Source organism: Opisthocomus hoazin, chromosome 19, assembly GCF_030867145.1.
Source record: "Opisthocomus hoazin isolate bOpiHoa1 chromosome 19, bOpiHoa1.hap1, whole genome shotgun sequence".
Classification (NCBI taxonomy): Eukaryota; Metazoa; Chordata; class Aves; order Opisthocomiformes; family Opisthocomidae; genus Opisthocomus; species Opisthocomus hoazin.
Window position 1 is genome coordinate 8659793 of NC_134432.1, and position 144179 is coordinate 8803971.

The following is a 144179-nucleotide window of genomic DNA, read 5'->3' on the forward strand; positions in this document are numbered from 1 at the left end:
CAGCTGCCTTTGTGTTTTTTACCTTTGTGCTAGAGCCGAGGGGATATCCTCGTTTTTACTGCCTCCCATTTACGTGAAAAGTTGGTCTCTTGTCTCAGAGGTGCCATGTGCCTCCACTTCTGCTGTGCTGTAAGGTTCCCTGGATAACCACATAGGTAACCTGACCAGGTGGCATTTATTCAGTGTTCAACTAAGACCAAGAAAGCAGCCTTCTCCAGAACCCACTGTGCTGCAAAGCCTCCCAAATCAATGCTTTATTGAGATGGGAACTTTGACGAGAATTGCCAAACTGTAACAAGGAGAGAAGCTCTAAAGGCACAGATCGTTAAAATCTTTCCCTGGGAGAAGCAAATCTTTCCAGCTCTGAGCACTAAACAAAGTACGCGATTACTGTTCCTCTACTTTGATTACATTCCCCACCTGCTCAGGCCTGCGGCACATGACGCCAGCTGTGATCTGGGATGAATCCCGCCCCGGACAGAGGCACCTCTCTAGTTCTTTCTTTCTTTTTCTTTGTCTGTGACGTACTTTGAAGCATCTACACGAGTGAATGAACGGATTGCTACAGAAATCAGAGAACTCCTACTCATAAACACACTATAACAAGAAAGATAAATGTGCTCTTACCATCTACTAACAGAGGAGTGGAAGGGGGTATCCATCCAAATGTTTGGCAGTATTGGCGACGTCTGCATGCGGGGACCGTGGGTCTGGTGGGACTCAGCAGCCACAGATGGTTGCTCTCAGCTCATCAGGGCCAAGGCTGAGATCCTGATACCTGGAACATCGGGGGTTTCTGCTCCGTTTGTAAGCTGCAAGAAGAAATACGGAAATTTATGCTGAGCTGGTAGCACTCTGGGGTCTCTATACCAGTGATGCTCAGCCAAACACTCCCAGCCTTGCAATGGTTATATTTTTATGTGTGTGTGTGTGTGTGTGTGTGTGTGCACGCGTGCATGCTGTTCATGTGTATACACACAGAGACAGACAGACACACTCTCTCTCTAGTGCACAATGAATGCCCCCTACTACAGATGGATATTTGTGGGCAAATACATAAACAGACAAGGATAGTTTCTTCGTATGCATAGGTGTACACATATTTGGGTACACACATATATGTGTATATCGCCTTTTGAAGTACAGCTGGCTCACTGAAGGCTGAAATCATTTGGCAGCTCAGAGCAGTGCTTCCCCTGCACCTGGGGCATCATCTAAGCTGCTAGGAGAAGATAGACTGGCAGGGTGCAGGCTGTTAACCCAGCCCCAAAAGCTGCCGGAGAGCGAGCCTGCTTCCTGGCAGAGCCGTAGCCCAAGGGCCGCTGTGAACCCACAGCAGCCCACACTAGCCCATGCAAGGCAAACAGGAAAGAAAACAATCTAAAGGGACTGCACCCCGGTAGCACTGCAGCACGGGGCGGTGCAGAAGTGACCAGGGATGTATCACCTAAAGTGACTTCTTACATCCTCCAGCACACGGGATTTTACCAGGGAGTTTCTTGTCTGAATTCTTCCCTTGGTCCGATGGCATGAAGGCAGCATGGCTAAATGGTGCTCACATACACACACGCATTTCTGCCTGCACTGGTACATGTGAGTGTTTTACTCCACACACAGCGCAATCCCTTGCAGCAAGGAGAGGCTCTCCTGCTACGGTGTGGATGCAGCACCTTCTCAAAGAGCTGTTTTCAGCTCCACAGCCAAGTGAGATGACAAGGGTTTGAGATGAGGGAGATGGCTTGGGGTGAAGCAGGGCTTAGAATCAAGGTTTTGCTCAGGGGCACTGAAATTTTGGTAGCTGAGAGACCTTAACCCTTTTCAGTGAGAGAAGTTCAGAGCAGTGGCTGGAGCCGCGAGTGCTTGGGAAGCCATTTGGAAAGCAAAGATCAGGCTGGTCAGATGCAATCACAACTGTGAAATCGGGTTATCCTCCTCCGTAAGCCCTCCCCAGGTATCCACATATCCAAGTACAACGATGGCTGGAACATATTCACACACAGGGCTTCAGAGGAGACTCCTTTGGGCTGACAGGAGACTGTCGAAGCATGGAGCTGCTGCCTGTATCACTGGTCTGATGAGCTGTTTATTAAAAAAGCATCTGCAATTCATATGACTGAAGTGCCAGCACTGCAGTGCAGTGTGTTACTTCTAGGTAGTCTGGTTACTATGAAGCAGAGGATGCATGTAGCTTCCACTTAAAAAGTATAAAAATTGGCATCTAAGGAAAAGTCAAATGGTTCAGGGTATATACATACTCAGAATATGATGGATTTTTTTTTTTCCAGTTCATCATCTCAGCCAGTTACACTTCTTGTGTCTGTCATAATGGACTTGAAACATCTCTGTGGCAGCTACTTTAAAAATTCCCTTCAAAACTTAGCTGTAGGGAAGATAACTTTTTTTGGGCTAAGTGCCTTCATTGCAAGCAGCATCCTATTTGCGTGGAAACCTACACCTTGTTAATAAAAAAGTCCCAGCCCTTCCTAAAGGTGAGACTTTTGCAAATTCGTTTGATGAAAAAGTTGAAGTTATCTTCGAGAATAAATCTGAACCGTTGTGCTCTCTAGTGACATAGCCAGGAATCTTTTTCTTCCTTTTGGACAAGAAACAGCCTTTTCCACATTATTTCTCCCGTCTCTTTGCCAGTTACAGAAATAGAAGGACAAGGCACTAAGTAAAGTAAAAGTAAAGAGGCAGGGGAAGGGCGGGGAGGAAACGAGCACTTTCAGTCCCGAAAGTGGTTTCAGTTTAAGCAGTGGACAAAATTTCGGGTTAGTTGATGTTTTTAGCCCTTTCCGCACAACTAAGAAGGAGGAGGATGCCTTAGGCAAAGGCAGCCACAAAAGTGGCAGTGAAAGGGATTATCTATGCTGAAACCATCCAAGTGTCTTCATTTTTTTCCTCTTAATCTGCCTGTCTGTCTCGGTCTCTTTGTCTCTTTCCTCTTTGCATCATAAAATTTACAGTAAAAACACAGGAAGCTGAATGATTTCCTCTGAGGAAAGTACCTGACAAAGAGGTGAATGAGTAAAATCGTCAGGCCCTTTGACTTCATCGCTGCCCATGTATCCTCAGATGGTTTCAGGCAGAGACGCTATCTTGCAACCAGACGCCTTTGAAGTGGTTTTGCCAGTGCGTGGCAGGTAGGAGGTACACGAGGCTTGAATTTTTCCCTGTGGCAATCCAAGCACAGGAAGTCCTGAATTTGTGAAAGACAGCGGCTATTAGCTACATTGCATATTGTACCCCAAAAAAAACCTCTTAGTCATGAACGCGTTGTGACCAGTGGCCACGCTGCACACAGTGCATGGGCTTGGATGCTCCTCTCTGTATCCGGAGGCTGAAAAGTGTGAGGCTGCCAGGCTGTCTCCTGGGAGCTGCACTGGGGATACTGGGCTGGGGGAGACAGTTTGCAGGCTCCTGTCTGTAAGGCGTAGCCATAGCTGCCATTTCAAGTCTGTCCCCTCTACTCCTCTCCGCAGTCTTTTGAGAAGCCAAGCTGGAGAAGCAAAACATCAGCACTAAGGAACGTGACTTGGGCCTCCTACCTTGCAAGATCCGTTTGAAAAGCTCAGCCCAAACATTTGCAGATTCAGAGGGCCTGAAGAGGGACTTTTACCCTAAAAAAACCCTTATCCTCAATGGCACCTAAAAGGGCACAAGTGAATAACCCTTCAGATATCATCTCACTGAGACCTTGAGTTCCCCACACTTTAAAAGCGACTAAAACTGAAGTGGGTTTTTCAGAGTGCATGTATCTAAATGTAGGAGTAGCAGGGAGGAAAGACAGACAGAGATTGTATACTCGGGTAGAACATCAGCCTCTTTGTTGAACTATAATGCAATAACTTCCTCTATCTTTCTTTTACAACTCCTACTACCTCCAGAAAGGCCTTCCTTTAAATTGCAGAGGTGTTGAAATGCTTGCATGTGGTTATATTTTCCTGCTCCGTCCTCCACTCAGGATGTCATTTCCACTGCAAAATGAAATAGGACTGATTCATTTTGCAGAAGGAACATGACTGATACAAGCCCGGATGGAGATTCATTCTCAGCCCTGTGGAAATTCCTCACCAACGTTGCTAGTCAAGTGAAAAACCTCTTCACCATACAATCATCAGGGTTGTGTTGCTACTCCTGAACTTCTTGGGCTGGAGCCAGGAACAGCTTGTGAGCAGCTGAGGATGACCCAGAAAGACGGAGGTGTGCTCACATGGTCTTTCCCTTCTTTTTTTTCTGAGAATTGTCTTTCCCTCTCACCTGAACCAGCTTCTTCTTCACTACAGAGAGGTCATGTTATTCTCTAGATTGAAGGTCTGATAAAGATGTGTTTTATTATCGTGAGGCTGTCTGCCTTCCAAGAACAAAGATCATATGTGCAGCTTTTGCTGATATTTGCTTGCAGTCTCATGGAGACAAACCACACCTTGTTTATTAAGACAAACATATGTTGTACCCACACAAAGCTGCTCTGGCACTGCAGGCTGAGATTTCTTTACCTGGTGAGGCTGCCAGGGAAATACCCAAGAAAAAGTCATATGAACAAAGACTAGAGTCAGGAGGGTTTCTGAGCAGGTGCTTTTTCAAAGAGAGTGGTAAGGCAATGCTGAACAGGGGATATCCCCACCTGGAGCTCTAAAGCCGCTGAAGGGTTCATGTCATCTTCTTTTTTAATTTTTTTTTTTTAGGATTTCTCCACCACTTTCCATAAAATACATATTGTCGTTTTGCCTGATCATTTTGTCAAGATCCTGTATTTTTAACATTATACTCAGATGTCTCATGTCTGCTCATTGCTTCCAGTCTGCCTGTAGCTCCTGACAGAGCAGAGAACCAGCAGCCACCAGCCAAGTGCCATCTCAGCAATCCCAGCTCTATTCCAGAGGCCTGTGTCATCTCCTCCACACTCCTGGAAGGCAGAAGTATGAGGCTGATGCCACCCCCTTGCCATTTTCTGGGTGGAGGATCAAGCTTCTGCTTATTGATGACACCTAAATATTTCTATTCAGCTTTCCTTTCTACTAGTCAAGGTCTGACAGAGAAAGTTCATTAAGTTAATCACAAAGTATGCTTAGAAGGAGGAGAAAGAAAAGAAGAAGAAGAGAAAAAGAAAAAAAAGAAAAAAAAGAAAAACAAAAAGGAAAAGGAGAAAAAGAAAAAAGAAAAAGAGCAAAAGAAAAAGATAATGCTCCTGCAGAACTTAACAGCCCTCAGAGCTGATGTGCCAGCTGTGAGAGGGTTTTTCAAGGCTGCAGTTTTGGTTTCGGGTAGTGAAGACTGCGACCAAATGAGCAGAGGGGGCAGCCGGCTTGATCACTCTGTACTCGATTCCTGGTTTTACACACTCTTTAACCCCCAATAATGGCCAATCCCTCTTATAGCAAAGCCAGTCAAAGTCAGAATTTGAATGAAGTGACAACCTTGTACAGGAAAGCTGGGAAGCAGGTGGTGTCTTCTGCTACAGGTCACTGCAGTAGTTTAGGGCTACTTCTTCATTAATGCAAGCCTGGGCACCGTGCCCTGATCCTGTGGTTATGTTTAGCCCAGCAATAGTTGAGCTCTACTCCCTCAAAGAACAAAATGGAATAGAAACAGGAGAAGAGGAAAGGGAGCTGCACCCTGAGATGGTGCAGCAGAGGAGGGTGCTCTCCTGGGGTCAGGTTGAGCTGGCATCAAGGTCTTACTCTGGTTCAGGCAGGTGGAGGAATTTAAAGTATCATCACACTGGAGTGCTCTAGTCACTTGGTCACCGTGGCTGCACACTCACGCCTGGATTCAGAAAAACCCATCACTTAGTAGTCTGAGCCCCACAGAAAGCCAGAGGATTAAATAAACTAAAAGCTGCCATCAACTTACACCTCAGTCCCCAAAAGTTACCTACCCAGCTGTCTTTTGCCCCACTGGCTTGAGGCACTCATCTCATCCAAACTGAAGCAAGAAATCTAAGTCTGAGATCATAGACTCACAGAATCATTAAGGTTCGAAAAGACCTCTAAGGTCATCAAGTCCAACTGTCACCCCAACACCACCATGCCTGCTAAACCATGTCACCAAGTGCCACATCTACACGTTTTTTGAACCCCTCCAGGGATGGTGACTCCACCACTGCCCTGGGCAGCCTGGTCCAGTGCTTTACTCCTGCAGTAAAGAAGTTTTTCCTAATATCCAATCTAAACCTCCCCTGATGCAACTTGAGGCCATTTCCTTTCGTCCTATCAGTAGTTACTTGGGAGAAACGACCAACACCCACCTCACTGCAACCTCCTCTCAGGTAGATGTAGAGAGCCACAAGGTCTCCCATCAGACTCCTCCAGACTACAGCCCCAGCTCCCTCAGCCGCTCTTCATAATATTTGTTCTCTAGACCCCTTCATCAGCCTCATTGCCCTTCTCTGGACACGCTGCAGCCCCCCAATATCCTTCTTGTAGTGAGGGGCCCAAAGCTGAACACAGCACTCGAGGTGCGGCCTCACCAGTGCCGAGTACAGGGGATGATCACCTCCCTACTCCTGCTGGCCACACCATTCCTGATACAAGCCAGGATGCTGCTGACCTTCTCGGCCACCTGGGCACACTGCTGGCTCGATGTTGACCAACACCCCAAGGTCTTTTCCACTGGGCAGCTCTCCAGCCACTCTCCCGCAAGCCTGCAGTGTTGCATGGGGTTGTTGTGACTGAAGTGCAGGACCCGATATTTGGCCTTGTTGAACCTCATACAGTTGGCCTTGGCCCATTGATCCAGCCTGTCCAGATCCCTCTGCAGAGCCTTCCTACCCTCAAGCAGATCGACACTCCCACCAACTTGGTGTCATCTGCAAACTTGCTGAGGGAGCACTCAATGCCCTCATCCAGATCATTGATAAAGATGTTAAACAAGACTGGACCCAAAACTGATCCCTGGGGAACACCACTTGTGACCTGACGCCAGCTGGATTGAACTCCATTCACCACAACTCTCTGGGCTTGGCCATTCAGCCAGTTTTTGTACCCAGTGATGTGTACACCCATCCAAACCACGAGCAGCTGGTCTCTCCAGGAGAATGCTGTGGGAAACAGTGTCGAAGGCCTTACTAAAGTCCAGGTACACAACTTCCACAGCCTTTCCCTCATCCACTAGGCGGGTCACCTGGTCATAGAGGATCAGGCTGGTCAAGCAGGACCCGCCTTTCATGAACCCATGCTGGATAGGCCTGATCCCCTGGTTGTCCTTCACATGCCCGCTGAGTGCACTCAGGACGAATCGTTCCATGATCTAGGACTAAAGCTAGGACTGCTGTATGAATTAGGGTCTCTGCAGGACTGGACATGCACGTTGGCTGAAGGAGGGAGGATAGGTGCAGCGGCACTGGAAAAGGTGCTTTGCTGTCTACATGTCCCAAAAATACCCCTTACGGATACAGTCCTAACCCCATAAATGCCACTCACTTCCCCAGATATCTCCTTCAGTGCTTTTGAGACCTTGGGTCTTGCTGCCTACATATTTTTGAAGCCCTTCCTCTCCTGCACCCTTGAGGCTCCTAAACTACTTCGTCACGTTAAGAATGAACAACAGTGCTAAGGTGGCTTATGGTTTTTGAAGTTAGCAAACCAACCAGACAGCAATTTGGTGCACCCTTGGCAGGCTCATAAATAGATTTCAAAACTGAGAGTGTTTTTAAGCTATTCTCACAAGTTACAATCGGGAGACGGGGAAAAGCCAGAAAGTGATTGTCCCGTGCAATAGCCCATGGTGGAGCTGCTTGGTACCGAACCAAGTTGTGTCAGCTCTGAAAGGTGTTTTGGCGTGTGTTACCTCAAGGATTTGCCAGTTTCTCTCATGCAGTACCAATAAAATGTACCAAGCAGGGCATCTGTCAGTGAGTAATTACAGGAAAGATCATCTTTCTTCTGTGCGTGTGCTCGTGACATTTCTGTAGTGAGGTGCAAATCGGAGCCCGTCTCCAGCAGCCCTGTTTGGAGCTGTCAAGCCAAATGACATCACAGCCAGATACAGTCAGCTTTGTGATGTTACTAGAAATGAGGAAATCATCTCATAAACATCAATTCTTCCTCTGAATGTCTGCAAACAAACTGCAAGAGCTTTCAAGTCCCCAGTTATACAGATTTAGTGCCTTTTCCTAATAACTTCAAAAGAATATTGAGAGCAAGGCATATTTCTTCATTACAGATTTTTCTCTCTTTTATACTGCTCTGACAAACACCAAAGAAGGGCTATTAATTACAGAGAATTAATTTAGTACAGTGCTGCTGCTCAGACCCTTGCCAGTGCTGTGGAATTTTGAAGGAGACGTGTTTGCTGAGCAAAACAAACAGTATTCACATGTGTAACTTCAATATGGGGGGGGAGGGGGGAGGAGAGAGAAAAAAAAGAAAGAAATTCGAAGAACATGAAATAATATTCATGAAGACAGTAAACAAGAGTGCAGGCACGTGCTTTTGCTGTGACCTACCTCCCAGGAGCCAAAAATGGACTTTTTCTCCCAGATGTCCTGCCGAGCTCCTGCCTGTGGCCGCAGGTGGATCTCCCGGCTGGGAGGCAGCGGCAGCAGCTGGACAGCCCAGTGCACTGGGAGCAGGACAGTGCTGGGAGGGTGCTGGGCACCGCCGGGCTCCGGGGCTGCGGGCACCGGGTGGGATGGGGCAGGGGCCGTGTGCCGTCTACTGGGTCTGGGCAGGCCAGGAGAGCGAGCAGGGCTGCCGGGAGAGGCTGGAACAGAAGCTGCGTGAGCAGAAGGCCTCTGGTGTTTTCCCGATTCTGTGAATTCTCCCACCTCTCCAGGCAGGCATTGCCGCTTCCCAGCTGGTGAATCCTCTGCACCACCCCTCCGCGTTCTCATCGTCCATGGCCCTGAAGCTCCCTTAGCGATCATAGAATCATAGGTTGGAAAAGACCTCTAAGATCAAGTCCAACCATCAACCCAACACCACATGCCTGCTAAACCGTGTCACCAAGTGCCACATCTACACGTTTTATTAACACCTCCAGGGATGGTGACTCCACCACTGCCCTTGGCAGCCTGTTCCAATGCCTGCCCACTCTTTCAGGAAAGAAATTTTTCCTAATATCCAATCTAAACCTCCACTGATGCAACTTGAGGCCACTGATGGCGACCCGCTGCTCACGGTGTGAGATGGCTCCTGGTAGATGCACTGTAAATACCCACAGAAATTAGATATTTCTGAAACGTAGTTGCTGAGACTGACTATTATGAAAGCACAGCACACAGGCTTTTGGTGCTCCTGTCTGCAGCACCTTCTGCATCTCCACACAGCTATTCCTGCTGTCCCAGGGCTCTCCCACAGCAGAGCTGATCCCAGTGCATACCCCAGCATGGAGGGTCCCACCAGGCTCCCCCCTCTGGGGTGACACCAAAGTTTCAGTCAAGACCATGAAGAAGAGGGGCCTGGGACATAACCATTCCCAAGGGCTAACGCTCAGCTAAAGCTCAGAAGTGCAATAATCGAAAGACTGAAATTAAATTTAATAACAATATTGAAAGAAAAAAATAAACTAGGAAGATGGGACCTAAGGGTGAAGGGAAGTGATTCCCTCCCTCCTTCCCTCCCTCTCTCCTTCCTTCCCTCCCTCCCGATTTTGAACTTTTTTAGTGATGTTTCCCATGCACACCTATTTTTCATTCCCTGTGTCAAATCCACAGTACCTGACCTTAGCTAATAGCGAGCACTTCCCAGTAAGCCTTATTCGCAGAGCTGATCACACTCGCTCTGACTGAAAGCATCTTCTTTCCCAGCCACCTTCATGTGGTCGTCAAGGAGGAAGCAGAAACATTTACTCTGTTTGAAAGGTGCAACCTTGAAATAGGGCAGGGACACTGGATTAAAACAAAAGATCTTTTATTGTCTTCAGCTGAAGAGTATGATACAGAGGAACTACACATAGGTTTCACTCATATAAAAACAAAAAGAGCCCTTTATTTACACAAGTGTTCAAAGTCGCCAATGGTACCTAATAACAACTCTGTTTTCTCTGCCTTCTTTTGTTAGTTATTCCCACCTAGATGGAGGAAGCATTGGTCAGTAACACTTCGAAAAACATGTAAGCAGCTTTTGGGCAGCAAAAAAAACAGTAATATGTTGTAAAAGAAACCAAATCCTTACGGGCATTTCACTGTAACAAACCCAGCAGAATACTTACAACTTATCACTGACGAAAGGAACAGTTTTCAGTACGGGCTCAGCAGCCTAATCGTTCTCAGCCTTTCTCTTACTTCCCCATCTAAGTAAAAATACCCTGGACATGCACAAACTCAACATGTTTGAAAAAAGGTAGAAATTTATTTTAAAGTAATTGTGCTTTTATTTATAAAAAAAATTTACAATCAGACACTGTCCTGCTGTGTTTCCAAAAGCATGGTTCTCTTAAAAATGACAAAAACTTAGCTTATTATTATTATCATTATTATTATCCCTTTGTCATTATATTAATAATATTAATCTTATGATTAAGTTTAAAAACATACTGCTTTCCCCTTCCCATCCCCTCCTTCTCTGTGGTACTTGATATATATAAAAAAAGGCTTTCCAACAACCAAAGAATTTCAATTATAACTAATAATAATAATGATAATTAATTGTACACATTTCTATGTGTAAAATATGGCTGGTTCTAAAACAAACTACCAATGTACAAAACTGTTCTCCCTCCCCTACCCTGGGCCACCCAAGAGATAGTCAGATTGTGGAAGAACTTTATCCCAGAGGCTTTCCGAGAAAATAAAAATTAAGAAAACAACATACAACCCTTGAGATCGTTGTCTTTGGTGTTGAGGACACTACTGAAGGGCAGCCAGACCTGCTCTGCTGAAAATGCTGGGACACTTCAGGCTTGTTGTTCGGACTGCTGCAGAAGCCTCTGTTGGGCCAAGGGGCACCGATGCTTTGGTAGGGCTACCAGCCCCTCACACCCCACCACCCCAGTGATGCTAGAGGATCCTCCCACACCCCCACGCTACATCCCTCCCCCCCATCACCCTGCCCGCAGCCCCGTCACCGCCTCTGGGACTTTATGCTCGCTTTCGTCTTCCTTCCAAATTTCGGAAGCTGGAGGGTCTAAGCTTCATCTCTGCGAACTGGATGGAATATTCATGGCCCTTCCAGTGGAACCAGTTAACACCCTGCAAAGACAAAGACGAAGTGTGGGAGGTCACACATTCACCGCTGCTCTTGTTGTCAGCCTTTACTGCTCTCGTTTCAGCTTGCAGGCTGTTTTCTAACTTGGGAACAGAGGCACAGCAGAGCAGAGGGGCTTTGGGAAGCACAGGGTTCTGGCCGCTAGCACGCACAAGCTGTACGACCAAACCCAGATGCTGGTCCCCAGAGCTCTCACTCTTTGCCCAGCTTCCGTGGCAAGAAGAACATTTTGTTTCACACGTTGGAAACTACATTTGTTCCCTGCGCACTTGGGATAATCCCTTGGAAAATCATACAAAAACATCGATATTTCACCAGCTGACATTAAATTCTTATTCTGTGAGCAACTGCCTGTATCTTTCCCTATGATCCTTTGGTCTGGAGAGGGGGCTTCGTTGGTGCTCTGAAGTCTCGCTAGCTGAACCACCAGATAGATCCACAACTGCAATCCCCCTCCTTCTAGGGCATTACAGAAGCCTTCAAACACCACGCTCACCTGACTGTGGCTGTTGTCACCATATCTGCCCATCAGATTGACTCGGTGACAATTCTTGTACCAGAATGCACCCTTGTATGACAAAGCACAGTTGGTGATGGCAGAATCGTTGTCCTTGTCAAAGGTGGAGAAGGACCTTCCGTTATGGTATGTCATGGAGTCACCTGAATGAGGGAAATAAAAAAAAAAAAAGAGTAAAGTCAGTGGTTTGCCTAGTTTAGATCACATGGAAGTGACCATTCTGCAGAAAATGTTTGCACTGTGTCATGCGCTGTCTGTAAAGCCTGGCTGCATATCTAAGTTTTTAAAAATTGACTTGCTTTACTACAGAAGGAAGTACACAGTTTTTGTTGTTGGAGACAAGCCAAAATATTTTTCCAGGTGGTCTGTAATCTTCAACACATTAAGTGGTTTTTCACGCAACTCAATTTCTGCGCTTCTTGCTGATAGGTGGGGTTTGGCCCTGTGCAGAAGGTAGTGTGGACAAACCAAGCTCAAAGCGACCTACAGAACAAGTGAGCCAAGGAGTCTTCACACTCAGCTGGTCCACTCACAGTAAAGCCACCCATCTTCACTAGTTGGAAACACAGAGACACGTCTGCCTACTGTTGACTTCCCACTCCCAGGGTCTGGGTGCCCATTTACAGGTGGGTGCAATGGGAGCAGCCTTCAGTATATGCCTGGAGCAGAGCTCACATTCACCCCTCGGGATCTGTGTTGATCCATCCATTAATCTCAGACCTGAATGTGTAGGGAGAGGAAGTAGCAGGATTGAATCCTGCTAGCTGTAGCAGCTACTGCTGCTCTGCATCAGTGTGTTTGCCTTAAACAGACATTAATTCTACTACTGTTGCATATCCTTTCTCTGTATCCCTATCGGCTGTGCATTCATGTGATGGTCACAGGGCAGAGTCCATGCACACACATCTCTGTGGTCTGTCTTCTGCACCTTGCAGCATGAAAACTATCTCATTTTAAGACATCTCCTGTGGAGCTGGATTTATCTCTTCATCTTCTGAAGCCCTGAAGAGGACTCAATAAGAGCTGCAGGGTTTGCCCTAATATGATTACAAAAGGCAGATGATTTGTTCAGCAAAATTACAAATCATGTTACAGCAGGACTCTGCTGCGTATTCCACTGACAGGAGATGAAGCTGTGCCAAGATATTATTAGCTATAGAAATGACAGTCAAGCATTGGCCAAACGAGATATGTGGCTGTTTAATATACTTGTTTATATTCTGTCATAAGCATGCCATAAAATGTGGCACCTAAATGACTGGAGAATTTAAAACAGAAACATAAAACATATCGGTATGTTCACATTTTCAAACACCTGACATACAAAAGATACCTGATGTGATGATGATCTGCAACATCCACACACTGTTACCTTGAGCCAACTGGGAGGAAATTGCAAATCAGAAGACAAAAAAAATATTTAATCTCACCTGCTGTGCCACTGTACCCATCCACTCTTAGCCGGTATCTGCCCTTTGAGTCTCCAACGCTGAACCTGTCGTAGACAGCATAAGCTGTCTCACCTTTGTCCCGCAGATCCACACGCAGCTCATACTGGCCCTGAGAAGTGATTTTGTGGAGGTTCTCCAGACCTGTGGAAATAAATGAACAATCCATTTGTCTCCCTGTGTTTATTTTGTCTGTCATCGTGTTAGCCCATAAAGGAGGTCATACTGGCCTGTATGGCTATGCCAGGGCATAAACACTGGTGAGGAAAGTGAGCTACTTCAGCTGTAGGGTAATGTTAGCACAAAAACAAATAGATAAAAACAGGCTGATTGAGAGACCTCTTCCCTTCAAACCACAGCAGCAAGTAGGTCTTTGGGAAAAATAATCAAAGCTGTGCTGTGTGATCATCACTGTCTTTCATTTACAACCAAATAAAATACAGTGCAATCTGAAAATTTGCTTTTTACTTCTCTTTTCCCTACTTCTCTTTTGTTGCTGGGGCTGTCCTAGGAGTACAGGAAGAAGATGGTTGCAGTTGCTTCTCAGGTTACCTCCTGACTTCTTACAGAGCACCAGGGAGTATTGCTTTGGTAGGTTTGGTGACCCAAAAAGCGTGACACCTATGAACTGCAACTGGAGGGTCTGGTTTGGACCTGGCAATTCCAACATACCTCGCAGCATGCAGTCCCGATCCTCCTTCGCACCAATTATGTTCCCATTTAAAAATACTCCCACAAAATAAATGGAGGCTTCAGGCAGCTCCTAGTCTTTTGGCCTTTGTGTTTTCTTTTTAAAAAAACACAAAATTCTTGCCACATACCTATCCAGAATTCATCCCTAGGATCTCCAAAACCAGCCACGTAAGCCTTCCAGTTCTTGTAGAAATCTTCCTTTCCATTTTGACGCCTCAGGAACACCTGCAAACACCACAGGCAAGAGCTGTTATCAACAGACTGCCTTTGACAGAAAGGGCAGCGTGGCTTTCACAAACGCTGAGGCTGGCACTGCTGCTCCCCTGTCCTTAGCACCCAAAGCAGCAACCTCACTGCAGCTGCTGAATTGTACCAAATCTGTTGAATGCACTTGGGTTTTTTTTCAGTTTCTAGTGTATCTACGGGGTTGCCAGGCTCCCCTAAGAGATGTGGCCTTTTAGTTCCTGCTCTCTGCTTTTTTAACAGCCCCTTGCAGTTCTGTATTTCTCAGCCAAGATTTTCTACATCCTCTAGTCTCCTAGCCATGCCTTTCTCTAGCTCCTGCTTCCTTTCTGTGCCCTGGGTCCCTCTGACATGTTCAGATTTGAGGATGTGAGTACAGAGAGCTGGCATTTTCACTGCCATTCATTTGTTGTCTGGGTGGGATGCGTTCTGTCTGTAACGGCCTGGGAAGCCCGGCCAGCCACCAGGCCACGTGGCTGCTGAACAAACAGTTTCTCTGGCCTGGGCTTTAACCTCCTCCATTGTCTCTCTCATCCCAATAGAGTCAGTCTGCCCTCCCCTCACCTAACCAGCTATTTAGAAGCTATGTTTTTGATCTAATACGGTCATTTCAGCACCCTCTATAGCCAGTGGAGAGAGATCAGTGCTTTTCCTCTGTGCTGAAACCACTGATGTGACCAATCCTTTGGAGACACTTCTCTCTCCCCCAACTACAGAAAGAGCCTGGTTACCTTTTTCTAGGCACCTAGGTGTCCTACCCAAGATAAAATTCCCCAAATTTATAGACAAGTCAGCCCTACTCTGATAATAGAGCACTATGAGGGATGGCATAGATAAGCAGGGAAGGAGTCTGCTACCCCTGCTCTTAGCACAGGCAGATGGGCATGAAGGGTGGTGCGGGCCCACTCCCCCTTACTCACAATCCATCCACCCCCGTCCTCGCTCATGTCGCAGAAGACTTGCAGAGGCTGAGCCTTGTCCCCATTCAGGTAAACTGTGTAGAGCCCAGAGGTGGTTTCTCCATTCAGGAGAGCCTGGGAGCAGTCTTTAGGGTAAGGATAGAGAAGACCAGCTGCACACACAAAAAGAGAGAAAGCAGTCCTTAAGAAATCAGCAATTATAAGGAACTTGTTCAATGCAGATGAGTCAAGAAAATCTGTTGTGGGTCAATGGTGCAGCCAGGTACGGAGCCCAGGAACAGGCTTGTAATTGCTATCCTACATAAAACAGATTCACAGTAAACAGCAGATAATGTAAATTTTTCTTTTGAGTATGTTTTTGCACATCTGTCTACACTTTTGGAAGTGCTGTGAATGCCAGATAACTACTCCTTGCTATGATGGGAGTGCACGCTCCAGCTAAATAATTAAATGGCACAAGTGGTGTTTACAGCAATTTTTGTGTAAAACCAAATCTACCAATCTCTGATTCTGTGACAGAAAAGGGAGGGGGAAATATAAAGATAAGACTACAACCAAACATAAATAAATTTGGAATATTTTTCTAGCAAGTACAATATTAAATGTTATAAAACTAAGCTTTTCAAAAACAAAGTAAACCACCAGTTGAAACTACAGAGAAATGTCATTAAGCATTTCTTTCTGACAACAATCTAGTAGCATTGTTACAGTCAGAACAATTTTTAACCCCGCAAAAAGCTTTTATTTTTTAATTCACTTAGGCCATTAACTTATTCAGCCAATGGTCTACTTTAGTGATGGTCTAAGTGTGGCCACAGGAGAGTTTTTAACTGTGGCTGCTGCTCCCTTTGCAGTGTGTTGCACACCCCTCTCTGTGCCTCAGCTACAGAGAATTTGCAGCAGCTTTGGGATTTGGAGGAAAGCGGCTGTCTGCAGGGAACTACTTCAGTGTTTGTCTCTCACTAAATAGTACACAAATCTATGTTCAGAGTTAAGGTCACACTTCAGCATCTGCCTGAAAGAGGCTGACACTGTGTTCATATGAGCAATGGCACCCCATTCAGTCCCTGCTTATGTTCCATTTGCCAAAAGTCACTTCAATACACCCAGATTTAATTCTTCTCCTATTTCTGGTTGTGGATTGTCGTCTGTTGGTGGAGTTCATCCTGCTCTACACAAGGAGTGACTGTGAGCAGACTTGGGGCTATGTGACTTTTATTAGCACGTCTGTGAGTCCTTGGGCTGGAGTTGGTACAAGCTGCAGAAGGGAGCAAGGAAACGGCTGAAGGTCCTGCTGAGTCTGAAAGGCTGGAAACCGTGAAAAGCGAGACAAATGACCGGCAAGGTCTCACAGTTAATACTGGAAAAAAAATTTTTTTTTCTTGTGTCAGCTGTGAAGTGACCTTCAGAGAATCCAATCTATTCTCACTGGAGAGCTGTCCTATTAGAGCTGGAACGGACATTCTCTATGGCTTTGCAAAAAACAATCTCAGAAAGAGGAGAAAAAAACCTGCCTAGAAATTTATCTCCTCAGACTACTGAACTGATTTGTGTGTGTCTGTGGTTTGTTTTATTTCAACTTAAAACACTGATTTGTTTTAACAGCTTGCTATGCATCAATACAGAGTTAAATCAGGGTGTCAGTATGGGTTTTAAAGAGTGGTGTTCCTTTCCCTTTTGATATTTTACACGGGAAAGGCAGGATATTTCATCAGAGAGGACTACAGAGGTGATGTTGATAAATATAAAGAAAAGAATTTCATCATGGCAGTCCGGGGAAAGCAAATGACACTACAGCTCTGGACTTTTGTATCGATACTACAAGCAAATGAAGTGCATGCTGACAATCGGATTAAAAACCTTCTGTGTCTCCTTATTGCAGACCTCAGCTCTGTCCTGAGAGCAGTAACTTTTATGTTATTTCAGCTGTGCATGTGCTTTAAAGTCCTTACTTGTGGTGAAAATAGTCTGGATCGTTTTGCTCTTCAGGGATCCGTTCAGCGCCTGGAGTTTCACCGTGTACGGGGTCGACGGGCTCAGCTCTGTCAGGCTGAAGGAAGTTGTCTCAGGGTTTAGGATGACTTCCTACGGGGAGGAGAAATCATACAGGGAAATCACAGTGACCGGAACTGTTACATATTTTAGTTTGTCACATTATTTTTTGTGGTAACTATTTATGGCATTTTTAACTATATAAATTATTTAATACAAATCTTCTATTGTTCTAAGATTTTTATCAAGCTAACTTTCTTCAGAGGTTCGAGAAAAGTTTCCTGGAAGCTAATGTTTACCATCATAAAGTATAAGCTGTGGGGGTTTAAAGCAAGTCAGCATAAATGCTTACGTGTCTTGAACGTACACATTGTATAGATGTCTCTGGGAAACTCATAAAAAATTGAGAAGAATCACCCTAAAGGACAAGGAAATATCATACTCCAGTCTTCAAAAGGCTCTTCTGTAACTTTAAAAGACTGATTTTCAGCACGCTTAGGGAAATTGTCTTCTTGATAATCAGAACCTTTTCTGATGTGCCAGGCTGGGCGTCCAAAATTGGCTGTCATTTTTGCTGGGATTCACCTCATTCATACTTAAGCATCCAGTGTAATCTAGTTATGTAGGAACATGATAAAATTATTGGAGAGCAAGAGGCACTTTCAAAGGCTAATCACCCTGTCTTAGACACCTCACTTGCAAAGGGATGGATTCTCCTGAGTTTAGAAAGTGGAATGCCATTCTTTTGGGTGTGTGATTTTATTCCATTATACAGGTTTGGAATGAGGTCAAATGGTTGCCTGTGCTTTAATGCGTATTGTGGAGAGATGACTGTCAAAATTCAGGCTTCAACTGAGCTTCTGTTTCAGGATATAATACAGGAAAGTACTTGAGCAGGTTTTAACGCATTTGTGTTCAAGCTAGCACTGAAACAGGTACTTAGTATTTTACCATGTTTAACTTCAGGCACATGATTATGTTCCATTGCTGGATGCCAGAGCATCTCTACTGCCCAGTTCAGAGGCACAGCGCCTCTGGTTTGGTTACAAGTGCTATACCTTGACTCTGCCATCAATGGATTCGTAGATCAGGAGATAACCAGTGACAGGAGCACGTGGAGGCCTCCAAGTTATGACAGCTGTTTCTGACTGAACCTCAGTGGCACTTAAATCTCTTGGAGCATCCAGTCCTGAAGGAGACAACAGATCAATTACAATCACATATGTATGGCAATTTTGAAGTGGTATACAGGCTATCTTATGGGCACTATATTAAAACAGGCCAGAAAAGTAAACTTTTTCTCCCAAGAAATTTGAAATAAAAAAATATTTCAACCTAAATTTTGTGATTAAAAAGTAAATTTCTCATTGGAAGTTTTAAAATAAAGATATTTATTTTATATAAGTTAAAATATGGGCTGTCTCAGGCACTTTAGTTTATAATTTGTTTCATTGAAATGTCTTTTGAAACAAAATTGTGCCTTCCATTATTTCACACAAGACGACAAATTGGTATTTACATATACCCAGGAAGAAAAACTTTGGTTCCGATGATGCCTCTTTTGAATAGGAAAACTTTTATACTTGGTCTGGCTACAGCTTCCACTCTCCACTGTAATTATAGCACTGAATTTGTGTGGTTCAGCTCTTGACTTTCTAGTTAATGCCTTGGAACAAGTCAAGTAGCAATCAGGAAAATGAGAAATGTCCATGATTTCATTGATGGTCATGGAAAGCTGTAAGAATGAAATCAGCTGTACACCTTCGGCATTGATACGCCAACATCAGCCCCCAAAGAAGAGCTCCTGCTCCTGCTTTGTGTGAGAATCTGTAGAATTGGTGAGAGAAAACCACCTTCTAGATCAGTCACACCAGCCTTCCACCAGAGAAAATACGGTGCAAATACTATCAAAATTCAGGTTTCTAGAAAAAAAACCACAATGTACTGGCTGACTCTATGATATTAGAGAAATGTAAGCCAGGTGGGACTAGAAGAGATGGTAGCTCTCCCCACAGCGAGGTGGGACATAGCACCTGTAGTAAACTGGGTGGAGAGGGTCTCGCTCTTCTGTGGGTCCTTCAGTGCGTGCACACTCAGTGTATACTCAGTTGCAGGTCGAAGGCCCTTCAGGTCATATTCCACAGTGTTTCCTGACACCATCTGAGTAACTTCTGGTTCTAAGAAGAAAACACAGAAGAGAACAGGTCCCAGCATTATTCAGACATGTCATAATGTACTCAACTCCACACTCCACTCAGTGATTTTTTTTTTTTTTTTTCACTAGATGGGAGCAAGCGTAAAATAGTAAAAGCCCAAAATCTTTCTGTTTGCACCTATGCTGAACCTGAATTAACACCAGAGTCCTTTATCTAAAAGTATTAGCACTCTCTAGTGTTCATATGAATTATTACACCATCTTTTCAAGCATATCAGTTATGTCTGTTCCTGTCTGAATTGGGAATGTTTAACTAAAATGATCATGTCTAAAAGGCTCCCAGCAAGGCACCTCCTTCAAACAACAGCCCTCCAGCACCCTCCTGGAGTCACACTGCTGCACCCATTTCTGAGCATTTCTCAAGAGCCTTAATGCTGTCACCTCCCTGACCCGTCACTAACTCTTCTTACCATGCTCAGAAGCATAGGAGACAACGTAATTATCCACTGCAGCAATTGCTGGCTGCCAGGTTGCCAGAGCCTCAGAATCTGTGATGTTCACCACTACTAGGCCTGACGGGCTGTCCAGAGCTGAAAGAAAGAGAGTAACAGATTGAAGGAATGTGACAAACATCCTTGTCTCTGTGCAACACTCTGTTGTAAATATATGATTTAAAAATGCGCAAACACTGCTGCTCGATGTAGCTTTTACGATCCCCTTTGGAATAGCGGAGCTCTGCAGAAAAGACTTCAGTGCCTATGAAGAGACATGAAATGCCTCCACTGGAAAGGGAGGTCAATGAGTGAAAAGATTAAACACTGGGAACAGACACAACTACGTTCTCAGATCAGTCTTGATATCATCAATCTTCACAGCTCTGTCAGAGCTGACATATTTCTCTCAACACCCTCAAATCTGGACTGCTTTTTGGAGCAAACTCAGGAGACAGAGCTGGGAAAAATAACCAATGTGACGGCAACTGATAGCCCCTGTGACCTTCCATCAGCTTGCCCTGCATGTTTAAAAATAAACCAATCAAACAGCCAGCCAACCCTCCACGATCCCCACACATTCTGCGTTGCTTTCTCATGGGACTCTGTTTTGCGCAGTTATATGCTCTCCCTGAATGGGGATAGACATCTGCCTCCAGTACAGCTGGAACGGGCTATAAATTTCACGTTATTATCCAATACTCCTCACCTTGTTCCTTGCCTCAGTTCTCTGAATACTTGCTAGCCCCCCAAAAAAGAGTGAGTGAATGAGACTGCAGGTGGGTTCAGCAGGAGCATAGTGGACCCTCATTTTTTGCAGGGATATTTAAAGCTGTGCTGAAGAAAAAGCAGGAGAGAGAATGTTTTTCTGCTTAGGACACAGTCTGGAAACTGGGAGATATGGAGTTTGAGTCCACAACAGAAATCGGTCTGAACTGCTCAGCTGAGCTGGCCCTTTGCTTCCTCATCTGTATGATTATATTCATTAAATTTCTGGTTTTTTTCTGATATATTAGGACTAAAAATAAATTAACTGCTTCCTTCTCACTGTAAGTTGGTTCAGCACGTAGCTAATGGGAGCTCGATCAAACTTCCTAGTTCTATATTCATCTGAAATACAAAGAATGGACAAAAAACTTCCTACTGTTTGTGAAGACAGCAAAAATGGGATCTCGGTGGGTCTTCAGCTCCAGTTCCGGAGTCTGTCCTACAGCACACACAACGCATTTGAAAACCTGCTATTTCCTCTTTATACTTTACCTGTTTTCAGAGTGCCAGAGACGGGTTCACTTTCTTCAAAGCCTTTCACAGAGATGATACTAACATTGTAGTCTACACCTGGGACTAACTTCACCAACTTGGTCCTTGTTTTGTTTCCATCGACTGTAACAACATTTGCAGTACCTAGGATGATGCCAGATGCAAAGGGATTAGTGACACTGTACTCCAGCAAAAGCTCAAAGGATGTGTTTCAAGTTAAAGATATTATGACCAACATGGATGTACTTGGACAGTAGGAGATGAATTCTCCCATTAGTTACAAGTACCGATGTCAAAGGGCAGCCTCAGAATAAAAATATTGCTGCCATGACACCCAAATCTAAGGCACCGGTTTGTATTCATTCCTAGTGGTATGCCAACAGTAATAAAAAATTAACATTTCTGTTCAGAAAAATGTAAGTTTACAAATGAGATGTACTGTGAAAATACACCAGTCCCTACATGAAAGTTCACACACCTGTGAGGAAAGGACTTGCAGTTTAGATCTGCTTTGTTTCTGGTAAGGGCTGGAAGTTCCTCCTTCGCCAATCTCATTTCAAATAAAGATATAGTACATACCATTTTAAGAGGTGCTGCATGTGTGGGTCAAGACTTAGGACACCTATTTCTTTCACATTCTGGGTTGATTCCATTTAGACAAGTGCCTAACTTCATGATTGTGGATTGCCTCTTTTGTGCTGTGGGATCACTATGTATTTAAAGTTGCATGTGTACTTACATACTATATTGTCTGAAGGCCTGTATCTTTACTTCTCTTAGTCAATAGCACATCTTTTTATGGTCCTGACGTCTGTAGCGTTTGCTCTTTAGCTGTTTCCTTCCAGAGATGTCCCTAAATTATGCTCAGAATCTGTTTGTATAGGAAGCTTTTTAAGCTGAACACTAAACCAGAAATGTAATGGATGGAATGAAACAACATTGGGGAGTATTAAGAAAAACCAGTGCCTTTGAAAACTATTATAACCATGGATTACGATTATTATTTCCAAGGGTCATCTTTTCAAATGTGTTTAGCCCATGAAGTGCCCACAATATAATGAGACACTTTGGAAATAAATCCTTACTTCGGAGGCTCAGGGGAAACAGTGATTTTTGTGAAGGTGGCCCTACCAGGGCTACAACCATTCCAGCATCCAGCTCTAAGCTCCCTAACAAGTCTTGTCCATGGGATGCAGGATGCTGTGTTCGGACTGAGATTGCCTACTGGAACCACATACGCACATCCACATTCCTGGTCAGGAGTTTAAGGAAAAAACATGATCTGTATAAGATCATCTGGGACATGCACTGAGAGATGGATATCAGCACAACAAACCCTTTCTGCTTGCCGTTTTACCATCTTCCTCCCCGTCCCTCCTCGCGGTTACTCACCTCCTGTGACAGGGACGTAGGAAACCCGGTAGCTCTCCACGCGGGTGCGAGGGGGTGTCCAGCTGACTGTAGCAGAGTTTTCCGTGATGTCAGAGAAAGAAATTCCTTTGGGAGATCCAACAGCTGTCAGGGGAGAAGAGAGAACAAACACACCACATAGAAAGAAAAGGTAAATAATTTGTTTCTCAGTCCTTAGTGCTGGAACACTGATTTGTCTTATCCCTCTGTCCCAAGAGCTGATGCTATCAGTACTCTGTCCTAAACAACACTAACGCAGGGAGTACCAAACAGTTAATGGTTTTATTACATACTGACAGCAACAATCTATTTGGTCTAAATTTTCCCTTTTCAGTAACATTAGCACAGTACATAGCTTAAAAAAATACCTCTAACATATATCTATATATCATGGACACAGAAGTAACAAAGGTTTCAGTGTTACAGAAAAGTATGGAGGAATACTTACAGGAATACTATTCTATTACCCAGGAGTCATTGTATTTATAATTTTTTCTATCCCAGTTTTGCTTGGATGATTTTTAGTCTTTCCATTGAGTCTCAGAGCCCTATCTGTGGTGCACAGCATTGGCAGCCCTTAGCAGTGGAGAGGTGTCACTTCCTGAGCATAAAGTTCCTACTACGGGATGCCTAAAAAAGACCTGGACTCCTCTGCGTGAGTTCATCCAGGGTCCATCCTCTCAAGCACTGACTACCTGTAACTTCTTTTGGCTTCAAACTAGAAGCAACAAGATTTTCTTCTCGGAACCTCTGTCTGAGACCACGATATTTCTTAGGGACATTCAAACACACCCATCAAGAGGACATCCACGTACAGCCATCAAGAGGAAGGCACTTGTGGTGCCACTGCGGCTCTTTCCCTGTATAAACCTGAGCACTACATTTGTCCATATAAATTAGATCAGTAAGCTGGGCAAACAAAATCCAAGTTTTGCCAAAATCACCCAATCTTAAGATGCAAACAAACACGTATCTGAAACATTCCAGTTTAAGGCCTAATTAAGCTACTGCAAAACAAGCATGGAAAGGACTTCTAGGACATAGTAAAGAGACTCGCCACTTCAAAGTTTACATTCAGCATCTCACTTCCAATTTGCTTTATTGACTCTAACCAAAACAACCCTGACACATGTTAAAAAAAAAAATGAACAGCCCACACAGAGCAGGCCATTAGCACAAAGGGGAGAGATAACAAACATCAGCCATGTTAAGAGCAGTGGAGACAGGCTGAGGGCAGGGGGAAGGGAGGAAAGAGGAGGAAAAAAGTCACTGTGCTTGAAATTGCTTGGAAAGAACATGTCTGCGGGAAAGAAGTCAGAGGGCTGTTTGTTCCACATGTCCCCAAAGCTCTTGCAGCAATGGACTAAATTGAAAGGCAAGGGAAGAAAAATAACTCAGCTCTCAAGAGAAACACAAATTATTTCTCTGCAGCTCACTAGACATGTTGGGTTTGTTCACATGGAACAGGCAAAGAAAGAATGAAAAAAACATTAAGAAAATTAAGCAAGCAAGGTGGGGTTAGTAAAGTTACATCGCACACAAAGTTGCTACTGATTTAGGTACAGTCTGAAGGAAACAGAGGAGCATAAAGAAAACCTGGGAAAAAGAGAGAAGTGAAAATCACACAGATTTTGTTTCACATTGTAGGTGATCTTAGCGACTGGTGAAAAGGGCTAGTGATGATCGTAGACACCAAAGAGATGAACCAGCACTTGGTTTTCATACACACAGCGAATTTCAGTCTTTCCCAGAAAATAAAGTACCCAATCCATCTCACTTGGACTCTGCTGTGCACACTTCCGTGGGTTTCATGCTTGTTTTCTGTACCAGGTGAGCTGCTGCACAATAAACAGAGGTAAGAAAAGCCTTGACTACGTGACAGTTCCACATCCCCAACTACCCCAACTGCAGCTACTTTCCTGGGAGCAAGCCTGGCAAAGAAAGTATAATGGACCATCAGAGCAAGCATCGTTCCTGGAATGAGTCCCAGAGATGTAAGAGAGTGGTACCTTTCAGCATAGCGAAATGAAAAAGGAGCAAATGAAACCATCTTCTTGAGCTACCTGAAAGCCAAAATTAAGCAGGCATACAAAATGGCCAGTGTGCTTCTGTCTTGTCACTTATTAAAAAACCCCAATTCATCTGTTGGGCAGGTAGAGGTAATTAGTGTTATCCTCCAGTGTCATTCCCCATTAGTTGTATGAGAGATGGAGAACTTCCCTGTGAAGTTGCTAAAGCATCCATGATACCTGAGTAGCTTCGACTCTTTGGGGATTTTTTTGCTACAAAATTATTCTTTCATTACTAACAGACTGCAGAATCCTAGAATGCTTTGGGTTGGAAGGGACCTTTAGAGGTCATCTAGGCCAATCCCCCTGCAGTGAGCAAGAGTATCTTCAACTAGACCAGGTTGCTCAGAGCCCCGTCCAACCTGGCCTTGAGGAGTACGTTCACTGGCTTTCTTCTCCTAAGCAACAGGAAGCATCAGGTTGCATTTATCATGTATAAAGAGCATGTCAAGTGTTTTGTGATCTTCTCAGATGAAAAATGCTGTTACAATTTGGCAAAACACCATTAGCAGAGGAAAGCAGCAGCATGAGACCCACACTTCCTACCAAGGATATTAAGTGGCACACAGCAGTGTCATCATCCCACAGAGAGGGCTGAATTGCACCTTAACAGACATTACACAGACCAACTTCCAAAACACATCAACTGTCCCTCTGAGAGCAGCAGTGGACAAAGTCCCTTGTGCCAACTTGATTAGACCCTGCAGATCGGTATGATGCTGCCTTGCACTACAGTGATTTTATATTTAACATTTTCTATCACAGCAGCATTGATGAGGGTGAAATGACAAAAAAATGCAGAGGGTAGGGAGAGTGGGTACTATCATCCTCCCAAGAAGGACAAACTTTTGACAACATTATCATCAGTAGTTCTGGGGCAAAACCATTGCTGTTCACTTGTACATACGAGTAAATAATGGAGAAGAACTATTTGTGATAGGTGTGGGAAGACATGACTTTACTGTCAACTCCCATGCCCAGCAGTTTCACACCACATTCCCGGTGTGACAGGAGCAAGGGAGGTCATCTCAGCCTCCAGGCGAGTTACCGGCTGCAGGACCAACACAAGATACAGGAGAAAATTGCAAATGCCTGTCCTGCCCTTCTATCCTTTCCACATTCAAAGCCCACGGCTGTCACTAGATTAACTGCCTTGCTGACCTCTTCTTAAAAGAGAAAGGAGAGGAAACCACAGAGGAGGACAGGGCAGCAAAAGGTGAACACTACAAGATCTTTCCTCCCCCTCCTTCCTCACAGCGGGTGGGTGGTTTACTGCACAAAGAGAAGAGGTCAGACCCTCAGAGAGGATTGCTTAGCAGTGCTCAAACCAGACTCCCTGAACTGCACTAATTACACCAGTTGAAGACTTAATCCCTGAAGACTGTATTTGAGGACACAAGGGCATGTGCCCAGGTAGGGAAGAAGGGGGAAGCTGTAAGTGATAAAAACAGAGAAGGATTTTCAGTCTAGAGTATTTCCCTGGCTTCATTTCCATGGCAGTGTTGGGGTTAGGTTTGCTGGTCTGTTTGCTAGCTTTGTTCCAACTATTATTTTACTATCTCCTCTACTAAAGCTAAAGATTTTCTAGCTAATTTATTCCTTGCTCACTCATAATTTGTACACAGGCCAGAACAAAGTAAGGCTGAATGTAAGCCTGTCTGAGCTACCCCCTTCAGGGACAGAAATATTTCTTTGCAACCACACTGTAAATGCTATAAATATACATATGATTGTCTAACAATCAACTCCTAAAAAAGAAATTAGTTAGATGTCTTGGTCCACCAGCTGCCCATTGTGGTGCAGCCTGCAGTCTGAATTATTTAGCTGGATTTTTGTGGCTCCAGCCCTGTTATCAATCATCCATGGGCTATTTACATCTGACAAACATCTTTTGGGCTACCGGCTTCAGTAGGTGACACGTGTTAAATCTCCCTGAAAGAACTGAATAAGAAAGTAGTCATGAGGAAAACGATAACTCTTAGTGGTTTACCATAAATATCCTGGAAGTCAGTGAAAATTGGGACATGCTGCTAACAAGTGCAGTCGACTTTAAACATCCCTCTCCATTGTGAGTCAATGCGCACGAGCTTGGAGAAAGGTGGCTTGTGATGGATGCATGTTCTGCTTCATGTAAATGTCTGGGTGAGTGTATATATGCCCTTACTCTTTATCCAAGCTAGTCACAAATGTGCCTTTGCATGCTAAGAACTGGCACCACAGACACGAGGGTGAATCAGGAGTTCATGCTGTTTCAGGAAAAGCTGTTCAATACTGAGTTCCTGTTGTCCCTTTTCTGTGCACTGTCTGGAGTACACTGCGACAGCTGGGCAAATGCCTCTTTTATGCATTTCTGTTGGCATCCTCACACACTGAGCTTATCTGTCCCCTTTTGTTCCCTTCCTCCTGGAATTAGGTTGATTTGAAATTACTATGTTTTCATATCAGCAAGCTCAAAGTTTTTAAAAGAGTGAATTTGGGTCACAGGACATTGCTTCATTTGCTTTAGATTTAAATATGTTTCAAAATGAAACCAGGATTTTGGTGGAAAAAAAATGAAAAGCTTCATTCAAAAATGCCAAAATGAAATGCCTCAAATTATGAACAGTTTTTTTGTTTAAATTAATCTAAGAAATTCAACCTAAGCCTTGAGAACTTGTTACTTGACTAGTATCTGCATATTTTCATAGAAAAATAATAGAAGAAAAAATAATCCAGTTACAATTGGCAAAACCTCCCTTCTCCTCCCTGTCACTGAGAAAATGAAGCTCTGTTCTAGTGGAGATTTTTCAGAAACATATATAGGTTTAGGCTAACTTCAGACAGAAGGCATTTGCAGTTATGTTTACAATGTTGCTGCATTAATGTGAGACTATGAAAGGCTAGAACTTCAGCTTTGTGGAATTGCCATGCTGCAGTTGAAGATTAAGGTCTTGGTATTTTTAAACCAAAACAGCATGAATTGGCAGTCATACCTGCATCTTTTGTTCTGGATGATTTTACCTCGGTAAGTCACTAAGCTAATTTACACATGTTGCTCCTGGTAAGATCAGTCTAAGTTAATGGTGCTTAGTCCTTTGCTGCTCAAGCCATAAAAAAACTTCTCAATGGCTCTGGTAAAATCATTTTGCCATACCTCTTTTCTAGAGAGCTGTGCAGTGGTGATATGTAATTACTCACAGGAAATCACTGCAAAAGGCTGATACAGAAACAGTATTTCTTGCCCCTCAAAACCAGTGCTTTAATTGCTAGATTCTGCTGCCTAATTCCAGATCATGAAAGTAATTAAATAAAACCATATTAAATAGATAGTGAAGAAGTTAAGGAATCTGAGATGATTGATTATAAATAACTACACCACACTGAACAAGTAACTTGGATAAGGTACATGCAGAAGATAGTTCTTACACCTCAGCTACAGGTCAGGTTGGCTATGAAAAGGAGAGATGCTGAAAGAAACAGGCATGAACACGTTACGCTTTTCCGACTGCAAAGACAATACCTGTGGTTGCTAATGCATTTACGGGTTGGGAACGTCGTCCACTGCTAACGCCATAGAGCTCAATTTCATATTCAGTACCCTCTTTCAGCCCTGTTATATCCTGGGTGCGCTCATGGCCTGGTACTATTAGTTCCAGTGGATCAGATTTCCTTTTTGTATCCCTGATTTTTAGAACAAAACTGTCGAAAACGCCATCATCTGCAGTCCAGGACAGACGGAAGCCATCTGGGGTAGCATCTGAAACCAGAAGGTTGTCGACCTCGGGTTCTGCTTCTAAAAAAGGAGAAGATAGCAGCAGGGAAAAGAAATGATTTTTTAATCAGTTCATTAGAGACCTGCCTGAGGTTTGGATATAGCATGCTGCAAGAATCCAACCACAGTTCAAACAAAGGGAAAAAGTCTGCCAGCTATGTGAAAAAAAAAAAAAAAAAATTAGTGTTATACACATACTGAAGAAGATATATGTGAGTGTGTGCAGTCCCATTCAAACTTTCACTCTTTAATAGCAAACCCTCCACATGGACACACACCATTTGCCTCTGACATGCAAAGTTACACATGCTAATAGTAAGTTTCATGTGCATTTCTCCTTTGCTACCTATGTGAAACCTTCATGAATGATAAAAACAAGCTCTTGTTATGGAACTGCAGGCATGCCTGTAATAGTGTGAAGTCTCTCTCTGTTAGGAGGACAACATAGAAACCACTTGAAAAAGTCGTCTTCTTCATGCAAAACCCTTGTTTCATGCACTTCTGTCATCTGTGATCCTTCTGATCAGATGAATTCTTCAATATTAAACAAATGCTGAAGCAGCACACTTAAATCCAAATTCAAGACCGACTGTCTTTAGTGAAACAACCCATTCAAGAGGATCCCAGGGGCTCCAAGTTATTAATTACCCACAAAATATGTTAAGCTCAGTACGGTCAGGCACCTAGGCATTCCCTAGAGAAATGCTGCTGGAGTGGTTACTATCTTACAGCATTTCCAATGCACTTCTTTCTTCCACAGAAAGACATTCTTGTTTATTTTCTGATGAATCTCCAATCAGCTAACCCCCAGCTTTCCTGCTGCATAGGCAGCAACAGGCAGATGAGACTTGATGGTTATGGGGCTGGAGAAAGCTCAAGTGCTGCTGGAAAACAGCAGCTATGACGAAGTTGAAAACGAGAGCTAAGGTTTTCTGGAGAGAGATGCTGACTTTATGGGTGGCAATGATTACACTCGATGGTCTTTGGGTGGAACCCACACAGAGAGTGAAAGAAAGGAGGCCATGGGCAAGAAATTCTTGACTCTTCCTGAAGGTCCTGACAGTTGGTAAATTGGAGAATGCTGATGTGCCCACCAGCTGTTAACAAGACGAGCTCCCACATGCAGCCATTTTTTTTTGAAGACTTCGGTTAGAAGTACCTGCATAAACATACCAGAAACTTTCACCCCTCAACCCATGTCATGCACCTCTACAGGATCCCTCATAAAGGCAAAAGGGAATTACCAAGTTAAAAGGAACAGAATTTCATTGGTGAACTCATAAATCATGAGAAGTTATGTGTGGCCACAATGCAGAAAAGGATGCAAAAGCCAAGGTTTGCCTTGCAAATGGATTGCATGAAACATCTTCCATGTGAGAAGAAAAGCAAGAAAGAAAGGGTGGAAGAGAACAATTTTTTGCATTAAAATACCTGTAACAGCCACAGTGCTTAGGGGCTTTGTTTGGTGCCCCTTGGCAAAACCATAAAGCATAACCTCATAGCCAATGCCAGTAATAAGGCCTTTAAGCTTCAGTTGCCGCTGGGCTCCCGTAAGGAGGAACTCCTGTGGGTCCAGCAGCTTGCCAGAATCCACCACGACTACTAGAAAGTTGTCAAAGGCATTCTCCGATGCCATCCACGACACTGTGAACCCATAAGGGTTAATATCAGAGACAGTTAGGTTTTCCAGTGGGGGCATGGCCTCTAAAAGAAGGGAAGGTGCAAAAACACACAAAAAAAGAAGCGAAAAACATTGCAAATTAGAAAGCGTCACAGATTCCACCAAACATAAATCACATTTTTCCCCAAAGTACGGACTGAACAGAAGTGCATAGCCAGGACCACAGGACTAGGATTTTCAATGGAGCCTCCAGAAGCTGGATGCTCAATTCTTAATTTTCGTCAAGGGTGTCTCACAAGCTCCATTGAAATTCCTTCCAAGCACATTTCTTCTGTTACTCATGCACTGTAAGAGAGTTATAAGCAAAACTGTTTCAGAAATGCTATGCATAAAGCTTTCATTTCCTTCCACTTGTCTCCACCATCGGTGCTTTAGGGACAAGCCTCAGCTTTGTCATTCATAATTCCTGTATTTTGCTTCTTTACCTCTCTACTTCACATGAATACCTCCAGCTTTTCTTTTCAATGGTGGAGGGGTCAGAGATGCCAGAAGAACTGCCAGAAGCAGAACATTAATCAGTCAGGGTCATAGTCAGTGCAAGTACTGAATTTTTTTTTGCAGGGGATACGAGAGAAGCCAGAGTTTGCACTGGCTAAGGGCAGGGGCTAATGACTGCAAAACAGAGCAATAATCTGTCCAGAGCTTCACAGGCAGCTGCCAGTGTGGTATGATGACAACTTGAAGAAATTCCAGTGAGAGGTCTTTTTTTTTTTTTTCACCCCAGCATGACATTTTGTCAGTTTAGAGGCTGTGGATCAACTCCTCAAAACTTTCCCACCAAGTCTTTGAAGAAAAAAAATAAGGCCCAGTTTTCACAAGAGAGTTTCTCAGTGTATTGCGCTCAGTCAAAGTCTGACAAGTCAAATAGGAAGATCCACTGGCTCTGCTAAGCCCTGGCCTTGATCCTGGATCCTGGGCATTGCTGGTATTTCTCTGTTGGACAAACCTTCCTTGCTTTGTTGGCTCAGGAGCTAACTCCTCTGATCTTGCAGTCACTCAAATTCCACTCACTTCAGAAAATACCTGTTAGTTAAACACAGAACTTTCTCTGGGAAAGGGTTTTGGGTTTGGTTTTGACATTTCACTTCTACTGAAATTGATGTTCTGTTAGAATTTGGCATAAAAATTCCCTCCCAAAGTTTTATAATTTAGAAGTCCTTATGTTTTCATTTTGGTGCCAGAGGTTCAGCTGAATTTACTCAATTTGAAGACATTTTTGCAGCTTACTTGCTTCTAACCCCTGAAGATTGCAGCTTCAACCCTGAAGATTCACAGATTCACATTTTGGTTTGGTCTCTGAGAGGGTAGGTAAACAAATTAAGAGCCCAAAATGCTGGAATTATTTTCCTGAGATAGGTGTTGAATGACACCAACACTCTAAGCCCAGCAGGCTTACGTGAACTGCTGGCACATCCTTCTGCTGTGCAGAGAGTGCCACGGGTTTACCTCGCTGTGGGAATCTTCCTTTCAAAACACCAATGTCCATAGTTTATTTTCAAAAAGGAGGCATCTGTGCTCTGGTGGACCAAAAGAGCAGGGGTTTTGGAAGCAGAGTTACTCACTTCTAACCATGTGACTAAATGTCATCAGGGGGCAGATCTGAACTGGTGCAAAACGCAACCATTTGCCTTAAGGAAAATGATCACGGACATCAACTTTCACAGCAACTGCCAGCCCAGATGCTGTGAGGGATGCTGCTGCTGCAGATGGTGCTCCCACTGCACGTTAAGGAAAAGAGGAGAAAAAGGAAAAGGCCTCAATTTCTCAATTAATCATATTTAGGGCACCCATATGTCTATGTGAGAAGCCCTAGTAACACATACTGGCCACGTAACACACAGAAGGTGCACTCTGGGGCATTTATTTGATCATGTAGGAAACGTGATGTACAGCCAACCCCAGTCAAAGTCTGGCCAAAATATTCAGATGTAAGGGTTTTGTTAAGGGGACATCACAGCACAGGAGGCATTCTAAAATCCAGTCCTCTCTGGATCTTTCAGATGCAACTACTGAGTATTAGGAAAATTTCTCCCTCAAACTTCAGGAGTTAAAAAAGTTTATTAGAATGGGAGAAAGACTCCAGAGGGCTTTTACCTCACTTTAAAATAGTACTCCTCCTAGAAACTTTTTTAAGGTCAATATGACTGGTCTGACCCATCCTTGCACTAAGTTTGCAAACAAAATCCTTGTTGCCAGACAAGATATTCAGTGCTGTAGAGAGGGTTTTTTTTTTTATCCATGCTGGAATAGATATTTTTGTAAGCCAATAAACAGACTCCAAATCTTTAAGCAGGTACCTGTCATGACAAAGGCAGTGAGGGGCTCTGTGTGAACACCTGCACTGGTGGTCCCCTTAATGTTAATATCATAGCCAGTGTAATCTAGCAGGCCTGAGATGTGAGCGCTGCGAGCACCTCCCGACACCGTGAGCTCCTGGGGTTCATGTGCTGCATAGGAATCTCTAATGTGTATAACAAACTTGGCAAAAGGCCCGTCTCTTGTGGTCCATGAGAGGTTGAAGCTGTCGGGGGTAACGTTTGTGAGTGTGAGCGTGCCCAGCTGTGGCTCAGCCTCTGAAGGAGAAAGGAACACAGGTGGAGAGACAGCATTACTCCGGAGGGGGCTGGTGGAAGTAGCAGTGGAGGTTTATAGATGCTTAAAGACAAGGCTGAACATTTTACCCTTGTTTTGCAGTGGTTGAAGAACAAAAAAAAGGAGCATTGCAAGAGCTATTTTGTAAGGTTTTGGAAAGAAGCCACTGAAATTAGTGCTGACTTTTAATTTTTTTTCATTCAATTCTTGCAAATATAGTCAATTTTCCTAATGAAATGTGGGCCTGATTTAAAGAAGCACCAGAAGCATACAGTCCTGTGGTAAAACCATAGACATTGCAGGAACTCTGCACTGGGAATTTGATGGGAATACAAACCTACAGCAATTCCAAAGTAGATATAGTAGGATTCCGCCAGGAATTAGATGAGTCCAAAACCGACATCCTTGAAATCCCAGTTCGGCTTCTGTTTCGTGTTTCTGTTGCCTTCAGTTGTAGATACTTTTCGTTTTGGACCTTGAATTTTATGAGGGGTTTCAATCCTAACAGTGATTATCTCAGCACTAATCTCAGGCCAAAACCTCCCTGGACTCCACAGATAAGGTGTTCCTCATCCTCTGATTAGGCACAATGAGAGAATACCTATAGAATGAACAAAAAACCTCACAACGCTGCTGTTGCTCTCCTTTCTGACTGTTCATTAGTCAGGGCCCTTCCTTAAGAAGCAAAGACTTTGCTTCTCTGCTAGAGGAAATTCAAAATCACATCTTTTCCCTCCCAGGGGAGAAACTTGGCCTTCCAGCTACAGGAGGGCGAGAGCTCCATACCCATCCTGTTTTAAAGCTATTCAATTTAGCATAAAATCATTAAACATTCATTAGAGCACAGAGAGAGCACAAATACGACCCAGCAATCAGGTAGTCAGAGAATCCTGTGTCTGCCCTCAGGGCTGATTTTCTACTTTTTCTCTTGCCAGCTGAGTACAAACCAAGAACACCTTGGGAAATGCAGCCAGTGAGATACAGGAGAATAACTATGCAAGTTATTCATGCTGAGAGGAAAGCAAGAAAGATGAATCTCACTAACAAACAGAATAGTGAAAGAATGAAATCCTTTTCTTTACTAAAACATGAACTGCTGCAAGATGTTCCAACTTTTACTCCCATCCCTCATTGCAAGACTTTTAAATAATAGTCTACCTTCTTCTCTGGAATTGTCTAGGAACAGGTGAATCCAAGTGGCCCCAATTAAGGACACATGCTGTGGTCATGCTGTCATCTGATGACCATCCATGCCTTCATGGGTGACAGTGAAGATGTCACCATGTAAGCATGGTACTTCCAAACACAGGGGAGGAGATGAAGAAATATCCACAAAGCAAACAGGCTTGGGTGAAGAACCCAGTGAAACAGAGCATGGAGCCATCAGCCCTGCATGCAGGTCAGAGAGGACAAACTGATCCTTTCCAATCTCGTCCTGAAATGGGCACATTCCTTCACATGCCATTTGCATCCAGTCAGGCACATTCACATCACGACACCCATACTCCAAAGAACACTACATGCAAAACAAGTTGACATTATCTCTTAGGCAAGTCTTAGTGATCTCCTGCCATCCTGGAATCAGCATCACCACAGGAGAAGCTCTGACATCCAGTGAAACAAGACAGGTCTTAGAGACCTAAAGGCAGCAAAGCAAGTGACAGAGTGCTGGGCTGACAATCAAGAAAGGGTAAACTTGCGTTTTGAGCCCTGCTCTCCGCTAGGAACACATGAAAATGCTAGACAGAGAAGAACATCAGAACCAGCACAAGGTGACCAGACCGCTCCATGCAGTTTTGGTTGGCCATTTAGCATGCTGCATGAAACTCCCACAAGAGATGCAAATGTCTTGGAAGACGTTTGGTTTTAAGAATGAAGAACCAAAATGGCATGCAGGTGCCTTTCCAGGCTGATAAAGACATGTAGGACTCCCACCCACAACAAAGCAAGTGGGGATGGGATGAACAAGAACTTCATTCCAGATCAAGCGCAAAGATACTCTTTGAAAAATACTAACCATCTGGAGCAAGACAACTATATATACATAGAACTTGCAGAGAAGTGTGTATATATAAAGAAACCAACCACGGTTTACTACTGGTTCCCTTAATGCTGGGGGCACTTTTTCAGCCTTTTCCATTGTCTCAGATCTCTCATTTTCCAAGCACTCTCAAGCCCAGCTTATTTCAGCTTCCCCTCATAGTGATCTCCCTATAATTTACCAAAGGAATGATGATGAGTTGGAGCCATGTTTTAGAGCAGTTCAGTGGACAGCAAAGAAAGAAGGAAAAAAAGAAAACCTGGAAGGTGAAACAGTGAAATACCTGTGGTTGCCAGTGCTGTCAAGGTCTGACCACCTTGCCCATCAATTACACCATGGAGTTGGACAGTGTAATTAGTGGCATCTTTGAGGCTGGTGACTACATAGCGCCGGGAGGCCCCTGGCACTGTGTGCACCAGGGAGTCCAAAGGGAAGTCAGTGTTTCTGACTTCTAGAATAAAATGGTCAAAGGCATTGTCCTGCGCTTCCCACATGAGTGACATGCTGTCTGAGGTAGCATTTGATACAGTGAGTTTGCTAAGGAGAAGTTCCTCTACTATGGGAAGAAAAACAAATGGAAATGTATTGCAATTATTAAAACTCAAAGCAACAAAATAAGATAATATAGAAGTTTGAGTTCATATAAGCCACAGGTTGCAAAAATCATCTAGCCTTGTGTTTCTCCATGTTTTCCATACCACAGCCCCTGCATTCACCCTGCCTGTGTTACCCATGATTCATTGAGGATATTCACAATCTGCTGATGCTAGAAAATTCAACTCTGTATTATCTGATCACTGAAATTTAATATTCTATTTAATATCATTGACCACACTAATCTATTGCTATGACAACTTTTCCTAAGCTCATGTCAGCAGGCAAAATTTGGCACAGGTACTAACTGATCACAGCATGAGCTATTCTCTGCCTACTATGAGAATGCATCTTCTGCTTCTGTAGTCTAGTCCTCTTCTTCACTTGCATACTGTAATTGGCTAAAGCACATCAAACACTTGACTTCCCTGCCTTTTCTGGAAAAGCTGTCACCTGTAAAAGCTTGAGATGAACAATGTGCCAACACCTAAATGGCTACCTATTTTATTCACCAAAACCAAGTCAAGTGGACTCTTTCAATCTCTCATCCCATGTAGACTGCCTTCTGAAGCTTAATTCAAGCAATGCATCTGCCTTGTAGGAGTCTGCTATCACGGACTGAAATTTGCCTGAAATCTGTTTGGAGAATCAGGATAAAAACTGTATCTAGAAATCAGCTTATCTGAGAGAAATTGTGTCTCCTCTATGCTGTGTGACAGATGCAAACACATGTTGCAAGGCTAACAGAATGAAGCATCTCCCACTTTGTTCTTGGGAAATTTGTTTTTCTTCATCTGTATCAGAAGTTGCCCCGACCTTAATGTTTGAACAAGAGCAAGCTTATTATGTGAAATAAATTACATCACAATATGACTGACAGACTTTGCTGAATGTGGTGATGGTTTAACTTTCACAGTTCAAAACATCTCCAGCAGGTCTTCCTTAGAACATGTCAAACAATGAGGTAGAGGATTTAGTAATGGGTAGACTGATGGGGTAGCTCAGGGCAGGGCAAGGGGCACAACCTGTAAGGAAGAGTTAGAAGAGAGTTAGCATTGAGGTAGGTTTTCTATACCTGTTGTAGCTGCAGCACTTATTGCCTGTGTGCGGAAACCATGAGAGATCCCATAGAGGTAGACAATAAAATCAGTGCTGGGGGAAAGCCCTGAGATATGAGCAGTTCTTGAATTGCCTGAGATGTTGAACTCCATGGGCTCCAGCAACCTGTTAGAATCAATAATTTCAATAGTAAAGACGTCGAAGTCCCCATAGGTGCTTGTCCAAGAAAGGTTGAAGCTTTCAGGAGTAATGTCGGAAACGGTTAGCTCACCAACTTCTGGGTGCACTCCTGAGGAAGGAAACAACATTGGTCAAAACGAGACAGTCCCATACTTCCTCCTGCTCAGAAGTGCCGTGCCTTTCTTTGCTCATACTAGCAGCACTCCAAGCTGCCGTTGGAGAAAAGTGTTTGGGTAAAAGCTTGCTACAAGCAGACAGGTACTATGGGGAATAAATCAAATGAAAGCATCTCTAAATGTTAAATAAGAAAAAAAGAAGGAAAAAAAAAATAAAAACAAGCTTTAAAGCTATGGCTATTTCCTTTTACCTCCAGGAGCAGCCATGTGTCTTTGAGGTCTGAGCATGAAAGCAGATGCAAAAGAACTTTTCTGAATTCCCCCAGGACATTTGGAAAAGTCTGCTTCCAATTTTAGGAGAAGCTAAAACTAGAGCTATTTCCTTATCCAAAAGAACAGGTTGTGGGTTTTTTTGCTCTTCCACTTTCCCTTTCAGCTTAAGCCTGTAAAAGCTGGCATGTAACTTTGGAGCCGTAGCCAAAACGCAAAGCAGTGATAGCTGCCTGGGGGTTTCTTCCTGTATGTAGACATCCCTGACGCGCTACAGGAAGGCTCAGTTGGAAGTCCCCAGAAGGGAAAATTTTAAAAAGTCAGGCACTGAGCACGACCCAGAAAGGGAAGGGGAAACCTCAGCAGGGCATCTTCTGCTGCTTTCATTAAGTTAGTAAAAAGAGAGCACATTGCATACTTGGGCAGGACACACATGATGTCTATTTTCTTGTTTGTCCCCGTACAGCTTCCTTTGTCCAGCCACATTTGTCTGTTTTCAATGGGCAATCTGCTACCAGCTCACCCTCTGCAAGCACAGGACTTCTAGCCTGCAGTGGGACACAGCCCAAAGCAAGTGCCTTGTGCCAGACACATTTCTGCCTAAGCCAGGCTGCTTAAAGCATTATTGAAACAAGCAAGCTCTGTTGTGGTTACTGTTTTAATTCTGTTTAGTGCTTATGTGTACTTTTATTCCCTTCTGTGTTGGGCAATATGTGCTTGGGGAAATCAATTATGAGCAAGCTCTGGCCATCTCACAGTCACAGGAGGTTGCAAAGGTCTGTAAGGAAGCCCAGAGGCAGCAGATATTGTCTACAAGAAATTATCTGAAGGAAGAGCCACTGGTGCCCCTTTATTGCCAATTAATTCACACTCTGTTTATTAATAATGATCATAACACCTGGAAGAGTCAATGAGCCAGGATAGACATAAGTATATATTTACTTCTCACAGTCAAAGCTCATCATAAGCTCTCTCATTTTAAAGTCTAGTCTGTCACAGGATCAGCCAGAAAATTATTTTTGTGGCTCTTGATTAGTTTCATGCACCCTTCTGATAATGTGGGGCGTATTTCCCTTCTTTCAGGTCAGTTTTATGCCAGGGTAGTTCTGCTGAATTTGGTCTTCTTGCATTATATCTTTCTCAGACCAATCAGACTGTTTAACAACCTTCTGTGGCTTGGTATATGATACTACCCTTGGTAGGAATTCACTTGTGTTCTTTTCTATATGAGAACATATAGAAGATGTCTCTCTGCCGTTGAGACAGATGCACACACTGAGTTTGTATTTACACAAAAGCTGGGGCACAATTTCAGAGGTAGCTTCTGAAGGGTAAAAAAGTAAACGTACTCTCGGTCTTTGATTATCTGAGCCATAAAACACAGGTTTTTATAATGTTACAAGGCAACCTGGGCTTTCCCGAGCATGTACAACAGCCAGCTGGGTTTTTCTGTTAGTGTCAACCAGCAGAAAAGTGAGTAAAGGGAACAAAACAAGCCATTCTGAGGTGGGGGGAAAAAAGCATTCCTAAAAGCCAAGGGCTCCATGGGGGCACTGACACTCTTATTGGAAAGTCTGTTCATGAGACATTTCCATGCCAGAGATGTTCAGCCAAGCTTTAATGAGTTCAGCGCACCCCATGCAAAGCCATCCAAGTGAGCAAGCTTTGCCGAGCCGTCGCAACAGCTCTGGCTCGCATCCCTGTCTGCAAAGAAAGGGAGCCAGGAGACTGGATGAGTGACTTGAAAAGATACCTGTCACGCTTTCAACAGAAAGGGGTTTGGTCCTGTAGCCTTGAATCACACCGTGAAGTGTGATGTTATAAGGTGTGTTGGCCTTGAGGCCTGTAACATTCACAAAGCGCAGTCCGCCTGGGACTGTGATATTCCAGGTTTCTTCGGGATTGTCAGACTCCTGCACCTGAACGATAAATTTCTCATAGGCCCCATCGGCTGCTGTCCAGGTGAGCTGGAAACCATCCCAGCCAGTCTCTGATACTGATAATTTTCCAAGCTCAGGTTCCTCCTCTGAATAAGGACAGAAAGTCAATCAGTTACTCAGATTACAAACTAGTGGTGATGAGGTATTACTTAATGATGTTCCATCTTAAAGAATTTCATTCATAATCAGTGACACGGAGATGCACCCACACACACATTTACATTCTCAGCTGCCTCAGATAACTTGTCAAGTCTCTTCACAGACATTGGAAAACAGAACAGCAAGAACTGTAATAATAATAAATAACCACATTAATACTAAAAGGCTGCTTACAGAAAGCAGCTTATAGACCATCTTACAGATGCAAGTGTTTTGCCAACATTAATTATAACTCCCTACAAGACAAGTAAGTATTACTACACCTGCTTTACTGCACTATTAACAACTCGGTGTTTGCCATTGTGAAGTTTCTGTGAATACTGCAAAAGTGCCTGTTGTAAGGGTAGGAAAACACTGAGTTTAGAGTAGCTGGGATTCAGATGTTTATGCGTTTACTTGTGCCACATGAAGTATTCTATTTATTCTTCCAAATTATTTCTAATCTAAAACAATAAAGAAGCATGTCTGCATGTCTTCCGTTTAATGGATCTGTCTTCCTTATATTGCATTATTCTGTCCACAAAACCGTCCTGGGGGCAGACAAGCTTGGATTTTTAGAGTTACTGATATTAATATTAATCTCAAACTGAAATCTTCTTTCACAGACTGCGTTCTCATAAGCCATCACCAGCGTGGCCAAGGAAGTGGGAACCATCAGAGCTAACTCTCCAATGTTGTTAAATCTGAAAGTTTTGGCCATTTCCTCAGCAAGAACAGAAAGTCCTCTGTTATAGAGGAAATAATACAACTGATTCCTTAAAATTAGCAGTCATATGGGAAAACGACAGTGTAATGCCTGTTTTTTTCTACATGGAAAATCTTGCTATGTGATCTATCGTCGGCCTGTGAACTGCAACGACTTCCTAGCGCTTTTTTTATTTACTTACATTGTCGATACATAAGCATTGTAACAAGAACAGAGTCTAGCTGAATAACGCCAATCTGCACGACTAAGAATTTATAAGACACGATGTAGAAGGGCAATTTATCTGATCTATCACTTGTAAACTTCAGCTTTAAGCTTTATGCATATTTTCAGGCAGACGATAAAGGGGCCCTGGAATAAATGAACATTAGGCTCTGCAATATTGCTCATATAAATTCCCCCCTGTAAAAACAGAATGCTTATTGTATGACTACTGCATAGCCTTATACAGGTAGCTGGGGCTGTATTTTCAGATGTTGAGCACTCAGAGATCACAGCCAAATATCTTCAGTGAGATTCAGTAGTGTATAGTAAATTGCTACTACTCAGGAACACCTAAGTTTTGATGAGCTTTTCCCATCCTGTTAGAAAGAAAGCGGTTGTTCATGAAATGACACGATGATGTTCAACAAAAAAAAAAAAGCATGAATCCAGAGCTGTTCTGCTTTATCAGGAGCAGAAATGAGACACATCGAGGCAAAATATGAACCCTGTCAAAATAGCACTGTTTAGCTGAAAAAGAGAAAGCAGGACAGAAAAGGAACTGGTTATATCAGAAATAATGATCATTTGGTGGCAACACAAACAAATAAAACAAACACATTTCCTTAAAATAAAAATGAAACTAAACCAAAAGTTACAGCAAGGTAAAATCTTTCAAGTAAAAGCTTGATTATAGTAAGTAATGTAGTAATTATTACAGCTTGAAAACAATTCAGATTTCTCTGAAGAGTTCTCAGTTTCATTTGCCTCCAAGATGCAGAGTCCCTTTTCCTCCGTTTGTTTCTCATGCATGTCTGAAATCGAAGCGCACACAACTCCATCATGCTGTCTGGGGACCAGGAGATTCTCATACAAAATCATGCACCAGCTTGGACTGCTGAAGACCTCCAAAAGCCTCATCCATCAAGCATCCAACATATATGACATAAAAATGACAATGTCACAGCAAATGATATCAAGGGATGATGTTTCTTACTTAAAAAAAAAAAAAGAGAACAAAACATTGAGAGATAAGACTGCTCTAGCCTTGTAGTACATGTGAAATAATTTCCGTGTTTCTGTGCAAATATTTTAAGCCACTTTGTGAATTTGATTTTGGGTGACGGACAGGTACAGTCATTAGCCTCCAGCAAGGTTCTCCAGATCTGAACTTACACACCGGTACTTTGATCGCTGCTGAACTGAGCACTGTGGCTATAGGACTATTTCCTCATGAAATTCATGTAACAAGGATAAGAAGTGGAAGCTTTCAGAAAGGTATACTCCCAATGTGTTACAATCTTTTTTTTTCTCTGACATCACCACTTCCATGCCAATGCTGCAAACTGCAGCCTCCTTGTGATCCTTCTTGTGTTTGAGCCACAATCCAGATAAATACCTGTAGCATCTTGCTATTTTTACATGCCTTGTAAATAGCAGATGCATCAGTGTCTCTCTTTGCATGCAATTTGAAAAGAGAGAAATGATGCTACATCACCTTAGAAGCTGCATGGGATTTTGTCCATGCTGCACCGCTCCAGGCTTTCATTCATAGCAGTAAGTTTTATCCCATGCAAAAGAAAGAAAGAAAGAAAAAAAAAAAAAACTATGAAGAAAGGCATCACTCTCAAAGCCTAGCACTTCTGCAGTGGGACAGCAGTTCTGTATTTCAAAGCAGGAAAGGAACATATGGCTAATGAATCCATAGAAAATACCTGTAGCAGCTAGGGCTTCCAGGGACCAAGAGAGCTGACCTTGAGTGCTTCCATGGAGGTTAATCTGGTATTGTGTGCCAGCTGTGAGATTGGTAATCTCTGTTTCTCGATGGTTTCCCGGCAAATAGATTTCCTGTGTTCTGTTTAAACCGGACAGGTCTTTCAGAGTGATAAAGAACTGATCAAATACCTCATCCTGTGCTGCCCAAGACAGGATGAAACTACTGAAAGTCCTGTGTGTTACATTAAGGTCATGAAGAGCACCAGTGGCTTCTGAGATGGGAAGGTCAGTGGGCACCAAAAGCAGAGCACGAGAATCAGTGCTGCGGCTTTTTAAATAACTTAGCTCTGTAGGTGCGGGACTGGTAGGATTAAATGACGTCTCATTGTTTGATTCTCCAGGTGGTGTGACTAGATGTGCTAAATAGAGGTAAATTACAAGTTAAAATGTCCTGATAATAAACCCCCAAACATACCAGAAGATAGCTAACATCTGCTACAAAACAGTTTGTGTGCTTAGCACTCAAGATTTTTAAGAACAGAGAGAACAGATGGGTACTTCTCTTTTGGAGACTGAATCCAGGCCACAGGCAAAGGTAGCATCACCAAGCACAACGTGGTTCTCACACAACCACACTAACTAGCAGATCCAGAGCAAGAACTATTAAAGACAGAGATGAGCCGAAACATTTCCAGCAGAGAAATGGGCGCGTCCTCAGTTGAGGTAAATCAGTACACTTTGACTACCGCCAAAGAACTTTGCTAATTTACATCGGTGAGGATATGAACCCTAAGCCTCTCAAACATGCCTTTTATCTTTACTACACAACGTCAGTTATTGCTTCCGATACAAGCCACAACTGGAATGCATGCCAGATATCGCAAGCCCATCCGAATTCAGACTGAGAAATCAACCACAGCAAAAGCATGCTAAATCTCATCCTATCTAATCAAAAACAGGCTTGGAGGAGTTATCCATCTGGATACATGCAGAATTTTCAAAAAAGGCAGGGGAGAACACACATTCTTACCTAAAAACCAAGACAGAAGTCAAGCAATCTTTCTTTAAAGAGATCCAAAGGAACGGGAGGGAAAAAGACTTGGCCTTCAACATGCTGAATGATCTGTGAACATATCTTGCAGTACAGTCAGATTCTGAAAATCTGAGAGAATTGTGGAGATCACAGAGAATGTGTTTCTGATCACAGCTGCAAGGCAACAGGCAGGTGATTTTTCTGACATGCAGAATTATCTCCTCATTAGTGGAAAACCACATCATTTCACACCTCAGCAACCACCTTGCTTTCATGCTCCAGTTGCATTCAATTAAGAGAGAGCAAGTCATCTACCACCATCAATCAGATTAGCACAAATTTGTACTCAGGATTCAGTATCTGTCTCCAAATTCACACATGTATCAGAAAGAAAGAGTTTTCAGAGAAGAAAGATCAATTTAAAATGTTTTCAAATAAATGCAGAAATGTTATCTTGAAAATGTACTCTCAGGATCAATACAAATGTAAAAACACAGTTCCCTGCTCACCTCCAGGAAGGAGAGAAGCCTATAAGGCAAGCAGCTATTTATATTTACATATATCATGGATATTCTTGACTTGGGTAAGGGCCCTCCTTAAATCACCCCAGCATGAGCTGAACCAGGCCCTACATGTGATGCAACCTGTAGACAGCCGTGCTGCCATCCCACCAGCATACTTGCAATGGTAACCTCTAGCATAATTCCCTCGTTCTCTGTAAATGGACTGTCAGAACTATCTAACTGCACCAGGGTTACTGAGCTCACGTAAGAAAGCAGGAAGACATGCAGGATGGAACCGTTAGCCGCCTGCGACAATCAGCTGCCTGTGCACAATCAGAGGCAACCAGCTCTTTCCCGTTCTGGGAACAGGCAAAAAACTATGGCATCAAGCAAGTGCGCTGGTACTTGTTCAGCCTTGAGGTTGTCTGCTTAACATGCATAGTGGTAGCTGAGCTTTACTGTGAGTATTTCTGCAGCAGACGTACACAGATAGAGTGAACAGACCAGTGGGGAGGAAAAGGGCAGCAGTACATTATACATGTGCCGCTCCATGCTGTGAATGGTCCCACTGGGAAACTGCCATGCACCCTGAATCGGAAACTAGGACAAAACATCAAAAAATGCAAGAGAAAAAGAAAAAAATAAGGCTGGCATTACATTGCTGATATACCAAGGGTCCCTGAGAAAATCCTGTGTAATATTAGTCAAAATTGCCTTCTCATTATCCCTCATTTTATTTGACCACCGACTGACATTTCTCCCAGATTCCTGTCAGTTATATTATAACCACACAAGGACTTGTTTTCTCTAATCTAAATGGAAAATACAGCAACAGCTCAACTGCATTATACAAAAACTGAGGGAGCAATCACCTAACTGGCTTTTCAATTGAGAATTTTGCTGTCATAAGTGGGTTAATTTTATTGTGCCAACTTTGACAACTGCATGGGAGATTGCCATGTACACATCGTCTCATGAAGCATAGTAATTATATATAGTTACATTACCTCAGATTTTTTTCAGACCTAATTCTGAATATTATCTTACGTTTAATGACTTGACTCCACAAAAGAATTTGTGGATGAGAAAGAGTAGTCTACCCTCTACACACACTTATAAACAATGGTCTCCTGGGGTGCATTAAGAAGAGTGTGGCCAGCAGGGCGAGGGAGGATCTCCTCCCCCTCTGCTCTGCCCTAGTGAGGCCCCATCTGCAGTGCTGTGTCCAGTTCTGGGCTCCCCAGTTCAAGAAAGATGAGGAGCTACTGGAGAGAGTCCAGTGGAGGGCTACGAGGATGAGGAGGGGGCTGGAGCATCTCTCCTGCGAGGAGAGGCTGAGGGAGCTGGGCTTGTTCAGCCTGGAGAAGAGAAGGCTGAGAGGGGACCTTAGAAATGCCTACAAATATCTGAAGGGTGGGGGTCAGGAGGATGGGGCCAGACTCTTTCCAGTGGTGCCCAGCGACAGGACAAGGGGCAATGGGCACAAACTGAAGCAGAGGAAGTTCCATCTGAACATGAGGAGAACTTCTTCCCTCTGAGGGTGACGGAGCCCTGGCACAGGCTTCCCAGGGAGGTTGTGGAGTCTCCTTCTCTGGAGATATTCCAGACCCGCCTGGACAAGGTCCTGTGCAGCCTGCTGTGGGTGACCCTGCTTGGGCAGGGCGGTTGGACTAGATGACCCACAGAGGTCCCTTCCAACCCCTAACATTCTGTGTTTCTGTGATAAACACACATATACCCCACATTAAGTACGTGTGTAATAGAGGAATATGTGGCTTTGTGTACAAACATACAACGTATAGCAAAATGAAAATGATGTTAGTACATGGAAAATTCCCTGATACCAGAGATGATATTAATGTTCATTTTTTAGCAGACAGAATACTGTAACAGATAACAGAAAATCTGGAAAGCAATCAAACTGTAGGATAACAAGACCAATTGAGTTCAAACACTTTACTTGGGAACTAGGGGAACAGCTGGGGATGAGAGAGAGAGAGCTCTATGAGCCCTAGGTGGGTGGATGACAGCCAGACAGAATGATTCATGGTGGCAAGATGAATGAATGGTAGATCCCAAAGAGCTGCAAGCTGTCTAGAAGGGGAACTGGATGGACAACAAAAGTATGCTCTTTCTCAGACTGGAATACTTCTCAATATCATTCTCTTATTAAAATCTCCAGGCTCAATATGGCCTAAATATGTCTACACTGCTGTTGCTGGCCTTTTGAGGAATTCCATTATATTGCTTCACCGGCCACTTTACTAAAAGGAATGTTAACGTCCTGCCAGGACATTTCCCTAGTTACTTGGGATGGAGCAAACAATATTCTGTATTATTTCTTGAATCTGTCTCTTCGATTTTATATTATTTTCCAAGAGGGACTATCAGCCAGTTTCACTGTGGAGTCTCTCATCAGTTTAAGCAAGGACTATCAAGGTACTTGCATTCTTTTCAGACCCCTTTGGCTAAGTGGCTTTCCCCTCTCTCAACTAGCTGATTAAACTGGGCTTACAGTGCCAGTGCACCTCTGAATTTCATAAAGAAAACATTGCAGCATATCACAAGCTAGAAATACTACAGTAGCTACCACTAAAAATCCTCATGCTAAAGTCAGGTTCCAGGTGCTCTTAGCAGAGGAATAAGCTGAAGAAATGGACAATCTTTACAGGCAAATTTATTTTCCCCGTGGTCAGCACTGCAGTTTCCCACTGAACTCACTCACCTAATCATTCCTCCTAATGTTTCTTTGAGTTTGTATAAAAAATGGTGACGCAATCTAAGACTAGTAGAAGCCAGCAAAGGAAGAGAGACTGACGCACAACACAGGCAAGGGTCTTTGGTAAACAGCATAAATCTTCTTAAAAACATTCAACAGAATGGAAAAGTTACTTCTTCAAGCCATGCTCCTATGTGCAACTCACTTCCAGAGGCAAGAGAGTGTCATATCCACAATTCATCAGCAGTTGCTGTACAATCTGGGTCCACTAGCAGAGGAATTTGAGGTTGGCGCTTGGTTTCTCTTGTGTCCACTCATTTATCTCTACAGGCCTCTCAGGCCTGGTATTACCAACTGTCCTCTTCCAGGACCCACATTGTGCTATGCAGGCAGGGTTCCAGAATCAGAGCAAGAAAGAACAAAGCTGCAGTCTGACTGCTCAGCTTCCTCAGAGATAGGTTCTGTGCTCACCCTACAGATTAGTTGTTAATCTAACGTAACATTCTCAAGACATGCTGCCAGAAAGGTCTCTCCAACTAGTAAAATGTCTCATTTTCTTTGATTTCTGAAGTGGTTCTAACCCAAAATCTTAGTGCGATGCTGGGCAGGACCTCTAACAAACAAGCAGTATCCTAGTTTGTGATACCTTGGTTAATAAAAGAAAGGAGGTACCTGTTGTAGCCACAACTTCCAGAGGAGAAGAGCGCTGTTCTCCAGCCAATCCATACACCTTGACTTTATAGGAAGTGTTAGCTTGGAGGCCATCAATCACAGCACCTACGGATTCTCTGGGCACGAAGGTTTCTGCAGGGAGCCCAGCTGCCAACGACACTTCCTTGTATTCCACTACAAAACTACTGTAGACTCCTGTATTCGCATACCATGAGACACTAAAGCTGTGGTCCGTTACCCTCGAGACCACAAGGTCCCTTAGTGCATCCTCCTGCATCCCCGAGGCCTCTGGAGGAAGAAAGCTCCCAGAGCCAGAAAGCTCCTCTGGGTCAGAAGTCATTGCCTGCGTTAGGGTTAGACTATATCGAGCTACAAAGAAACAAACAAGCAAACAGCAGTGTGAAACAGTCTTTCCTTTTCAGCAAAACAAAATAACTTTCAGCAAAGTGTTCACGGTGTAATCTTTACCATTCCTTGAATGCAGAATCGTGGACATCAGTTAAAAACAACATAGCCACTTGAGCTGCACTTCATCCATATGAAGAGAGAGAAGCAGCAGAAGACTGACATCCTATAGTATGGAAGATTTTGTGATATGTCCTTTGCTAGAGGTTCATGAGCTCTGAATGTTTCAGCTGTCCGTGTGTGGAGAGTTGACATACATAGAAAGATAACAGGAAGAATGTGAGAGGGGACAGGAGGCACCAACAGAAGATCTTCAGCTCTGGGGCTGAAAGAAGCTGAAAGAAGCTGAAAGATAGAAAATTCACTATGCTAATAAATAAAAAGAACATGTGAGAAACTCCTGAATACCTGCCAGCAGAGAAGCCTGACTGAAGCATCAAGAGGTTGGGAAGAAAATAAGATGTAAAACTGGCCATCTGGAGAAGCAAAGGCAACTCTAAAAAGAAAAACTCTCAGCCCTTCTGCAGTCCCTGGCTCCCTTGTTCAGCATGGCACATGCCCCTCTACACAGCAGGACTGTCTCCTCCACCCACGTAGCAGAGCTTGTCCAGTCCTAGCTGTGCTACATCAATCTTTCCTCTCCTTCCGTGGCTGCTCCAAGTACTCTCCCCAGCAGTGCAATCGACCTGAGGTCCCACATAGCTCTGCAAGAGCGGGTAAAACAAGAAGTTTGTTTGGCTTAGCCTGAGGACTTCAGGACCTCCCAAGTACTAGGAACACAGATAAAGAGGACTGACTTCAGGTTGGACAAAAAAGTAAACTGAAGAAGAGACCTCTTGTCTTATACCCCACAGGCTTACAGAGCATTTCTGCCTCCCCATGCTCATGTGTTTGGATTTGTCCATTCCTACGCAGGAGGAAGGTCACAGAGACAGGTTATGTCAACTACTGCTGTTGCTTCTAAGGAGCCCACTGCAGAGAAGTCTTTGTTTACCAGCTGCTCTGAGTAAAGACTTTAAACAAATATACTGGCCAGATGAATGTGTTTATAAAAAAAAAAAACCAAAAAACAAACCACGACAAAGAAGCCACCTTGTGAGACTTTGGAAGCTGGTACTGGGAAGACGAGACTGTGAAATTCCACAGCATGATGCTTCTGCCTTTTCACCATCTATGCATACTTCCTTTGAGACCACTCAGTCTTCAGACAGCGGGGGAAACAGATAAGTTCGGAAAAATCAAAGCCTGCTTACTCCTGCCACATAAAACTTCAGCTTGCTTTTCTTTGTGTGTGCCTCAAGGCTTCCTAATTTTTCCCTACATTGGACACAGGTCTGACATAAATATCAAACAAATAATTCAGTACTGATGATTTTCTATAGTTTACACTATACCATATAACTCTCGGCTGTACTGGATTATTCGACTCTATAAAGCATTCAGAGGTTCTCCTGGCATGAACACTAACAGGGAATATGAAACCAGTTTTGATCAGGTAAGCTGTATAATTATTAATCTGTAAAATCCACAACTTCTGGCATGTGCTCGCCTTATAGATGGTCTTTGGAGAGAAAAGGATAAACACCTTGATAACTCCTAAGGACAATAATTGTAGCCCAGCTGATTCCGACTTCACTGTCTCTGCTTACTTATAGCAGTTCAGGCTTTGCCTCACAGGGTTTAGCCTGAAGGCACCTAAAGATTCAGGACTGACTTGTGTTCTATACTGAGCTATAATTCTGCATGCAACAAACTGGTTCAAAATGTTTCACAAAGAATAAAACCTTATTTGTAAGTAGTCCACTGACAGTGGTTAAGCAGAGTGGTTTGTACAAATGGAGGTGGCAGAAATGGACCCCTTCTTTGTAGACAAATGTAACAGTCATGGTATCCAATGGAAAAGGTTACTGTGATGAGATATGTGGTGGTAGGCTTTCTTGTTTTTGGGTGAGAAAACTGCAAAAGGGCAACATCAGAGCCCTGTTGACCCTGCTGAGGCATGATGGGTGGAGGCACGCTGTGAAGCAAATTCATTAGGCAGAACAAGCAATGTTAAAGACATTCTGGTTGCTCCTCCTCTTAGCTTTTGGCTGTAGAAAACAAAACAAGTTATAAGAAATAATGCACAAAAAAGCAGCCTCATTTAAAACAAAGGATGAGGTCTGTATTTCCTGCAGGACAAATAGCTGCGTTCTTTCTGTCTTCTCAAATGATAAGCAAGAAATCATGCAGACAACATGGAGCTAAAACACAGTAGGCAGGGAAATAGACAGCCATCCTGGGGTGAAGTCTATCATGCTAGACAGACCGAAGTCTGCTCTGCAGGCAGTTGATGTTTTTAAGCAGTTCCCCATACATGGCTTACAAAATCAGGTGAAATTGTACTTGAGCTAGTCACTGCTGTTACTCACCAGTCGAACCCTTGACAGTTGTGGGTTTGCTTTTGTGTCTGCCTTTCTCCGCCACCAGACTAATGGTGTATTCTGTCCCCGCCTCCAACCCTCGCAGGATGAAAGAGGTGCTGTCCGCGGGGATCTCCACTTCATTCTTCCTTCCAGAGGGGTTAACATAAATGAGGCGATAACGGTCAAACTTGGCCACTGGTCTTCTCCAGCGAAGGGATAAGGTGGTTTCAGTGGGGTAACTGACTTCCAAGTCCTTGGGGTTATCAAGATCTACAGGTTAAAAGAGCAAAGTTGAGGTGTCTCTGAACCTTCCTGGGACAGTTCTTCAGGCATCTGTAGACAGAGCAACATCTATACTGGGTGTATGAAGGAGAATAAAGCTACTCACCAGTGCCAGCATTAATGGTAGCAGGAGCACTTTCCCTGTCCTGTCTCACTGCTGTCACTCCAATGCCATATTCCGTTCCAGGCCTCAAACCTAAAAAAAAAGAAATCGAAGTAAGAGTTCCTGTCCATGGAATATGCCTATGGGCATCTGTTTAAATAAGGAAGGCTGAATGTATGCAAGGTAAGATATTTGCATTCCTGTGTATGCAGAAAATCGAGGTTTCAGCTGACCCTCCAGCTGACCTGATGTTAATAAATCTTGTACTATGTACATGCCAAAGGATGAAATATTATGGCTGACCGAGATTGCAATTTGAACACTGTGCAAATACATATCAGAGATAGTTTCTGCTTTCAAGAGCTTTCAGTATAGGTACTTCTGCCAAAGAAAATCAGGTAGATATCCACATGACATGGAGAAAGTACCATTATCTAGCCTTGCAGGCTGGTAAGGCAACTTGCAGGTAGACAGAAAAGTTGCAGACTGGCATCAGTAAATACCACCCCTAGCACATGCAAAAGCATTTTGAACTCAAGGACGTGAAGCCATCTCTACAAAGGCATGTAGCTACCTAAAACTCAGCGAACAGACTAGTGGGATTCAGAGACGCACATGAAAGTGAAGTAGCAATACACTTTCTGTTAGCTAGTTATCCATCTGCAGGTGTGTAAATATATATCACATGTATTTTAATTTAACTGCTTGTACTCGAAATGCATAACCACTGCTTGTGCCTCTTCTATAGTGACCAAAAGCGCATTTTTTCACGCCCTACTGTGCTCTAGGGAGATGGCAGAGGCATGACATTGGCAACAATCTCTCCATTCACCCACCTGTGAGTGTAGCTCTGGTTGTTGCTTGGTTACCCTTTGGCACTGTGATCTCAGCATGGTCTCCACCAGAGATGGGAGCAAACTTAATTCGATAGTTATCAATATTTGCATGGCTGTTCTTCCACTCCAAAGTAATGCTATTGTCTGTCTGTGATATCCGCTTCAGGTTTCTTGGAGCATCCAAGTCTGTAATAAATCAACCAATAAATAAATAAATAGTAATAATTCTCATATGACCGCAGTCTCTTATAACAGTGCTTTTTAGAAGGTGAAATGATTCATAAAGCTGAAGTGAAGTTTCATCTCACATGATATCACTATGTTCTAAAATACTTCAAGCAGATTTCTTTTAGCATGAAACGGAGACTTTACTAGCTTTGGGGAAAACATCAGTGGAGGACATTCAATTTCTATCCCTTGAGACAAAAATAACATTTTACTTTTTAGTAATTATTTTTTACTACAAAATAGGCTGTGGAAAAACCTATTTGGATGAAAATACTATTTTTCATTTATAAATACCTCAGAACTTTCAAAAGGAAAAAGGTTGCTAAGAAAAAAGAATTTATCATCTCTAGAATTTCTGTTCAGTAAATATCTTAGATTCATGGCTGAAAGGAACTCTAACTCTCAAAACAAGGTGAATATTACGTAGGAATCATAGAATCATAGAATGAAATGGGTTTTCACTGTTCACACCTATAGTAGACTCAAATCCTGCTCTGAATGAACAACTACATTTTAGGATGAAAAGGGATGTAATTCTCTATGTACCATTTACTCAGCTCCCCTAATGCATCAAACCTGGATAACATACTGAAGGACCCACACTTTCCTAAAGCATTCCCAGGATCACTAAGGAGCAAAGTAAATTTAGAAAAGCAAGACATAAAGCATTTGCAGAACTGAAGGAGGAAAAAAAAGCCATTCTCTGCTAATCTGTTACACGTTTAGACAAAAAAATAAGATCTTAGATGGAATAGGAACCATGGAAGATATTGAGCTCAGCAGACAAACAAGTAATCCAGAGGAATTTTCTTCCTGGAGTAGAGATTTGGGGCATGAGGAGTAAAACCTTCTAAGAGACTCAATAACATCATTCCCATCTTCAAAATACGTTTAGATACTTGGGAGGGTCTAAATGTTTTGTTGAGCCAGTATGGTATAAAAGGCACAGAAAAACATTCTCCACTTTCATGTACCTCTAACAGTGCTGATTCTGTGTTGATGCAGTAACTATCGACTCAAGAAATGCAACACAAATAGCACAGGAAGATTGATGGTGATTACATTACCATCCCAGAAGTTTGGATTGGTTTCCAAGCCTCTTACCTGTGACAAAGACTTCTTTCATGGGGTCACTTTCCATGTCCCCTCGACGAGAGATGAGCGTCACTTCATACTCTGTGTGTGGCCTCAGGTTTCCAATAGAATATTGGTTTTCATCTTCAGAGAGGTCAATGGTTGTCCTATCCCCTGGAACATCCTTGGGGCCGTAAGTGAGCTCGACGCCTTCAATTTCCGCCAAGGGTTTCGACCACGTGATAAGAGCTGTGGTGTCTGTGACATCTCTTGCCTCTATCTGGCTAGGGGCATCAAGCTCTATTACAAAAAGAGGAAAAAGTGTTTTTCTAGAGAAATCTTGCTAGAAAAATCATACACTTTCTTGTGCTTTTAATCGCTGATTCAGAGCAAAATTGAGTGGCTTCTACCAACTGAAGCTTATCTTCATTTACATACTTCCTTTACTTTTTACAGTTGTAGAAGAAAGTGCCAAACAGAGCCAATTCATCAGAAGCAAACTCACCAAAATTTATTAACATCAGAAGCTGCCATCGGAAAGACAAGCAGGAACCCTAATACATTCTCCATCTGCACAATAGAAACTCTCCTTTAAATAAATCCTTCAAGCAAATATCACCAGGATGAAAGAAATTCAAGTTCCTATTGATGTACATTTTGAAAAGGAATAAAAGTGCATACTGCTTACTAACTTCTAGCTAAACATAAATTTCCTTTCCTCTTCACACAGGTAATTTGAAAAGGAATTAATTTCTCCTCATGTATTCTTCATTAGCAGTTCAACTACTTCCTTTTTTTCCCTGTATCAATTCACAGTATCGAGCTTAGCTTTCTCCTTGTTTAAAAACTCCTAAGGCTACATCAAAGAGCAGTTGTTATACTGGTGTCACTACACCACATACGGGTTGTGCTTACTTGTGGTGATCACTTTGGATAGTCCTGGTCCTCTGGTATTGTTTTTCACTATGTGAAGGGATACGTTATACTGTTGCCCTGGTGCCAAACCTGGCTGCATATAAGATGTCTCTGGCCTTTTCAAGCTGCTGGTTATGTCTCCATTATCATCCTTTTTCTGTAACGCATGGAACGATCAGTTAGTATAAACATAAAAAATCCAAGATCTTTCACTTATATACGGCCTCTGCACAAGAAACACTGCTTCCTCACCATATTACGGAATACCAGCTCCCAGCCATCAAACGAAAAGTTCAGAGGATCCCACTCCACCTGGACAGATGTTTCTCTAACAGATTTGAATTTCAGACCTTCTGGAGCAGGCAGATCTGTGACAGAAAAAAAGGGTCATTATATGAACAACATGTTCCCATAAATAGGGCACTAGGGGTGGGACAACTTTCCACCACTATAAATGTCTGCCATGCAGGTAGGTATCTGTATCTGAGATGTTTAAACCCTCTTCACAGCCAGTTATTCTTTCTTTGGAGAGATATTCCTCTGACCTGGTTTAGATGTCACCTCAGAGTAAAATGAGTTTTTCCCTAGAAATCTCTTTCTTTGCCTTCTTGAAAGAAGCCTAATGTGAACATTTGAAGTTAGGTGAGATGAATCCTACCCCAGGTCTCTAAATATGAGCACAGTGACAGAAGTCAAAGATCATCTTTAGAAGCTGGGATGTTTAGATATGACTGTGGTGTGAACAATACACAAAAAAAGATGAACAACAAATGAACAGGCAGGCAGGCAGGAAGAAAGTTGTGGTAAAACACACTGCAGATGCAAAACAAATAAAACCTCCATTTTAGTCAAAACAGTTTGAATCCAAGTGGTTTCATATTGCTCTTTTACACACTTCCACATTTTCATATTTTTTCAGGAAGCATTACCAGATTTTGAAAGCGTACATTATTATGAAGCCGCCAAGGGTCTTAATTTACAAAGACCCCATGATATTCATTGGGAGGCACTGCAGAGAGCAGAAGAGCTAGTGAACCGTACTTTCAACACAGTCATTGGTATTGGAAAACAGTTGAAAACGAAAGTGCAGGAGGCTGTCTTTGTCCAGAACAGAAGATGAATTGAAAATAGAAAATACAAATGAAATAATGCCCCCCTACAGGGATGCAAATAAATACATACTGCAGAATAGACACAAGAATGAACACAGGAAATATTAAACTCACATGTTGCTACCCTGGCACTGACTGGAATACTCTTCTTGTTTTTAAGGATTGCAAAGACACGGATAAAGTATTCTACACCTGGCTCCAGTTCATGAATAGTGGCAACTGTCTGGTTTCCTGGCACGGTGAACTGCATATCTAAGCCACCACTGCCGGTAGGGACATAGGTGATGAGGTACTCATTGACGAGATTCTCATGCTTCCATTCCAGATTTACAGTTTTATCTGTTACATCTGTCACAGTCAGCTCAGTTGGAGGAGACACTAGGAAGGAGAAAAAACAAAACAAAATTATAAGAAGTTTTCAAGGCTCAGAAAAGAATGACTTACCCTGTTTCACATTTTCCCAGGAGCAGTTTATAAGAATCATCTACCAAACAGGGAACGGGGAAGCCATGTCATACAAATTAGCTGCTTGAAGGAAGGAATGTCCAGCTGATGGAGACTACAGACGTTTCCAACAGTCAGGGGCCAATTTCTACTCTCATACTTGCACACAGCCTATGGCTGACTGTGTTCCAGCTCCTCCCCTGGCTACTGCACAGGACTACTATAGCTGGGTCCCTAGGGATTCAGACACTTAATTCAACTGCCAGCAACACACAATTTTATAGCTGGAAGTCCTGGGGTTTGCACAGATTTTCCAATGTAAAATAAAACATGATTATTTTTGTAAATACTTTCAGCAGATTACTGCACATTTGCACGTGCAAGAGCACAAAATGTGGCTTGGGAGTCTTCCAGAAGGAGAAGATGAAAAATGGGAATTTCTTTTCAAGGGTATTCATTGTCTTTTATAATGTTCCCAACCCCAAAGTACTCTTTGATTACTCTACAAAGATCTTAGTTCCAAAATTTCTCCCCTGAGATCTACTAAAGAAAACTATCTCGTTTATAGCATAATGCCTGTCATTATCTAGCTGCCAAAATTTTCTATCAGTTTCCATAGAGTAAGTGGTACTGGGAAACTAAGCACGTGGCTTTATAGCTAAATTTCCACTCCAGCTGATTCCATGATTTTACTCTAAGCTTTCGTCAGATCTAACATATACCCACGCACATATAGATATACATATAAAATCAAGTTTTACTTGAGTTAGAAAAAATCTGTTTGGCCAATTGAGAGGTAGCCAAGGCCCCTGTAATAATCCTGAAAGTGTGCACTGCAATATTTGCAACATCTGGCAATCCCACCTTGACAGTTGTCTCATACAGATCACTCAGATAACATTATTTTCTGTGTGTGCTTTACCTCCACTACACCCTCCATCTCCACCAAGGGCTTCAGCTCAGAGACCTACCTTCAAAGCAAAGCTGCTGAGCCCTCGGGGTCTGTCAGTGTATATTGTCTGTGCTGTGTATTTCACTTTCGGCTCCAATAGTAGCACTGTAAATGCAAAACCCTTTCTTCTCCATCCAGCATGAGACTGGGAACCAGTCTCCTGGCTGTAAGGAATGTTTGATACCCAGACTCTTTATTCACTGACATTAATTACCTACACTGTCTCATTCCTGCAAAGCCTTATTCTTCAGTCAAAATTCAGTCCGTGTTCTTTTGACTAATCCTGCTGAATACCCATCAAGAAGACTCTGGATACGTTTCCCTTTTCTCCATAGCTAGAACTGCTTCTTTCAGATGTTTTTTGTTTGTTTGTTTGTTTTTTTAGCATCAAGAGGCACTGAGAAACTGAAAGGTCATGGTGACAAATCCCAGCTGGTGTTAGCTACAGCTCCAACATCATTGTGGTGGGAACAAACTTGGAGATAACAAATGGACTGGATAACCATTATCAGCCTGTTGGCTTGCTGACCACCAAAAGTCACCAGCGACTGCTACGCTATATAGCCCTGAAAAGTAAGGGAATCTTGCTACTGGTGGTGTTACTTCTCTGATTCAGCTGAGACTATGAGAAAGAAGAGTGGCAATAGGGCCCAGCTATGTGGAAAATGTTCACAGAGCCTCCAAGGCTGCCGGATGAACACAGGGAATTACCCAGGGGAAGCGATTCAAAAGGGACATTGCAACCTACCATCAGAGCAGTCATCTCCCATGTAACCATCCTCACAGACACACCGTCCATCGATGCAGCGGCCCACGTTGTTGCAGTCGTTGGGGCAGGACTGTTCACGGCAGTCCTCCCCTGTGAAGCCTTCATGGCACACGCAGCGCCCATTGATGCAGCGCCCACGCTGGTGGCAGTCATTGGGGCAGGACAGCTCGCCACAGTCCTCCCCCGTGAAGCCATTGTCACACTCGCAGCGCCCCTCCACACAGCGCCCACGGTTGTGGCAGTCCTCAGGGCACCGCAGCTCCCCGCAGTCCTCCCCTGTGTAGCCCTCGTCACACACACACTGCCCGTTGACACAGAGTCCGTGGTTGTTGCAATCGTTGGGGCACCGCAGCTCGCCACAGTCGTTCCCAGTGAATCCCTCATGGCACACACACTGCCCGTTGACGCAGCGCCCTCGGTTGTTGCAGTCGCTGGGGCACCGTAGCTCCCCGCAGTCCTCCCCAATGAATCCTTCGTGGCACACGCACTGCCCGTTGACGCAGCGCCCACGGTTGTGACAGTCGTTGGGGCACCGCAGCTCCCCACAGTCCTCGCCCAGGTATCCCTCATGGCAGATGCAGCGCCCGCCCACGCAGCGCCCACGATTGTGGCAGTCCTTCGGACACCTCTTCTCACTGCAGTCATCCCCCACAAAGCCCTCATAGCAGACGCACAGCCCATTCTCACAGCGCCCGTTGCCGTTGCAGTTGTTCGGGCAGGTCAGCTCCCCACAGTCCTCCCCGGTGAAGCCCTCCTCGCAGAAGCAGGTCCCATTGACGCAGCGCCCACGGTCAAAGCAGTCATTGGGGCAGATGAGCTCGCCACAGTCCTCGCCGGTGTAGCCCTCATCGCAGACACACTCCTTGTCCACGCAGCGCCCACGGTTGTGGCAGTTGTTGGGGCAGAGGGGCTCGCTGCAGTCCTCGCCAGTGAAGCCCTCGTGGCACATGCATTGCCCGCTCACGCACCTCCCATGCACGCTGCATCCCTGGGAGCAGAGCTCTTCGCTGCAGTCCATGCCTGTGTACCCCTCAAAGCACTCGCAAACCCCATCCACACACTTGCCTTGGTCGTTACAGTCAGATGGGCAGGTGGCCTGGCTACAGTCCTCACCAACGAAGCCTTCGTTGCAGATGCATTTGCCCTGGACGCAGAGGCCCCGGTTGAAGCAGTTGCGTGGGCAGTCCGGTTCGGAGCAGTTGGGACCTTTCCAGCCAGGCTCACAAACGCAGCCGCAGATCTCGATGCTGTAGTTGCCGTGTCCGCTGCAATAGGGTGTTGTGTCCAGGCGACCTGTACCAACAATCCGGAAAACCCATTACTCCCCTTGGCTCTGGGATGCATCAGGCCAGTGTGGCACACATGACCTAAAAGGGGTCTGATTTCCCTAAATCCCTACAGGACGGAATTTCCAGAATAACCAAAGCTTTTAAATAAGAATACCTCCTTCTCCCTCCAGTGCGGTCTAGTCTACCAGGAATGCTTTAACTCACATTAATGCCAGGGAAGAGCCCCTGTCAACTCCTGGGTAAATGAGCATACTGCATTCCTCTGCCTTTCTCAAATCCCTCTTCCGCTGACTGAGCAGCTTTTCCGACTGCTGCATTAGGGCATGCACCATGGAGCATTGTTCACCAATTCAGTCCAGGACATAAAAAGCCATGCATGCATGCTGTATCATCAACTGTGAGACTAGCTCTGTGCTTGGAGGGACAGATTACTACTGAGAAGACCTGTGTTTTCTCTCTTGTGACCAGTCTCTTACCTCAGTTTAAAAAACATGCAGAAGGATACCTGTTTTCCCCCTTCTCTAACTACTTCTGCTTGTCTATTGCCTTATATCCTGCTGCATTTTTATTGGTCTCTATTAAAGAAAACTTGGAAATGAAAATGGTTACATTGGCAGCTTACTCAAGGGGACAAAATGTGGAGCCAAGAGCTTGGACTGTATGAGTTTTAATCTTTACTCCAACACAGATTGTCACCATGCCCAAGTGCCATACATGCTCAATGCCACAGCTACAAAGCAGCCCAGGCAGACTTCTGACCCACAGATTCATAAAACCGCCAAACTGAACACATGTACCTTGCAAGCTGGCCAAATACACTTCCAGTTTTGATTATGTTTCAAATTTAACAGGTTGACTTTTGCTCATTTTTGAAAGAGATTTGAATATCTACTCTAAATAACATCTACAGCCAGCACAAGCATTTCCCCAAAAGCAGCTCCCCAGTCTGCCTTACCTTCTGCTGCCTGGGAATTAGGACAGCATCCAGCCCCGCTGGCACACTGCTCCCGTAGTGAGGATACCAGCCCCTCCAGCTCCTCTAGTCTGCTCAGCAGATCCTTAATGTCTGGGGCAGCTGCACAGCCACAAGCCCGGCGGGGAATGTTAATACGGTGTGTGAAGACGATCTGGTTCTCCTCATTCACCGTGTGCTCCTCATAATTCTTGATGGGCTCAATTTCCGCCTTGAGGTCGGCATCACCACTCGCTGTATCCAGGTCCACAGAGCAAAGGGAGCCAACAGGCAACTTAATGTTGTAGACATGGTTAAAAACCACAGGCTGATTATCCTCTGGCAAGGTCACGTTTAGCCCAGTCTCCCGCTTCTGCCGGATAATTCGCTTGATAAGTCCACCACTGACATGCTGGTACAGCAGAGCTAAGATCGCACAGGCCAAAACCTGGGTGGGGAGTCCCATTGCAGCGTTCACTTCCTTTTCAAAGCTGATGGAGTCTTATATATATTTGGCCTTTGTAATTTGGAGCAGAAATTGGAGAGCCAGTTCAAACTAAGTTGGATATCCTTTCTTTTCCTGGCACGCTTGTTCCCTAAAAGAAGAAGGAGCAGTGTAAGGGATGAGTTGCAGCTGCACCACCCAACAAAAGGTGTATAGCACTGAATGCCTGCTGGCATCCTGAAAGAACATGGCTGGGATGCTACTCAATGTACAATCTCACTTCACTCAAGTTGCTGAACTTGCTTTGAAATATAATAACAGTGCATTACCTTGTTTAGCAGGATCTCAGTGTGTTTGTGAGCAAAATGTCACAAGACGTGAATCTTGAAGGAAGCTACTATTATTTCCAGTATAGAGCAAGCATATTGGAGTATGGAAGGTTTAACTGCCTCAAGTAGGAGACCAGGGCAAAGAAGCTTGCTGAGTCTCATCTCAGCTGAAACACTACTTTCAGACAGAGATAAAATAAATATATCTTCTGTCATGAATCAACTGATGTTAAAAATCTGTATTTCCTTCACCCATTAGTCCACTGCTTGAAGGCTACTGAAGGTTGGATCATGCAAGAAACTTGAGACATTGTAAAAAGGTGTATCAACACTACTAAACTCATTGAAAACCTTTTCCCTGTGCTTTAAATTACTCCAGTTGCTTGGGAATCTGAACTGCAGGTCTTGTAAGCCAATAGTGAGTTTCACTATACTGGTGGTTTGTCTACAGCATGAAGCTAAACAGAACTCTCTGGAGAACACTCCAGGTTGAAGGTTCTGGTGTCAGTCCTAGTATCATAGCTAGCAATAGTTTAGCATAGAATTAGTGAGGCACCACAGAAGATGAGACTCCAACAAGGGAGATACACTATAAGGAACAGCAGTAGAAGTGTATGCGCGCACGCGCACACATAAAAAAGAGAGAGGAAGAGAAGGAAAAGAAATCCTTTGATCATCTAAGTCCTTCAAGAAAGAAATAGTTACATCAATATAGGTAAAAAAATGTCTTTTTAGCAATCAATACACCTGTTCACTAGGCCACATTTCCCACCGTCTGATCTTTCATCAGTTACAATAGCTCGCTTATGTTACAAGCGCCTGGCTAGGCTGTACTAGCTCTTGCTGAAACTCATTCTTTTTAATTCGGTTCAATATTTCCTCTTCGGTCCGTACCTGTTTTGTTCAAATGATATGAGCCAGGGGAGCTGAAAGACATCTACTGACTTCCATACAGAATCAACCCTTCGGCAGTGAGAACCAGAGGCAGCTAATGGACTGACTAAACAAGCACACCTAATAAATGTCATCTTAACATTTGTTTTTCTTTCTACTGCCAGAAAACCTTGGTTAAACGGTTAGGTCAGTGACTGTGTTTTCACTAGTTGTAAACTAGTGAAATGCCAGTAATGGAGGAAACAGCATTTTATTCTCTAAACACCACTGTTTCAATTATAATCCTTCATCAGACAAGAGACCAGCTCCTTCCTCCCTTCTGCTTCCCCCAAAGTGTAGAGATCATTTTTCTTCCGATGCTATCCCAGCTACTTTTGTGAAAGAATGACAATAATACATCAGACACTTTACTGAAGTTAATTTTTTTTGCAGACAACGTTGAGCTTACAAAGAGTGAACTTCACCCCTTTTTAATGAGGAATAAATTAGAAATAAACAAGCAGCAGTGGAGGCTTTTTTCCTGTCATGGAAAAGCATTCAGCTTGAAGCCATTTCTAATGCTTACCCCATTTGTTCAAATACATCTGCAACCCCTGTCCGCACCAGAAGAGATCACAGCATAGCTAATAAAGAATAATGGACACAGACATGGTCCAGGTCATATTTGTGACTCAGGCCAATTCCTAAACTGGGTTGCCAGTTCATGAAAAATGTTTAGGGAAGTATTTGAATTGGTGTTCTATTCTCAAGCATTCTCACTTGGGGTTTGCAAATTGCTTTCCATGCAAAGAGATTCCATGTGCTATACACTTTTTGCCCTGACAAAAGGTCATACAACTAAAATTGGTGCCTAACGCTCAAGTAGTTATTTCAGGGACAGGCTGCCCGACAGATGCATCACCTATGGAAAATGGAACAAACTGGAAGCAGTTTTGTACCTAATTCTCACTAAATTTTAGTGAAAGTCGAGCATCAATTTCCTTACAGCTTTTGTAAAACCCAACCTACAAGAATACGGGCCTAGCCCAAGATAAGAAAATCGATTGTAGTTTTTCTGATGGCTGACCTTATGATGGTACAAACTGTGATTTTTTTTAATATGGCTGGAAAATGAAAAAAATGCTTCTGGCAAGAGCCACTGTCATCGTTACCTTCACTATTGATGAAAGCCGCATGAACACCATTACTTTTACTGGATACTCATTGCATTAGAGCCAGCCAAAGCTCTCAACCTACAGATGACTGGAAGACTTAATGTATCTTGGCTGACATCCTTTTGAAGTTTACAAAGCAATGTTGTGGTGGTCTAGAAGAAACATTCCTCAGCATCTGATCTGTGACCTCTGTGTTTTGACACCTAGTGTGCTATCTGAGCCAATTCAGATCAGGCGTTTCTCATCCGATCCGCCAAGGACCCAACATGACTAGCTGAGCTCCACTCCTAATCTGAGATCTACAAAATCAGACACCTTCATACAATTATGTATACATTAGCCATATTTTTGGCTGGAAGAACAAAGACAACATCCTTCTCTCCAACTCCGATTCCTCAAACATATCTCAACAACAGCTCGGACCACAATGGACCACCTAGGAGCAGGCCATTCTGGAGAGAAATGGAAGCCACAGCAACTGTCAGGCACAGTTATTCCTTCATTTTTCCCCATCTTCTTCCCTTCAGAACCCTTCATGTAGACTGTTTTTTAAACCTGGCTCTTGGAGACCTCCTCTTCATATTCTCTTTGCAGACATCAGCTGCTGGGTTATTTACAGGCACCTTAAAGTCTTGCAGCAAGAGTTTGCAAAAGAAGATGACCCATGTCATCAGGAGTTTGGCCTTGCTGTAATGCATATAAAAGGAGCTGGGTGATGTTTGTAGCATATCTCAGATATGTTGAGAGGCTTGTACGACCAAGAATGTCTCCCATTTTTCATGAGAACTTTGTCTAATATGGACTATTACTCCTCCTAAGGAATTGTGCCCCTCGCATCTCCCTGCCATCCTGACTACAACACAACCGCTTCACAAATCTTGGCAATGATTATGTGGTTGGTCTGCACAATATTCTGCTTGTCATGCAGAACAACAAAGCCTAGAACTCATGTTCTCCCAGTCTTTTCACTGGCATCTTCCCACAGCCATCGCCCTCACTGGGCAAGAGTAATATTTTGCTTATCTCCTGTTCTCTTCTGCACAGTCACAATATAAATAATAACAAAAGGTGCTGCAGACTTTCACACCCCTTAAATTCCCTTCATCAGGAGCGACTTCCTGCAGGACTGAATTTTGCAGTCCTGTCACTTAATGAGTTGCATACTGGCACCAGATAAAAATAGATCCAAGAGTGCATCTTACAGAGTCATCTGCGGCATGCTGTGCACATCTTTGCTTCCAAGAACACTTGCACAGACTTACCCATCTGAGCGTCTGAGTACAGCTTGTGCAGGTACAGACTGAGAGATAAAACCTTGGATCACTAACACTGGATGCACCAGTAAGAGTGCATCTCTCGATCTAGCATCGTAAGAGTGCTTTTTTTAAAAAAAAAATGTTCAAAACCTTCTTTAAAGCACACAAACCTAATGAGTGATGTATCTTAAATTATTGGTCTAGGTGCCCAGGACAGAGAAGCCAGTCCCTCTCTCAGAAATGTGCTGTCTGTATCAATGAGACATGGAAAGAGGGCGTTTGGCAATAGCTCAGCCACCACAGCAGTAACGGTGCTGAAAGTTTGGAATCTCTGCAAGGAAAGTTGGGTTCAAGTTGAAGCCAGAAAAGTATGAAGATAACACACATTTTTTCACCCCAGCCACAGGCTAAACTTGCTGTCCCCTCTCTACTCCTCAGTCTCGGCTGGCTCAGAGCAGGTTACTATTCACTTTCAAGTTTCTTTGGCCTATTAAAAAAAAAAATAGAGACTATGAATTAAGAAGCTAATCATGGCATCTATGCAGTGCCAGCTGATGTAGAAAGAGATTCAGAAACAAATAAACCCTGTCCTTGTCTTGTAGAAACACTAACTCTGTAAGTTAGATGTTATCCAAAAAGAAAAAAAAGACCATTTCTAGAAAAATACTCCTTCATAATCTGATCACTAGCTAGTAATGCTCTTAATACATGGTGGAAGTAAGATAGACTGTCAATAGCACAAAGGAAAAGAATAATTTTCATTTCCATTGCAGCCCTTTCATCTGAGGATCTGAAAGCACATCACAATCTGGCTGTAAAGAAGCTGAAATAATGTTAGGGTTATATTTTTTTGTCTAGACGTTCCACCACCATCCCCGCCACCCTCCCAACATCAGAACTTTTTCAAGACCTTTCCATTTAATTATAAATATGTTTCTTGATAGGAAATTTTCAATCAGTCTTGAAAAAACCCCAGGAATCCTGACTCCCAGGGAATACTAAGCAAAGACAATGTATAAATATTTTCCTTCCCCAAAGACATATTTACTGGAAACCAGCAGGTGTGAGAAACTAAATTAATGTTTGCATAGTTTAAAGTTCTAGTGTAGCACTCTAGTCTCTCTTGCAAATTCAGGAGTGGCAGAGTTGTCAGATGATTTGTGGGTATGTGGAGCGATAAATATGCAAATGAGAACCCTGTGCGATTTTAATCAAAACAGATTGCAGCAATGAAGAAATGGAGGTGTTAAAAAGTACCTCAGCTGTCCTTCTTAAAGGAGACAGAAGGCTGATTAGATTTTCTCAGACACCCTCTACATGTCATGACTTGGAAATTAGCCTTTAAAAAGGGAGGGAAAAAAAAAAAAGAGGGAAAAAAGGAAACAATTCCTCTCTAAACAGATACTTCCAACATTACAGCAGTAGGGGATCAAATATTGTTAGCATTTATTGAATTCAAGCATATCTAGTTAAAATCTGCCTAAAAGTAGTGATGGGCTGGATTCTGACAGAGAGGAAGACTCAGCTGGAGAAGAGCCACAGCCCTCTACAGAAAACACACAATGGTGCGTTTTGAGGTTTGCTAATTGCTAACCCCAAATTAGTTTTCCGTGATCTGTTAACTGAAGAAACTTCATGTTTCAAGAATTTTCACCAAGGCATGATCTGGCCATCTGTTCCCTCAATACTGGGGTGCACATGTGTAGGCACTGGCATCGTGATGTCACTGTGCTCTTCTCTTTATCTATTGCCATACAGACAAAAGAGCCACATTAGGAATTTGATCTGACCTGGAATACTGTCTCTTTGCATACATGTGGAATTTGTGCATTTTCTACAAGGAATACAAGCACTGTTATTGCAGAGGATTAATACATTGAAACTGTCTGCTAGAGTGCATTTTTACAAGGCAAGGCTTCAAAAGATGCAACCTCCTAATGAAAAAGTGCTAATGTAGATTCCCCGGGAGCATGTGACTCGAGGCTCCAGGCATCTTCTCAAGCACTAATGGATTAAGTCTGCAGTAAATTGAAATGTTCTCGGAGAGGGAGACTGGGCAGGGTGGCTGAGAGTTTTGACATGGCAAGCCAAAACATCAACAGTTCTGACTTCATCTTTCACTGTGGTTTCCATATATTCGTAACTACAGAAAATAATTTTCTTTACATTCCCAATTCCAACAGGGCAAAGGAATCAGCAGGGATACTCCGTATAGGTCAAACTACACTAAATCACAATGGAGAGCAGAAATTCCTAACAGTCCTAAACTGTCAGCATTGAAACTTTCCAGCAGAAATGATCAAAGCCAAATTGTTGTTTTTTTCTTTCTCCCTTTCTTTCTTCTGTACTATATTGTATTCATTTTAAGCAGAAGAATTTTAAGGCAGCCAAATCTAGAGTAATCCAGAAAATTCATCTTGTTCCCCAAGGCTCAGAGGCAACCTGTGTGCAAAGAAACATTGTGATGGTTTCAACACCAATTAGACACCACAGATATGAACAGGTCCTGAGGATGTGAAGCTCCAAAGGGAAACACTCACAATTCAAACACTTTCTTCAAAGTCTTAAACTGACTGCATGAACAGAGGAAAAGAGGATCATAACTATCAAAGAAGAAAGAAATAAGCTGATTCCCTCATTCTCAAACATAGTGACAGATAAAATGCAGTGGGATAAACTGTAATCCATCTGGTTTCCAAGTTGCACCATACTGACTTACCTCTAATCTATATTCAAACAACTTCACTTCTACCTCCATGGACAGTTCATGAAGAAAAATATGTCGTGCATATACTCTACAGATTTCTATGTAAGAAATCCCACATCTGGAAAACCCACAAACAACAATGGATCCAGACTCCGTGACACACACGCACACATGCACCCTTTCATAAGTAGCAAAATGTGAAGGCACCGATTTGAAAGCCTTTGCCACCCCACCACGCTCCAGATTTGCAGACTAAACTTATTCCTGGAAGTTAAAACAAAAGAAAAGCAAAAATATCTTGCTGTCCGTGAATGTACAACAACAGTGAAAAAGAAGAAGAAAGCACCCTCTGGATAACTACATGGAGAAAGAGGCAGCGAGGAAACACCTGGGAAGGAAGTTTTAAAACACATTTGTTGAACTAGAGGAGTATGAAGTCTAAAGACATAAGGTGGTGTAGGTACCAAAATCCACGTTCTGTTGCAGCAGTGATTCGGTGATGTCCATAGTCCCAGAACAAGGGCCCCATGGCATCCATGTGTGCTGTAGGTGTGGCAGAAAGCTTTGTCTCCAAAAGATATTGTCATTCTAGTGGACAAAAAGCATCATTCCTCCACCGTAAATATGGAAAACTGAGACAGAGAGGCTGGCACTGAGACAATCGAGCTCCTCTAGAAGCCTCTGCATTTAGGCCTAAGTATTTTGCCCACTGCAAGTCTGAGGAAGCTGATCCAGCTTTGCTGAGTCCCATCGCAGGAGTTCAAACACAAGCACCTCTCAGAAGGCATTTAGAGCACCTTACAGCACCAGACGCTAATACCACACTTTTGTTTTCATGAGTCTGCCTTTATGACTTAAACCCTTTTTATTTAAGAGTAAACTGGCAGTTTGTGTTTGATGTGGGTAAGCATCCACAACTCAGAGCCCTGGATACACCTTGAAGCCACCCGTGTTTCGTCTCATGCTGGCGCTGCACATTTAAGAGCAGCCCCTTCAAGGGACGGAGAACACTTACAAATAAGGGCACTTTGAATGCAGAGATGGGAACTGATTTCATAGTTAATTCATGATTTATTTCTGAGCTCTCACACATTAGAGTTTTCACGTGAGGAATGCATCCATCTCACATTCTGAGGGCCTTGCCCATACCATTGGAATTACTAATAAAAACCAAACTTATTTTAGATTACCATAAGTGAACCCTACAGTAGATCCTATTTATGATTTATACCTCAGACTTTTTCAAAGAACAACAATTAAAACCAATACACAGATAATTATTACCCCATCCAGCCCCTGAGGTCCTGCATTAACCATCACTCAGCTAAGCATGAACTCTTCACTCCAGCTAATTTTTCATCTTTGGCTCTTAGATATTATCTCTACTTTGGGGAAGCTGTATAGTTTCTGGTTCACAGATCCAACCGTACATCATCTTTAAATAAAACCATTTGGATTCATTTTACCCTCCACCCATTCTACCTTAGATGAAAAGCAGAATATAGACAGGGTTTTGCCAAGGATGCTTTGGAAGGAATTTTAATTAATTGCTTTGTGTACAATTTAGAATTTAGAAAGGGCTCATATTTCAAAGCCATCAGAATGACAGTGCCACAAAGAGGGAAGGAAAAATAACACATTGCAGCCAACATCCATAAAAATGTGAAAGAGCTATGGTAAATTCTGAATGATAAGCATAAAAGGAGCCCCATGAGAGACTAAAGCTTCTGTTGTACAGTGACTATTTTGAGTTAAATTAGCATGATTATTCCATTATAAACTACTTTGTTTCAAAAGTTTTGTACTCTTAGCCATGGAAAATCTCTCTAGGTCTACCCTTGTTCTGAGAGAGAGAACAGATCTTTCCAAACTAAACAATGATTTTGGCTGTTTTTCAAAGCAGAGCAAAAGTTCAGAGTTCAGAGGTGGTCTTCTTCAAGTATCAGTAACACCTTTGATCAATAAAGTATTAAATATAATGAGAAAATCTCATGAATTAAATGAAAATTAAGTCAGCTGGCAGAGATACAGCTGGGAGAAAATGACTGCTGAAAACATTCAATAATTAAACAGAAGTGAAAAACAGATTATGTGATGAGGTGCCTGCAATAACAGGATATTGAACTCAACAACCAAGAGGAGCCTTCCAGTTTCTTAGTCCTAGACTTTTTTGATTTATGTTTCTTAGGAATTACCTGGTTGATGATGAGAAAAGCAAAGAAATTCTGCCTGAACATACTACTGCTGCTATTGCTATTCCATCAAGAGCAAAGGAGCAAGAACTCAGCGGAGAGCCAGGCGTGTGGAAATAGCACTGTGCTGGGACTTGTGAGATCTGAGATCATTCCTAGTTTCTGGAGTGAGTTTAGCCAAGTCTATTATCATCCTGATTTCTAATACGTCAATGGGAGATTTGCACCCCAAACAAAGTGCAAATAACTAAATTACTTAATTCTTTTCATGTTTCCAATTGTTCCTCCAGAGGGATTCTTCAGTTTACCCCCTACAAAAAGACTTGCTCTGCTTTCAGTTTTTTCTGCCTAAGTTCTATGATCTTCATGCTAGAGATTGTCTCTTGATGCTTTTATACACTACCTGTATTAGAGGAAGCCCAATGTGTGTTAAACAACAGTAGCCAAGTGGCTACAGTTCTTAATAAGGTTTAATCACAGTCGTCTTCTAAATAGGCCACAGATAGAGAGTACACAAGACCGACGGCAAAAAGGGCAAATGAGATGCCTTTGGAAATTATACAATCTGGCTAGAGCAGAGCTGCTCTGAAACAACTGCCATGTTTAGGGCTGCTGGGTAGAAGATACTTTTGTTAAGGCCATGCCTACATAATTATTTACAGAATAAACTCAATGCTTCCTTTGGAGCCATTCCAGAGGCCAGTCACCATTGGAAGAGACTAAATAACAAACCTGTGTTTCATATTAATAAAAAAAAGATTAGTCTTATGGAAATGCTTTGTGTTGTTACAACAAGATTTCCATTTTGGGGCGGGCGGGCACAGCGACGGCCCCTGCCGCAGTCCCCAGAGCCAGCAGTGCAGGGCAGCACACAATGTGCAGCACCCTCACACCTCCTGCTCCGCTCACTGTCCAGGCACAGCCGCTGCAGGATGCGTGCGAGGGGCCACTGCCGCTGAACGCTGCCTCCTGCAGACAACTTCAAAGTTGTACATTGGGGCTGTCATGCTAAAAAGCTGCCTGCTGTCCCTGAAAGAAATGTAAACGAACAGCATGTATTGTAACTTGATGCTCTCATAATGGCTTGAAGCCTCACTGAATCAAAACGATCACAAAATCAACTGGAAAACCGCAAGAACAAGGGTTTGCAACATCTGTTGTCCCACCAGCAGGCATCACAAGTGTTCTGCAAAATTCACATTTACAGGATCGGAACCTAAGGGAATGGCATCTACTGAATTCTAGAATATCCCAGCATCTCTTGGCTTCTGTCAGAGCCTTACAGCTATTTAAACACAGTTGTGTGTATGAGAAGCATCCAATGTGGCATTACGTAACGGTTATATATAGCCAGCGAGACTCTGAAAGAGACCTGTACTCAACACAGGAACCAAAAGCTCTTAATAACTCATTTTTGGTACCACTAGAATGAATAAAATGATCAGAGTTCAAAATGAATGTAGATAATTACTGAGTGACATAGATGCTTAACACAGAATTAATCAGACCATGCTCATAACTTGTTGTTTAATCTCTCATATAATATACTGTTAAATTTGCGTAATTAGAAACAAATAAATGATGCATCTCAGTCTGAGTTGCAGGTGTGTTGCCTTCCAGCATGCTCACGGGCTCCTGACTACGGACAATGTGGCTTACACCAAACATGCCCCTAGCTTGTGACTTGGCAGGATCTTGCCTTTTTAATTAATTTTACTTCAACAACGGCAGAAGCCTTTCCTGCACTTTCTTGTCGACCCTAAGGTCTCTGGTGCTATACCTTATCCAGCAAAAGCATGCCAGTGGGAGGCTGCACTGCTCTCCGTGTCCTTGTCTTCATTCACAGGGGCAAAACAAACCTTGTCTTTAAACCCAGACTGAGATTTCAAAGCATCTGGCTAGAAATCCACATACTTCCTGAGAAGTGCCTACAAAAATGATAACCTAAGGATGTCGATGCTGTCCACTATTGGGTGCCAGAGACCCTGAGATCATCGAGGCAGTACCATGGTGTCACTTCATAGGTATTAGGGAGAGATGTGTGCCACCTTCTGGCAAAAGGTGAATTTTGGGAGTGCTGTGTGTGACCCTGCAAGCATTGCCAGAGTCAGCTCCTAGCTGACAAGGCTCTGAGCACCCAACAAAACGAAGACAGACAACGGGAGCTGTGAGCGAAAACCAGACTCGCTCCACGACTGCAAACCTGTGCCAGAGCTCGCTGGTTCCAGGAGGGCAGCGGCCCAAAGGGACAGTCCAGCCAGCAGCTTCTGAGTGCACAGCAGGCTATTTGTGACCAGGAAAATCTGCCTCTTGTGCTGAATTTCCATACATGTTTAATCCCAGTGACTGAGGAAGACATTGGCAAAGCATATGCCCCGTCGAATGGAGGCAAATAAAGCACTTAGCTGCAAACAGAGCCTAACATTTATTTTGGGTGTGCGATGGAGTCTGAATTCATGTGATAGAGTAATCCTGCCGGTGAGGTCATGTGTTCCTCTGAAGGGGCTTCTTTGTACCCCGCGTTAGTTAGCAACGCTTTTTCTGTTATCAAGCATCTGATTAAACTCACAAAAGAAGGGTCTTTAAAAAACAGTCTCAGGCAGAACTGAGAAGTGAATAAATAAATACTTTTTTTTTTTTGTTTTATCTGACAGGAAAAGGAGTGAGGAATAAGATGGGAAAGGGGCAGAAGAAAGGGATTCATTGTTCTCAGATGACAGAACAAAGGTCTTCATCTATTTTCAAATTTTCTACAGAGCCCAACCCTGTTGCAGACACAAGTTATATACATCAAATTTCACCTTGAAGGATCACCATGCACTATCCAAATAACACAAGCCTCCTCGAAGCTATCCAATGCCTCTCACTGCTGGACTGACACAGCACATACCTTCCGCAGTAGTGAAATCCTTTACCAAAACAACTGGGCTTTTGTTTCGTTATGGGAGAGGTAAATTGAAATGTGCCCACAATTTTTATTTGACTTCAAGAACACTTCACCCCTCGGATGAGAATATTTTTCGTCCTGCAGCTCAGACAACTTTTGTAAAGCTTTGTAGTACCCCTTACCATGTGGCAGGAACACCAGCCCAGCTCTGACAGCAGGGAAAGAGTGAGTTATAACTAAATCATTACTAATTTCCCTTGCAGGACACAGACCCAAGGTCAGCTTAGATTGTGAATTCTAAAAGCAGCAAAGCTTGAGCTGTTTTGCACTGATTTATCTGTAAGCACTCGAAGATGCTTATAAACGGTACGATATATGCTGTTAAATACCTGTACTTACTAGAAAGACATTATTTCAGATTAGTTATTTGGTGGCATCAGTGATCCCCTATATTAGAAAAAAAATTAACTCGGTTCCTCTCTTTCTGGATTATTTCATTCAGTACCATCCTCTCCACTGGATGTCTGAGCAACCAGACAGACATATAAAGGTTGGCTCTGTGAAAAGAGCACTATAAAAGAACTGTGACCAGGTGATGATAAACTAACAGGTACAACCAGTTGAAAATTTTTCACAACACATATTTTGCCATTGAAAGATGTCATTTTTCATTCGCTTCTGAAAACTCAGCGAGAAGAAAAGTAAAATATAGTCAACAGCATTTGAGGAGTTCCCTTTCTCAAGAAAAAATTCCATCCTATCCTGAAAAACCTTCCTGAGGAAATCTGCTTTGAAAACAGCAATTTTTCTGCTAAGACTTGCTTTGAACAAAATGGTCTTTTTGAAAGCATAACCACCTCAATAATTTCTTCAACCTCCTTTTTCTAATAAAACACAGAGCAGCCTGGACTTCAATTACTAAGTGAAAAGTATTATGAAACTACAGTGCTCATGCTCTTCCTTCATCCTGGGACAGGAGGAGAAAGAGAATTCATCTTTTGCTCTTTTACACCTCTAGAAGTGTAGAGATGTGCCCACAGAGAAGTAAGATACATCAGGGCATTTTAAAAGACTATTAGACACCAAACTGATTTCCAGGTAGCAAAATACTTCAAAAATAGTGGTCCAAGAGCCAAAGAGCTTTTTATTGATGCCTGACTCATTGTCCAATTACCTTCTTATTCCTTACCATCTCTGAGGACGCTGATTCTTCTGTTCACAAGGCAAGTTCTGCTTGTTATACAAAGAAGTAGCGTAGCTACTGATAAACAACACTCCCCTCGCACCCCCCAGCAAGCTTGGCTGGAAACCATCTTGGCTTAAGATGTAAAACAAACAGCTTGAAAGACGGGGAAAAGAGAAGAAAGAAGAGCTGGGGAGGGGGGGGAGCAGAGGAGACAGATACTCAGTTTTCTCAGTTTTCTAATTTGATTGTAGTGTTCTGGTGTATTAGCCAACTCCACTTTCTCTTCTCCTACAAAGCTTGTTAGACCAGCTGGTGAATTTGACCTGTGGCACTCCACTGATTCACAGCAGCTAAAAATATGTCTCTGTATTACTTTTTATCAAATAGGGATTTTTTTTGAGGCAAAATAAGGATAAGATCATGTGTAAAGGATGCCACTGAATGAGTTCAAGGGAATAATGCAAGCTGCAGTGGGTTGAGTGAAATAATGTCTCACACGGTTTACTTTGCTGCTTCTTTCTGCCTTAGAGGTGCAAAGCCCAGGAAATTAAAATGCTGCATCTACAACATGCACAGAATTTATTTTACAAAATAGGTTTATTCCTGTTATTCTGTGAAGAGGTGAAACTCTGAATGCTGAGCTGAAAAAGCCAAACAAATGTTCATTTGGAATAAATGCTTTTTTTTTAAATGTATTTCAGTTGACATTTACAACAGTGGCTTCTGTGTTGGTGGGATTTGGGTCCTGCTACGCCAGCAGCCTCAGAAAAGGAGAAAGCATTCTCCAGACTGGTCCTGCAGGGACATGTGGAAGATGCTGGCAGGCAAGGAGCACACAGCTCACTTCTGCTCTATCACAGAGCCTTGGCTGGTGGTGCTGTGAGGATGGGTCTTTCTGGAGAGCAGAGCTCTCCTTTAAGAAAATTTGGAGTACCAAATTCCAGATAGACTTAGTAGGGAGTCTGCTGCTGACTGATGGGAAAGTCAAAATGGAAATAAAGTTTGATATGAACTGAATAGATTCCCCTGGCCTGGAAACTCTTCGTCTCAACAGCAGTTGAGACAAAAGCTTCCCAACCAAGGGTCTGCCATCTTGGAGTCTTCTGAACCGTAACAACAGAAATGAAGCTAAATAGAGCTGCCTTGTTAGGGTTGGATGTGTGGAGTTCGCACAGAACCATGTGCTCTCAGTAGAGACTCCAGAAAGTGCTCATAACCTTCAGATTAATAGCGTGCTCTCATGGTTAGAACTGAGGACTGAAACTCAGGTATCCTGCACTGAAACAATTTCATAATTTATCTGATGTGTCTCAGTTTACCCACTGGTAAAATCTCACCGAGGGAATGTATGCCTCTGAATTCAGTATCTCAAGGACCTCACAGGAAAGGTACTGTCAAATCCTCACTTCCATAATTGAACAACGTTCCTGAAGAGTGCTATAAATCTGCCAGAAAATAGGTAAGTAAAAAGCAAAGAATTGGAGTTCTCCCCTGCAACAGAAGGGAGAAAAAGAATCACAGATAGGGAAATACCTTTCACATTGAAGAAGAAAGTCTGACCAGAGTTCTGTGGCAAACTTGCACATAGCTTCATGACCGCTTGAAATTCTAGGGTAACAACAGAAAATTGAAGACTTATTCTGAAGCCAAAACATAGGATGTGCCAAGCCAATTACCAGAATAAGATGAATCCATGGAAATAAATGATAAGGTTAACAAAACCCACAGAGAAACAGACCAGAAAATTTGAGAAAAATCTGCAGCTGAAACAAAATACACGGGTTCACCTAATTATCTTATGTCTACAGAACACCCTTTCATCTATAACAGTCTCCAGTCATTCTATGAAATCAGAGGAATCATTCATACACAGGTAAACACAATCAGCCTCCAAGATGAGCTGTATCCACCGTTCTGTAGCAGCATCTTCTGCTGCTACACAGCTGAAGTGATTCGTGCTTTGGAGAGGAGGTACAGAAGAATACTACATCCAGCTGAAATCACAGCAGCATTTTTATACAAGCCACAAGAAGCAAGTTAGTTACTTCAAGGGGCAGATTATTCAAACGTATAACATACAAAGTAAAAAAGAGAAACAGAGCTAGAAGAGGTAACTATATGAGAACTAGCACCAATCCTATCTGGTCTAGCTCCCAGTAACTGAGATGAGCCACAAGTTAACGGGGAATTCAGTCCGTCCTTGGAGCTTGGGGTTTTTTTTTAAGAACTCAGACACTTGAGCATCAATTTCTGGAAATGGGAACTTGGAAAAAAGAACAAAACAAGCAGGTCAGTGGGGTGCTTTTGAGCTGCATTCAGACTCATGGCAGGGTGCGCAGCAATCAGCCAAGTAGAGCAATTTGCTACAAATGTGAGAGAAAAAAAAAAAAAGACAGGACTATGCATCTGCTAAACAGATTTTTTTGCTCTCATCTGTAAAGCAATCTCTGTTCTTACTGTAGCTTTCAGAGCTAGAAGGGAAAAAGCCACTAATAGACACAGCCTAGACAAAAACTGTGGAGTAGAAACAGCAGGACACATCAGTGATGTGAACAGCAACAAAGACAATGGTTCAGAAACACTGTCGCTGCTCTAAAAACAGAACTACATAAATGGGTCATCTCAGGAGGACTCCACGGGAAGTAGAAGGGATGTGTTCACACCTTCATTTTGCTTAGTTTCCCACCGAAACCCCTGTTTGCATTTGCAGCACAGAAGAGAGTTTTACCCATCGGTCTCTGGAGACATGTAGAACTTTGGATTGTTAAATGTGGAACTGAATCAGGTCCATAGCAAAGCTGCCACAGACACTGAAGCCCAGATTAGTGCCTTTTCTAATATAAAAAAATTCTTTCATAGGAAAAGCAACTTTTGAGCATAATCTCCCAGCAGAAATTACTCTTACCTCCTAAGAATGTACTATACCTTTTAATAAAGCCTTTCCTAATAGCAAAAGCATTCACTTGGTCTCATAGCTTTTTCCTCCTCATAGCAAAGACGCAGAGCTGGAAGAGATCTACGTTCTTCTAAACTTGTCTTTGGAAAGTTTCTTTGCCAAGTTACACTTTGTCAGGAGCTCATTATTTGCTGGGTAGACACTAGAGACTTCACTTTGAATTATTTTGAGGGCTTTGCTGATGCAGTTTCAAACGATGAGGTTTGTCTGCTTTTCTGCACGAATCACAGCAACTTACATTCATTCCACATACAAAGCTCTACTTAATTTCCAGACCCTTCTCCACAGCGTTTCTTCCAAAACCACCTATAGGTTTTCCAGAGTCCACTTCGCAAAGTAATAGAGGGTTTTGTGATGAGATGGAAAGAGCAGAAATTCAGGACTTTTGAATTTTCTCCCCGCTCCTTTCACACTCAGAAACAGATTCTGAGAGCAAAGCAGCAAGCAATTCTGGAGATAGGAGCTTGAACAGTCTCATTTGTCTCTAAAATTCATAACTGAGGTATCAGACATCTGGCTTTTCTACAGATAATGAGAGGTAAGAAATGAATCATCAATACTGTTGATAAATATAATATGAATAGGTGATCGGCTATAAAAAGAAGATGCCAAATTAATAAGTTTATCAAAAATATTGGTGAAAACTATGCAGTAGAAAATATTTGTATCTATAAGAACCATGAACCATTGGCATATTAAACAAATAATCACATACTGTACAAGTGTATAGGCTCAGCACACTGAAACAACATTTCTTAGTACAGCATCTCTGATAAAGCTGGTTGTTAAATTTCTCCTGGAGGTCAGAAGGCAGACATCAGCTAAAATTCTACTCCATACACCCAGCATCACATTTTTCCACATTTAAAGTGATTTTAGCTGAAGGAATGTCACATACTGAGGCAAGTGATGTGGAATTCATCTGTTTTAATGACTTTGCTGTAACTAAGACTACAAATAATTTACATGTATATTGGTCTAGAATAACAAAAAGTGCTTAAGTAGGATGAATTGCTACAGATCATATTGATCAGCGGGCAGCAGGATACTTGCAGAATTCATTGTGGTTATTTGTATGCAGTTTGTAATTTTACTTTGATTTAATCATGTGCTTACTCAAGCACTGAAAACTACATCCTAAAAATGTCTCAGAACCCCATGATAAAAGCCTGTTATTCTTGGCAACCAGAAATATTATTACTTGCCTCCTGTCATTAGTAGACTCGGGTCGTTGTCTTAAAAGAAGCTGGGGAAACATCTGGGTAACCCTTCCGCAGACAATTCTTTGCTTTTGAACCAACTCTCAGTTTACTTGGGCAGCTTTTGCTCCCGGCCAGACCTCCTCTGTCCTTGGTCCTGGCATCCGCAACCCGCAGGAACGCGCGCGCTTGCCTAACTCACCAGACCACAGGAGGAGTTCCTTGAAATCTGACTTCCAGTAATAGCCCCCAGGCTAGATATCTGCTTGGCCTAGTTCTGTCACATGTGGTAGCATCAAGAATTCGCATCTTTGGCAACCTAGGGTAGGGTAGCAAACTCTTCGTAGAACAAAATATATAATGAATAGTGATGATGGAGTGAAATAAACCATGGCTTGGCAAGACAAAATAAAATATAAATTAGATTCACAAAATACGAAGCAAATTGAGTGCAAGGCATTTGGAAAAAGAGAGAAGACTGTTTCTGAAAGTCCAGTCCAAGGATGTTTCTCAGTGCTTTGATGTAAAGCAGAAGGACTTATGTATTGTAATGGAAAATACAGCCACATACACAGCCCTGAGCCTGTCATTAGTCGCAATGGTGACTGAACTCGGACAAAAATCTGCACTGCTGCTTCAAATGTCAACAAATTGAGCACTGTTACACTAATGGGAGACTTGAGAGACCTCCACCAACAACGCTCTGACCTCGTTTTCTCTTAACCCATAGTGACTTGAGACCTGTCTGTGTTAAAGCCTTAGCTGACAGCAATTTGAGCCACAGAATAAAAGAAGGGATGTGGAGCTCAATTATCCAGCAACAGATCTCCAATGAAATCAATGCAACTGTGTCACATGAGAATCTGGCTGGCAGCCTCTGAAGTCTGCATAGAATAAAACCATCCCCTCAGAAATGCAAACTGAAGTGGACAAGGAGTAATGCAGACAATGAAGTGCCATTCTATGCATGAAAAACCCTCAGCGGATTCTAGTTTCCTTGCTGTCAGACTGGGTTTATCCTCATGTTACTCCATGAGCAGTACTCCTGACCTATATGAACACACACCAAATCAGATCAGGCCAAGGTATCCTCTGTAAAAGGAAATTTCTCTACTATGTAATTAAGACAATGTCAGGCAGGTACACTATACGCATATTCGACACCCCATATCAAATTGAAACAATAATTGCTCATGTTAGCAAAAAAGCTCTCTCCCCACATCAATCCACTGAAGCTACACACTGCAGACTCAATTTTTGTTTACAGTAAGGCCCCCATTTGGTCAGTGTAGGAGGGCATATTAATAGGATGTTAGGAGACAGGGTTGTAGGATACATAGGGCATATATCTATTTATAGGAACTGCACATGCATCAAGTGGGAGGTTTATGTAGATACACAGAAAAAAAACACAGTTTAAGGGTTCCTCCGTATGTTCCAAGCAAAGTAAATAGTACAAAAGAGAGTCAGGCCACAACCTGGAAAGTACTGTATTAATTTCTCCTTCCCCTCTACACTGCCCTAGTGAGGCCCCATCTGGAGTACTGCGTCCAGTTCTGGGCTCCCCAGTTCAAGAAAGATGAAGAGCTGCTGGAGAGAGTCCAGCGCAGGGCTACAAGGATGACGAGGGGACTGGAGCACCTCTCCTATGAGGAGAGGCTGAGGGAGCTGGGCTTGTTCAGCCTGGAGAAGAGAAGGCTGAGAGGGGACCTAATATATGCTTACAAATATCTCAAGGGTGGGTGTCAGGAGGATGGGGCCAAACTCTTTTCAGTGGTGCCCAGCGACAGGACAAGGGGCAATGGGCACAAACTGAAGCAGAGGAAGTTCCATCTGAACATGAGGAAGAACTTCTTCCCTCTGAGGGTGACGGAGCCCTGGCCCAGGCTGCCCAGGGAGGTTGTGGAGTCTCCTTCTCTGGAGATATTCAAGACCCGCCTGGACAAGGTCCTGTGCAGCCTGCTCTGGGTGACCCTGCTTCGGCAGGGGGGTTGGACTGGGTGATCCACAGAGGTCCCTTCCAACCCTGAACATTCTGTGATTCAGGATCAGTTCCCTTTTCTTACAGACCAGACTTCACCCATTTGAACAGTGCCAGTGGGACCATTACTAACGTGGAGATGTAATCACACCCAAATCTAGAGGGATGCCAACCAAACCAAAGCAAAAACTCTGTGTCCAAAACAACCTTCCTCAGCATTACATTACCAGAAGCCTGGGGCTTCTGAGAATGCAGATGGGGCAGTGACACGGAGTTCCCAGACATGCAAGAGCTTAGGCACCATGTCCAGTGATGCATGGACAGCCACACATGGCTGGCTGGTAGTAAACCATATTTACTCGCTTCTGCCAGCAACCCTGTCAAATCCCTGTTTACTGCTGCTAAGGCAAATAAACAGTATACAAAATAAGGGCCTGAAAATGGCAAATAAAGTACAAATAATGTCTAATGCATTTGAGAATGGCACTCCCTCTAGGTCCTGCCTGTTTTCCATCAAACCTGGAACTGCAGCACTTGCAGTGCTGGATCACTGTGATTGACTTGCTAACCTGTAAAGTGTGTAAGTCCACATCATAATTAACACTTGGCAGTGGAAATAAAAATTCCCTGGCTTGTAGATGGTATATCCTCCTATAAACACTTCACTTGGCCACCAAACTGGAAAAATAGATAGGACATTCATAAGGAGTGCTCACCATGGGAAATGCCAGCATTTTTTTTCCTGGAAATTGTTTATATTGCCAAACTACTTCAATAAGAAAAACGATCTGAGACCTTTCCCTTAGTATGCATTCTGTTCTCATTTGACTTCTAGTCCACAGCGTGCAGCATTCATTCTGAGTCAGACTTGAATTACTGTAGGACAAGCAATGCAGAAGGGAAGTACAAGCCACAAGTAAAGGAAAAATATGCATTACACTGTGTCTCACTAAGAGGAATGGATCGCCTACACATCACAAGCTACCTTTATATCTTTCTTGGCATAGACCTTTGTCACAGAGCACAGAGAAACTACTTAGAGGATTCAGCATATCCTGAAGAGCCTGGCTTTCCAAAAGAACCAGTAAAAACAAAGAACCAGTGCAAAGTGGACACTGAGCTCCTTTTTCAAAGTCTGACAAACTGACTTCGGACAAAATGAGATCATGCCAGGCCAAGAAGGAAGATAGCCACTAAGGCCTTGTATTGAAGTGTGCAAGACATATTGTGAGACTTTCCTGTCTAAATAAAGGCTTTTCATCAAATCAGAGAGGCAGAAAACCAGTCATAAGAGTGTTCAGCTCACAGCTGGCTCTCTCACCTGCTAGCCCTGCATCCTGCCTTCAAGACAAGCCCAAACCTGACTGACAAAATCTGTCAGTTTCCAGTTCTTTTGATTTCTTGGGAATGAGAAGTTAACTCTTTTCTTGGAAAGAAATCTTTTTTTAATCCCTTTCCACCAGGCATTCCTTAATGGTGGAAATAACTACTTAGCCAGTTCTGATGGGCACACAGGGAAACGATCTCACAGTTACATTTTGATATATACTCAGAAGAAGATATTTACATCCCCTTTTAGCTTTGTGCTGACCAAATGGTGTAGAAGAGCATAAATTTAAGGCAGAATCAAGACAGTTTAGATTTACATTGTGGTTAACATCCTAATCCCATTAAAAAAATAAGCATTTTTAATTTTAGGTTTATGAGCGTATGTTCTAGTACATCTTGGGATAAAGCATAGACAAATGCTTAAGTACTTATTTGAAGTAAAATCATTACAGTGGAATTTCCCGAGGCACTAAGTTTCAAGCTCCTTTGAGTGTCTTGGCCAATATCTATACACGTATAGTCAATGCTACAGCCTGGCGTGGGGAAGAGGCAGACTACTACAATAGACCTTTATTGTGCGTATGATTCAAGCAACTGTTTTTAAAATCTGTATTAAAGATTTCTGTTCTACCACCCTGTACTTTCTACTCAATTACTAAAAAGAATATGTTTTCTAAGTATGAAACAATATCATTTTTGTCAAGGTTTTGGAAACCAAGCACTTATACGAATTGAAGAAAGCTTCCTTTCTCTTCACTGTGTGGTTCTGGTTATGTGGAAAGAGCTTTCTGTGTGAGTAATCTTTCTAAGTAGGAAGCAGAGCTCCCCTATTGCTAGGGAAGAATGGACCTCCAGTAGGCTAATATGTGATGGATGACTGAATACAAACTTGGCAACGTTGTTCTCCGCTACCCAAAGAATACAAAATGCCACAGGCTATTCGTACACAGGGACTGTCTAGTTCGAAGTTCTGAAAACTTGGCAACATCCCACCTTAGTTTAATTGAAACTACAGTTTGCAAGACAATTAAGGATGTGAATTTGGAGAAATTTCTTGCAACAAGATCAGCTCAGGATGAATTTATCTTTGGTGATTGACTCATACATAAGCCAAACAAAAACGTTAGTAGAAAGTTATTCTCATTGACTCCAGAACCTGAGCAGCAAAATCTCACATTTGTTTGAGGGGTACTTTATGGGATATAATGCATATTAACTAGTATTCTTTAAAGTCTACATTCAGATATAATCACTGAAGCTATAGAGGGTTTTTTATTGTTGTTTTGTCAGAAAAAGGATATTCAGTATATGGCAGAGAGAGAGAAATGATGCATATAGAAATCCACTAAAATATTACATTAAGGCAGTTATAACAGCATGTACATCATCCCAGTGAGTGTTAAAAAGAGACAGTAAGTAATTCAAACTTTGTCCTTTTAGCAGAAGGATGCCCATTATATTCCTTCTTTCCATGCCTGAACACCTTCTGCTGGATCCAGAGACATCTCTTGTCAGGCAGAATCCCACTGCAACTCCTCCTCCCCAGCCTGCCCATTCCGCACAGTTTAGTTACATCACACATTGAAAGATTTCACTAGCTGGAAGAATGCCCAGTTTTTAACTTTTCCCACATGTGGAAGACATTTAACTTCAGCTCAGATTGGACAGCGGATCGAACACACGAGTGGACAGTAAGCACTGAGTTAGGGAAGTTTCACACTTGTATAAACCCCAGAGGTCGGTGGAAGCTGAGACGGCTCAGGATAGCCTCTCGGGGCTGTTCATTTTCCTTCTTTACGATAGTTCCATTCCTCAAAGAACTGCCTTCTTCCTTCTTTTTTCTCTTCACTACACAAAGAACTTTTTTTGAACAGCTAATAATCGCAATTGTAAGTTCTTTGTCCCAGAGAACATCACTTACTACGTCATTTCACTCCTTCTAATACCATGAGGCCCTAAAATGCTGCAGCAGTAGTAACAACGTCATCAACTTCCTACACAAACCCAAAAGAAGCCAGTCCACTTTGATATCAAGAAGTTTAATAAATTAAATCACATCTTATAAACTTATGATCTGTACATGTCCCTTATTGTTCAGCTCTTGAGCTCAGGTCATGATGCTTCGCGTCCAGAATTTACTAGTCCTACAATTGCTTGCCCTAGTTTTGCTTATTTCTGAGACTGGGTGATGATAAAATATTTACTCAGTAATGCACTCTGATTGCTGTCTTCCTTAGTTTCCTACTTCAGTAACAGTGATTTTTCTGCAATACTACACCAGCAACTTCCTTGAGGGCAAATATTACATTTCGAAGTAGTTTCAGACTTCTGTAGTTTATAACCACTGGTTTTGATAATAGACATCAGTTTTTGAAATAGGTATGTTAAATTCACACCAGAAATTAAGTCTGAGAAAGTGCATATTGGTAAACCAGAGCACAATTTTAAAGCACAATTTCTCAAACTGCCACATTTCAAAACAAACGCCTTGTTATTATTGGAAAACTGAGACTTCTAAATTTCTAGTGTTATAAATCATCCATTGCTAAGCCAAGAGCTTTATGAGACACCAGGCTTTAAAACTGTCAATGGCCCTTCAGCTTAGCAGACTGTGATGGCATGGGTCCAAGGACACATATATCAACTCACAGGCTTCAAAGTAATTTTTAACCACTCTGATTTTCTCATGTTTCAATATACATCACACAGGTAGGACAGATAAATGTGTAGCTGATAATGAAGCTGACGCCACCCTCTCCGTTTATGCCTACTGACAAATGTAGTATTCCACCTAGACAGATACCAGGGTTCGCTAATGGAAACAGCCAAGCGAACGAACACTGTTCATCCTTTACAGATTTGCCAGTTCAGGACATCCGTCTACACCAGACAACTATTATACAACCCAGTACACCTCATTGCCATTTAGCACCACTCAAATCTCTGAACACACTCTACAAAGCTAGATGAACAGAAGTGCTGTTGTGTTGTACGAGGAAAATGGTAGAGAAATGCACAGGCAGGTTCACTATTTCAAATGGTTTTACCAGAAAGGATGAAAGGGTTAAAGCTTTGGCTACTAAGCAGCATCACTCTTTCAAACACACACTTGGTTCTCAATTCTGCTTTGCTCTTGAGAAGGATGAAAAAGTCCCCAGCAGCACAGACTCTGCTATCTAGTCTCATTTTCTTATCAAAAAGCAAAACAATACTCAAGAACAAGCTTTGACAGTCTCTTTACAGCAAGTCAGAACACCTTCGTACATGAATAGTCTTTGGCTTTTTTTAGATATTTTATAAAAAGCAGTAACATGAACAATAAGCCTTTAGAACTGCTGTTCTAGCAACATGATAGTTCAGTTTAAGTGAATACTGAGGAGAAACAATCCAGTCTTAAAGAGCTGGGATCAAAAAAAAAGATTAGATTTCTATTAACAAAGTATCTCCAGCTAACACAGTTACTCAGAATTTTGTGAAGTATTTTTTTTGCCTGAGTTTAGGGATATCGCCAGTAAGTTCTAGCATTATTAAGGATCGTTATTTCAATGGGACAATGGGATCTGGTTGGTTCTCTTTTTGTATGCCTATCACCACAATGCACCTGGATGAGATTTCTTCAGCAGAACATCAGCTGCTTCTCCAAATGAGACATGACATTCTATCCTCCAAGTTGTATGCTTTTCAGCAGATCCTTTGGCTCTTCTATCGCTTTTGAAACATTGATAAAGTAACTGCAGTTATAGGATTAAGGATTGGAACATATAAAGAAATTTCTCTGGGGTGAAAAAAGCCAGAGGATAAAATTAACGAGCAAAAAATACGGAAAAGGAATAGCAATTTGCTGAGGATAGTGACAGGGGGAGGGGTAGGGGGGGCAACAGCCCCCTGTACAGCACCCCTCTCCCTCTGTCCCTTTTCAGCTGTGCATCCTTTCCAAGCAGTGGTGCAGAGGTGTAGCAGCTACAAAGGGGATGCACTGGGAACACCCTGATAACTCTTCCAAGTCCTTTCAAAATTCCCTGCTAAGGAAGATGTATGGCAGATAGACTGACTCACTTCTTTTGCCTAAACCATTTGGTTTGATCAGACATTTGCTTCAATAGCAGTAAAGAAAAAGCCCCCACTACCCAGCTCACTCCCAGACTACAGCACCTTTAAGAGTTCACAGCTTTAAAAAGCAAATGCACAACGCCAGCATAATAAAACAAAAAACATATATAATGTTAATCAGGAAGCCTGTAAAATGAATTCGCGTTATTTAATATGATTTTTTTTTTTAAATGAACTGGGAGGGAGAAACAAACAGAACAGCTTGACAGTAGGGCTTTTACCCAGTCCATAGAACCACATGTACCTCGTTGGTTTCTATTTTTTTCAAGAAGAAAAATTTGATAAATATCTTTATTGTGCTTTATAATAATTTTATAATGTTGTCACTGTAATTTCAATCTGAACACATCTCTCTCCTACATAGTACCATAAAGACTTTCAGAAGTTTAGAGTAACTGCCAAAACCTCTATCTCCTAGTAGCCAGAGAGCAAATCAGGCAGGGAAAACTCCACAAAGGTGATGTAACGCAAAGTTTTGAGTAAGTGGGCTTAACTCCTAAGTGAAATTAAGTGCGACCACCTTCTCCAGGTCAGCTTCTCTATTTTAAGCCAATTTGAGACTAACTTGTCAGTGCAGACACAGTCATGCAGAAAATCTCAGTGCACACGGGAACAAGTAGTTAAGATTGTAAGTTACTACTTCGTAAAGCAAGTGTCTCCATTTTTCCATGATGATGACAAATTTCATGTTCCCACTCCCCAGACCCCATCCTTTTAAGGACTGGTAATAAGATACCACCCGAGTCTTCTTTGTCTTCTGCTCCCCACTGCAGAGTAATGTTGCCACACTTTGAAAGGCAATGGGAGCCCGGGGAGGTGGGGGAGGAAGGTGCCGACGGCTTCAGTGCAAACAAGTGTGCAGACAGTGAATGCAAAAGGAAAACGGCCCGACTCTCTGCAACTCATAGGCACTAGCATAGAAAGAGGAGTCACCTGGAAGGTTTAAGAACTGCAAGTGGATTTAGTCTGGTACACGAGTAGACGGTGGGGGAAACATTTATATTAGTTCAGTAGCCAAGAGGAAATCCCAAATCTGATTTTCTCCCTTCCTGTCAATTAAGTTTCTGTCTGTATTTCTGCAGACGTCCAGCATTCAACTAACTCATCCTTCATTCATTCATTGGATCAGCTGATGTCACTGAGAAATTTCTTACATTACACCAGACAATAAAGACAAACTAAAGACAGGCATGCTCCTGTTCAAAAACATTCCCTAATAAGATCCCTGACTATTCAGACTGACAGTCATAACTGTGAGGGTCGTGACAGAACACTGTGTCGTTGCCAGCTTGTGTGGGATAAGCGCTCCTGACTTTTCAATTGAGGGAGGAAGCAGACTTACCTTACCGACTCTGACCGAGATCAGATCCCACCGTGAGCAGTCTCCATGAAATAAATATGATGTTAAAGTCAGCGATCAGCTTCTGACTTTGCTGCCGTCCTGTCAAAACTCAGAGAAGTGGCGTTGTCCAATTTTGTGTGTGAGTGTGTGAGACAGCGGCATTTGACAGTAAGGCAGACTGGTCAGATCAGCCAGAGTCTGCTGGGTTTATATAGCTGAGCTGCAAATCCTGATCCCTGGCTCATTCCGCTGTAATAGGACGCCTGAAGGCATTTTTTTCGGTTTTGCTTTAAAGGAACAGCCTCTCTCTCTGGCTTAGCTTCTGAACGAACCGCACGCACACTCACATACACCCACTGTCATACACAGGCGCACACACACACACACACACACACACACACACAGAATTTGCATGCAATTTATGGCTAAAGAAGGAAACCCCTGAACCATTAAAAAAGAAAGTCAGCTCAGGGCAAATGACTCAGAAAGCAGAATATTTTCCTTACAGCATCAGCAGAGTGCTTTATCAGGAGTTTTAATACCCTCACCCCCATTATTTTAACATTGTGAAAGAGTAGCAAACTTCATTAAAATCAGAGGAATTACAAGCAGGATTTCAATTCCAGAAACTCCTACACAGCATAATGGGTCTAATGTGCAGTTAGCATAAATCAACCTCACTCGCTGGAATCAACTGAAAAATTCAGATTTACACCACTTGAGGATCTGGCAAATCCCCATGTTTTCAAGTTTGTGATCTCCTTTGCATCCTTTTGCACTCCTCCTGTTCCCTCCAGAGCTGTAGGGAGAACAGTCTAGTGAGCAAAGCCCTAGCCTGACTCTTTGTAAAAAAAAAAAAAAAAATATATATATATATATATATAAACCCAAAGAGAATGACATGGGAGGGATTCCCTTTCTTCTCAGATCTGATAAAAAGAGATTACGTGGCTCTGTGTGTGTGTAAAGCTAATGCAGCCACTTTTGCGAGGCTTCTGGCTGCTCAGTCCCTGCATTCTCTCTGCTTCCCAGGGCAGAGCTATCAGCAACTCACAGAGCGCCCAGCTGGGACCTTTCCAGGGCTGTTCGTTATCTCTGACTGCCCTCGAACCTCGGGCTGGTGGCAAAAAGGAGAGATCGCGGTTAAAGGATTCTCATTAACACTGACCTCCCTCCCAGCCCCCCACTGTCCGTTTGTTTTTCGTTTGGGTTTGTGTTTTGTTTTTTTTTTTTTTGTTTTTTTTTTTTTTGGGGGGGGGGGGGGGGGGGCTGGCACAGGGGGAGAGAATAAGATTAAACTTTAACTTTCAGGTCTGTCTTCCAGGATAAAGAATGAAATCATTTTTCTGTTTGATGATTTAGAAAGCAAGACTTATCCAAACACCTCTGAAGACAAAGAAAACACAAATCACTACTCACCCATTTTAGGGGACAGTGGGCTACCCGGTAGGAAAGTAATGGGATCCTACTCAGGAATGAGAATGCTCGTAAGGATAAAAATTGATTGCCTGAGCCTCTCTGATCATGTTTCTTTCTGAATGTATCTCCTCCCAGCTGGCCCTTCCCCAGCTCCATGATCTCGCACCTCACTTTCAGTTTTTTTTTCCTTTTTTGCACAGCACTACCATGAAGCTTTGACCCATCCTACACATTTACGAAAGGATGGGAGAATTCCTGACCCTGACACTCTGGATTACCATTTTAGAATCATTATTTTTGGAGACCATAAAAGGCAGAGTTCTTTCGCTCATTGAACTTCTCACATTTTCTTTGCTGTGGCTTTCATGCATAACATGGACCCCGTGTGTGTATTCTCTTGCGTCTAATAACATCTCTGAGCTCACATCGAGCTCCCTTCCTCAGCACACAGCACAAATTCTAGTCATTTCCAAATAGCTACTGACAAAAACCAAGAAACACTCCCCCCCCCAAACAAAAACAAAAACCATAGAAGGTTTAGAAGGTTTTACAAATAATTTTTCCGACAAATAGATCCCACTTCTCCAACCATAACAGAAGTGTTCGAAAAACACTGAGATCAAGTTTCAGTAAAATCAGTGATGCACCTCTATCAGCCACTTACGACCACCCATTTCCAATCTCAGCGTTAATTTTTTGATGTGTTGTGTTTCACAGAAGTCATGCCCTAAGAGAAGAAACGAGACTACTCAGAGAAGGTGAGAAATGTTGACTAACTCCTGGTAAAGGCACCGGATCCTTTTTAATTGCCCATTTATTAAAAGTAAATCTTGTTCTGCACATCTCCACCAATTTCAGAGGCCATAAGGTTATTGTATACAGCCCCTATAAGTCTCCAATTTTTGTGTGCAGCTCTCCTCAGAGCATTCTCAGGACGGTCCTGGTACCAGCCTACATTAGCTCTACCTCAGTTACATAGTCCTGTGAAATTCAATTAAAACGCGTACTCAAGGCCAAAAACTGAGTGCGAGTTGTAACACTATTTTTCCAAAATCTGATGGGGACGCAGAAAACGATGGTTCACCATCCACTGAACCATTTGCTGTCTCTTACTTCAGCAGTCCTTTCACACACATTTGCAAAACACTTTATTTCATTGTCCATGCCCACAAGTTTAAACAAAATAATTAAAGCTTGGGTGTAAACTGTGGAAAGCAACTTGCAGGATTTGGTTTTGGAGCATTTGCTAATACCAGCTTTTCTGCCAACAGTTGTTGAATAAAAATTTAAACTAAATTTTTCTCCAATAATTCTCCACCCAGTTACTTGACTTCAAAAATATATGCCATATCAGATGAGTTTCAGGTAAGAGTTCAGGCCTGTTCTTGTTTCATATTTCGGGCTCACCCATCCTTAATCACATTCTGTTGGAAACACTGAATGATACACTGAGTCAGAAGCAAACGATAACATGAAAGAACAGCAAAAATTTATTTTAATCAGAAAGACAGCTTTAGGTTGTGATCTCTAACGAGCAGGACTAAATCTGAATTCTGGGGCCTGTAGTATCCTCTTTCATTTGATAAATGTGGATAGCCATTGATTTTTTTTTTTTACATTAAGAGAACGGGAAGAAATAATCTTCATAATCTTAAGTTTATTGCTGTGTTTTTATGAGTTTACGAGCTCATATTGGAGATGAAACTCAAACATGGATGCAAGATCATAACAGACAGACAAATCTAGGAATATCTTGATATTTATGAAAGCATAAAAGAAACCAACTAATTATTTTGGAAAATATTAGTGAATTGCAAAAAATATGCTCATTATTATCTTGGGACAAAATTGTTACAACACAGCTAATTAGACTTAGTTCCAGTTTAATACCTGCATTGGTTCACTCAGACCTAACCATAATCTACTTTATAGCAGCGTATTTGAGAGGATGGAAGCTTCCCTGAATGCAATGACATGAACACCGAGGGAATTAACACTACCATTAGCATCACCTGAGATGTCTTCTGCCACACACACAGTGCAGGTGACCACAGTAACACGCAGATAGGAATGCAATGAGCCACTGGAATATAACTTATGAAACATAGACGGCCAGATGATATTGCTTTAGAGCAGAGAAACAGATATTTGATTTGAACAATTTTAGGAGCCAGAAGTAGTATTCAGTGCCTGTGGCTGGAAGGGACCGTATTTCTCGCAGAAAACTAATGTTGGAGTAGGGCAATGTTCAAAAGCAGCACCCAAGAGCACAGCATGGCAGCAGCCAAGCCAGCCAGCTTGAGAAACTACCAGTTTAGTCACAATGAAATGCATCCTGCTGAAGACAACTTATCTTAGTTAATGTTAAGAGGACGATGAAAAAATCAAGATTTAAAGAGAGACTATAATATCACAAGATTGATCCTTAAGGAGACATGACTTTAAAGATCCTTTCCATGCTCCATTCTTAGGACTGATGCTTTTAGGTCAAATAGTTTCCAAAGACATTTTGATCCTTCTTCACTGAATATCCTTTCCCTACAATTTTTGTCTTCTGAGACGCTACCCACTAGATTTCACGGGTACGGAATCGAGTTCATAGTACTTTTGTCTTTACATCTGCATTGCGTTGATTCCTTTATGACTGTAGCCAAACACAGGTCGGTTAATTCTAGTTCACATTGAGTAGTATTCTGGCAACCTTGCTAAAACTTTGGTTCTTAGGCTACCACCTGATCTGCTGCTTTACAATTGATTTCCCACTAATTTGCAGGAAACCGTTGTCCCACTGCGTTCACTGCTGCTTAGCTGACAATCATTTGCAAACAGACTTTGATTTCTATACCGGCATTTACTTTGAATCACTTAATGCTAATATACAAGAAGACACTTCAACTTAATTCCACAGAAAATATCTAAATATCTAAACTACTGCTTTAAATATCTACTATTTGCAACAATTCATCATGCCTCTACACTAACATTCTCCCTTCCCTGGTGACTCTCAAACAGAATACGGGTTTTCAAGCCATGCAGACTTTAGCCTACTTGTCCAGTAGGCAAAATACTAAATATTAAATATCAGTTGCTGATATTTAAGTGAGAACATGAATTTATATATAGCTATACATGGCAGGAAGAACACCCACTGTTTTGCTATCAGAGAACGCAGAAGCTCACCCTTAACCCAGGGGAAGTCTGACCTAAACAGGCGCATGCAGAAACTGAAGGTACAAGTTTGCAATTGCTGCACAGATCAGCACTACTGAGGACATCGGTGGAATCAACTGCGCATGTAAAGACAGCAAAGTTGAGGCCCCAGAATATCCATTAAAATATGAAGTAAAGACAGCAAAGTTGAGGCCCCAGAATATCCATTAAAATATGAAGTATCACACCAAACACAAAAATATACTTGCAAATTTTGGAATTTTTAAGATATGTTCTCCAAACAGGAAAATGAATTTTCCTCTATTATTTGGATTTGTTATTATCATCAGTTATTTCGAACTCTCTTATCTCATCAGTAAAAAGAAACTATATGCCTGTTAAGGGATACATGAGAGGGGAGCCAGATGACTCGGGTTCTAACACAAGGTCTGCTGTGCTCTGAAAAGATGACCTTGATCATCTCTTTCCCTGATGTATAAAATCCGTGTCCTTCACAATGTAGACATCACCACACTGATAATACACACTAAACAAGAATTTGCTGTTGGCGATATCACAAACATTTACAATGACAATCTAGACAACACTATTGTATATTCACTCAAGAAAATACAAAGCGTCACTGGAAAAAAGAGTAAATGGACAATCAATAATAACTATGCCAGGACACAAATATTTTCCATCCAAACTGCTGGTGTCAGACTGTGACACAGAGTGACTTCTACTGTTCATAAATATCTTTGGCATTTATTATATTTGCAGTAGATTTTATTAGAAGTTTATAAGACAAAATATGGCTTTCACTACAGATCAAGGCAGGAGGAGTGACAAGGGAAACCATACCAAATTGCTGAGGACTGAGTGAGAAAGTGAAGCTCACTGTGTGGGATGGTGTAAAGCTTTTATCAGCACGTTAGCATTACTCGTAAGTAGTTAATCCCTTGATGCCATAGGTAAAGTAACTGTCCCGGGTATGGCGGGGATGGGGTCGATTCCCCCGGGGGGGGCTGCCCAGGGGGAGAGGAATCGTGGCTGGGAGCGTGCTGGGCAGCGGGCGGTGAGAGTTGCTCCCAGTGAGAGTTGCTCCCGGTATTCCCTTGCTCCTGTGTATTCTTCTTGTCAGAGTTGTTGCTGTTCCTGTCTGCTGCCTTTGCCGGTCTGTCTCACTGCCCTTAGCCCGCCCCGCGGGTTTTGCCTTTTTCTCCCCATTCTTTCCCCTCCCTGGCAGAGGTAGGGGCAGTGAAGTGGCCATGGGGTCCCTTGGTGACGGCCGGTGCCAAACGATGACAGTAACTGAACTGCTGCAAAAGTTTGATACCATGCCACACCAATTTGTATCCTTTAAGTGCTGGAGTTCATAAAAATATGTAAGTACAGGCTTCTATCCGCCCCTAAATACTTACATGCACTTTACTGTAATTATGTTTTCAAGCTTGCTGATGTCAAAATTACAGCTAATCACATTAAACACATCCTTAAATGTCTTGCAGGAACAGTTTCCCTACTGCAGCTTAAGTAAGAAAACCAGCAAAGCAAAGGTCCATAGTGCTTATCCACTCTATACGAAACACGTTCAGATATGACGATAGGCATTATCAGTATATGCCCTACAGTGATGAGGATTCCTCATGCTAATAAAAATTAAGGTGTAGATAGTTATACCACACAACTAGACATAAGCACACGTACGTACCCTTTTGTTAGAAAACATGATGCAATTTCATCCAACTATCATCCCAATGGGCTTGGCCTGGCAGGAAGGCAGCCTACATTACCCACAGGATCGCTCTACCTAAGTGCTCCCTTTGGTAGAGACGGGGGCACGTAATGAAGCTAGAAAAAATGGTAGCTGAAAAACGTAGCTTTCCACTGACAGTGACAGCTGTGTTCCCTTAGTCTTTATGTTGGTATACCAAGTATGGTTTGTTTAATAAGAATCTGCCTTAATTTTGGGTAGGAATTTCGTGGTACTTCCTAGCCAAATGTCTTCATTTATGCCACATTAACATCTCCCATACACCTCCTCCATACCCCAGCAAGAAAGCCATGGACACTCCATAATCTTTGATGCCCTCATGGACAAATGGCTGGCCCTGAAGGGCCCTGCAGTAAAAGGTGCCTGAAAGAAACACTTGGCCAAGTGAGACATTGCTCCCAGTAAACGTTCTCAGTCACTAAGAGACATGCCGCTGGTCACCAGAAATGGACCACTTGCCTAGTATAAGCATGAGACTACTCCTGTGCAAAAATGTACACCTGTCACACAGACCCAGCTTTGTTTGCTGCTACTAAATATAAAATCTACTTTCTTAGGAAAAAGGAGAATGAAGATTTAACAAGAAGCTCCTCTGGTAGCTAACTACTTCCTTCAATGATTCTAAACCATGAGAACCATGCTGTGCTATAACTAAAAGGCAGAGACATGGCTTCATGAGTTTAAGCAATATGTAGTCCCAGCTACATATTTCATCCAAAAATATCAAAGCACTTTTACAGAAAAAAAATAAGATGGAATCTTAAAGGTAATATAGTCTTTCCCTCCGGCACAATAAGCTATACCAAAACCATTGCAGTTTAGTAAAACAAGCTTGGCAAAGAGTACAGAACTTTTTTGTAAGGGCAAACTATACCAGAATTAAACATTACGTCAGCAGCAGAATGAGAAATCAAATTTAAGGTTCAAATACCCAGCCAGAAGCCTATATGACAGATTTGACTTTTTTCAGCTATCCATACCCAAATACACAGCACCCTGGTTCTGTTCTAATTCCTGCCTTAGGATGAAGGCCTCTATTCTGAGGAATACAGTGAAAAATTATTTTCTAAGGAAAAGAAAAAAAAATATTACAGCTCAGTTTAGTCACTCATGCTTCAGGCAAGGCTGTCATTTAGCCTAAAAGCTGTGCCTGGTCTAGTTAGCTATTTACCAGGTAACCCATAACAAATGTACACATGCAACCCCCCCAACATAACAAAAGAGAAACTTTACAAAGTGAGTTTGACAATTACTGTGCAGTGATTAATATTTGCTAATTGGAAAGACAAGACCCAGTGGCTGTCAAGGTAATGATGTCCAACGTTTAAAGTAGTAAGCTGGTCACAGCGACTGTCTTCATCCTCAAGCAAAACCCTGACACAGGAAGACACTGTAGAAAAATGTGGCAGAAGGATCTTCAATTATATACCCCAGAAATTAAATAAAAGCTGTTTAGCCACATTTATAAACATAACTTCATGTATATCATTGGCATTTCTGAGCGAAGGTAAGCAAGCATATAGACACATTAGTATTTGTTAGGCCTTTCGATCAACGTTCTATCAATAGCACCCATAAAAGACCCACTTGAAGATAAGCAGACACACTGGGTCTATCTCGCAGAGTTTGAATGTCTTTTATGAAGACAGTCCTGATCGACTGACGTAAAAGAGAGGGGAAAAAATATTTCTATCCAAAGCACCCAAATAAGAGAGGAAGACACCTGTTTGTCTGTCCTTTAGTCAGAAAAAAAATAAATCCCTCCCCCCAAACCCCCAAACAAACCTTGGAGGAAAGCTGTCTGTCCAAGTACCAGAAATACCAAGCTGTGGTTAAGAAGACAGGAATTGTCCCAAAACAACTAAAAACTACCTGTTCGTGCTGGGCCTAGACACTTCTGTCTCTAGTCTTCAAAGCATATCCTAAAATTGTTTTAAACTGATAAATCATGGTCACAGATTAGAAAATAGGGATATTTAATCTCTCCATCCAGCTTTTGGGGATGAGCAGCAGATAAAGTCATTAGAGAAAGTGAAGAATCTGGCTGAGGGAGAACCAGTCATTCGCTTTGTAATTCTTCGCCTCTGCCATCAGCTGAAGAGGTGAAAGGTTCACCGAAATAGTAGAGACATAAGCCAGACAGCAGAGCTGCTTGACCCGTGCAGCATTTGTACAGGGCAGCCAAGTGTTTTAGCAGGAGAGCTGGAACTAATCTGTTCACTTTCAAGGAAGAACTAACTTTGGATGTGGAATCTCAGGTTCAAGAGTAATATCCTGGGAGCAGAGAGGAGGGAGGCACAACGGGCGCATATCGTTGAAATATGATTCAGGCTTCCTTGAGTACTAACAAACAGGTTTTTACAGCTACATTTTCCTAATTATTGCCTCACTTCTTGATAATGTAACAAGAAACATGGTCACAGAATCACAGAATGGTAGGGGTTGGAAGGGACCTCTGTGGGTCATCTAGTCCAACCCTCCTGCCGAAGCAGGGTCACCCAGAGCAGGCTGCACAGCACCGCGTCCAGGTGGGGTTGGAATATCTCCAGAGAAGGAGACTCCCCAGCCCCTCTGGGCAGCCTGGGCCAGGACTCCGTCACCCTCAGAGGGAAGAAGTTCTTCCTGGTCTTCAGATGGAGCTTCCTCGGCTTCAGTTTGTGCCCGTTGCCCCTTGTCCTGTCACTGGGCACCACTGGAAAGAGTCTGGCCCCGTCTTCCTGACACCCACCCTGCAGATATTTAGAGGCATTTCTAAGGTCCCCTCTCAGCCTTCTCTTCTCCAGGCTGAACAAGCCCAGCTCCCTCAGCCTCTCCTCATAGGAGAGATGCTCCAGTCCCCTCCTCATCCTCGTAGCCCTCCGCTGGACTCTCTCCAGTAGCTCCTCATCTTTCTTGAACTAGGGAGCCCAGCACTGGACACAACACTGCAGCTGGGGCCTCACCAGGGCAAAGCAGAGGGGGTTGTTAAACGCCTTTTTCTGAGAGCCAAGCGACTTCTTCTGAGCTGAGACACTTGGCCACGAGCAAAGAACTCTCTGTGGGCATCGAGCAGCCGAAGTGGTCACTCAGAGAGGGCAGCGGCTCCAGCACAGACACAGAAACAGCTTTTGAGCCGAAAGAACAGTCCTCTCTATGTAGAGGGGCCTATGCTGTAACAGATCGCTGCTGTAACCTGATCCCAGACCCAGGGGATGCTGGAGCCAGGGATGCTGGATTAAGGGATACTGGAGCCAGGGATGCTGAGCCCAGGGGATGCTGAACCCACGATGCTGGGGCCAGAGATGCCGGACCCCCAGGGATGCTGGAGCCACGACAGCCCCCAGGGTCAGCTCGCCCCCCGCCCCAGGACCCCCACAGCCCCCTCCTCACAGGCGTAGTAGCTGATGTCGGAGTTGACGGTCAGCTTCCCGATGTCGAAGGTCTCGATGACATTGGTGTCCCACTTTTTGCGGTAGTCGATGTCATGGAGCATGTCATAGAGCGTCTCCGCCACCATGTCCTTGCACTCCATCCTGCACTTGACCTTGTGGTCAAGGAAAAACAGACTTGTGAGAATTTTCACTTGACTCCGTAGCTAAAATGCTGCAGATTTTTAGTGAAAAGTGCTAATTAGTGTCTGCCTTTTGTCTGTTTTTTTCTCAGAATTGCCTCCTGACCAGTCGAGATATCATATCCAAGTAGCTAAACACTGGCAAGGACCAGCTGCATGATTAATCCCACATCGCTCACAAAAGTCCTCAGAAATGTCCTGCTGTTCATCTCCAGCTTGCGTGAAGAGACAGGAGCAGAGCCCTACCAGCCCAGTTCTGGGGCTGCCCATTTTACCCAAGATATCACTGGACACTGCAAAGCAATGGGAATAGGAGAGGTAATGCTCTTCACAGAGCTCTGATCCCGTTTCTATGGCAGTGAGGGGGAACGCAAGCTCCCTCTGCTCTCTCCTTGTGTATCGCTCACCACACTGCACTGTGTCACTAGTGAGGTCACATCGTAAAAGCAGACCAAAGGATCAGAAGGAGGCCTTTTTCTCTTGCCTTTTTCCCCAGCATTTCCGGTGGGAGCCCATACACCTCTCCTCATATCCTGCATTTGGCTGCTTCTGGGACCAAAGGGAAACCTCAAAGCAGATGGGATTTAGCTTACTTACATTCTCTATAGCTAACTCAGATTTTATTAAACACAGCTGTAATCCCAGGCTTCTTCAAATGGGTTAAGCTCACTTCTTACGTTGCTTCTGTATCTTTAGAAATCCCTGACCAATCCTTTATTTCCCAGTTCTTCGCATCTTTAACAGGGCAGTGTAGTCCACCCTAGACTGAGACTAGAGTCCATCAGATAACACAGGAGAAGCAAAATATACACCAGAGTAAGACAGGATAATGCATAGCTGACTACTCCTTATTATCAAGTGCCTTTCCTTCATTCTCTAAAAGCCAGGAGCACCTTGTTATCTCCTCAGAAGTTTGGGGCTCTCTTAACATCAACACAGAAGACCAAATTTAGTTTAAACCCCCTGTCTTGCTTGTAACCGTCTTTCTTAGCTCAGATTTAGGATTATCTCCCTTTCAGAGCTAGCAAACAAGGCAAACCTTCCACAACAGAATAATCCAAATCATTCCACTTTGAAATGAGGTTGCTTGCAACCTATTTATATGACAGCACAATAGTAGAAATCATGTATGCTGCTTTTATTCTGAACACAGTTTTTTTTATCCCCATAATTTTGCAGCGCAAATTATATGACAGTATTGTGCAATCATTCCTCCAAAACTTCATTTACAAAATTGAAGTTAATTGAATGTAAAAGTTCAATTCACAGAAGAACAGACATGTCTTTTCTGCACTAACTGTATCAATAATTTAATACCTATGTTTTCAAAACAATCAAGATGAAGCAGAAAAGTCTTGTTGCCGTGTACAGGGGTAAATTCAACTTTTTGATTATCCGAAACAAATGGCAATCGCTGTCTGTAATGAGGAATGCACAGACGCACACAACTAAAACGAGGATCTAACCAAGAAAAAAAAAAAAAAGAGTTGCTGCTTTAGATCTCCACTTTAATCTTTCATATTTGCATTGAGACATTTTTCTACTGTTGTTGTTTTAAACTGCATTTATTCTGGCAACAGTAGTGCCTCCCACAAGGCTGAATTCTAAAACCGATACCTGGAGAACAGAAAGAGGATGCAGAACCTACATAGGTATCAAATTCTAAGTATTTCATTTCTTTGTTAAAAGCTTTTTACAGACATCATCATGCAATGAGGATTAGAAGTACTCATGTAACAACCAGTGCTTTCCTGTCCCCAAACGATCATATCCAAGATCGCTCATTACAGTTCAGAAGTGATTCAATTTTGTAAAGCCAACAAAAGATACTCCATGTCACGAATTCCAGTCAATCATAGCCAAATTCAGCCCATGTCCTCCTACTGTAGTTTTCCACCACCTCAGCATGGTTACTGCCACACAGTAAAGTTTGTGCCTCACTACCTGTTGCTAAATGAAATAAAATACATATAAAAAAAGAGAAGTGTGGTGGGAAACTCAGAATTCAACACATCAAGCATCTTGGATTTCAACTCGGCATTTGGCCAAGGTGCAGAAGCCCTTACGGAGTTTACACATATTTCTCTGATAGTATTATGACTCCCTTTTTTTTTTTTTCTTCTGTCTACATTACTACAGTCTGTTCTCAATTTGCTGTGTAATGAAGTGACACAGGGTTTAGGAACGTCCCCTGGAACAAACTACCACCCCCCACCGCCTACTGCGACGGGGAGACTCGTGGCTCTGACTTCATGGCACCCGGGACTAACAAGCACAGAGCTACTGCAGCAGCCTTGGCAAGAATAAAAAAGCAACCAGACGCCATACGTCTGCCCAGTACTGAGGGGGAAGTCAGTGAGGACAGATTTTCCATTCCATAGCCAGAGGCCCATCTTACGGGAAATTTCAGTCATTTAAAGCAAAATGTTACTGGCATGTTGCCTTCTTGAGCTTGCATAGAATTTTTTATTGTTATTAAATTTGGAGAAACAGGTGTGAAAAATCCATCTCTTTCCCCATGGGGCTTGTTCAGATGTTGCGGATTGCATGGACTCTGCAGGATGCAAAAGGGCTTCTGTCTGGCAGTGTTACCTGCAGACAAATACCTGCTTCTAATTAACTGCGGGGGTTCCCCCGCATGCCCACCCCAAGGCAAGCCAGGAGGAAAGCATTTGGCAATAACGGCAACACTGTCTGCTGAAACAACCTGTCAGATAACTTCCTTTGCATTCAGAGTACCCCATAAGGTAGCTGAAGAAGTGAGCTGGAGCATCTCCAGCTTTGTGAGCAGCCACAACGCGAATAAACTGCTCTCTGTAGGCAGAGGACGCTCACCCCACTGAGACGCTACCGTGAATTGATGCTGAGCGCTCATTAAGCACTCGCTGCTCTTCCTTTAGGTGAAGCAGCACAGAAAGGTTTCATGCAGCCAGAAAGCATCTTTCCTGTTTGTGCCACCTCCCCATCCATGCTGCCAGATCTCCAGCGCTCAAGGGAGGGCTGCAAGGGGGATGTTAACCCTTGCTGCATTGACTCTCCTGCTAGCAGAGAGCCCCATGCAAACGCAACACGACTCATTTCAATGCTCGCATTTAGGTGGCTTAATAGGCATTTCTAACCAGTCAAGAGTGTGAGCAAGCCTATGTCCTACTTAGTGAAGGTGTCACAGTCCTACAATACTGAAAAACACAAAAGCAAGAAGCCCCTGAGCAGGCAGCCAGACAATGATAGCAAGAGAACTAGAGAGAAATGCCCTTTTTATTCTGTGGGGCCCACTGTTATGAGCTGCGTATGTTTAAAGACACATTACAATTCCAGAAGGATAGTACAATAGATTACTTCTTTCAGCAGCTGACTCAGACAGCAGAGATATGGATTCAGGGGGTCTCAGATCCAGGGAGGGGAAAAAAAAGTACAGCGAGAATAACAAGCAATGCCTCAGTAAAACAATTTGAATCTCCAGGTTAAAAGACACTTGAGGAAGTTATTAAAATATAATCTTGGAAGTGACTCTTGGCGCTTGTGCCTGTTCCAGCACTGTGGTACAGATGAATAAATTAACCCTCAGTAAAAGAGGTAAAAATCGTTTTACATTTTTTACATCTACTGACAGACAAAAGCAAACAGCGCAGTAACAAGTGCAAGAAGCATAAAAAACATCCTGAGTTTTCTATCTTAACTCATGTCCTTTCCAGAAGCTGACTGCAAAGCATGCTGTTGGTATAAGAGCTATACTGAAGGGAAGAACAGACAACAGACACCTTTCAGGTTTTCTCTGCTAGAAGCAGTCCAGGGAATTAATACTTCTGTATAAAAAAAAACCAAAACAAAAACAGCCAACAAAAACTCTTATGCATAAAAGCCTCAGATGATTAAAAGCTATAGGATTTTTGTGCCGAGGCCTGAGAGTCCCTATGCACAGCATTTTCTAGGGTGAAAAGCAGCCCCCTGCACTGCAGCCCCTTCGCAGCCTGGTACACAGCAGGAACCCCACTGTGCTGCGCTCTCTCCTCCCACCACCAGCGAAGAATTGCCCTGGCCTGTGCCCACGGGCTGGCCAGAAGGTTCAGCACAGGATGGTGGTGTTCAGATGTATGCACAAATGTATGTATATACCTGCTTATTTTCACAGAATCACAGAATGTTCGGGGTTGGAAGGGACCTCTGTGGGTCATCCAGTCCAACCCTCCTGCCGAAGCAGGGTCACCTACAGCAGGTTGCACAGGACCGCGTCCAGGCAGGTCTGGAATATCTCCAGAGAAGGAAAATCCACAACCTCCCTGGGCAGCCTAGGCCAGGGCTCCGTCACCCTCAGAGAGAAGTTCTTCCTCATGCTCAGACAGAACTTCCTCTGCTTCAGTTTGTGCCCATTGCCCCTTGTCCTGTCGCTGGGCACCACTGGAAAGAGTCTGGCCCCATCCTCCCGACACCCACCCTGCAAATATTTGTAAGCATTTATAAGGTCCCCTCTCAGCCTTCTCTTCTTCAGGCTGAACAAGCCCAGCTTCCTCAGCCTCTCCTCGTAGGAGAGATGTTCCAGTCTCCTCACCATCCTCGTAGCCCTTGTAGTTTTGTACAGATATCTCTGCTCTTCCCTTTCCATTTCTAGTCCTTATGTTTCATTTCAGTTAAACTTTGCTAATGCGAGAATGTATGAGATACACTTATTACGAAGGGAATTTTCTCTCCAGGTTCTGGACTATCTGATAGTCAGACCTCTTCCCAAGGCAGGACTGAAAGTGAGCTATTTGTTCCATAATTAACCATTTCACAGAGACAAGTTACTGGACTGCCTGAACTGCTGTCTAGACCTGGTCTGGCAACTCCCCTTTTCCTACAGAGTCTAATGGAGTTGCTCATGTATCATATATCTTTTACTTTTTTTAACCATGAAATTAAATCTCTTACCTCATTAAAGAAGAATCTGATGAAAGGCAAATCCATTTCAGAGCAAGTTGATACATTTACCACAATGGCATAGGACTGCCTGACCTCGTGGCTGCTGTGGATTTAATGTGGGAGCCTACAAAAACTGCAATGTTTTAACTAGGCAGGAAGGGGTTGAGAGGAAGGAGAGCACTCAAGAGCAAATTCTGCTCTTATAGGGGTGTAAATCCAAAATAGCTTCCCTGAAAAAGATGACTTGACTTCAGGTTTTGATAGGTGTAAATGAGCTTGCCTCCTAAACGACAGGTGAAAAGCCTGATGTTCTAGACTGGAGGAGAGGAAGCGGTTCATGTTTCACTGCTTTGTAAAAAGCCAACTGTGTCAATAGACCATATTCCACCCGGAGAAAGAAAGTTTCTACATGTGGTCAAATTTGACATCAGAAATACTTAGGTGCAGCCTCCTACATAGTATCAGGAAACACAAAGCACAACATAATACATCAGTGGAGTATTTTTTTTACCTCAAGAAGATGAATAACGTGACCATTGAAAATGGGGCTTAGGGACCCTCACGTGCAAATCTCAAATTCCTTCACAGATTAATAGTTCTATTTGGAGAAAACATCAACAATCTGGACGCTTCTACAAAGCTTTCTCCAAATACCCCCATGTCAATTTGGCTTGGAAACTAGGCCGCGCACAGCATGGGACAGAGCTCTCCTCAGAGAACGCTGGGACTTGCTAGGTATAATCTGAATGGTTTCCTTTGCTTGCTAAATGCAAGCTGCACAGGAACTTTTGAGGACTTAATAAAAATGATTATGTCTTATTTAGTTTTCAAGAAGTTCATTGATGAAAGTTCCTGATCACAGACCTATCCTGAAGTCAATTGTAACAACTGGGCAAAACCGACAACTTCCATTGTCCTGATAAAGTGATCAAAGGATATGAAATGATACCACCTATGCCATGCCAGTCTGAGACCATGTACACCACCACACTGGAAAGGCGCTTGGTTCTTACTATGACTTTCCAGTCCTGGATAATCATGAAATATCCTGTTGTGACTTAACTACCTGTCCCTCTCACCAGATAATGTCAGGTCTTAGCCAGAGAGACAACTACATGTTGATGTTTACTGGGAGCAAAGGCCTACATTCAAAATGGCAATATTGATGGAAGGAGGCCTTAGAAATCAGCTCAGTGTTCCTCTTATCCTTAGGACCAAAAGGACACTCAGCAACCCCTGAAGCCACAGGCTAAGTCTGTCCAGCATGTGCAACTGATACTAGACTGCTGCCAAAATCTCTCATAAGAAACATCCTCCCTCATTTTACACTCTCTGCACAGTCAAAGTCCTTTAACTCCTCGTACCTGAAGAAGTGGAAACGACAGATGAAGGAGCAGGCCTTCAGTACCTTCTGTTTCACCAGCCAGGCACTGTGAAGCCGTACCTCCTCATTCAACCTGAATTCAGGATCCAGGGGAAGGCTCAGAAAAAGCTTGTAAAGACATTTTCTCCTACTTCATAAACTATCCCTGTATCACATACGGCTCTTGCAGACAGCTGCAGCCTTTTCAGTATCTCCTTTAAAAAGCATGCAACATGGTTTTGATATCTGGACAAAATGCAATTTAAAAACGTGAAAGTTATGCCAACTAGTTCTAGATGAGATGGCAAAGCGAGCAGTGAATGTGAAGGCATAGAAAATAAAGTTTCCATACAGGCTGTTTAGTAACAGGATGTCTCACAACATGGATGGCATGGAAGGTGTGTTTCAGAATCCCAGGGGAGTTCAGAATCCCTCTTTGCGCACCACTGCTGTCCTACTACCAGAACTAGGGAGTTTATAAGCATATAGCTGAGCCAAGGTTAAACTGCTCTCATACCACTGGCCCGCAGTACAGACGTACCCAAAGGCTCCATATAAATGTCTGGCTCTTTCAAATAGAAAGAGAAAATGAAAGACAAAGATACTTGCCAGATACCAAAAACTCCTAGAAATTGAAATATTTTCTGAAGTGACTTGCAGCCTGTGCCTTCCCCTTTCCCCAGGTGTTTGGGCTGCACCTGAGTGGGATGTTACAGTTCCATGTGGGTCCCTTTACAGAGCAGACAGAACAGCTCTGCACTGATTACACAGCCTTGTCTGAATTTCCTCAGCAAGACAACTAAAGATTTTCCCTTTCCCATGATAATTCCTGACTGGCTGCAGAAAATCCTGTCGAGTTACTGAGTACTTTCAAATACACTTTAGGTACAAAAGAAAGGAACACAACAGCTGAATTGGGGACTGCTAATACAGATGTATTTTTTAAAAGCTGTGCACAGATTTGCAAAACTCATCCCTTTATATCAGTTAAGAGAAGAATGTAAAAAACAGAGTAGCATAATTTTGCTAAGAATCTTTGCAAATTTTTCCCCATAGACTGGGAAACTCTCTGTAATGACAGTTACTGAGTTCTTTTGAGATCTATAACATCAGCTCCTTTATAGAGGCTTGTAGGTTAGGCCTGCCCTAGAATAACAGTGATCTTTGGCCTTGCAGCTCTATGATCTCTGCTGAAACAGCTACTGTTCACACACGCTGATGTGTTCACGGGATGCACCTGCAGAGCAAAATGTAGGTGCAACTTGCTATATTGCTTTCACCTTAGCAACACAGATAATGGCTGTAATAAGGAGGTGGCAGTGGGGGATTTGGCTGCAACTGAAGCTAGCTTTGAGAGAGGGTAGCAGTATAATGTGGCATCTCTTCAGTAGGAAAATCTGTCAAGTATTTTAATAGTCCTTATTACTCTTGCCACCCAGATTGAAGCTTACTTGGAAGTTATGCCCACATACAGTACAATTAGCTCTTTATTTTGCTGGCATTATGTGAGGACAGAAAGGACAGGTGGACTCTGAACGAGTTCAGTGTGGGCTCCTTTCAAAGCAGCTGGAAGAGCCCCAAAGTTATGGCATAAATGACATCCATAAGCTCTCTAGCTACAGAGTCTTCGTGAACTCATAACACACAGTAACAGAAACAGCGCAGTCATTTAAGTGGCTAATGGTCACCCTTTAATGACTCTCTAAACTCACTGAAGTTTCAAATGTACTTGATAAACATTGCTCTGACTCCCATTCACACTGTCTGGCCAAGATTTACTGCAAACCAGTTTCCAGCAGACAATCTTGAACCATCTTCAATTCAGGGTTCCCTTGGAGGGGGGAATATAAGAACCCTTTCAATTGTTCTTATATCTTGTGAGCTCCAAAATAGGAAAAATCCTGGAGTGGTATTGCTCAATGTCATCAAGTTAACCAGCAGCAAGAACAGTGGTGTCATCAAAGGCACCAAGTCTATTTCTTGGAGGTATTTGGATGAAAAGTCTGTGTGGGGGGCTGATTTCATTTTGTAAGAATCCAAGCTATAAACAGATTAGCAAATTATTGTGACAGAGAGTGAGCCTTTCGTGAGAATGTTTACCACCAAGTTCCACAGGCCAGGATCTGGCCAAGCCCATCATCTTGAAACATAACCAATGAGTAGAGACTTCCAGGAATCCCATGCTGCTAAGAAAGGTGCCGGCAAGGCAGGCTGGAAGATGGGAGATGACTGTGGAAAAGGTGGTGGGGGAGAGGGGGGGGAGTGATGACATTCTTTCCTGACTCTCCCTCCAAGAAGTAAGTTTGGAAGCCAGACGACAGCAAGCCAAAGAGCTAAAGACATCTGGTTTTGCAGAGGTGCTAGCCAGAAGAGTCTGACAAATGGATCTGTGCCGACAAAACAGGTCCCTAAGGTGTCAGGCTAGAACGGTGCAAACGAAGATGTGTGGTTTGAGCTTTATCTACTTCAGATTATTGTGGCAGTTTTTTTCCTTCCATAAGATAATTAAAGTGTTAGAGTAGTGCAGTGAAGTATAGATAGTCTTGTAAAGGAGAAAGAATAAGTATTCTGTGATAAAGATTTTTTCTTCCCAGTATAGCAAACCACAATAAAATCCTTTCTGGAATAAGACAGGGCTAAGTTTGAAAGCTGAACCTGAAAAACAATGAATTGTACATCAGTACTATTCTTTGCCTTTCCAAAATCCTCTACCTGAAACCCACCGTGCATTTTATACAGTTACAGACATAAAACAAACAGACCAAGTAACATCGATAAGGTTACATACAGTGTCTGTGGCAGAGCCCAAAGCAGCCAGATCTTCTTGCATCCAGGAGGATGCTTCAGCCAAACCAAATCCTTTGTGACTTCGCAAGTCTGCAATAGAATGCATGGCTTCTGGGCAAGGCAGAACGAGTAGGAAACTTTCTCTGGAATCGACATCTGGGAAGCAACTGTTTCAGCTTTTCAAAAATGAAAAAAAAAACCCCACCAAACAATCATTTCCCAACCTTTAAGCTAAAGGATACTTTTTCCTAATGACTCACGATAACTGTCATACCCTGAACCTGCAGACACACATTCCGCTGACTACAACCCACATCACAAAATCTGTTTCTTTAGCGTCATACTGGCTCTCTGGGACCCCAAGCACAAGGAATTATGAAGCTTATGGGTTATTAGAGCCAGCAGGAAACAAACACGTTGCTGAAACAAAACTTCTGTCCTCAAACCAAAATACTTCCTCTAATATTTCAGTACATTAATATCAATACAGGAATAATTCTTAACTTGAAATGGGCATCTATACCTCTGCATAGCCATTTACCCACCTGCCAAGCTTCAGAAGGATATCTAAAATCTGGTGAACGGATCCTTATATAAATTTCACTAGCCCCAGCTTTGCCCTCCTGAGCCTTAGTCATGTTTGCCCTTTTCATTCTTAATGCCAAGTAACAACACATTCCCTACCAATGTGGTTATGTTCATAAATATTTAGAACTAGCTGAATGAAATCATGCTTTGTTCCATCCACTCATCTACACTTAAGTGTGTCAGAAAGCCGAAACTATTATACTGCCAAATAGAAAGAACTTCATGAAAGATAAAGCAATACAGTTCAACTTTGCTCAAATAGAGTTCAGCCAATTTTCATCAGCTGCAGATCTAGTTTTGTACATAGTTTACATTTAGGACCTAACACCACTTGCTTCCTTGGTATGCTATGAGGTATCCAGACTACCTGTTTTGACTACTCCGGTTGCTATGGTTTCTCATGGTTTAGTTGAGAAGTCTCTCACAAACTTCAGAAGCTTCACACACAACCTTACACACCCTCCTCGCACTGGTCCCCAAAAGACTTTATCCTCACTAAGCTTCTGTGTCTTGTTAAGCATTGATAACGATTGTCCAGTCTCACACATAAGAATGGGGGTAGGCTATTTGGTCCATTTTTTCCCAGCCCAGTGTACGTCAAATTCTATCCCAGTTATGAACTGTGATGAGTTTCAGCCGTCTGACAGCTCTTTATCCATTATGTTTGTATGAACTCAGTAGATTGGTGCTTTCTCCAAATGCACAGTTCAAGTACAGAACACCACAAGTACTGGATTTGGCTTTTTGGCTCAGGGCTTTGTTTTTTTTCCACAGTTGTTTACAGACTGAAGGAAACTTTAGGATGGGAAGAAGGCAGCTCTAAATCCTCTCTCATTTCATCTTCATCACATCAAAAAAACAGGCCTTAGCACCAAACACTGATTCTACTGCAGTAGCAGCAGGCCAGTTTGTTTGCTTCTAACATCTATTTAGAGACAATGAGGCTTTACCATTCTCATTTTTGCCCTGTATTTCTAATTACTAGTAAGACTGGATTGTCTTTTTTTGAATACAGCTATTAGATATAGACTCACGTAATTTCAACAGCTCTGCAGTGTATTCATTATTTCTTGTTGCTGCTTCTTTGCATTCCTGCACACTGGACACTGAAATTGCCTTTTAATGAAGGTTTTGGCTTGCTGCATTTAACCTCATTGATCCTGGATGGAAATAAAGTTTCAACTTGTTGGATTCCGGTTTAAAGTGTGACACAATGGTCTATTTTTTTGGGAGGGGTGTGGAGGGGGGAGGAATCAAGAAAAGCCCAAGTTCTCAAAAGGATTGAGAGAAGACCAGTGCTGGAATTCACTGAACTAAATATGCTTGTTTGTGGGGTTTTTTTGCAATGAGGAAAGCTTCACCCCAATTGGGGCCACTTATTTTCATATATATGTATTCCCTGCCTGCCTTATCTTGTCCCTCAGATAACAGTAATTCTTTGTTATTCCCTGTAGTGATAATACAGTTTCCTAGGATTTAGATGCTCTGTCTTCAGTATACAGATTTTATACATTTCAGGTTTACTTTTGGTTTCTTTGTTGATTTTCCTTGTTAACTAAAAAGGAAAAAATCATTGAAAAAGAAGATATTAAATATTATCAAAGTTCAGAAGAATAAGGGAAGACAGTCTTGCAATAAATGCCCTGATGACCCCCAAGACACAGACACATCATTTAATATTCTTTGTGTCCAAGTCTCCTCTTCAGAAATCCAGCGATATCAGTAAGTCCTCTATTTCTTCCAACTTCAAGGCAGAAACTACCTTACTTTCCAGATCCTCTGCACATAACACAACAGATTAAAGTGGGGCCTGTAGTAAGACAAGTATTGAGTAAAACCAATGCAATTGCGGACAAAATTTGACCAAGGATGCTCAGTACATTAGCCGCATCCCAGTTATTATATATCAAGCCTCAAATCAGAACTAAGTTCAGCATCAAAAATCAACCACGTAAACCCAAATTTTCCACAAACCTGGGATTTAGTGACATATTAACATATGGTATTAAAGGCAGGATACTACTGACTGAACATGCGTTTCAGTATATCCCTGTGACTGGTATGTTGGAATAGCTCCTCAATGTCCAGCTACTGTGAAAAGTATTTATGAAGCATACTGAGATGGATTAAAAAGGAAAAGAGGAGGAGGAAGCTAAGTCACTGGCCTATCACAGCTTCTCCGTCACTTTCCTATCCCTATTTGGAGGGAACGGGAGCTTTTCAGATATCTGCATGCAGGAGAGGCTGTAGGTCTGAAACCTACGTCAGCAACCCGCACTCTTGCCAGCTGCCCTGCCAGACACAAACTCTGCCTGGTGGGAACCAAGTTGTCATAGGACCTGCTGAATTTGTTATTTGTACTGCGGTATTTAAAACTGCTGCAAGGAAACCCAGGGGATATTAAGCAGAGCTGTTCCTTCCCTGTCATGACATGTAAACATGAACAAATCCGGGGTCTATCTGGAGAGCATCAAAGTCAGGTAACACTTAGCCCAGTGCAACACCCCACAGCTGTGGGGGACTAAAGTGTGAAAGAGTTCTTGTTTTACGTAGCTGCTGTGAAACGTCACCCTGCCTGGGGTTAGAGCATGTGTTGACTGTGCTTCCACAGCCTGAACCTAAGTCGTCCTTCTTCTAGCTGCCTAGAGCCAGGTTGTTTCAACTTTTTGTTTGCTTTAAAGCACCCTTCTGTCCCACTTTTCTTGAAACAACACACACCCTGCATGCCAGACACTGCTAAGCTAGCACTCCTGACTTGATGCATGTTCTGGCCTCATGGAGAATGAAGGAATCATTTCTTTAATGTCACAGTCCGAGAGACTGTACACAGAACAGACACAAATGAAGTGGACACACCATTCTCCCAAACTGTGCAGGTATCCACACAAACATCTGCTGCTGTCTCAGCCACAGATACTCCAGCCTCGAAGCACATCAGCAGACTTGCTCTTTTCATGTCTCATAGCCCTGATGCGAATTGCACAGAGAGACGAAATAGTGGGGCAGATCTTAATCCTTACTTGTGTGAACTATCAGATTGACAACTCATGTGTTTATAGACTGTTGATATGAGAAAGGTCTACAAGAAAAGACTCTACTTGGATTTACACTTTATAAGGATATGACATCCTATAGTCTAAGTATGTGGCAAATATATTTGTATTCCGGCCAGATTTCTACTCTGATACAGCACAGCTGATTATGGTGAAGTCATGTTGAGTAACAAGCTGGCCTTCTCTCATTAGTTCATCATTTGGATTTGCCCTTGCTATTTTAAAAGACCTGCCTGGGGTTTCCCATACCGGATATGACCTCCAGGCTGCCCTTTCTCTGTGATGACACGATAGTCTCTAATTGCAAGCCCTTGAGAAAATTTTGTAAGAACATTATGCACCACTCTTGATCAGCCTTCCTCTCACTCAGCTCAGGTTCAAAACAGTTGGCTCTGATTCAGCTGCAAAAGTCAGCTAGAAGACTATACAATTTTGTTATTCTAACAGAAAACCTGAATCCACACACCACATCTTTCCTCCAGATGGGGAATTCCTTCTGTACAAAACTCTTTAAAGTGTTGATTAGTAGTTACTTTATGAAAGAAAAGAGAAACTGCTTTCCTTTAATCCTCTATAGAAACAAGTTAATTTTTTTTTTCCACAGTGAGGGTGGGGTGCTGCATCTATCGAGTATATCTGTAAATCAGAAATACTATTAATTCTCTGCAGAAGTCCAGACCCCTCTGAAAGAAGGTTCAGGTCCTCTGCAAATCCCAGAGGCCCTCAATGGGCAGGATGGACAGAGCAATCATTTTTTCAGAGCCATGTTAGAATAACTGGATCTCCTCCCCACTTCCTCCCAGTAACATCATAAAATAAGCATGTGTTTCCTTTACCACTTACTCTTCCACAAGTGAAGAATGCTTTCATCACGACATGCAGATGAAGGCTCTTCTTGCACTTTTTGTGTATCTTTCACTGGAGAAGTTAGACCACCAAAATAAACTGAGTGACAACTAATGATTTTTATTGTCTACCTAACCCCAGCACTTTCTTCTACATCCACTGTCAACTGTCCCCTCCATAGGACATGTATTGTCACACAGCTGGTGTCATGAGTCACCACTGACAAGTGAATGGAAGGCACATGTGAAAAACACTTTCTTAAATAAAAGAGCTGTAGGGGGAAGGCTTGTGTATTCAGTAGGGTTCTCACTCTTAGTAAAAATATCTGCAAAAATTTCAGATGAGGAGTGGGGTAAGCTGTTTATCCTATTATTTCACTTCATTAGCCCTAGAGCCTTGGCCAAAGGTATAGTCAGCAAAAGATTTTGGTGCTCACACCCTAAGCAGAGGCCCTGCTTCAGGTGTCTGTCTCTCCCAGACCCACCCCCCCCAAAAAGCTATAAAGTCTCATTTTACCACTGGAAACGACAAAGGAGGTGAAATCAGTTTGGAAAATTAATTCCAGAGGAATTCCTTCTCTAACTGAAAGATTTCTGTGTGGAGACTATTGGGAGAGCCATATTTTTAGTAGGAATGGGCAGGGATGACAAAGATACTGTTCAGATGGAAGACAGAATAAAAATGTTTTATATCAGAAAAACTATCACAGATACCTGACACTTGGAGTACAGCCTATGTGTAAAAATAGAGAAAAAAATCTTCTTTGAGAGTTTCTGACCCTTCATATCAACATTTTGTTTCAAGATGTACGCATATCTTTACCAGGTGCTTGTTAGAAAAATACTCAAATTTAAATCTTGACTTAAAAGACAAACTGGCACCAGAAAATGTATACCTAGGTAAGAACACAAAACTGCTATAGCTACAGTCAAAAGAAATACTTATAGCACCTACTAAGGGGAGAAAACCATCTCCCCTCACACATCATAATCATCTGAATGGAGTCGGTGGTTTCTAAAATACCAGAGACAAGAAAGCAGCTCTCCTCAAAAGGGTGATGCAAAGAGATTCGGAAAACAGACAAGTTACAGTTGGAAAAGCCTCTGATACCCCAAACTCTGCTATACGACACGATGAACTTCAGGTATGTGCCTGTATTTATCCTACTCAAAAGAACCCACTGAAATCCAAAATCTTCAAATTCATGGACCCTGAATGAATTTTAAAGTGCAGTGTACTCTTAAAAGTTTTGCTGAATCAAGGCCTATAACATGCAGTGTCAGCAGGTGTAGAGATGCAAGCATAATGCCTAATTGTAAACTATTTGAAATTATTGGTGACAAAGGATAAATATGCATCAAAAATGCATTAGTAAAGGTTTTCATGTAATCTTAAGGTGAAGGTCATGTTCATTGGATCATAATAGCTCTCTTTTACCATCATCCCGTGTCTGCGAATTCCCTAATTTATAAGGATGAACATTTGGTTCTCCTCACTCTGTTTCTGCATATTCAAAAAAATCCTGAGTTACACAAACAAATCTCTTTCCTTGCACAGGAAGAGAATAAAACATCACTGTACAAACTGTAGAGAAGATTCTTAATTGTACTAATGCTCACTTGAGTTGCCTGCCCTGGCAGGAGAGCAAGTGAAATGGATGGCTTAAAGCCTCCTTATGGCACCAGTTTTGTATGAACGGGCTTTTATTTCAAATGAGAACCACGACTTCAGTCTTTATCCTGTCTTGTACTTTGCCCTTCCAAATATATACACACAGTTCACAACCGCACTGTTTACAAAACAAGTTGTTCCAGAAGCAGTGAAACAGACTGGATTCCTACTGATTTGTGTCCTTTGCTCCTGAAATTGCCCCATTGCCCTTCCCTGCCCCAATACTTCTACCAAGCATAAGACATCATGTTCTGTTCCTGTTTAAGATCTACAGCGTCCGAACTGACTGTGACCAAGCTGTGTCACGGCTGAATTCTTCCTGCCTTTCCAGTAGCGGGCACACAAATTTGACTCTTCTGCTCTGCATAGTTGCTGGGTTCATGAATGTGTACAGGTTTACTCACATCAAGAATTTCACCCCTCAACCATCTGATCAGAATCTGCCAATATGTTTAAGACACACATGGAGTACAGGGCGAGGAGATATGACAGGCAGGGTGGATGGTTAAATTCACAAATACGTAAGTTGTATAAACCTCATTTCCTTAGGAAAACATGCTAAAAATAGAGTCAATAAAAAAGACAAGGCAGCTTGGAATGCTTTCTTTTGCTTATTTTCAGCACAGCTGATGCCTTTCGGAGTTAAATCAAGCCATACTATTTTAGTCTCTGCCTAATAACGGGATTTTAAGCTTCGTGTGAAACAAGACATTACCTAGAACTTCATGGAAAGGTAAATAACTGGACAGTGCGGTACAACCATGGCAAAAAAACCTTTGATCTCTTGAACAGTATCTGAACCTTCAAGATAAACCTACTATAATTAAACAGAGCCGCTGAGCTAGGTCTACACCCCTATAGCTAACTGCAAGAAAGATCACGTTTATCATCACTTTAACACGCACGTGCCAGGGAGAGAAGTGGTTTCTCAATTACTCCTCTTTCTAACTGGGTAGTACGCAGAGAGAAAAAGGGAGCTTTGCTGCAGAGAGTTTGGAAGCAAGTCACTACCCATTTCGAGCAAAGGAAGAGATGAGGTCTGTGGTCTTGAGGAAAAAAGTCCACAAAAAAGAAATACTGTGAACTACTTATTTCTCTTTTACTCTCCCATAGAAATGCCTGTGCCGTACTAACAGTTTACATGCAAGGGTATGTGCAAGCAAATTACATGTCTCCTCCACCTGCAACCCATGCTGGCAGGTCACCAGCCAGCTAATACACAGCTATGACAGCCCAGCACTAAACCCAAGGTGATACATCCTTCTCTGTACCACCTGGCATTTTAATGCCATTTTAACAGATACAGACTTCCTCTAACCATGCTGGTGCACATCTGCCAGCTTGGAGCTCATGCTGTACAAGTACGAGATTGTCTCCTCCTCTCCGTGCAGACATTATCAGGCTTACCTTAAGCCAGTTCGGAAACAGATGAGCTGAAACTGCATTAAGGCACTCAGAAGAACATCCATAGGAGGATTTACTGCAAAAAACACAAGAGAATGAACTTTAATGGCAGTAGTTATCCCTGTAGACAAGTCTTGAGCTACTTTGTTCTCGGCACTACCCCAACAGCAAGGCAGCAAGAAATTCCCTTTTCCCTGTGCTGGCTCTGCATCTCTAGACTAGGTCACACCGCAAAACTACTTACAATAAATCCTTATGAAGGCATCAAAAGCCCTAACTACACTAAACTTCGATTCTTTTTTTTTTTTTTTTGCTCTACACAGCAAATTCCACCTCCCCTACAGATCCATGACCTAATTCCATCTCAAAGGATCCAGTAGCAGTACACAGAGAAAAACCAAAGAACAATCTGGAATTACGGCACTGTATCTTTCACACAGGACTTAAGCTATTTCATCCTTGATATGTTATTGTTACTCCCGACAGCTCTCTGCATGTGATTTGTGGCACGCGGCAACGACACAGGGCATGATTGTTGCAAATGTTGTAGCAACAACTTAACAAATTCCTGTTAAGAGAGATCAAGGCAACATGACATTTGCGGAGAGCAGGATTAAGATGCTTTTGTGTGATGCTCCAGAAGGCTTAGGAGCTCTTGACAATTGTTTGGAAAAGAGTGACTTTTTTCTTCCTAGGAAGAGATTCTTAAGCAATAAAATGTGTTATCTACTTCTACAAAAACCAGTCACACAGAAATATCGCTGGCATTGCGGAATTCACGATGAAGGAGGCAGTAATGGGAAGCAGATGCAAACACTTTATGGTTCAGGAGGCCAACCCAGACCGACAAAGTGGGTACATTCAGCTAGAAAGGAAGTGGGAACACCTCCCAAAAATATTCTGCTGACTTGACTTCATGTCTGCTGGTGGAACTCAAGAAATCTTCAATGGTTTAAAGACAGCTGTGGCAAAGTCTAGGTCTTCAGATCTTGTGGAGACAATTACGCTTGATAGTGGGATACAAAGCTGATTCTCCGCACGCTCTTCTATTAAAAAAATTATCCAATTAAAATTCACACAGCACATTCAATTTCTTGATTTGGAAGACAGAACAGACTCTGAACGAAAAGCTGTTGTTCACATGTATTTTAGGAATCTCTTTCCTGCACTACTCACTTGCCTGACAGCTTCCCAGTGTGGACTCGCGACGTTCCTCGTGAAATAAGGCCAATTATTGCCTTCACTAAAGATACAAAGCACAGAAAAATTAAGGTCTAGATATTGTGAAGTGGGATCTTGAAGGAATTTGGGCATCTAAAACAGCTCCAAAAGCCCCCTTAACTTTGTTGTTATTGACACTTTTTCCAGTAAAAAGTCCCTTTGCTATGTAAGGCCCTGTTTCTTTATTTCACAGAACATTCATTTAGCTCATTTACTGGGACGGGCTCTCCTTAACCACGGGCCACTTTGTTCCCCATCAGTTGAAAGATGGCAATGGGGAACAATCCCTCTAAAGCCATTTCACAGGGAAGAACCAAACAGTCACTGACTCGACAGAGCAAGTGTGCACACAGCTTATGCACTTTATATTAAAGAGTTGTCGTGGTTTGGCCCCAGCCAGCAACCAAAGGACTCCATGGCTGCTCTACTGCCCCTCCCCCCACCAGGCTGGGGAGAGAATGGGGAGAAAAAGGCCAAACCCGCAGGGCAGGCTAAGGGCAGTGTGACAGACCGGCAAACGGAACGGACAGGAACAGCAACAACACTAACAAGAAGAATACACAAAACCAACGGCAATGCCCAGAGTAACTCTCACCGCCCGCTGCCCAGTGCAGCCCCAGCTGCGAATCCCCTCCCCCCGGGCAGGCCCACACCTTGGACCCGAGCGTGACATCACTGGTGGAGAATAACCCACGTGTTGGGGCAGTTCAGGTCAGGCAGCCCGGCCGTGTCCCCGCCAGGCTTCCCCGGGGAATCAACCCCATCCCGGCCAGAGAGGAACAGCGTAGTTGAAGTAAATTCAAATATTTAAAACAAAAGTTTTTGACATTTCTATCAAATAGAATCACATCTGCTTACGGAGTTACCCACTCATGAGGTCATCAGCACACATACAGCACACCCCGTATTACCTGCAAAATGCACCAGTTTAAGCTGCCGAAAGAAAATGAGCAAAGCACACCAGATTAAACCCCAATGGAAGACAAACAATCTTCCACCTTGTGGCAGTTTTTGCTGATCCAGCTGATGAGCAGTAACACCACCGAGGCTGCAGCTATCAGCTTCAGTGATGTCTCACAGCTCAGCCTCAGGAGCTCACATCTGGCATTCCCACTACTGAAAGGATGCAGAGGAAAATTCGTACCTTTCCCATAACAGTCAGGTGTTATACTAACAATCTCTGAAAAAAGAGACACTAAGAGATAACACTAAGCTGATAGAAAATAGGTGTGTCAAACTGAGCCAGCGTGTCCTGGATTTTCCACATCCTTCCTCCTTTTTCCATCTAACTCCCCACTTAAAACCTGAAAATTTTTCCAAGAGTTTAGTGTAAATAAGGCATACTTTATATAAAGATTAATATATATCTTCAATAATAATATAACAATAAGAATAATAAAGCAGTAAAAGACACTTTAATTACCAGCATAATCAAATCCCTAGTAAATTTGAAGTAAGCAAGTGAAATGTGTCACAACCTCCACAGCCAAAACACACTGACAGACAGTAAGGCAGAGAAGTAGCACTGCGATTCATAATTCAACTACCTGAAAGTTTCAGCTGATGATTTTAATGATTTCTGAATGCACAAATGCTGTTTTATCTACAAATTCTCTACTAAAATTGTTGTATAGATCATGGAGGCAAAACAAATGGATTACTGTAGAAATTATATGGTGTACCATTGAAATAACTATACAGCCTTACAGAATTCAGAGATTTTTAAAGTTTAGAATACTCTGTTAAAGATGTGGCTAAGTACCATGAAACAGCTTATGAAGCCTATGGAAAAGATCTTTCTATTGAACTATTTTTCCCCCTGCAAAGCAAGGAACCTTGTGAGAAAGCACGTCCAAGAGGTCTGTGCCAGACCACCTACCGACCTGTTCAACGCACGCCAGGAGCTGCAGGATGCCAAGTGGGCCAGTGGGTTCCTCTGCCCAGATGAACCGCTTGTGTCCCAGCAAGGGCAACAATTCAGCTACAAGACAAAGGACCATTTCATTTCTCCTGCTTTCCTGCTCCACTTATGTGTCTGCCTATGAGTCTCTGTTGTTAAAAGCAAATGATTAATTGGGCACTGGGGAGCTGTCAGTATTATTTTTTTTAACGATGGACTTTTCTCAACTCGGATACTAAGCACTTTAAGATATTTGGGGTCTTTTCTTGAAATTTTGTGTTGCTAAGTGCATGGTTTGTTTCAGGTTTGTTTTTTTTAATTTGGTTTTGGGTTTTGTTCTTTTTTTTTTTAAAAAAGTTCTTTATCAGAATTTGTACCTGACAAAGCACATGAAAAGACAGTGAGCCCTTGCAATGTGTTAATAAGGAGGCTTACAGCCAAGTCCAGCTCCCTAACTACAGTACAACCCAAAATAATTCTTTTCACTTCTGTAGAGAAGTAACAAAACTAGGTACTGCAGCGCAAATTAGAGTGACATGAGTGCTGCTGCCACGTATGCTGGGCAGCTTACACCACACCAAGGGGCTGTTTTAGCACTGAAAACAACATCACAATCTGGGCTGTTTGGACACAGCCTCTCCTTCCGGGACAGGTGAGCACAAGACCGATTGCACGTAGACAGCTTGTTACCAAACTTCTGCGTGCTGCTAAAAGCTACTGAACACCTAGGTCAGCCACATTTACCTTTTTTCCCCAGTATCACCCGGCATAAGTGATTTTCAAACAGACTCAAGGTCTGAGTATATGTTGTGGTGAAACAAATCTTTATTGCGTGCTCCTTCAAATCTGGGTTACTTCATTAGCTACAAGCTCCCTGGTTTAGAAACAGATGCTTCTTGTACACATGGGCTGCGACTGGAAGCGCCACTGGAATTCATCATCACTATGGGTAACAGAGCCTTTTCAAAATGTCACTTTAACCCTAAGCCAGGAACAGTAAAGTACAACCAAAACTGCAAAAGTGAAGTTCTCTGCCTACAGAAATCAATGAGAATTTTTTCCTTGATTTCACTGGAGCCAGGCTTTCATCCTATGTATTTGTACTTCAGGTTTCCCGTGGTGAATAAATAGAAATGAAAAGCTGAAGTCCTGGCACCAGTGTTATGAGTCAGACAATAAAGTACGTGCAGTATGCATTTCTTCAGAAGAATTAGGCTTTGAGGGCATCAGTGTCTAGATGTACAACCATGTGAAACTGTTAGGCTAGACAACATGACTTCTTTAGCGGGAGCAACAACCTCCCGCATGTTTTCTTTTGTAGACAGGAAGCCAGCAGGGTTATCGGTCTCAAAGAAGTTTTGCAGATACAGAGTTGCTCTGGGTAGCATACAGGGTTGTTTGGTATGCTGGGGAAGGAGGGGTATGAAAAGAATACTGTCACAGCTAGGACAGCCCTTGTCAAAAGCTATGATGTAAACACAACGGTCCATGAAATGAGATTTTGCTATTTTATAACCCAAAGCCAAAGTGCTATTTGGTCCCAAGTCAGAATTTTCCCCATAACCCAGCTAAAAGTTTGTGTCCTTTATAGATACTTACACCACTATGCTGAAAAAAGTAAAAAAAGATTTCCACAACAATTTTTACATTTGTTAATAATTATCATGCTTTATAAACATGTGTTGGTCACATCAGAATTATTGCTCACATTCATTAACTCTGAGCTGTTTGATGCTATGTTGTAATTTTCCATTAGGAAAATGTGACTGGAAAAAAAAAATACTCAAAGACTAAGTGAGGTTAGTATTAAAAAAAAATACCTCTTAAAATCTTTTACAGTGCTCCTTTTATTGTTTGGTCTGTCCTTTATCTGTTAACATGTTGGAGAAATTACAGCATTTCCATTACGTATAAACATCTGTATTTTTTTTCTTTTCTTTTTTAAACACACCCACAGCATGCTTTTTATCTGTATATACCTGCGCATACATACTAACCATCCCAGTTTTGGGTATCCAAAGTCATTGGCCATTTTGGAAAAAAACCTGGAGTAAGTGAAAAATCATAAACAATGTGCAGAGCTAGCACATTTCTAGGATCTGTAAAACCAGAAATATTCCTCTACTAATTGCCTTTTACAGCTTATATCTTTTCACGTGCAAAAAACCCCACCCACCTGCTTTGTAAGGCAGATGGAGGAGAGATACCTTAATAACAAGTTATAGCAGCATCCAACAGTTCTAATGGTGTTTTTTTCTCTGTTTTTGAGGTTTGTTTGTTTGTTAATAAATCACACATTGAAGGTCTAGTTCTTTGAAAAATTACTTGTCTGTGGCATGCAATGCTTTTTGCCAAGCGTCTTTGAAGATCACCAGTCATCCGGGAGCCACTTCCTTCTTGGACGCCCTTCCTCCACGCGGGGCAGCTGCAAGAGCCGCTGCAGTGCTGCACCCACATGTGCATCACACTCCGCACAGCTGACAAATACCATGGCGAGGGCTAGAGGGGCAAGACCTGCCCCGGGCAGGTGCCACCAGGACATCCCACGTTCTCCATATGAAGAAACATGACGTGCTGCTTTAAGAACCCTTAAGGGAGATGAGTCAGAAATCCCGGAGCATTTCCTTCTTCGGGTCATCCCCATCTCCCTCTCCTTTTCCCCCCTTCTCTGCAGGGAAGCTGGGTCTGTGGTGCACAGACTTTCCATGTCTGCAGTTGCTCAGATTCCCTTGTTGTGGTTTCTTAGCAGCATTCCTGAACTGTGAACTCATTGATTCTTCCACATTAGAGCAGGGAAGCCAGTCCAAGTGCCTAGTATTCCCCCCTCAATGTGGACAGACAGAGTTCAGCTGGTCTGCATGTGGAGCTTCAGCTCCAGAGAATGGCTGAAGCTAGCAGCAGCTGCTGATACTATCACAGCAGGATGCTAACTGCCCATTTTCATGTAAAGACCTCATCACTTAAGAGCTCTCTGCTAACAATCCCAACTGCTGCTTTTCTGGCTTTGTTGATACAGATACCCCAGAGAGATACACGGGTGCCTGTGCCCTTTTCCTTCCTTCAGACTCCTTTTAATATCCATTTAACCACGTTTACCATTTTTCTCTTTAATCCAAATAATGATTTCAAGCAGCTCAGTCAGCTACACGCATAACTTTGAAGGAAAGATATGTATACACACAGATAGGAAGATGTTCCCCGACCAGCTTGAGGACTGAACATCTACTGAACTGTGCGAATACCAGGGCGGCTCAGGGACTGATGGATCTGCTGACAGGCTATAAACTTCAGCTCTTGATTGGCTTTGGATACATAGACATGCTATCCAGCAGACAGGCAAAAGATGTTCTACCTATGTTCAGGTCCAGACAGCCCCAAGCCCCACTGAATGTAGTGTGGCAGAGCTTTTGCAGGTAGGTACTTTTGCCCAAGTTAATGAGGTCTGCAGAGATGTGGCATGTACAACTTCAGGCACAGAGTCCTACATAGTGATGCGTCTTTTGGCCAGTTCAGTGCATATGGTAAACAAGCTCGCATTTGCCTGCAAAAAGACCGTGTAGGCTTAATCTAAAATACTCTCCAAAACTGCAACCCAGGACCTCCCTTTTTTTAGGTTCTCTTGATAATTTTAAGGTTACTACTGTTTGTTTTCGAATTGCTATGGTGATTACCTAGGCAGGTGTCTGATTCAGATGATTTGTCTTAAAATGATTAGCCTAAGGTAACATTATATTCCCATCTAGAATTAGTAAGCGTTTGTAAATTATGCTTACCAAGCTTCCAGCTGTGCGGTACCTCCTGCACTTCTCACAGACCTCCCAGGCTCTTAGGGAGGTGCAGCAGCTGCCAAGGCCGTGGGCAGTGGTGGCTGTTCTGATTGAGATGCTAATGCTGAGGCATTGGTTCTTCCTGAAGAGATTTTGGTTAAATGTTAGAGGACTAAGAAATCTCCCCCTCCTTAACAGGGCAGGGAAAAAAAAAACAACACACAAGATGGAAAAATTGTGAGCCGAGATAAAGATAGGGAGATCACTTACCAAGTGCAGCCATAGGCAAAACAGACAATTTTTTGAGAAGTAATTTAACATATTGCCAATTAAAATAGGTTTGGAAAGTGAGAAACACATTAAAACACCTTTCTCCCACCCCACTCCCTTCTTCACAGGCTCATTTTCACTCCTGACTCCTCTGCTTCCCCCAGCCCTGAGCAGTGCAGGAAGACGGGGAATGGAGGGTTATGCTCAGTCCATAATATCTCTCTGACACTCTCCCCTCCTCACACTTCTCACCTGCTCCAGCGTGAGTCCTCCACAGCCCCAGCTCCCATCAGGAATGGCCCCCTGCTCCAGCCAGGGGTCCTCCACAGCCCCCAGCCCCTGTTGGGCAATGGCCCCTGCTCCAGCCTGGGGTCCTCCAGGGCTGAGCTCTGCTCCTCTCCGCAGGCTGCAGGGACGCACCCGCTCCCTCCCTTTCGCTGTCCTGGGCATTTGCAGGGCTGCTTCCTCACGATTTTTTCCTCACCCTCGGTGCCTGTGTGGCATTTTGCCCCTTTTTAACACACATTTTTCGCAGAGGCACCACCCGAGCAGCTTGCAGGCCCGGCTGCTGGAGCCAGCTGTGTCTGGCACAGGGCAGCCCTGGCTTCACCCCTGCAGCCTCCCCACCACCGAAACCTCGCCACCTACCCCCAGAATACGCTTTTATAAGCTTTATTCAAAATGGGGTGGGGTTTCTTGTTTTTTTGTTTGTTTGGGTTTAACTAATGGGTCTTTGCCCCAAAGCACCACCATTGTGCACAAATGGAAGTGCCCACAAAGCTTCTTCCTCAAAGCCGCAGGACAAGAGTCATGCTGCAGATGGGACACCGAGCAGCACTTCCATAGTCTGATCTAGATTTCAGCTGAATCTGGCTTTTGCCAAAGTTTGTAGCTGGCGACCTCTGTTCCACAGCACCGGCCCCCTGCTCTGACGCAAAGGAAATGGGGACGTGTCAATTCCTGCAAGAGTCTGTGGGCACCTTACGACATCCCGTCCTGCACGGTGATGAACAACGCCGCGTTCATCCTCCACATGGAGCAAGCGGCACCGCCGCCAGCTCCCGCCCCAGCAGCCAGTGAGTCAGCAGTGCGGGACGTCCCTAGCTGCCACTCAAGCAGCACATGCGAACACAAGTTAGACTACTATTTAAGGTCATTCCTAACTTCTGCGTGGCCCTATGCCAAATCATATTTGCAGGGCTTCAGCCAGCTGCTCCTCTGTGAGATGATCCCCTCAAAGGCGGTACGCAGTCACTTCCTCCGCACATCCCTGCTGCTCCAGGCCCGGGCAGCTTCCTCCTCCTCTGCCACCTCCGCCCAGCGCTCCAGGGGCAACATCAGACACCTTTCTCCCAGAAACACATCTGGAGCTTCGCTTTCTGGGCCGTGAAGTCAGGGAAATCACTCCAACATGCAGCTGGGGCTCCAGTCAGACCATAAATGGGGAGATTTGGACCTTGTTACGAGGTTTCATTTAGCATTTAAACAATTGCTTTCATGTGACTGTGCATCCAGTAAGAAGTTTGCGGCACATGGTTTTCGGAAGAGTGTAATCTCTTGTGCCTCCCCAAATCACAGAGGCTTTCTAGTAATCCTGCCTGGGCGAATATCCTAGCTCTGACCCAGGGGTACTGCCCAGATGCACATGATCGAGGTTTTCCCCTCAAGGTCGGGTAAGACTACCTCACTTCGTTGTAATGAAGCACATTTGAAGACCTAGGGAGGACTTTTCCCACCCTTCTTTTACAAGAGTAGAGGTAGATAGAATTTGCATGACAGCCTTGCTGACAGCTTGCTTGCTGAGCAGGCTTTGTGTTATCCCAGTTGCTAATGACAATATTACAGTGCAAAAAACAACCCCAACAAAATCCCAACAAGAACTTGAAATACTTAAAGATGACTACAGGAACAGTGGAAAACTTTAGCTGAGCAAGACATTAACAGCATAGGATTCAGCTTTGCTTAACCTTCATTTCTTACTTTTCTGCCACATACAGAGACTTCACTCCAGAAATTAAGAGGTTAGATATTAAGGTATAGCTAAAGATGTGTATTCAACGCTGTTTCTCCCCACCAGAAATGCTGTGTAATTTCAGGTGGTGGTCAGTCCTTTCATGCCACTCTTCCTCACCTGGAAAACCCCAACATCAATCCTACCTTACAGGGCTGTCACAAAGCAAAATGCTATCATGGCGATTAGGAGATGCTGCTCTGAGATCATCACACCCAATATGACTTATACTTCGATTTCAGAGCAAGAAAAGCAGGCAAACTTCTGAGCAAGCTCAGAAATATCACTTTAAATTCCACTTCTGTCTCATATATACATTTTCAGTTCCATTTATGTCAACACTTCATTTACTCCTAATCTATTCACCTCTCTAGCTGCGGCTGAGGTGAGAACCTTCACATTTAGAATAAAAATCTTCAAAGAACAAGGTAAGTAAGAGCAGGTTCTTGATCCTATGCCCAGCCATTGGGGATTACTGAGAAATGCAAACACTTCATTAATTATCACAGTAACAACAGAAGTCCTGCATAAGGTTTTGCGGAACGAAGCCAGTACATAAAATAACAAATCACTAATATTAAAAATAACTGGGAGAGAGGTGGAGTCTGAAGAAAATCCAGTGTTTAATTCTGGATTGAAAGGAGATTCTTATCTCCAGACAGTCTCCTAGAAAGCACCAATATAGGTGAATCCCATCCCACACAAAAATCCAGCAGACAACAGGTGGTGCTGTCCTCTTCAACTCAATGTCAACAGCCAAAGCCATTTAAGGTGAAGGAGACTTAGAACCAAGACCCAGCTTTGCTGGATTTGGAACAAGGATGGGAACCCTTGAGTCAAAGCTCCCACGGGAGTCACTAATTACTGGCAGTCTTTCAGCTTCTCCTCATGAACTTGCTCTGCTTTGTGTCACTAGCTAAATATTTCTTGGAGCAAGGATAGCAAGCTGTTCCCGTATTTGTGTCATACCCCGTATCAAGTGGAGCATTTACACTGGGAGAGCAACTCACCCCAGATGAGATGGTAGAGGAGACTACCGAGTCTTTGAGCCAGGCAGAAGGAGAACGTACTACACAGCTACCGGGTAGACCAGGGAACACTTTTACCTGAAGATTTTTCCCGGAAGGTCAAAGCACTCTACAAGTCCATCTGCTGAATCAGACACACAAGCTAGAGAAGCCAACATCTACACTGGGAAAATTAATAGAGCTTAGCTGTGAAACAGCTGCCAGCTTCATTAGTGTTGTCATGGATGAACATAAATTAGCAGAAATTTAGTCACTGTTGATTTTAGGAGTAAAAAGAAAAAGTTAGAGATTTGGGGTAAACCAGGGCAAGCTGGCAGCTGAGTAAGAGCATAAAGAACAACTGCAGTGCCTATGCAGTAGATTTACATGCTCAGAGGGACAGCAGGGTACCCAAGGTCCTATAGCCAGTCTTCCTCTCCTGCCTGGAAAGCTAATATCAAGTTATCTTGGATATGCAGTCAGCTTTCTCAAGATTACATGATTATGTGTGTTGTAAGAACAGAGAAATAATCTGTCATACTTTTAACCCTATCAAGATTCCAAGAATTATCCATTTAGTAGACACTTAATTATTACATCACATGAGAATGTAAGTGTGAAAAGTGTGTCCTCGATGCCATCCAAGACAGAGCAAGTGAAAAGGAAACAGAAAAGTTCTCCTATCATAAAGCCTCCTCTTCTGTTGCTCCTCATAACTAGAAAAGGATAGTAAGCTTCCCTTGAAGTTTTTAGTCTGGGCATCTCCCCAGAAACAACAAAGCAACAAAAAAGTTAGTGTTTGCTGGATTTTTACGAGGTTTATTTCTTAGTAATATGTTGATTCATTTGTAAAATAAGAACATGGTTTGTTGTGCAATCTCCTTTCACATGCCACTCAAACATCAAATGCAGAAAATTAAATACTGGCTTGCTTACCAGGAAGAGGAAATCCTTTTTAATTTAGAAGAAAGTTGTTTTGTCTAAGGGCCACACGACAAGTGTGCCAAGAACATACAAATAAAAGACACACAGTATGTACTTCACAAAAATAAAAAAGCCGAGATTTGATTTGAATTTAGAACAGCTATAAAGAGGTGATTCTTTTTGAACTAGTTATGTTACTCAAACTAGTTCTTCTCTCGCCAGCCACAAATCCTACTCAAAAAGAGAAAGCTGCACAAGACTTATGTTTGCTTCCACAGTTGGAATCATAGAATGAATCATAGAATATTTTGGGTTGGAAGGCACCTTTAAAGGCCATCTAAGTCCAGCCCCCCACCCCCGCCATGAGCCAGGACATCTTCAACCAGATCAGGTTGCTCAGAGCCCCATCCAACCTGACCTTGAATGTTTCCAGGGATAGGGCATCAACCACCTCTCTGGGCAACCTGTGCCAGGGTTTCACCACCCTCACTGTAAAAAATTTCTTCCTTATATCCAGTCTAAATCTCCCCTCTTTTAGTTTAAAATCATTACCCCTTGTCCTACCACAACAGGCCCTGCTAAGAAGTTAGAGAAAAGATGACTAATGACTACAACATACACTTTCCCTCATGTCAGCCACCAATCCCTACTTCACTGAGAAAATAGCAGTGTGTTTCACGTAGCAATAGTCACCTATTCAGAACCTGGTGCTGCTTCTTCTCCATCAGTACTGGCCCTGCTGCCTGAGGAACACGCACAGCTGCAAGGCTGAGCTGTAGCAGAACTAGAAAACTGCTCAAAGATACAACATACACCACGAAAGTTTATCATGAAGAATATACAGCTAGCTGCCTTTGGCAGTTAGATGCACTATACCAAGTCGTTTATAATGTAAAGCACAAGAATCTGCAAATTGTGTAACAGAGCTCAACAAAATGTTTTGAGGGACAGCGAAAACTTGTTTAGTTTCTTGTAAACTATTATAGCTGAACTACAAGGCTGACAAAGAAAAGTTGGTGTACTCTGGAGAAAATGTTAGCTTTGCAAAACAAAACAAATTGCTAAACACATCTTTTGGAAACCTTAGTGACACTAGAAGCAGCTTCTGGTTGGAAACAGGAATAGCACAGCTCTTTGCAGCACTTACCACCTGCTCGTGCTGTGACACTCGGTGTAGTTAGGCAGAACAAACTACTGAAGGGAAGGGAGCAAAGACATGGAGGAAAACATGTGTTTCAGGAAACAAAAAGATAAAGCGATCTTTATCACTCATAAGTTAAACTCTGAGCCCAAGTGGTATGCACATTAAGCCAGATTTCTGTTCTCACAAAAATGGAAAAAATTACTTCCAGTAAAGCTTCAGTTTAAAAGGGCGAGTTATCAAAGTCGCTTTTGTGATGGCTAAGCAAAATCTGCCCCTACCGTGACTTGCAGTGCAGCTTTTCAAGTGCCTGAGGTTTGTCTGGTGCTGGTTCGTGCCTACACAACAGCTCCATTCAAACTCAGAAAAGCAGAACTCCTCTTTCCTCTTATTCATTGCTGATACTGCTCAAGAGCTCATAGAACATTTACATTGCTAGTGACTGTAAATGATGCGCTTGTTTTGGTATGAGGGGAACAATCCTAAAACTTTTCTCATAGAAGACCTTTTTTTAACCGTATATTTTTAGAAGTGATAATGTTACTTCATCTTTCCGCATGTTGTCCCTTCTCCAAATTTTGCTTTCACACAAGAATGAAAATGCAGGATGCTCTGGAATGTCTGTGCACCATACCCTTTTCTCATAAAACGTATGTTCTTAGTTATTATAGCAAAATATTCTCACCTTAATCATTCACCCTCATTTCCACCCTTTTCAGAAAGGGATGTGCGCTCCATTTCAATTTTAATTGGATCCATATATTCAAAAAGAGCATCTTTCACCCCAAACCATGCTTCAGACCTGATGGTTTTTTGACTTCTGGAAGAATTCTGCTCCCTCTGAATTGTCTTCTCCTCACAGCCTTTTTTAACTTGTTCACTTGCTTTTTTAAAGCTTGTATTCTAGAAGAAAATTTCTGAGCAGAAAACCTCAATTTATTTTGACTTCCTTTCTGTCAGATATTTGAGATTTTTTCCTATTTCATAATAATGGTGATAAAATCAACAATAGTGTTCCAACACTCAAAAATTAGTCTACAAAATACCTCAAAACTTACAAATATTTAAAACAAATCAGTCCAACATATTCTCCAAAATGTTCTGCTCACTTCTAGTGCAGAGCATGGCTTCAGCCCTTTCTTCCATATGAGGCATAAAAAAATGATCTGCAGTGGCAATATACGTCAGTGCAAATTTCTCAGAGCCCTACTCAGTTCTAAAGTCAAGCCAAGACGAAGATGCTTAACACATTACAGCATCAGGGCTAAAAGCAGTCAGTGCCACATCCGCACAGGACAGCAGGCTGCTTCTTGCAGTTCGGACATGAATCTCACTGACACTTCAACTTCTCTGGCAGTGCAAGGGGGACGCTAAAAGGAGGGTAACTCCTGTCTGCCATCTACTTTCAAACCAGTAACATGAGGCAATCCCAATACAGATGAAAGTTATGCATGAGATCTTGCATTCCAGTAACTAAATCAGAGTAACAAGATGAGAACTACCACTGCAGTTAATGTCAGACTGCGTTAGCAAGATATTGATTCAGGCAACAGGGCACTAGTCACCTTATTCACAGTATCTTACATCCTCACACGTGCTCTGCAGCATGTTCTGGAACATGCAGCAACATCAGAACATTTCATTACAAAAGCTGACTGGAAAGAAAATTTAAAATTCCATTTTATAGAAAAGGTAAAACTTCAAAGAGATTTTTTTTCATGCCACTTCAGGATGAAAGCAAAACATTTTCATTCTATTCAGAAAACAAAATATAAAACCCAAGAAACAGCTAAGAAATTAGTGTCCATGACACTCCCAAGAATTGTGCTAAAGCATGTTCAAGTTACTGCTGAAAGTATCACATCTCAGGAAAGCATCTCAGTCAGCAAGGCAGTGTTTCCGATTAGAACTGCACCACTTTTAGACACGTAATTCAACACAGGTTTTGATGACCTGGTCACCCTCCGAAAAGAAACTGCATTATCACAGTGCACTTCTACAGACAGAGCATGACTTGAATCTGACTTCCTCCACTCAACCACTACCTAGCCGGAGACACTTTTCTTCTGACTTTCACCACCAATTCCAGTTATGGAGAGAGAACTCTTCCAGATCAGTTTCTGCTCCAACAGTAGCTTTGGAAATCTACTGGCACCAAGTTTTTAAAAAAAAAAATTCCCAGTGATCCACTCGGCCTTTTTCTGTTAGTAAGATGACTCTCTGCCTGAAGTTGAGCTTGCAGCTTGTTAGAGGAGAGCTGACAGTGTTTGCAGCTTGTGAGAAGCAGAGCACTGGCACTGCCTGCAAACACTGTCAACAGTGGGTGACTGGGAATTTTTTGAAGATGTTGCTGCCAATAGGAAGAAACCGTCAAACAAAACAAACCCCTTGGAAAATCCCGTTTCAGCAGGCCAAAGAAGAACTGTGGCCATTTTCACATCTGAAGATTAATAGAAGCCCTGTTTTTCTTATGATTTCCCTTTTTTGTTCTGGGTTTTTTTTGCTTGTTTGTTTGGAGGTGGTTTGGTGTTGGGATTTGTTTGTTTGTTTTAAAAACACCTTTATAAGAACCAAGAACCAGCCACTAGAATACAGGTGCTCTTTCCTCTGAAGGTCTGCAGTGTCTGCTTGCAGAAAAAATAGCTGTCATACCAGCAGCGCAGATCAGACCATCCAGCAAACCTCACCACTTGGAGAAATCTAGTTTCAGCAGGCACAAAACTAATAGTTTCAAGCCTCACATCTGAAGACTATCAAGCTGCTTTTATTAAGATTTCATCTTTATTCTGTTTCAGTGTCTTTAAAAGAACCAAGCCTCATTTGTTAAGTAATATATATATAAAATAGATTAAAGTCTTTGTGAAACAGTTCGCTACAGAAAAAAAAAAGACATCAACAAGCAATCAAAAGCCACTTGGACACCTTCCCCTGGGAAATTAATGCTCTTAATTGCTATTTGACTTTGATCATAATTTTTCTTCACTAGTGGGAAAGGAAATAAGAGTCCTATCTTGTACTCAAGTGCAAAGTTGAGCCGACTGTCTAAACCAACTACAAGCTGTGACACAGGATGCGATCAGATTTGTTTCATTTTCTTATTTTCCACTAAAAAAGGTACCTTGAAACCACAATATTTTTTACTCCCTGGATTTAGAGTGTCTCCCCAGGAAAGTCTGCTATCCAAACATTTTGATGTGTGAACGAACAAGTTCAGACTGTAGTTGTTTGCACTATAGTAGAAGAAATGAATGCTTCAGTGCGTAGTCATCTGTTGCAAAACAAACTGCTAAAAATACAAACAGTTCCATAGTCACCCTTTGGGCTTCACGGGATGAACAATGAACAGGGGAACCCAGCAAAACTAAGCTGTCTGTTGTTAATATTTCTGTCAGCAAACACTTGTAGGCACAGACGTTATTGCAGAAGGTTCACATTCTAGGCTTTGATCCTTATCACAAAAAGAACTGCTAAGCCCTACCTAGGTGCCTTTACACAGGTGACTTACCTAGAAAATCCACTGCTTTACTATGTTAAGTTGCAAAATACCCTGGCAGATGGCAAAAAATTATTTGTTGCCAAATCTCACTCGTCACTAATGCTGGTGGTTTTCTGCTAGTTTTCTCAGACAGCCTGCAGTGACAATCAAAAGCCCAAGTTTGTCTGGCCAACCGTGTGCCATGCTCACAGAGCCTCCCCTGGGAAAACCACAAACTCGCTGCCTTGCTAAAGGCTTTATTGACCTTTCTCAAAAGGCCATGACATCTACTTTCTGAAGACCTGTGAGGAAGAGAGGGGAACTCAATCACCACAAAGTATTTTTCTTGTTATTCCTCAGCTATTTCCCTACTACAGTTAACCAAGGACTCCGCAGAACAAGTTCTGAGGCAGGCAATGTTGCAGGTTTCAACTGATTTCAGGAGAACCAGCTGTAGCTCTGGGTTTGGGTGGGGATGGACTGAAGGAGCAGAGAAGACAGGAACTTGCATAGACTTCAGCACTGTCTCCTGTTTACCTGACCACTTACCATCAGAAAGTGGCAACCAATCCAGGCATGCAAGGGCAGCTTTCGAGGAAAGCAGCTCTTAAGCTAAAGCTCGCTTGCGCTCTGAGCAGACAGACAAGAAACTACAATGTTCCCACCAAACCCAAAAATCTAACTGTTGCTAAATAGGAGATTTTTTTCCTAGGAAACTCAGGGGATAATTAACTTTACAGAGTCTTCTATCTCCTTCCAACAGAGAGCAAAACCCTTCAGTTGTCCGGTTTTCAGGTTGCTCCATAACTATGTTTGGTGCAAAAGCTGTGGCCAGACAGCAGCTCCCTATTTGCCTTGTCCTGTCTGCATTGTTCAGGTCAAAACAATCTAGAAGGAGCTAACAAATCCAGGCAGGGACACCAGGGTTTCACTGTCACCTGCTTTGCAGAGCAATGGCGAGAAACTCAGGAACCTGTGGCTTTTTGCCACATTCCCTGAAAATGCATTGAGGCTTTCCTACCCTTTATCTGGATGTTAGACAATTATCCCCTACTTAAGTGAAAAATAGTCAGGAGTTTCTGGAAGTGCTCATTGTTGTCATACCCGTAATTAGTTTGCACACAATGCACAATTTCAAACATGACTTTACTTTTCCAAGGAACCCTCTGAGGTGTTTGCTCTAACAACACTAATCCCTGAAAAAGCTATCAGCAGTGCTCCTGCTCCCTCCTGGAATACTTTTCTGTTAAAGACATCACTGTCTCACAGGAAATCATTACTCGCCATGCATACTCTACCTACCTCATACTTTTTGGTCACATTGCTATCAAAAGCAAAGCTCAACATTATGCCTAAACTAGGATGATCATTATCTATTTATACAGGCAAGGTACCCTACTCGTGGACTGCCCACCCAGAGACACCCCCATCGACACAGGCTGGAAAACGCAAGCACACTAGAATGGCCTTGTTTCTTTTAAAAATAGCATTGAATAAAGGGCTTTTTCATTTCAGGCAGCTAGCTAGGAAACTGGAGCATTTTGAGAGCCATTCCTTTGGATTACCTATTAACATCTCCATTTCATTCAGAAAGCTGCCTTGGATTTGCACAGTAGAGAATGAAATTTTCCCCTTCCCGACAGGAAAAAAAAATAGTTTGTGGCATCTAAAGATTAACCAAAGGAAGCCACAAAGGAAGCCTGCAAGCACATATGGAACCTTGTGCAGCATTGCAGAGATGTGTTTCACGTACGTTCCCTGTGCAGCCGGTCTTTACCGACACCGATCGTTTTATTTGCCCTCCTTACCTATGTTGCTTTTTGGCATGAAGTGGTGGAAAATGTATTTGGACCAAGATGCAGCTCCATATCAGTAACAGTATTGCCCTCTGTAACCCACTCAGTTATGTTTCCTACACAGAACAAGGTAGGGGAGATTCTGAAACCCAAACTAAACTTCAGCAATAGATTCAAAATGTTTCTATGAATATTCATTCATTCAGAAGTGTAAACATAATTTATTTTGTCATATGTACTTGTCAGTATATGCGAACTTTACTATTTTTGTAAGAAATAAGCTGGCAGATCACTTGAGCTTTTTGCTTTCAACCATTTTTCCAGAATTTTATGGATATACCACAGAAATGGGAAATGCAAGGGCACTGCCAACTTTACACTCTATGTGTAGCAAACCCTGTTCAAAAATCTTGCCTTATAGTTGAACTAGATCATATCTGCCTAGACTGAGGCAGTTCCCTCACTCGTACTCTGAGTGGGTCAGACATGTAGCAACTGTTTTAACAGGACACAGAGTGCAACTGATTATGCCTTGCCTCTCTGGTGATATGGGTCTGAACTGGCTTATGTCAGACTTTCTTGGAGTACAAGAAATGCAAATAAGGTCCGCCTGCACTGTCGTTGAAAACATGCCCTTGACTCCACACTGCCTGTAGAGAATCTCTTTACTCTTTGCTACGTAGGCTATGACAAGCTACTACTCCTTTGTAAAGGAGAAGCACTCTCAGGTGTAAGGAAGGCATGACAAAGGAGGAGAAGGAGGAGGAAGAGAGACTGGGGCAAAGACAGAGAAGAAGTGGAAGAGACCCAAGCTTTATTGCAAAGTAAAATATACAGGGGGAAAAGAGATCTGGGTCTGATGCAAGACTCTATAAGAGCATGCATAGTCTGAAAAAGTAATTGGAGAGCCATTTCTGATAGGCATAGGTAGGGCTTGATGCTAGATGGCGGCATCTTAATGGACAGGCTAACATCTTGATGGGACATCTGGCAAAGGCTCAGGTAACCAAGCAGACACAGATGGTCTCGGAAGAGTCTTTTAGGGGAAACGTTCTCAAGCACAGAGGGAAAAGAGGAGAAATTCAGACATGAGAGCTGAGGTGTAATAAATAGACATTAGTAAGACAGTGTAGCAGAGTCAGAGGGGCAGGGTCACGATTGCTCACTGAAAACGGGAGTAAAATGATTCAAGAGGTGAGACACAGAGACAGCATAAAGGCCAACAGCAAATCTTTACTCTTAAATCTGTTCTTAGGTAATTTACCTGTGAAAAATGCTCGAAGGGAAAAAGCAGTGCAATGTAAAGTGGGATGCTGCATTAACCTTTTAGCATTTCCATTCATGCTTACCTTCCTTTCTTCTGGCATGTTGATAGTGTTATGCTACAGGATAAAAAGGGGAATCAAAATGTGAAATGATAATTGAAATTAATCAGACTATTGCTGCTGTAGGTATTTTTGTAAAGCCCTACTCTTACTACATATCTTGTAAGTTTTAAATTAACTATACTAGGTTTAGAGAAACTAAGAAACAGGATTTTGAATAATGTGTTATTGTTTCGTAAGGAGGATGTATCTGTCCAAAGTAGAACCAGAGAGCGATGAATTGTAAGAATAGCTAACGAGCTGTGACAAACTGCTGAGATTGCCAAAAGAAACAAGTAACTAGGGAAAAGGTAATTCTGGCAGGGGGAGATCGTGACCACCAACTTATGGACCACCTACCCCAGTTATACCCCCAGACTCAAAAGATGAAGAAACTGAGCATACGTACTAGTTTACATGCTGGACAAAGAGACTCTAACCAATCATTTAATAGAATAACAGTGCACATGTATTAGAAAGATGAATATGGTAATGTGAAGTGAATAAATAGTTATCGATTTGTGAATAGGGTGTGCTGTCTTGGGACAGACACCCATATTTGTGCAAATATGCAACAAAATGCCTCTGCTCTGTGTGTCTATTGGCATACCGCGCACTGGGTAAACAAACTCTCTTTTTTGGGACAGCAATAGGACTGGGCTTCAGGAGAGCTAGCCCTCTTCTCTCTACAGTGCTGCCACTCCCATCAACACCTGTAACTGCACCATGCATCCAGCAATAAAATGTAAACTTTTGCGGATAAATCACTTCAATGCCAACACCAGTAACTAACTTGTAATTTAAAGCACTTCATGCAATCCACTGCAACATAAGTCAGTCTGCAAAGTTACGCCAGCTCTTGAAGATGTCACAGTCCAAAATAGTCTTTGGACAGATACAGAAAGGTAAGATAAACCAGATTCTTTACAAGTCTACACTAGAGAAGCAATACTGCAAACAGTTGCCCCACCTTCATTAAGTACTAAAACAAAGATAGTTTCTGCCACCTTGCTGTGTCTGCAAATCTGTTTCACTAAAAAAAAAAAATCCCTTCCCAAACCAGTGCTGGTCTCAGCTGAAATATGTTTTCTATTTTCCCCTAGCTATACAGAGTTAAAGCAAGCCAGAGAAGCATCATCTCATTTCTCAGCTTGAGAAATAAGGACAAATCCCCTTTTCAATCTGCTCCATCAAGAAAAATCAAACTCCGCTAAATAGAACAACAGTAAAGCTCATAAATCTATGGCCCTACAGTTTCTAGGAGACAGAACAGGAATTGGAAAAGAAAAAGTTTCTTATAAAGATACAAGTCAACAACATTAATTATTGTATTGCCACATCAATGGCTCATTAATTAAAAAAAACATTCGTTCTCACACAGAACACATTTACCACTCTTTGAATCTATCACCATGAAGAAAAGAAAAAGGTCCCTAATGGTCAAACTCTCATTACACCTCGCTGGTTTTAGTAGTCCCTCCCTTCTTTGCACCTTAGGGCAGTCATCTAACTTCTCTGTCGGTTTTTCAGCTTTAAATCAGAAATTTTGGATCCTCATAGGAACGAGGAGGTACAGATCCAGTAATGACTAGGAGAGACTGTATTCAGGAACAAAAGTCAAAAGGCAGCCCTTCTTGTGAGCAGAGATAATTCATCTCATTTTGAGGAAACAGAGGCACACAAAGGTCAGATGTCTTGCCGAAGGCTTCAATGAGTCATTCTGAAGCCAGAGGTTGGACCAGGGAGCCCCGAGCTGTTGCTCCTTTGCTCTAATCAATTAACCACTTTTCCTCTTCAGGATTTATTTCCTCTTTCATGACTAATGACTCAGCTATGTCTAAGGAGGGCATTATGTACTACTTCATGATGACAGGCAAATTCCTGTTCAACACATGCTGTTGGGTATAACATGACCCAATATTACCAAGATAATCTGTCCATTGTGTCAGTATAATAGGGACAAATGGTGTAATGAGTCATGTTTAGGTGTCTGCTTCAATGTTCCCTCTTTGTTGATTAATGCCTTCCTTCCTCGGAAGTGACTGCTGATGTTCCTCGTCTCTGAGCACTGCTGCTGGGACAATCTGTGTGCTCGTGCTATCTCATTTGCAAAATATTCTTATTCAGATTTACTATTTTCAGAGTCTTTGGAGAATTCTTTCTGTATGCCAACAGTTTTTGAGGATAAAAGCAAATGAGAAGAACAGAATCAAAACAACAACTCACCTTCCACCCCCCTCTTTACACTCAAAACAAAAATGTGAACCCATCATTTATAAGCTTCGCCATTTGGTATTATGGTTAAATGAGTTTATTAGCCAAATATTAGTCAGCTGTTAATCAGTGGCATTTCTATCTGAGCTTTCAATATGGGAGCCAGGGACCCTCACTCACAGGGCCAGCAATGGAGGAACTGAGGGCAAAGAGTGGTACCCAGTGTCTTTACAGCAGGGCCTGATATTTGGTAATTGCCATGTTCATGTTTTCACCTTTGCAGCGCAGTCAGTTCCACACAACCAGTTGCTTGAAAAGACACCATCTAAATCATTCCTCCAGAGACCAAGCCCACAGCTTCCACAGCTGAAAACACAGTCTGTTAAAACTTGAGCTAAACGAGACTGTGACACTTCCTCACTAATGGATAGCTGAAACTTGGGATCCACTACTTTCTTTCCTCTTTTAATCCCAATAGGTTACAATCAAAGCACAGCCCAAGGATTTCCTTTGACCTCTTTAGCTGTGTTTAACGCAGCTATCCGAGTCTTGTTTCTCCCCAGCTGGTACAGCACAGTAAAGGGAGTCAGAGGCACTGTGACTCTTACCCCACAGGGAGCAGTGGTCAGCCTCTTTGCTTGCGTTCACTGAAGGCTCATCTAAACACTCTTTGCAAGTAGCAGCATGCTTCTGCCCGTGTGTGAGGCTGGCTAGCCATGAGCTTGCTTCAGGCTAATAGTCATATGGGCCCTTTGACACGGCCCTGAAAGCCCCAGGCTTGCTGCCACATCAGCATGGCTGCGCAATGTCCAGACAGAGGCCAATTCATACACAGGTGGCTTAAGCAGACTCTTAAATACAGCATAAAACCATAGAGCTGGGCTCTGCATTCCTTCAAACAGATCTATTTCTCTGTTTCAAAATCTCACCAAGGGGGAGAAAGGAAATACCCCTTGTATAGATCCCTGCAATTTTTTTTTCTTTAAGGGCTACATAATCCCACATATCATTTGAAAGTATTCGGCAGATGTGGCTGAATTCAAAGCTTGCATGTTTTCCATCAGCTTGCAATCAGTGGTTAGAGGTGAACAACTAGTCCTCTCAAACCAAAATATTATTTAGTGTTAACAGCAGAAGCTAAACATATCATTAAAGCTACAGGATTTTTAACACAGTGAAAGGCTTTGAAAGAATGCCTCCTCTTTAGTGGAAATTAAAATCTTCCTTAATACATCCAACTGTGAATTAAGCCAAAGTATGCACAGAAAAAAATCCCAAAGCATCCCACAGAGCTGCACCGTACCCATCCATGGTCATACCCAGCGTCAGTAAATCACTGCGTATCAGGCATGGCCACAAGGCAGTTTAGCGAAAGTTGTTTAAGGATTTAACAAAAGGGCACAAGTCTGTGTATAGACAAAACTCCAAGCAGGCCTGGCTAAGTCAATACAGTGGAATTTATTGCTAAAGGCAGTAGCAAAAATGGTGAAAAACTGACTCTTTTGACATCTTCTAAAAAAATTACCGTGCTAGCCTTTGCAAGATGACATATCTCAAACATCCATGTCTCTACAAACCCACCTGCAGCTGGGCTCTCCATGGGGTCCCTCAAATGCCATAGGATGACATCAGCTACACACAATACAGCAGATACGCTCATATAGGATACGATCTGTATGGAGGCTGCCAAGGTACAACTGATAAGAAGCAAAACTTGGCTCTGTGCTTTGCCCTCTCAGTTGAGACAGGTTCGAGGAAGCCAGCACCATCAGAGGGGAGCAGGGCGCTCACCCATCTGGATGTAAACAGCAGTCAACCATGAGGCAGGACATTAAGTAGTGATCCATTTCTACACAACTTCATTTGTCAGGGTTGTGTGGAGGTGTTAAAAGCTAGATGTAGTGGCAAATTTTGGTCCCAAAATAGAGCTTTATTCTTTAACAAGGTGCTGCTCACCCCTCTCACCAGAAGGTAGAATATACCCGATATGGATAAGGATAGAAGCTGCCACTTGGGTGTCTCTTAGCTGGCCCCAAGCACATGGTTTCAGTTATGTCCTTCATAACTAAATTCCAGACTTGTTTGAGTTTTTTTCCAGCCTGGAAATACAATACATAAACACAATACAATCACATTCAAAATAAGTTCTGATGAAGAAGTTTGTTTCCTGGTGAGTGGTTAAAGTGCCACCAAAATGTTTGGCTGCTACTAAAGGAGTTTTCCCTCTGTGCTGGGCTAGCTAAAATTGAAAGACAGCTTTATGGGTTCTTTCTAAATGTTTAAATAAGGACAAGTCAGCAAGTTCAGTCTGAAACAACAAGGAAAAACTGCTTTCTCTTTTTTCCTCTCCATTGCAGTTTTCTGTAATTTCCATCTGACCACTGAAGGCCAGTCCCCTCTCAGGGATATAAATACCCATGGGAAGCTCTAAATATCCAGACATTACAAAGGTATCTATTTTATTTGCAAGAACTTTATTGTGCTGATGTTTTTCTGTAATAGACCAGCAAGACTAAAACAGGCCATTAGCTGCATAAACAACCCAACTCCTTCTTACAACGCTATTTCAGTTTTCTCCCTACAGCTACGCATCTCTAGCTGCACGAAGCTAAAAAGCTAAACTACGTCAACACACCAAACTGAGCATTACTGCAGCTAAAGAAGAGCAAGCATTAGAATAATTGAACTTGAACTTTATAATGAGTAAGTTAAAGGTAACACCTGCTATTTGACATCTGGAGTTTAATCAGTGGGGATTAGGAAAAAAGCTAGGCACCCCGATGCCCACTCCTTCCTCCAGCCATTCTATCGCGCTGAACAGGCTACGGCATGCACAACAGACAGATTTGCTACAGCATATTCCAATTCAATTCACAAACCCTTGAGGAGAAACAGGAAATGTATCATTCCTATGTGTACAAACGTGCTTCTTTATGACTTCTTGGCCAAGTATGCCCAGTTAAGACCTTTCCTTCTTGTTGCCAAAACAAACACAATTCCTATTTACTATTTAAAGAACAACAAAATTCTATGTTGTTTAATTTTCACTGAGTTTACCTGACCCTGCACAATGTCTTAAAAAAAAATCCAGATAAAACAAATTATACCAGAGGATTCAAAGTAAATGAAATGAAATGCAAGCTGAGCAGACGAATAAAGCATTTCAAAGCCAAGGTCAACATCATTGTGAGAAACACAGGAGAAGTCTCAGCTGTCTCCTCTTAACTGCTGCCCACCACTCTTACCTGCTCCCCTGCCCACCACAAATCCCTCCTCTTACAGCCTCAGACACAGTCCTGAGTCTTGTCATTGGATTTAGCAGTACAGCAAACCCTCTGCAAGGACCAGTTAATGTCCCAGTTGACACCTACAGCTACAAGAGAATTTATTCGCTTGGAAGCCCTTCAGATCCCCTCCTCTGCCCCTTTTTTTTTCTTTGTCTGCTTTCAATGCAAAAGCAGTTTTCAAAAAACAAATGGTCCAATGAATGATTTCATAAATTCTGGATTAAGCAAAAACTAAACTGTACCATACTCTTAATTCAAAAAGCTGGAATCTATATATATCGATAACTTTTCAATGAGCTCTAAGAGGAGCAGAAGTAAGAAAAGAAAACAAAGAGGGAAGAGAAAGTGTTTTGAAGACAGCAAAGCTCTACTGCAGATTTCCAGAGAATCCATGGGGAATTATCTTCCCTAGAGGAAAATGAATGAATGGAGACTACACACAAATAATTTTGTGGTATGTAGTAGGAAATGTGGAAGAAAAGGTGTTGGGCAACAGTGAGAAAAGGAAACACTTGCAATGCAGAAAAAGTGCCAGCGAACAGGAGATGGCTCCTGTCAGAAGCTGGCCTTCGGCAGGGCTCTGCAGAACAGATGCAGCAATTCTTGCCTTCTAGAATCAGTGCTGTGTTTTGTGATTGGATGTTGTTGGAGAGGGTTTGCACAGTAAGCTCTTTGTAATGGTTTCTATGATAGTCTCCTTTTCTTCCCAGGGCTGCTTGTGGAGGCTGGAAGGGAGGCAGAGGGCAGGGTAAGATGGGAGAAGCATCTCAGAGGGCTGAGACACAGAGGGGAATAACAACAGAATAGATTTCCCCATGAGCTGCAGTGGTGAAAACATACACCAGAGGTTTGAGGCCTTGGAAAGATGAAGCAGAGAATTTAAATTCAAGGCAACGTTTTCTTTCAGGAGCTCAGACTATTTACATTCCAGTTGTAGCTGTGAATGGGGCTGGATAACCCACTGCCCCCAGCGCTCCTCCAGCGGCTCCAGCCGACAGGCTCAGCCTGCTCCAGGCAGGAAGAAAAACTTTCATTTGTTTTCTGATCCGCTGTCACCTCTGTCCTGAGGAAGGCTGTACGCAGGTAGGTCACTCTGCCAACCTCTGCAAAGAAAATGCTTTATCTTTCCTAGCATTTGAGAGCCCAATTTCCCAAAACATAACAGTATTTCTATGATCTTTTTCAGATCTTATTTCAGTGAAATTGAGCAATAACAGAGGCCTAAGGGCTCCATTAGATGTGTTCACCGTCAAGGAGAATTTGATAGAAATGGATAATCCTGCTACAGAATGTTGGGGGTTTGCTCAAGAAACCACACACACATACCTTATTGTGTTTGTTTTACAACTGCTCAGATGCCATTAGTTTCATCCTAGATAAATTCTGTAAGGCATTTTGATATTAACAGCTAGACTATGAGTTTCTTCTTTCCTTTAAATCATGTATGGTCTCTGATGCCTTCTCCCAGTTTACTGTCTCTAAATAAAGAAAAACATTTAGAACAACTGAAACAAGAAAATTTGGAAAGAGATACACGGTTTCCACACCCACCTCTTGCATTACCAATAAATCACCATCAACCGCTATTTCAACATTTTTTAAAATCTCCAGGTATCAGTCTGTCACTCCTGGAGCTGAGAACAGAAAGGTAACTCTAGTAGACCATCACTACAAGTATCACATCTTCAAAAAGAAGTTTCATGGATTGTGAACAACTGCCTTTCCAAACACCAGTAGAGGACATGCACACAACCATATAACCTGTGATGACCTAGAAAACACTTTGCTTGCTTCCTCAGCTCTTTGTTCACCCTGGTGCTTGTGACTTATCTCTTAGCTTGGATAACAGTAACTGTTCCAAATGCACATCCTTGCATCCACCCATATTATAGCTACTTAGAGGTGTGGACGTGGGAATCGGTCATGTGCCGACAGGACTTGCTGCTGTATCAGAGGGGTCTGACATGCAGTGCCACGACCCCAGCTGTCACAGGCAGTCCATTGCCTGGTCTATTGATCTGCCAGCCAGTGCTGCGCAGCACAAATGACTCAAACCGGAAAACATCTGTACCTAAGGATAGACCAAAATCCACAGAGAAGCTAGTCTGGTACTGTGGCTCTTTAGAAATAAATATAGACCTTCAGGTATGTACTACATGATCAGGTGCATCAAGTCCCAGCCCAACAGCAAAGTTTCAAGGTCTGCAGAAGGGAGACAGTGTACTAAAGCTAGAGTCAGATCCTTTCATGCCAAGTCCTGATATCTTACTGGAATCCTTGCTCGACCTTATCCCATTTGGATACCACCTGCCTTTAATTATTCTTTCCCTTCAGCAAGTAAAAAATGGCAACCTGAATTCCTAGTGAACATCAGATCTACTGAAAACTTCAGTCTTATGATCCCAAGATTTGATCAGCTTCACCAAATAGTACCAGCTGAGGGGGAGGGGGAAGAAAAACAAAAAACAAAACCAAAACCCCACAAATAGCCCCCCAGACATAACATTTCCTGTTCCCCTTTTATATTTGTATACAGCCAGCTCAAGGGGAAGCAAACACAAGGCAAGTGGACAACACCCTTGTCTGTCCAGGTTCCAAATACCTGTGTTGAAGGTGGTCATCATGACCAGCTGGGAGTACCTCTATACTCACACACTCAACAGATCTTCCACTTGGAAATCTTCCACATTCCAGCAGGAAGAAACTGTGTTCTTCAGCTTAAATAAGTTATAGCCTGACAACTAGAGTACCTACTTGGATGCAGGAGATTCAAATTTAATTCTTTTCCAGAAAAGATTCTCCGCTTTTCTTTACTTAGACCCAAACATATGAAACGTTTGCAGCAAAATAAGTTTATTAAGGGATGGCTACATTCCAGAGAGAAATGGGAAATATTGAAATATAGTTTGATTCAGCTAGGTATCAAAATCTCTGCCAAGAATAAATACCCAAATAGTCGCTCAGACAATCCATCTATTTAATCCATCCTTTTCCCGATGCAGGCACCTTGGTTTTTTTTCTGCTTCTAACCCAGTTTCTTTCTCCACTCCCTTCTCATATGTCCCTCCTGATTTCCTCTCATTCTTTCAGCTTCTTGCACAGAGAGCTGGGCCAGGCCATCACAGCTGCCAGCTATGGGCTATACCCTTCCTTTGTGATGCAACTTGCTGTCATTTTAACAGCTCAGGGTACACCCTCATGGATCTTCTGGACTCATGCAAAACCTTGACCAGCTGGCTTTCCTGAAGCAATGCAGAATATAAGCAGCAGAAACGTGTCATTTCTCTAGACACCAAGGTATTTTTTTTACAGGGACTGATGTCAGCTTGAACATGTGGCAATTGGAAAGACAACATTTGTACTCTGGGAACAGCAAAAGCTGTTTCCTTTGCTTTGTAATTAGATGTTCAAGTTGGCCTAATCCATATGCTGCATAAAAAGCCTGATTCTTCTCGGCCTCAGTCACTCCAGTTTGAAAAAGAGACTGCCAAACTGCTTTAAAAAGTATTCTTAAGCTTGGTTTGTGGCATAAACCCCAAAACTTACCAACAAATGGATCACATACGATAGAAAGGCGTCCAGCAGGGTTAAATGCTAGCTGTTGATGACATGAGAACAGGTATACCTTCTGCAGCTCTGGAATGGGAATGTTATGAAACATTTTGAATCTAAAAGCAGGAATCACCAGAACCTTCAACCACAGCTGGGGTCAAAGTCATTCTCAAGAAGTTACATGGTTCTAATCCTTCTCATTATTCTTTGCATGCCCATCTAGAAGTGCAAGCTCCCGTCACCCTGGAAGACCCAGCTTTGCAGCAGCCTGTTGGCTGGATACAGACAAATCAAGGGGCCTGTGGGTGTCTTGGTGTCTCCTATGCAACCTGTGGGTAATGGTGCTAACCCCTTTTGGAGCTATAATGAAGAGTGCCACATGAGGACATTACTAAGAGGAGATGAGAGCTTTATAAAGTTTTGTCCCATATTTTACAGGAAAAATGTGCCTGTAAGCTTTGGTCTGAAAAAAAAATTTTAATTCCAGGTTTGCTGTGAAATGCAGAAAAAATATTGCATGAGCCAGTTCTCCCTTTTTGTAAAAAATAAATCTCAGTGTGAGATTCACATGGACTACACATTTTCTGCTGGGCCATTCTTTCCCCAGTGAGAGCTAAAACAGATTTCTAAAATTCTCCCAGCAGGAAACATTCTGTGATGTCTCTGCTCCACCACAGCACCATCACATCAGAAACCATACAGTCCTTATGCCTAATTTTGTTCTAACAAAGTTTATTCTTGGGCCATCTTATTTTCATCAGCAGAAAGAGGTCCTCGAGAACAGCTCTACATTCAATTTCTTCATTGGCAAATTCAGTTTGAGATTACCCCCTTCTCACCTCAACAATTTGTTTCTAATGTCCTGGGCAGCGGGTTTTTTAATCTTCAGTTGTGGCAATGCAATTCGTCATTAGACTGCGCTTTAAACAAGGTCTGTGAAGTGATCTGCAATTAACGAACCTAACACACAGACCAGCGCATAAATCCATACGACTTCTCTTTGCAGTTCCCTCCCCCCCTCCATCCCTGCATTGTTTTGCTGACCTAGTTTAGAAAACCTCTGCTCCCAAAAAGTTATTTGGTACAAGTGAGGAAAAATTTGGCAGGGTGACAGCGTGTGAGGCTGGGAACTGTTTTCATCATGAGGTTTCCTATAAGATGAATCTTAACAGCAAATCATTAACTTGAAATTATCCACTAACTGACTCACTTTGAGAGATTTTGTGTGGATGTATGATTTTGTGTGCCTACAAACCAGGACATAAGTAATTACTTATTCCTCATTAAGAAGGCACAGAAATAAGGATGAGTACTTATGCTCTGACTACGTAGCAGAAATATTTTGAGAACTGCAACAATTATTCCAACCTCAGAGTACAAAACATTCATAGTCTTCCCTAAAAGTAAGGTGCCTGTTTTCCCCAGAAAAGTCAAAACTTCAGTTAAAGCGCTGAAAACTTTCAACTGAAATCCTAATTTTAAGCAACGTTTAAAAACACATTGGTCTTCCTAGAGAAGTATTTTCAGTACTTTCCAATTATTTCAGGAAAAAGTTTCAGTGGAAAAAATATCTGGCTAATGCCAGTAGTTACACAACCCGTCGTTACAAAAATGCCACATCTGCCATCCATAGCACCTTATAACCATGATGATCTTGTTTCTGCTTAGGAAAAAGTCATTGTGACAGATGCAGTAGCAATGTGTGCACAAAAAGCCCAGAGAAAGTATACCATTTACAGATAAATCAAGAGATCTAACAGCGGCACTTGTTGCTGTGCTGGTGATGCGCAGGAAAAGGTACCTCTGAAGATCTTTTTGCCTTTATCAGGATGTTTTGTAGACAGCTGATCATTATTGTCTGCCCATAGCATTCCATGAATAGATTCATTAGCAGTACACACAGAAAAATAAGTTTTTACTTGCCTTATTTCCTACTAAAAAAAAAGAAATAAAAATCACAAGAACTCAAGAGAACACCTCCAAGTCACCACATTATGGCCTTAAGACAATCCCTAATTTTACCTGCACCATTCATATCTTGACTTGATTTCATTTACAGTGACAGGTAAAAGAAAGCTTAAAACACCCAAACCTGTTATCCTGTACCACAATAAATTTATATGCATTATGCAGCACTGGCTGAGCAACAGGTTTTTGGATCAGAAGCCAAGAACCTTGTGCCAAAGCAACAGCCAAAACATGAACAAACTGCATGAGTTCAGTTTGGGGGTTTTATTCTGTTTTGGTGTTTCGTTGTTGTGGGTGTTGGGGGTTATGTTGTGTTTTGGGGGTTCTTTGTTTGTTTGGTTAGTTTTGTGTTTGATTTTGTTTGTTTGTTTCCAAAAAAACAACTATTTAATTTGCTTCAGATCTGTGGAAACTAGAGGCCAGTCAGCAGCAAAACGTCGAGGAGTTAAGCACTGATTTCAACTCACTTCAGCAGCTGAGGGTTTAGTGCAGAACATTCCTTTTCCCCCAGCTTGCCCTGGGGTACGAATCCCATTAGCTCAGTATTGTGAGACCACAGAGTGAAACAGAGCATAGCTTCAGAGACTAGCCCAAAGCACTCTAAGAACCAGAGCAAATTAGTGCAACCGATGGGAGGACGGTTGCCAAAGCAATCTTTGCAGTTGTTCTCTTCTGACTTTGGGTGGCAAGAGAACAGGGCTGTTGTGCTACAGCTTACAGCTTCACACGATGTCGAGGGAAAAGATTAGCTCATCTTTCAGTGACAGACAGGAGCCTGGCCTGTGGTTTTTCACAAACATTACCTTTCCCAAGGGAGAGAGAATTTACACCCTTGTCCGTCTCAAGCAGTAAGTGTCAGTTATCGAATGCAAACCCGCCGCCTTCCAGTCAGCACTTCTCCAGAATGACAAGCAGCTGGAGGGAAACAGCACAATAACCCATTGAGTACCAAAAAGAGAAAGCTCATTGCCGCAGGACAGCATTACAGGTCTTTCTGAAGCTTAAGGAAAGGTAATTAGAGGTCTTGTATAATCTGTTCCCCTCCGGTCTGGGCTGTAATGGAAAAAGGACCTCCACAGCTCTTCTAAGAAATCTAACATACTGCTGGAAGCTCTTTAAACACATGGCATTTTCAGTGTAGCCACCAGTCGCGAACACTGCATGAAATACTTGCAGTACTGGATAACTTTTTCAGTACAATGGCTTTGCAGTTTTTGTATTTCAAATACACCTAAAAGCTTACTCAGTTTAATGCCTTTTGCCATCAAAAAGCTCAACAGCTTTCAGCCAAGTAAAAATTAGAGTAGAAGACATGTGAAGAACATTTGCCTGCACTTATGATCGAGCATTAAATATTGCTAATCCAATTGTGAGTACTTTGGTAAAGGTACTGGCAAAAAAACTCAAACAAATAAGCCTTGTTCAGAATCTCAGCGTGGATCTATTGAAGTAAGCATCTAAACTAAAGTGGCAAACTAATGTGAAAGACAAAAGTCAGTGCTACCTCAAAAATCCCTGCAATAATCAAAGTTCCCAAAATAGGAAGATATCAGTCACAGCAGGAAAGGCAGTTTTTCTGTGTTGAAAACAGTTTAAAGAAAAGAAGAGGTGACAAATTGATGAATGCAGCAAAGCTAAGGAAAACCATCTTGGAGAAATGGCTTATGGCATGCTGAAAGTACTCGATATCTGCCAGGCACAAGAAGTGTGCGGGGGGAAGACCGATCTATTGCCTTATATATGAAGGCAAAGAGAAGAGGAACAACAATAAAAAAATAAATTAAAAAAAAAAAAGACAGAAAACACAGAGCTAGTGGCTTTGAATGTTTCCTGCAGAAGTAGTAGCCCGTACTGTTGAAATGACAGATCCCTCAACAGCTTTAAACCCATTGGAAGTGTGCACTGCCTCTTTCCAGGAACTCAAAGTCTAAGCGGACAGGGTAGGCAAAGAAAGCAGTGGAAAGAGGAATAATTATCCAGAATTTGCGATGGGACACAAAGGGACTAAGTTACTTGTCACACAATACCTTGTGTTTCAAATACCTAATCCCATAGTCTCAGCAACAGAGACCACCCTTTCTCCTGACAGTGTATTTTTAATTACACATAATCCAAAGGAAAGAAGGCTCTACCACTGACAAGTATTAATCCTCTTAATTAAGTGGAGTAGTTGGAAAGCAGTGAAGAAAACAAGTGAAAGAGTGAAAGGAAACTAGCCAAGTAACATCAGAAATAAACACTGGACTTCTTGCTAAATATGACACTTCCATCAGTCAGAGGCCCCAGCAGAGTGCAGTGCTGCAGATAGATTGGTATTTCTTGAGGATAATTAAAAGCCTGAGAAGCATTAAGTAGTGTGGTATATAATAGCACAACAAGGCCCCGCTGGAACAGGGTGCAGCAAGCAATGGGTCTGAATGGTATCCTTTCAGCTCCCACTGCCTTAAGTAATTTCATGCTATTTACTTGGCTTAGGATTTTCAGTAGAAATAATAGAATTTGAAAACTCACCTTAAGATTAGCATCTATATTGAATACATTAAAAATTAGTAACCATTTTGCAAATGCTTTGCCCTTTGCTTCTGCATCCCAGGCCATAAATTAAGAAAAGGAAAACATCTTTGTAAAGTGGTCAAACATCTCTAATGGCATAAAAAGCAGTGGGATACTCTCTTGTAATTACGATACTTTAAAAGCTCCATTATTAGCGTACTTGCAGATCAACAGCTGTATTGGCAAGTCACAGGCATGTTACAAGTCAGTACTAAGGAGATTTATCCAACTTGAATGGGAATAAGTACTTTAACAAGCATGCTCTACTGATAGTCTTCGTGACTTTTCCTCTGCAACTACAAAGTGCTAGGAATTTCCTCCTAGTAACAAGTATTCATGATGCCTTAGCAACAGTTTGGGTCTACTTCTCAATGATAAGTTAATTAAGTTCACATTTTCAGGTCATGTACTTAGTCTTCATTGCATAGTTATCAGACTTCCTGTTCTCACATTTTCCTTTTTTTTCCTCCCTGTTCCCTCCTTTCTTGCAAGCTTAGTTGAAGTTTTACATTTTCACATTTGTCTTTTTCCTGTTAGACTTAAACTCTACAGTAGCATTTCTTCACTCCATTTGGACTCTGCACTTAAAGTCATGAACACAGCTCTACCATTGCCAGTTGCATGCTGGATTTATTTATTTATTTTACCAGTTCCCTCTGTCTCTCTCCCTCCTCCGTTTATGATAGTTTTATCATTCTAGCCATGAGTGAATTCCTAGCCTTTTCCATAGTCAAGTCCTTGAGCTCCTCAGCCACACGACTTCATTCCCTGTTTCCCTTAGCATATCCTTTTCTGTTCTTTTAAAACCAGCACAGAATTACTTTTGTTTCTTATATTATATCCCAAGTCACTGAGAAAATGAAACTGGATGGAAACTTTTCTGCAGAAGGCATAAAAGCTTTTAAGTGCTCCATTCCCCAATTCAAACAATGGAATAAGAAAAGCTCTGTTGCTTCAACACTGTATAGGCAGAAATTCACAAAATTACAACAGTGTGTGAAGGTCAGTAATGCAGCCAGTCCTCCTCAGCTGGAATTCTTAACACACAGAAGCTATTGTCCATCAGAAATGTGTAGAAGAGTTACTAAGGAATTATTCCTCTTTCTGAGTAAACAGGGTCAAACGTGACATCCAAGAAAACCCCCAAGTCAGCAAAACAAAAAGTAATTTTGTTCTTCCAGGCCAAATATGGCCATAAGGAAAGGAGG

At 42.6% G+C, this 144179-nt stretch overlaps 2 protein-coding genes across 5 annotated transcripts; both read right to left on the minus strand.

The window, feature by feature from the left end:
- Positions 1 to 10995: 10995 nt before the first annotated feature.
- LOC104330217 (tenascin) lies at positions 10996 to 84184 on the minus strand. Of its 4 annotated transcripts, XM_009935394.2 has the most exons (24): positions 84015 to 84184; positions 58051 to 58643; positions 55786 to 57099; positions 53756 to 54019; positions 52782 to 52897; positions 52530 to 52686; positions 51645 to 51914; positions 50313 to 50498; positions 49480 to 49569; positions 49098 to 49361; positions 38386 to 38658; positions 36083 to 36355; positions 27848 to 28120; positions 22262 to 22384; positions 20870 to 21013; positions 19589 to 19708; positions 18997 to 19140; positions 18022 to 18152; positions 16924 to 17056; positions 14972 to 15123; positions 13937 to 14033; positions 13098 to 13259; positions 11647 to 11810; positions 10996 to 11134 (listed from the first exon to the last, which is right to left on the minus strand). In XM_009935394.2, exons 2-24 carry the CDS (start codon positions 58511 to 58513, stop codon positions 11024 to 11026), a joined length of 5424 nt encoding a protein of 1807 aa, XP_009933696.2. In that variant the 5' UTR covers positions 58514 to 58643; positions 84015 to 84184; the 3' UTR covers positions 10996 to 11023. The 4 variants fall into 4 exon arrangements, with proteins under 4 accessions (XP_009933696.2, XP_075295372.1, XP_075295370.1 ...); XM_075439257.1 differs by lacking the exon at positions 55786 to 57099; XM_075439255.1 differs by lacking the exons at positions 36083 to 36355; positions 38386 to 38658.
- On the minus strand, positions 28286 to 35147 carry LOC142363629 (tenascin-like). Its single transcript, XM_075439524.1, has 5 exons — positions 35144 to 35147; positions 34697 to 34969; positions 32078 to 32353; positions 29531 to 29803; positions 28286 to 28296 (listed from the first exon to the last, which is right to left on the minus strand). The coding sequence occupies exons 1-5, from the start codon at positions 35145 to 35147 to the stop codon at positions 28286 to 28288; spliced, it is 837 nt and encodes a 278-aa protein (XP_075295639.1).
- Positions 84185 to 144179: the final 59995 nt, after the last annotated feature.

Excerpts from the sequence above, each read along its gene's own strand:
- LOC142363629 (XM_075439524.1), bottom strand. Across the intron at positions 32,354-34,696 it reads GACAGCACTGGCAACCACAG|AGGCTGAGCCACAGCTGGGC; the intron begins GTATTTCACTGT and ends TTTCTCCTTCAG. Across the intron at positions 29,804-32,077 it reads CACTGCCTTTGTCATGACAG|AGGCCATGCCCCCACTGGAA; the intron begins GTACCTGCTTAA and ends CCCTTCTTTTAG.
- LOC104330217 (XM_009935394.2), bottom strand. The coding sequence starts at position 58,513 with ATGGGACTCCCCACCCAGGTTTTGGCCTGTGCGATCTTAGCTCTGCTG. Across the intron at positions 49,362-49,479 it reads TACCATTAATGCTGGCACTG|ATCTTGATAACCCCAAGGAC; the intron begins GTGAGTAGCTTT and ends TTTAACCTGTAG. Across the intron at positions 21,014-22,261 it reads CTACGTCCCTGTCACAGGAG|GTACTGCAAATGTTGTTACA; the intron begins GTGAGTAACCGC and ends GCATCATCCTAG.